This window comes from Borostomias antarcticus, assembly GCF_949987555.1.
Source record: "Borostomias antarcticus genome assembly, chromosome: 17".
Taxonomy (NCBI): Eukaryota; Metazoa; Chordata; class Actinopteri; order Stomiiformes; family Stomiidae; genus Borostomias; species Borostomias antarcticus.
This window is the reverse complement of record NC_140250.1, coordinates 14,438,374-14,563,373: the sequence shown is the minus strand read 5'-3', so window position 1 is coordinate 14,563,373 and position 125,000 is coordinate 14,438,374. Positions and strand designations below refer to the sequence as shown.

The following is a 125,000-nucleotide window of genomic DNA, read 5'->3' as shown; positions in this document are numbered from 1 at the left end:
CAAAGAGCGGGAGGGAAGACATGCCAGCATGAGACCCTTTTACTTCTCTAATCTTTAATCAAATTAAATAGGTGAGCAGTTCTTCTCTCTTTCCCTCCCCTTCTCTCTATCTCCCCCTCTCTACCCCATCTTTCTCTCTTCCCCCCTCTCTCTCTCTCTCTCCCCCCTCTCTCTCCCTCTCTCTCAACCTCTCTCAAGCAGAAGATTTCAGAGGAATGAGAGAGCGCTGGAAAACCCAGGAATCTCATTGAGATGCCATGGAAGTGTTCTTGTCAGCACTTCCATGCGTTTAGGTACTTAAGGAGTTTTTCTTGTTGTTGTTGTTGTTGTTATTATTATTATTATTTTAAAATATGACTGCATGTGTGAACACATGGGAGAGACAGAATTAAAACACCAGAGCCAAGAATCACACTGAAGGTATTTGTTTCCCATTTCCGGCTATTTGTTGGAGAATAGAGCAGATAAACGATATTCATTCCTCCCGAACGCTGCTGCTGCTTCAGAGGAAACATGTTGATAAACTCCTCTCTCCTCCTCGACTGTAAATAATTGAACAGAGGAAGGAAGGCCTCTGCAGGGTTACTACGACTACCACTGACTTTCTCCCGCGCTCGTCTCCACGCACGCACGCACACACCCACACACAAAAACGTGCGCGCGCACACACACACCAGGTGACAAAGCGTCTGTCTTAGCTTAACTGCTTTTGAACTGGTGTCAAAAGCAAGAGTGAGGTGAAGACAAGCGCAGGTACATCATGGTCAGACTCCGCTGGGGCTGCCGACGGTAACGCCCCCCCCCCTTCCTCAGCCCCGGGGCCCTTACAGGAGTGAGATGACACGTTACTAAACTACAGGAAGAGAATGAAAACAACTTCCCCCCCTGTGTGAAGCGCAGCCAGTGTCATACAACCCCCCTCACAAGCACAGCTTCAGGGACAGTTTATGACGGGAGACAAAGACACTTTGACACTGTCAGGTTCTGTCACACACACACACACACACCACAGATGGTTGCTATATAGCGAATCGTATAGCAAAGCCGCCCGCTCTGACTGTGTGCGGAGCGCAAAGAGTGTGGGAGTCGACGACTGACTCTTTTGTGTGACTGGATGTCTGGGGGCCTTTATGATAATGAGAGCCTGTGATAGCAGGGTCTACCCCTGCTAAACCTGTTCAATAAATAAAACATAGTAGCTCCTGATTCCTAGTCACACTATATGGAAGGAAGGAAGGAAGGAAGGAAGGAAGGAAGGAAGGAAGGAAGGAAGGAAGGAAGGAAGGAAGGAAGGAAGGAAGGAAGGAAGGAAGGAAGGAAGGAAGGAAGGAAGGAAGGAAGGAAGGAAGGAAGGAAGGAAGGAAGGAAGGAAGGAAGGAAGGAAGGAAGGAAAACATTGTACAGGACCCGAGGGGGGGGGGTGGTCTTTATTGCACACACAGTGAGCGGTGACTCGTCACACAGCACACACACAGTGAGCGGTGGCTCGTCACACAGCACACACACACATGCAATGTTCTAGGGTCGCCGGTGGAAATTGTTCCTAGGCTGTCCTCCTCCAGGGGCAGCCAGGAGCAGTGGGCAGCCATCGTTCACGGCGCCTGGGAACCAAGTCCAAGTGCTCAGTCCAGGTCTTGGTCAGGGACCGGACTGAAGAGCATCTGTTCTCTTGCATGTTTTTTGTATTGGGTTATTTTGGGAGGAAATCCTTAGCGAACACGGGGAGAACATGCAAACTTCTCAAAGAAAGGCCCGGACACCTTCTTGCTGTCAGGCTACAGTACTAGATACTGCGCCACCGTGCCTCGTGTGAACGATTTTGGGGTTCAGTGTCTTACTCAAGGATGGCACAATGCCAGGAGTTGGGATCAAACCAGGGACCATGCGATACCCAGCCAGCCGCATCCTCCAGAGCCCCTAGGAAGGATGGAAGGGAGGATGGAAGGAAGGAGCACATTGCATTTAAGAGCAAAGCTAAGCTGTGATAGGCACATGCACTTCACCGTAAACCCTCCAGGAGAACAAACCACCGGAGACCAGCATGAGCCAGCCCCCATAATTCAGGGCTGAGGAACGTGGGTAATTAAGAGAGTAAAAGCTAAAGATGTGAACTGTTGGTGTGTTGATTCTGGTGATTATCATTATTAAGCGGCTTTTAAAGCAACATGACTGTGAGCCATATTTAGAGAGCCTGCTTTATTAATCAGCCAGCTGTTTGTTGTAGCTCTTAGGAGAGGAACAGTAGAGGAGGTATAGTAACTGTTCATTCACTGAGAGAGAGAGAGAGAGAGAGAGAGGGAGAGAGAGAGAGAGAGGGAGAGAGAGAGGGAGAGAGAGAGAGAGAGAGAGAGAGAGGGAGAGAGAGAGAGAGGGAGAGAGAGAGAAAGAGACAGAGAGAGAGAGAGAGAGAGAGAGAGAGAGGGAGAGAGGGAGAGAGAGAGAGAGGGAGAGAGAGAGAGAGGATATACTAAAGCAATGGTGCATGACAGCGTGTGTTGCATTGTGATCATAGCACAGGTGTGAAGTTTGATACACTATGTGCTATGACATTATAACACAGTTTTATATACAGGTATCTTATAGCCCGCTGTAAATAATGAATGAGACAATGCTATTTTTTCCTGGAATAGGGATAGACGTGGGTCCCTCATCGGTATAATCACCATAACAACAGTGACATCTGCATACCAGCCCCTCAGGTACCGTCTCTGTGTCTTTGTTTTCTTCCAGGGAGAGAGAGAGAGAGAGAGAGAGAGAGAGAGAGAGAGAGAGAGAGAGGGAGAGAGAGAGAGAGAGAGAGAGACTAAGAGAAAGGGGGAAATAGAGAAAAAGACAGAAAGAAACAGAAAGAGAGAGAGAGAGAGAGAGAGAGAGAGAAAGGGGGAGATAGATAAATAGACAGAAAGAAACAGAAAGAGAGAGAGAGAGAGAGAGAGAGAGAGGGAGAGATTGGGGGAGAGAGAGAGAATAAGAGAAAGGGGGAGATAGAGAAAAAGACAGAAAGAAACAGCAAAATAGGGAGGGGGAATTAAAGAAAGAGAGAATGATAGAGAGAGGGAGAAAGAGAGAGGGGGGCTACCCCAGGTTTGGGGGTCAGTGCTCAGGTGCTCCATTCTTTGGGTCAGGCCTAGCCCCCCCACCCCACCACTTCTGCCCCCCAGCTCCACTGCCCCAGGCTGATGCTCTGGTCTTCAAAGCCTGCTGCTTACTCTGCGAAGAGGTTGAGTTGAAAAAAAAAGAGGAGGAGATGAAACATTGATTGAGAAGAAAAAACAGACGGACGTTTATTTCCAGAGGCACAGTATTTGACTGAGAGACGAGGAAAAAAAGCTACATTTGATGAGGAGAGAGAGAGAAACACGGTGGGCATAAGCAATTAGCACAATGGCGCAGACAGCACAATATTCCTCTCTGACTGAAGGCCAGAGCACAGCCTTGTTAACCAGGGCCAAAGAGATATCCATCCTCTCCTGGGCTGGGGGACTATCTCATCCTCACACACTGATCTTACGTTGTGAAGCCAGCCAGGACAAGATGATGGAATCCTGACCAGTGTGAATAGATCCACTATGGAATCTCTAGATCAGATCATTATGAACATGAAGCTCATACTTGCACAGGCCCAATGTACACTTACTGCATACTCTAGATAATCGGAACCCAATAATTTGACTGACTAATATAAGGAATTTGAATCTTGAATCAAAACTAATAAATCTTAAGAGTTTGGACATTCTGCGATTCCCTACTATTTGTAAGTTCACAGGCCTCAATATCAGTCATGCAGGTAACTGGTACGTTTATTATGCACATCATGCACATTCATCTTTTAGGAAATATTATACTGCCCTTCTCTGAGCTAGGACACAGAAGAGCAGATCAGACTTAGCTGTGCCAGTTAGGCCCTCAGAGTCATTGTCATAGTCACACTGCCCTCCTGTGGTCAGGTGGAGAACTACAATGGCATTACAATCAGACAAAGACGATTCTAGTTACATTCACTGACCCCTATGTGGTGTTTAGGTATGTTAGCACACCTAGCGATCGTGATGGTCTTACACAACCATGGTCACCTGGTCACCTCTGGTGTCCTAACGACGATCACACCACCTTATGGGCGTTGGGTCGGTCCAAGAGACACACAGTGCAGTAAGCCCCGTTTTCCGCCAGGCTCGGGTACGTCTGTAGGCCCGTGTCGGACAGACATGCACTCTGGGTAATGGTACTGCGCTCTTCCTGTAACCCTCCCCCCTCCAGCTCTTTCATGCCCTCCTGCTTCTGCTCCGCGTCCTGTTGAAGGCTGACTATCTCAATGTCAACAGTCTCACAGTCCACAGCAGGCTCAGAGAAACCACTTTGCCACTGTGGAGATATGGGAGAGATACGTGGGAGATATGAGAGAGATACGTAGGGTGCACAACAAATTGCACATTGTCATCATCATTGATTATCATCATCATTATCCTCCCCCACAAGTTCCACCACCAACACCATGGTATTTTTTGTCAAAATCCCAAACAATGGTAGCAATTTGTCTTTCCTGACTGGACCGTGTCTTTGAACGGGTCAGCTTACCTGCTGGATAATGTGCAGGCTGTTAGAGAGATGTTTAGGGTCTGGGATGTAGGGGAAGAAGAATCTCCTAACCCTAAAAGAAATCAGCAAGACACTATCATCACCTGCTCGGCATAATACTGTATCTTTGCTCAGGGGTTAGAGCACCTAAAATGTGTTCGTGAGCAGCAGCTATTTCTTTGTTATTGATTTCAGGAGTAGAGCACAAACAGGATAAGGAAAACTTGCCGTTTCTGGGAGAAGATGCAAAGCAACAGGAAACACCCAGACAGAGGTAGAATGGTCAGGTTGAACATGGCGCTGTTGAACTCTGAGTCCACAGTGCAGGAACCTGTTGGCAGAGACACTGGTGTAAACACAGATAAATAAACTGTTTCTCTATCGGTCACTCAATATTCAGGGAAGTCAGTATTGTACACGCACTCACATACACAGGCACGCACGCACGCACACACACACACACACACACACACACACACACACACACACACACACACACACACACACACACACAGAAATGATCGTACTGTAACTGACCAATCTGTGATTCTCTGTGGCTTTTTGGTCCTCATACAGCCGTAGAAAGGGTAAAGTAATCTAGGTGACATAATTGAATTTTGTGATGTAGCCAGACAAATTGGTGAAATACAATGAGAGTTGACTCGAAAAGGGGGTGGCCGTTGATGCGCTTTGCTCCCCCCCGTGCCTTATAAGGATCTGGCTGTTCGTTTAGCTGTTGGTTTGTAAACAAGTTTGCGCAAGTTCCTTACTGCCATCTAGTGGTAAAATAAAATCAATGAATGCAGCTTTAACTACCGACCTGTTTTCACTGATGTCAAATTCCAATTGGCTATACTAAACTCTTTACCATTGTCCTTAGCTCCGGGACCTTCCCCAATATTTGGAACCACGGACTGATAACGCCGCTCCATAGGAGTGGAGACACATTTTACCCCAATAACTACTGTGGGATCTGTATCAACAGCATGAAAATCCTCATCAACCAGAGACTCCTACATTTCCTCACTGAAAATAATGTCCCGAGCAAATCCCATTTAAATATTTTTTTAACCAAATTATCATACAACAGATCATATTTCTCTCCTTGGAAACTTAATTGACAACCAAATAAACAAAAACAAAAGCAAATTGTTCTCCTGCTTTGTTGATTTAAAAAAAGCCCTTGAATCAATTTGTCAGGGGGGTCTGCTCTAACTTTTGGAAAGTAGTACTGGAGGAAAAACCTCAATGTACACTAACAACAAATGTGTAAAGATGGTCAGACAGGGATGCAGCTTGAGTCCAACCCTCTTCAACATACCTACTGTTTGCAGATGATCTGGTGCTGCTGTCACCAACCAAAGAAGGGCTACAGTAGCATCTTGATCTACTGAATAATCAAGGAAAAGATTATGATATTCCAAAAAAGACCCAGCCTCCAGCACACCAAATATAAATTCTTTCTAGATATGATTGCCCTAGTACATACAAAAAACTAGACTGCACTAGGGCGAGGTGCCAACTTGCGTCATAGCATGCTACCGGGTCAACTTGATTCAACTTTATTTTCTAAGGTGATCTATTAATGAGGCATCCCATTACTCAGCCTCCCAGGGAAAGTGTACTCCAAGGTGCTGGAAAGGAGAGTCCGGCCAAGAGTCGAACCTCGGATCGAAGAGGAACAATGCGGATTTCTTCCTGGTCGTGGAACCACCGACCAGCTCTTCACTCTCGCAAGGATCTTGGAGGGGGCTTGGGAGTTTGTCCAACCTGTCTACATGTGTTTTGTGGACTTGGAGAAGGCTTACTACAGTGTCCCTCGAGAGGTCTTGTGGGGGGTTATGCGGGAGTATGGGGTGAGGGGGTCCCTACTTAGGGCCATCCAATCCCTGTACACCCAGAGCGAGAGCTGTGTCTGTGTCCTCGGCAGTAAGTTGTCTTCCTTTCCGGTGGCGGTTGGCCTCCGCCAGGGCTGCGCTTTGTCCAGTAGCGTTTCTAGCTTATATGCCACCCTGGGCGAACCCCCCGCCACGGCGCCCCCCACTTTCAGTTTCGTTTTGTAAGCGAGATGCCGCCCTGGGCAGCTGCCCATGTCGCCCATGCCTAAACACGCCACTGGCGTTGTCACCAATCCTGTCCATTGTCATGGACAGGATATCGAGGCGTAGCCGTGGGGAGGTGGGTTTGCAGTTCGGTGAGCTGGGGATCGCGTCGCTGCTATTTGCAGATGATGCGGTCCTGATGGCATCATCTGCCTGCGACCTCTAGCACTCTCTGGATAGGTTCGCAACTGTGTGAAGCGGCTGGGATGAGAATCAGCACTTCTAAGTCTGAGGCCATGGTTCTCAGCAGGAAACCGGTTGTCTGTCCGCTCCGAGTAGGAAATGAGTCCTTACCCCCAAGTGAAGGAGTTCAAGTATCTGGGGGTCTTGTTCACGAGTGAGGGAACCATGGAGAGGGAGTTTGGCCGGAGAATCGGAGCAGCTGGTGCGGTTCTGCAGTCACTTTACCGCACTGTTGTGACAAAAAGAGAGCTGAGCCAAAAGGCAAAAGTCTCGATCTACCGGTCTATCTTCATCCCCATCCTCACCTATGGTCATGAAGGATGGGTCATGACCGAAAGAACGAGATCACGGATACAAGCGGCCGAAATTAGTTTTCTCCGGAGGGTGGTTGGTGTCTCCCTGAGAGATCGGGTGAGAAGTTCAGTCATCCGGGAGAGACTCGGAGTAGAGCCGCTGCTCCTTTGCGTCGAAAGGAGCCAGTTGAGGTGGTTCGGGCATCTAGTGAGGATGCCTCCTGGGCACCTCCCTAGGGAGGTGTTCCAGGCGTGTCCAGATGGGAGGAGGCCGCGGGGTAGACCTAGGACTAGGTGGTGGGACTACATCTCCGCACTGGCCTGTGAGCGGCTAAAGATTCCCCAGGCAGAGCTGGTTGATGCTGCTAGGGAAAGGGATTTCTGGGGCCCCCTGCTGGAACTGTCTGCCTCCGCGACCCGACCCCAGATAAGCGGATGAAGATGGATGGGATGGATGGATGGATCTATTAACGCCAACCCTTGAGAGGGGATTTAGGCCTTGTTCTAGCAACATTTTAAACTGCAACGGAATGATAGAGAGGCTACATTTATATTTTCAGCTTTTTATGTGCATATTTAGTGACCTCCAATCATCACTATTAATTCTGTTAAAGGAAAATGCTCGTTTTTGACAACCTGGACCTTATTTACGACATATTATAAGAAGTTTGACTCACCGAGATCACTTTTGTGTTGTTCGGAGGCCTGTAGAAGAAATTTAAAATCCAGCGCGAGCCAGTATATCCATGTAATCGCGTCGGACGGGGCAACGGGAATGCAGTTTCTCAAAATCCATTTTCGGCCGCTAAACGGTTGTTTTCATCAATCAGATTGGATGAATCGACAGTTGAGATTCCTCAACGCGAGGCATTGTAGTGGTTTTCAAATACGAGGTCTTTAGCCTCTGTAATATGATCTTTACACGCCTCTCCCCCACTTGCTCCAGCACGCATGCGCACAGGCCAGCGCGCAGACTGGCTATTCTCCGGCTCACATTCTCTGCGCTACGATCGGATTGTTGCTGACGAATGACGACGACAATATTCTCGGCACCAACAACGGTGGTTTTTACTCCAATTACTCCAAATTTCTCATGCTTGATGAAGGTCGCATCTTGAACATATCTGTAAGTCAGTATTGCGTCATACCTACAGCGCCACCTACTGGTGAAATAAGAAGTCCTCATAACTCCTACATACGTTATCCGATATACTCCAAATTGCTCAGGGTTGATGAAGGTCGCATCCTGAACACACCTGTGCGTCAGCATTGAGTCATACTTATAGCGCCACCTACTGCTTACAAGAAGTCCTCATAACTCCTACATACATTATCAAATTTACCCCAAATTGCTCACGCTTGATGAAGGTGTCCTGAACACATCTGTAGGTCAGTATTGAGTCATACTTATAGCGCCGCCTACAGGTCAAGCAGGAAGTCATCATAACTCCTACATACATTGTCCGATTTACACAACATTTCTCACTCTTCATCAAGTTACCGTCCTGAACACATCTATGCATCGGTATTGAGTCACGCTTAGAGCACCACCTACTAGTTTCTCTTAGTACTGGACACCAAAATAGAATAATAGCCTTTAAAGGCGCCGCACCCCGACACGCGTGGGGTGCGAAGGCCCGCTCACTGCTGCTCGCAGTCCTAATTCTATTTATTTTTTACTAATCTGTAAATATACAGTTATATTTATGCATCTCCTTATTTTTTAGTACATGTACTTGTTTTGGCAATGTCAATGTACAGCATGTTTCCCATGCCAATAAAGCCCATTGAATTGAATTGAATTGAATTGAATTGAATTGAATTGAGAGAGTAACACTAAACAGTGGTTTAGTACAACCTATTGTAGCTATTGTCATCTACTTTATTGTTATTTGTATCGAATCCATTGATTACTTATTACTGTTATTGTGTATTACCAATTAACAGAATATACTGTATATACTGTACTATAGGCCTACAGTATTGTTATGTTCTCTTAATCCATTGATTGCTATTACTGATGCATATTACTGTTATTACCTCTGTCCCAGCAACAGCACAGGGCAAGAGGTCATCATTTGGGTAGAGTGCGTATGTGCATGCGTGGGTGCATGCGTTTGTTTGTGCATTTGTCTGTTTTTGCAGAATTCCACAAAAACCACTGGACCGATTTTCATGGAACCTGGTGGAAGGCCACCCAAACACAGCCTACCATTCATCTCCATTCATTTATTTAACCAGGATTACGCAAAAACAACCTGACCGATTTTCATGAAACTCAGTGGATCGGTGTAGCATGGGCCACGTTACAACCTCTTAAATTTTGGAGTGGATCCGAATCACGGGTTGAGTCCACAGGCCGCCCAAACACAGCCAGACTGCCCATTCACCTCCATTCATTTGTTGGACTATGATAATGCAAAAACTACCAAACCGATTTTTATGAAACTAGGTGGAGGGGTGCATCATGGGCCAATTTAGAACCTATTACATTTTGGAGCAGATCTGAATCACAGGCCGGATCCACAAATGAAACCAAAATTTGGAACAGCTCCCTGTCTGGGGGTGCTAGAGATACAGGGTTTCTCTGCCCTCCACTGGCTGTGACCCGAGGGGGGCGCCACAGTGCCGGCCAAATAAAGCCATCCATTCACCTCCAGTCATTTTTACCTCTGCCCCAGTGAATCACGAGCCGCCCAAACACGGCCCGGACGGCCATTCACCTCCATTCATTTTTTGGACTAGGATTACACAAAAACTACCAGACTGCTTTTCATGAAACTCGGTGGAGGGGTGAAGCATGGGACAATTTAGAACCCCATTCAATTTTGGCGTGCACAGAGCCACGAAACGCATTCAGGGCAGAGGTCTGTGCTCTCTGAGCACCATCTCTAGTTGTGTATTACTTTTGTACTTTGTTGCTTTGGCAAAGTTGTTGTTGAAACTGCAATGCCAATAAAGCCTTTGAATTGAATTGAGAGAGAGAGAGAGAGAGAGAGAGAGAGAGAGAGAGAGAGATCCACCTGTGTCTTCAGGGTTTCCCCAGTAGCTGTGTGGAGTCCATGCACTCCACTGGGTCCGGTTAGAGCAGACATCGCGGTATTTCATCCTCAACCTGAACACATAGCTCCTCCTCCGGTCTGGATCCATCAGGTAGACCCAGTCTGTCAGCGGAACCCCCTGGAAAGAGAGAAATGTGGACATACAGCATGAAAAGTAATCAAGTTATAGTACTCCTTTGTGACAGACTACATTGTACTGTATTCATCTCCTGACATTTAGATGAGGATATAGCATTATTATATTGAAAAGGCTTATGCACCTCCACAAAGATCAAATCAGTTGTTTTCAACGTATTAGAAATTCAAAATACAACTTTGACATCAACTCAAATAGTATGAAACTGTCTGTGCCTGTGGCTAGTGCTGGATACACCCCCTATGTGTATTAACTTTAAACCCTTTACTAGAACCATTTGTAACAATGGAAGAACCATCTGAAAATGGAAGCTTCAAGTTTCAGATAGAACACCTCTTGGGGGTGCTGTTTAGAACCCTACATGTTTCTTCATGACCTGAATAAGGTCCTATATACAGAGTGTACAGCCGTATGTCCAGTCCAGTCGTACGTTATACGTCTTCGCCTGCCAGGCCGTCTCACAGGTGGTCCGGTGCTGCAGCTCGCTGTCATAGCAGAGCGCGTGTCTCTGGTGGTCCGGGTTCTGCCAAGACACACGGAGACCTCCTGAGGAGGGGGAGACGTTCAGCCAGACGTTGTGGATGTTTATGTCTGTGAAAGAGTTAAAACGCAGCAGTCAGGGTTACCCTCTCGTGGATGGATAGACAAGCAGATCCTGCAACGTGTCAAGGAAGTGGTCTTATCATCAGTCAACCTATCATCTTTAGGTGAAGAATTGTTTTCTTTGTTTGAAGAGCACCATAGTGAAAAGGTGAGCAAAGCGGGCTAGTCACCACAAAGGTCTTCAGTCTGAATCCTGAGACAAGGAAAATAATAAACCGATCCGGCAGCAATACTCTTCCTGGATATGAACCCACCTCACCATCACTGCCTTTGTGCCCTGGAGTAAGATTTCCCTGGGGGTTGATATTGCTACAGCCTTGTGCTGAGCCCAGACATGTGCATACTGTAACATGGCTTCTAAGCATTGGTGAGACATAAAGACGACATAGCCTACATTACTACTATATGACACAGGTTCTCACACGGCCTGAACGTTGAAAAGTCCCAGACAGATTGTTGCAGTGCTGGTTGGCTGTATTCACTTCACTCTGCAGTGGTTCATGGTATGACGCGCGTGTACTGAATATCACTGGTGCTGCCAAAGAAACGTATGTCGTCATTCAACTCTGCCTTGTTCAACAAAGGTGAATCAGAATAAAAAGTGCAACGCAGCATCGCCAGTTCTATCAGCAACAGAGTGGTCACTGATACCTACATGCCACAATATCTGGCCAGTGACTTCACCCACATGCAAATCACACCGAGGTATCAACCACCTTAGAATAGATACAAATCGGATTACCTGACGAGATCAGTCACCGGTCGACTGGCATGACTGATGCACTGTTATTGAACATCAGTAGCCTACAGTCATACCCATGACCCGGTCCTCATATGCACAGTGCCAACCACATAACTAGCTCCTGCACATTTGTTGAGGTTGAATATGCAGTTTAATCGTATATAATTAAACTGCAAATCTATATAATTGTATAGAATTTTGTTAATACTATAAAACATAGACTGCATTAAGCCTAGAATACAAACAGACTCAGTCTTACCTGGAGGCTGGGCTTGGGCAGCATGTGGTGAGAAGCAGGGCAGCAGTAAACACAGGAACAGACAGAGGCAGAGAGCACTCATGATCTAATACTCTCTTTAACTCTATCTATCTCTCTGTCTTTCTACTCTCTCCTTCTATTTCTTATCTCCCTCTGTTCTCTCCCTCTGTATCACACACAGACAGAAACACAGAATATATCTCTCTCTCTCACACACACACACATACACCTCCTGAACTCAGCTTACTCTCTCTCTCACACACACACGCACACACACACACACACACACACACACACACACTCCAACTCCTGACCCCTTAGCCCTTCAGACAAACACTTCACACTCTGTGGCCTCAACGTCAGTATTCTAACCCCTGGTTCCACAACATAAACGACACAGTTCACACACATAAACTACAGCACTATGGTGCTGCTCACTGGATGCAAAAACACAGGACTCACTCTTACTCTCCACCACATCAACCCACCTACATCCCTTCAAAACATACTCAACGTGTGAGGTGTGATGATGACAGCACAGCAGCCAACCCAACCACAGCCACCTCCTGCCATCCTGTGGTAAAAAAAAACAAAAAACTATTCGGTTTTAGATATGCAAATGTAATCCTTTGTTTGAATGGTTTATCCAAATTGTGTGTGTGTGTGTGTGTGTGTGTGCATGCATGTGTGAGCGTGTCTACCTATACTTGAACATCAAGATCGGAGATGTGGTCAGGTGGCCTAGCCGGTCTGACGACTTGACAGGAAGTTAATTTGATGTTGGAGACCTCCTTCCTCTAATCGCAATCACAGACAAAGAACTCATTGCTCTCCATCTTCTTCAGCACAGAGATTATGTTTCTGTTGTTGAACTGAGTGAGAGAGGATGTTACTGGCTGATTCCTATCTACATCCAGTCTCAGAAGTATTGTGGTATTGAAAAACAGAAGATCTTAATCATACACGTACAAAGACCTTGATATTCGTATAATTGCATCAGTACACTTTAAATATAATTTCAGAGGTCCTTATTTTGAAGTAAGTTGTTCATTACTCATGGAGAATCTGTTGCTCCATTGACAAGCACGTACAGTAGGAGCTATTTCTCATATCGCTTCATCACAGCAGGGTCTCTATAGACCATACTACCAGCATATTTAGGTCATGTTCCACTGACGTCGCTATTAATTCACAAACTATTTAATCACCGAAGGAAAACCTGATAGACAGTAGTCAAGTAGAACCAACAAGTCAAGTCAAGTTTATTTGATATACTGTAGCACATTTCATGCGACAAGCAGACTCAATGTGCTTCAAGAATAAAAATGCATTATACATGATAGAACATTAAAATAAGAATGTATTACAAGTATAAAATCATGTAAGATAACATAAAATGTGATAAAATAATTACAGTGCAGAGACAATAAGAGTATAAAACAAACAAAGCGGTTAAAAGCTTGTGAAGAGATATGTTTTTAGCCTGTTTTTAAACGTTTTTTTCAACAGTAGTCAACATTCACCACACAGTTTCCCCCGTTCGCTAAACAAGCGTTTGAACCTCGGCTCATTTCACGTCAGCGCTAATAAACCCCAGCTGTGTCACACATGCCAGGAGCTGTGAGAGATGGAAGAAGCCTATCTGACCCAGCCATCAGCCAGTTCTAGGAACGCTCTCACCTCAGATAATGAGCAGCAGTACCTGGAAGCCTCTCCAGAGACGAAGCAGGGGGCAGAAGAGATCAGCCTCCACAGTGGGAGAGGATGCTGAAATCGGTGGATTCCATGTTTGGGTGGTGTGAAACATGTAGGAACAAGAAATATCTTTTAATGTAAAGTGACAAAGGAGGTATGCTCTTGGCTCCCACCAGGGAGGGATGAGCATGTGGCTGAAGGTGCTCCCATCTGCCGCAGCTCATCGTGGAGAGGGGTCGTCCGGGATGATCTTCATTTCGTCCCTCATCCTCCTCTCCACCACTGCCGCCGGACTGTCCAGTCTGTCTACAACAGAGCTGGTCTTCCTCATCAGCCTGTTGAGTTTGCCGGTCTCTCCAACCTTGGTGTGCCCAAACCATGTGCTGGCTACAATAGACCGGTAGAACATCCAGGTATAGCCGGTGTCACAGGTTTCAGTGTGCTAGGGTGGTTGACTCTATACTGTTATATAGTGAGTCAGAAACCACTGCATGGTACTCTATTGAGACCTCCCACACACTGCACTTTCTGTCTTACAATACACACACGCTCACCCGCACACACACACGCACGCTTACCCGCACATACACGCACTATGGGGGGTGATTTGTGCCACTCGCATACTTACTTACTTACTTACTTACTTACATGCTTGCACACAAACGTACGTATATACTTGTGTGACTACATGTACAAAATCAATGCGATTTCCCATTCGATGACGACGGTCACGTAATCTGCGTGACTAGCTGCATGTATGCGTGTGTGCGAGCTTACTTACATGCTTACATGGTCAGATAGGTACTGGGGGGCAAGGGAATGGAGGACAATTAATTTAAGAAAGATGACTAGAATGGTTAACAGGTCATATTGAGGATAGCTTTTTTCTTTATTTGTACGCCTTACAATATGAGTGAATACAGACTGACAGAAAGCTTACTGGCCTACTGGGCTATCAGAATCCAGAAGTAGCCTACTTATAACTAGGCAACATAACTAGGAATTTGCTTTCGGCCCATGGTGCATAGATGGAGACAAAATTAGACAGGGTGCAGGGACAAGACGGGACAGTGCAAAGAGGGCAGGGCCACATGAGCAGAACTAAGTGCAAATACAAAACACAATACAGTTTATAGCCTACCTATGGCAAAATGATATGTAGCAAATGGGGAAAGTAACGTTACAAAACTCATCTCGTGCGGTGATGGGACCACCTGTTCCCGAAACCTATCTGCTAACCATGTTAGAAGAATATTGTAGAGATCTATGTTCGCTAAGGTAGCAAGCTACTCGCCTTGTTTGCAATATGAAGCCTACATGGATGTTAACGCTAGTCATTTGGCTAGAGACTAACCAGGCAAAACGGTGGCAATAATATTACAGAATTTACTTAGTCAGCGACTCATTTGAGCAATAGTTAGGAATAATAACCTAGATTAACCAGGTTACCAACAAAGCAGAATATTAGCATATAAATTCGCCCATTGTGATTTACATAGATGTAAATTATCGTAGCTAACCAGATAATACCAGTTTACCAAACTGACCGTGTGACGGCGCTCGCATTGAATTTTTAGTGGCACACATTTGGCGTATTCGTAAAAACATTTACACACCCGAATATATATTCACAAATTATAAAAACTAAATAAAAAGTGATTTTAATAATAAAAACTGATTCTGATTCTCATTGTAAGCTATAGTGTTGTTATTAAGATATCCATGTAATCATATAGGAGTACTGTTACTATAGTTACAGTCAGCACTTCAGACTTAGGGGCTGGGCAGCCTCAGCTGGAGACCAGACCTCCACCTCTGACCAGCCCTCCACCTCTGACCAGACCTCCACCTCTGACCAGCCCTCCACCTCTGACCAGACCTCCACCTCTGACGAGACCTCAACCTCCACCTCTGACCAGACCTCCACCTACACCTCTGACCAGCCCTCCACCTCTGACCAGACCTCCACCTCTGACCAGCCCTCCACCTCTGACCAGACCTCCACCTCTGACCAGCCCTCCACCTCTGACCAGACCTCCACCTCTGACCAGACCTCAACCTCCACCTCTGACCAGACCTCCACCTACACCTCTGACCAGACCTCCACCTCCACCTCTGACCAGCCCAACACCTCTGACCAGACCTCCACCTCCACCTCTGACTAGACCTCCACCTCTGACCTCCAACTCTGACCAGCCCTCTACCTCTTATCAACCCTCCACCTCTGACCAGCCCTCTACCTCTGACCAGACCTCCACCTCTGACAAGACCTCCACCTCTGACCAGACCTCCACCTCTGACCAGACCTCCACCTCTGACCAGACCTCCACCTCTGACCAGCCCAACACCTCTGACCAGACCTCCACCTCTGACAAGACCTCCACCTCTGACCAGACCTCCACCTCTGACCAGACCTCCACCTCTGACCAGACCTCCACCTCTGACCAGCCCAACACCTCTGACCAGACCTCAACCTCTGACCAGACCTCCACCTCCACCTCTGACCAGACCTCCACCTCTGACCAGCCCTCCACCTCTGATCAACCCTCCACCTCTGACCAGCCCTCTACCTCTGACCAACCCTCCACCTCTGACAAGACCTCCACCTCTGACCAGACCTCCACCTCTGACCAGACCTCCACCTCCACCTCTGACCAGACCTCCACCTCCACCTCTGACCAGCCCAACACCTCTGACCAGACCTCCACCTCTGACCAGACCTCCACCTCCACCTCTGACCAGCCCTCCACCTCTGACCAGCCCTCCACCTCTGACCAGACCTCCACCTCCATCTCTGACCAGATCTCCACCTCCACCTCTGATCAGACCTCCACCTCTGACCAACCCTCCACCAACCCTCTGACCAACCCTCCACCTCCACCTCTGACCAGACCTCCACCTCTGACCAGCCCTCCACCTCTGACCAGCCCTCCCCCTCTGACCTCCACCTCTGACCAGACCTCCACCTCTGACCAGCCCTCCCCCTCTGACCTCCACCTCTGATCAGACCTCCACCTCTGACCAGACCTCCACCTCTGACCAACCCTCCACCTCCACCTCTGACCAGACCTCCACCTCTGACCAGACCTCCACCTCTGACCAACCCTCCACCTCCACCTCTGACCAGACCTCCACCTCTGACCAGACCTCCACCTCCACCTCCAACTCCACCTCTGACCAGCCCTCCACCTCTGACCAGACCTCCACCTCTGACCAGACCTCCACCTCTCACCAACCCTCCACCTCTGACCAGACCTCCACCTCTGACCAGACCTCCACCTCCACCTCTGACCAGCCCTCCCCCTCTGACCAGACCTCCACCTCTGACCAGACATCCAACTCTGACCAGCCCTCCATCTCCACCTCTGACCAGCCCTCCCCCTCTGACCAGACCTCCACCTCTGACCAGACATCCAACTCTGACCAGCCCTCCACCTCCACCTCTGACCAGCCCTCCATCTCCACCTCTGACCAACCCTCCACCTCTGACCAGACCTCCACCTCTGACCAGACCTCCACCTCTGACCAGACCTCCACCTCTGACCAGACCTCCACCTCTGACCAGACCTCCACCTCTGACCAGACCTCCACCTCTGACCAACCCTCCACCTCTGACCAGACCTCCACCTCTGACCAACCCTCCACCTCTGACCAGACCTCCACCTCTGACCAACCCTCCACCTCTGACCAGCCCTCCACCTCTGACCAGACCTCCACCTCTGACCAGACCTCCACCTCTGACCAACCCTCCACCTCTGACCAGACCTCCACCTCTGACCAGACCTCCACCTCTGACCAACCCTCCACCTCTGACCAGACCTCCACCTCTGACCAGACCTCCACCTCTGACCAGCCCAACACCTCTGACCAGACCTCCACCTCTGACCAGACCTCCACCTCTGACCAGACCTCCACCTCTGACCAGACCTCCACCTCTGACCAGCCCAACACCTCTGACCAACCCTCCACCTCTGACCAGACCTCCACCTCTGACCAACCCTCCACCTCTGACCAGACCTCCACCTCTGACCAACCCTCCACCTCTGACCAGACCTCCACCTCTGTGCGCTCGCTGATTTGCTCCTCTGCTACAAGAGCCAGCCAGATCTGCTGTTCGTCGCCAGATCGTAGCCAAATGTTAGCGGTACAGTCGAGCTACTTGAGTGTGATCTTTACTAGCCTGCTTTGTCTTGTCGAACCCAGCCTTACCCCGTTTGTGTCTTCCCCAGGATGTTGTTCCCACGGAACCTCTCTCAGCTCCTCTTGTGTTCCCACGGACATCTGCCCTGCACGTGTGTCCACAGACCCTCCAGAACCCCCTCGGATTGACCTCCCTGTACCGCCCACACCTCCTCCCACGGAACTCCCATCGGATCTCGGACTGGACTCATTGACAGATGCACGCACATTCAAACAACACCTGTCCCGCCAATTGTCACCTTGCACTCACTGGTTAACCACACACAGTCCTGACATAACACCCTACACATAGCTAACTACACATCCCATATCCACAACTACAAGCGCACCATTCACTCTTGCGCACTTCCCCTAAACCTGTGAATAAGGACCCCCTGCTCTGGCCGCCTCTTTGGCCCCGCGGGTCAGACTCCTGACAGCTACGCACGGCCGGAGGGCCTCCACACAGAGATGAGGGGAGAGAGTCCTAGCTACCTGGCTGTGTGTGTAGTCTGCGTGGTGTGTGTGTGTGTGTGTGTGTGTGTGTGTGTGTGTGTGTGTGTGTGTGTGTGTGTGTGTGTGTGTGAGAGATAGAGAGAGAGTGTGGGGAGCCCAGGTGGGGGGTTGTCATTCTTCTGATTGTCAGTTATTACTGTTTTCCCTTTACCTACTAACCATCCTCTCTGTAGGACAATGAACATCCACATGATAACTAAATGTGATTGTAAAACTAAAAATGCATCTCCCCCTCTTAATTAAGTAAAATGTACCCCACCTTTACTATAAAACATCACAGGACTGATATCAAAATAAGTCACATTTCCTATATAACCAGGAACAACAAACTATCTTTTTTTTTCTTCCTTTATCACTTTGCAATATAAACTTTACCAGTAACAAGCAATAACCCTCCTATAGTAACATTCACAGTAACAAACAATAACTTTGGGTTCTGGGTAGACTGCCAAAGAACCCATTGGGATGAAAGGGGATTATTCTGCCCCTTTGGGGTACCCATGTAAGCATGTAAGTAGCTCGCACACACGCATACATGCAGCTAGTCACGCAGATTACGTGACCGTCGTCATCGAATGGGAAATCGCATTGATTTTGTACATGTAGTCACACAAGTATACACGTACGTTTGTGTGCAAGCATGTAAGTAAGTAAGTATGAAAGTGGCACAAATCAACCCCCATAACGCACACACGCACATATGCGCACACACCCAAACACAATTATTTGCAATTGATTTAAAAATGACATCACAAAGGATTGACTACCGACCATCCTGTCTCCTTGAGGATCACTGACCACCCTTTTTCATTCAGAACCAATGACCATCCTGTTTCCTTCAGGACCAATGACCATCCTGTCTCCTTCAGGGTTACCGACCATCCTGTTTCCTTCAGGACTACCGACCATCCTGTTTCCTTCAGGACTACCGACCATCCTGTTTCCTTCAGGACCAACGACCATCCTGTCTCCTTCAGGACCACCGACCATCCTGTCTCCTTCAGGACCACCGACCATCCTGTTTCCTTCAGGACTACCGACCATCCTGTCTCCTTCAGGACCACCGACCATCCTGTTTCCTTCAGGACCACCGACCATCCTGTCTCCTTCAGGACCAATGACCATCCTGTTTCCTTCAGGACCACCGACCATCCTGTCTCCTTCAGGACCACCGACCATCCTGTCTCCTTCAGGACCACCGACCATCCTGTCTCCTTCAGGACCACCGACCATCCTGTCTCCTTCAGGACTACCGACCATCCTGTTTCCTTCAGGACTACCGACCATCCTGTTTCCTTCAGGACCAACGACCATCCTGTCTCCTTCAGGACCACCGACCATCCTGTCTCCTTCAGGACCAACGACCATCCTGTCTCCTTCAGGACCAACGACCATCCTGTCTCCTTCAGGGTTACCGAACATCCTGTTTCCTTCAGGACTACCGACCATCCTGTTTCCTTCAGGACTACCGACCATCCTGTTTCCTTCAGGACTACCGACCATCCTGTTTCCTTCAGGACCAACGACCATCCTGTCTCCTTCAGGACCAATGACCATCCTGTTTCCTTCAGGACCAACGACCATCCTGTTTCCTTCAGGATTAGTCAGGATTTCCTTTGTGTACAAGGCTTTGATTGGACTGGTACCCTGTTACCTAGGTATACTCCTGTGCATCAAGCAACATCGTCATGGCCTACGTTCCCAAGATACTGTTCAGCTGGTGGTTCTCAGAGCAAGAACTGAATTGGGAAAGACGACTTTTAGATATGCTGCTCCAACGGCTTGGAACGACTTGCAGAAGGACCTGAAATTACCTGGATTAATCACAATGGGCGAATTTAAATCAGTTTTAAAAGACAATGAATCCAGGTCGCTGGGACAGTGCACCTGTGTCGGACATCCTGTGCTTGAAACTTGCTTTGAAAGTATGTCTATCTGTATTGTCTGTTATATTTTCTTTTAATTGTTGTAACTGTTTCTGCTGCCTTCTTGGCCAGATCGCTCATGAAAAAGAGATTTTAATCTCAACGATGCCTATCTGGTTAAATAAAGGATTTGATTGATTGAGTGACCATCCTGTCTCCTTCAGGACCACCGACCATCCTGTCTCCTTCAGGACCACCGACCATCCTGTCTCCTTCAGGACCAACGACCATCCTGTCTCCTTCAGGACCCACGACCATCCTGTCTCCTTCAGGACCAACGACCATCCTGTCTCCTTCAGGACCACCGACCATCCTGTCTCCTTCAGGACTACCGACCATCCTGTTTCCTTCAGGACCAACGACCATCCTGTCTCCTTCAGGACCCACGACCATCCTGTCTCCTTCAGGACCAACGACCATCCTGTCTCCTTCAGGACCAATGACCATCCTGTTTCCTTCAGGACCAATGACCATCCTGTCTCCTTCAGGACCACCGACCATCCTGTCTCCTTCTGGACCAACAGCACAGGGAGAGGAAGGCAGGGGGAGGAGTCAAAGAATCCTGAGTCTCCGGCTTCCCAGGGAGAGCTGGGGGAGCCTGCGGAGGGAGCCAGGTAAGACGGGGGGCCTGTCAGCAACAAAGCTCCCAATTCACCTGATGTGTTTAGCTAAAAGGGCGAGGGAGAGAAATGAATCAAAGCTTGGCGGGATCAAAGACGAGCAACAATAAAGTCGAGGCGGTTGCCATGGGACCAGCAGGAGATGCATATCATTTATAAGTTGTTCTCTGGCTGCGTTTGATGTGGGGGGAATTGATTGCTGTTGTTTGGAGGAGCGAATGGGGGGGGGGGGGGGGGGCTGTGGAGGAGGAGGTGGGGGGGGGGTCAGTGTCTCACAGCTAGGGGTCCAATCTCGACTCATTAGAGAGAAGCCGCAGGCGCTGTGTGATCCAGGTCAGAGGCCCACTCCGGTGAACAAACAATCACAACAATGACAATGACAACAAAACAACAACAACAACAACAACAGCACCATGTCACCTCCGTAAACACCTAATCAACACCCAACACAGAGAGGTTAAAGCATCTATTAAGCTTTTGAGTTGAAAACCGACGTAGGTTATGCATACGCTCCTGAAACAGAGAAACCTCTAGAGGTAAACGAGTGTAATCTGCTCATTCATGCCTGGCAGAGAGGAGAGGAGGAGCCGTGCTGATTGGAGACACGAGGCTGAGGTTAGGTGTTCATTGTTACGGGCGCGAAGGACTCATGTTCGGTACAGAACGATACTACTAGTATCGTTCCCCACTTCAGCGAGCGTCAACCACCGGGGTGACCCCAGTTTCCTCTCGCCGCCGGCGGAGACGGAGGTCCCGGAAACACGCGCAAGAAAATACAGTCTCTTCTCTTCGCCTCACTCTCAGACGCTGTGATTTTCTCATAGTTTACACTCTGGGTTTACACACTCGTATTTCTGAGTAATAAACAATCGTGCTCATTCTCAAAACTATTTTGGGAGAGATTAAGTTCCAAAATGTTCCAGCTGTGGTTCATACAATATGCACTGTGAAGTCTGTGATATGTCTAACTCTTGAAAAGGCCTACATTTCCCCCGAACAGTGGGAGGTAGCCTACAGTATGTTACAGTCACCATCTTACAGCAGGCTTGACAGCAATTCATCTGTGCGCCAAACAATGAGGATTAAACTGAGGGCATTATAGGAAGAGTTGAGAACACATGATGCACTGCTGCCCCCCCGCCCCCCCCAAAAAAAATAAATAAATAAAATAACAAGGCTGTTTGATTGACATGACAGTGAACATTCATTATTGCCTGATGGTGTGTGTGTGTGTGTAGAGAGATGAGACCCAGTCTGTGAGCTGCTCTCTCAGATTGCACCCGTGAGACATCCCAAAATAACAACAAAGGACCTCAGTAGGTGCTGATGAAAGCCCTGTCACCAGACATTTCAGTGCGGAAACAGCCAGAAAGTCCCCTCCCTTGCACTGACTCTAGCTGACTGATAACGCACTCGTCTGGAGCAGGAAACGGATGAAAACTGTCATTGTGACCACAATGAGATGTTTCCATATGTTAATGAGATAATAACAATAATGAACAGGAACATGAGAGTAATACTGACTCCACTTGGCCTTATGTTCCCAAGACCTGTATGGTAGCCTAGTGTCTGCATTGTATCTGAACTATTGGTGTCACTTAAAGATGATCAGTTCATTTCTTCATTGTTATCCTAGCTGGTGTGACGGGGAGTTAGAGGTCTTAAACACTGGTCTTACTGGGTCTGTCCCAGCTCTGTAGACGGTAATATAACCCCTGCTGTTTCTCTGCTGCGCTTACAGCCCAGTGATCAGCCTGGAGCTAAAGCATGCTGCAAATTGTTCTGCACTTGCCAAGATTTTAAATCTTAGATTTGCAAATATGAGATTAATTCTCTTGTTCTAAAAGTTATTTACTAGTTTCTATCTTATTTCTAAACTCGAACCATCTTATTTTTAGATTTCTTATCAAGTAAAATTATCTTGCTACATGGACAGATCATTTCACTAGAATTAAGTAATTTCTCCTCAAATTCAGTATTTATTTCTTGTATTTTAACTAGTGTTTTTAAGCAGTGTGTTCTGAGGAAGCAGAACCCACAGTCCCACAGTCACCACCTACTGTTCTCCGCTCCCAAACTCCCATGTTCCTCCTCCTCTCCGCTGGCCTGAGAGATAGCAACAGGACTACAAACACTCGGAGAGAAAGAGAGAGAGCGGCTGCATTGTTATTTCAAACGGGTAGAAGCCCTGAGGATATTTTTTCTTCTGTCTTGAAACAAATCAATGAAACTCTTGAACAATTGCACATTTTGCTCAAATCAAATGTAAGCTGAGGCGCGAGCTATCATCGGACTTACTCTCTTTGAGGGCAGAAGAAGCTGGAGTTGGAGGTCTGATGAGAAAAAAGAGAAAAGAAAAAAAAACTTTCCTTTGAAATAAGAGCCCAAAGAGAATCCAGATTTGGCTGAATGTTGAGAGAACAAATTTACACTATACACTGATTAAATTATCTTCCTGCATTTCTAAAAGTAGAACAACACTGTATGACATAATTGCAACACAAATAATATAATAATTTTAATTTGATGCAGCATAGAGGGTTTTTGTGTGCCCGATTTTGCATCTTCCTAATCCCATTGCCAATCCAAAACTGATGTTTTCCTGGTCAATACTGCCCCCAAGTGGTTCAAATATTAATATACAGGGCACACAAAATCCTCCTGAAGAGAGTACTTTACTATAATACAGCATTGTACAATAACACAATCACATGGTTAAGTACCCTTTGATGAATGAGCACCCTATTTCCCAAATACCATAATCTACATGCATACGACTCGATTGGAAATTATTTAAAATAAACTTCCCAGAATTTACAGTATAATTGCAAATTGAATATATATATGTATATATATATGTATATATATATATATATATATATCATCACATACTCCACAGTATGTTGGAATAAATGTGGATGATATCTTCCTACTGTAGGCATGCTCTCCCAGTGCATGAACTCAGTTTATCCATGGAACATGGGCATATGGAAGTGGTTGCAAATCTCTTGCTTTCTACAAGCAGCAAATGGTTTTAAATCAGTCATTTTAATATCAAAGCACTTAACACTAGTCCGCTGATTGCTTGCAGGTGGATATGCATGCTGCTTGTCAAAGCTGTATTTGAAGAAAATTACTGTGCTTATCCAACACGTACAGTACAGTCGGCTCAACCAGGCAGGATCACGTTACACAAGATTACTTTGGAGTTGCAGCAATTTTCCTAAATTACACTGGCCTTTGGTCTCCAGTGAAGTTGATTGACTTGAGTGGTTGTCATGACAAAGCCTGGCATAGGCCTGTCTGTTGGTGCTGTGAACAAACGTTGAGACGCCCAGAGCTGTGGGCAGCTGGGGCGGGGGAGGAGACGGTCACGGCAGGACCTACATGCTATGTCCATGTCTCTAGGGCAATCCATTTAATACTTGATTGTACTAGTAATTGTTTTAATGTAATTCAAAAGCACACATACTTTCCCATAGAGCAGCATTGCATCCACCTCACCTGTAGATAGTGCATAGCAACAGGCTGTAGGCTATGTCAATTTTATCTTCTAAGGGTCTCACACACATAGATGTCTTTTGAATTAAACATCTCACAAAAAAGTGATGTTTTGCTGCCTATAATCTGCTGTTATGTAGATATTAGATGAGTCTTTTTTCATCTTCAGCATGATCATGAGAAAGGTATTCGGTGGGGGGTAGAGTGTAAACAAAGTTCAGACTCCCAATGACATTATGAGGTATTGGGTTTTATTGAAACAATACAGGAGGCGTTCTCACTATCCATTCAGTGCAGGACCACGGCATAATAAATAAAGTATGGCCTCTCAAACGCATACAGTATGTACCACTACAGAGTTCTCGTGCTACACACAGTGCCTTGTTTAAACTGCCACCCACCCCTCCACTGTCTCTCCCTATTACTGGGACCTGGTATGAATAATTTGAATCATACCTCACAGGCCGAGATCTCAGACCGACAGACATGGCCAGGAATAACATGACTCCCCTTATTACCCTGCTAGGAAAATACTTGAGGGAATCCAGAATGAAAAATAACCGAGATACACTTTCAACATCACAAAGAATATGAGTGAGAGAGCAATTTATTCAGGCCCCAATACTCCCCAGATTCTGGTCAGCTGTGTGGCTGTGTTGGTCTTGCCTCTAAGCTGACAGACTAGAGCACATGTCTGTTAGGCATTAGGGACTCTTGGCATATTCTTTCAGACTACGAGACATAACCATCTGCGTTTAACACTTTTCCCAATCCCGAACTTGACAACTTAAAACATATAATTCTTCTAACTCCCATTCGTTGTCAGATAAGTGTTACAGTAAACCTCCTGTTATTGGAGAGGCCTGAACTCTATGACAGAGTATGTTCGCCTGTGTTCTGCTTCAAAGAAACCTAGAGAGGAATGAGTGAAGTGTGGTCCAGTGTCGCCATCTGGAGGAGGATTTCTGACGTAGCAGGACATTACATAGATGACTACTAACCGCAAAGCAAATATTTGGGGTACATTCAAGGAACTTCACATATCACTAAGGATGTGGGCCATAGCTGTGAGATACAATGACAAAAGAAAAACTAAAAACATTTTCCTTCTGCCTTCAATTGGGAAAGCTCACTATAGTCAAGAGGAAAATAAAATACATACTTTAAATATTCTGTGCAAAAAACAATCAATCAATCAAGTCAAACAATTAAACATACGCAGCAAAATATATGTATGTATATTTATATATACTGTGCTTAAAGTGGAGACTATACAAATCCATCATCCGAGGGATTCTCTGCCCTCTATTCACTAACTACACCACAGCGCTGTCGAGACAGGACAGGGCCAGGGTTAAAGCAGAATTAAACAACATCTGTGGGAACAGCTATTCTAAGAGATGGTCTGGTCTGGTTAGCTGGGGTAGGGGACAGAGGGACGACTTCCATTTTAAACGTACTTCTTGAACTCGTCGTAGAGTACCAGGACGAAGGCTCCGCCCATGCCTCGCAGCACGTTGGACAGGGCGCCCTTGAAGAAGGCCTTGCCCCCCTCGTCGCGAGCGATCTTCCTCCAGCAATCCATGGTGCCGGTGTACATGATGTCCGCTGGGACACGCGCCAAAGAGAGACAAGGATTCAACATGCGAAGTATACCTTTAACATACTGGCCACATTTTTAACATACCAAGCTAACTCATACTAACAGGTCAGTAGTGTATGTTGCACTGCTATCTTCTTCTCCATGCAGGGCTGGTTCTAGGGGGTACATGGTTGGGTATTACCCACCCTGACTTTCATGCTGCTCACCCAATTAATGACATCTCTATCACAGTCTTACCTCCTTTGCGTCCTGACTGCATCATCATACGGCGCCTCACGGTGTCGAAGGGGTAGGACACAAAGCCCGCCACGGCCGTCACTGATTGGGCGATCATCCAACTGACGAAGATGTGAGTGTTCTTGGGATCAGGAAGCATACCTGCACATCGGCCAATCACAGAAAGGTTATACCTGCACTCCAGCCAATCAAAAACAGGTTTCATAGGTTTGCATGGACCAAGGCTCCATAGTCAAACAAGTTAACAAGTTTGAAATTTGGTAACCACCGGCAGTTAGTGGCTTCCATCAGGTAGCTAGCTAACAGTTAGCTCGCTATCTGTCTTGATGCTAGTTAACATCAGCTAATGGTCAGACTGATGATTAGACATAATTGTATTACAGTAGCTAAATGATATGAACTAGCTACTGGCAGTAGATAGCTAAACTTGTAAGCTCAGCACGACTTAACACGCCAGACTAATGGGGTTAAAAGCTTCAACCATCCACTGGAAAAGGCATATATTAAACTAGAAAAGGTGCTCAGAGAGCACAGACCTCCGCCTCTGAATGCATTTCATGGGACTGTGCATGCCAAAATTGAATGGGTTCAAAATTGGCCCATGCTGCACCTTCACTGAGTTTTGTGAAAAGCAGTCTGATAGTTTTTGCGTAATCCTATATGAATGGAGGTGAATAGCCGGCTGGGCCGTGTTTGGGCGGTTTGTGGACCGCGTGATTCGGATCCACCCCAGAGTTTAATGGTTTGTTAGTTGACCCATGCTACACCCCTCCAGAGTTTCATGAAAATCTGTTTGGTAGATTTAGTGTACAACTGGTCTAAAAAAAAGAATGGAGGTGAATGGCCGGCCGTGGTTGAGCGGCTCGTGGACCCGACCCTTGATTCGGATCCACTCCAAAATGTAATGGGTTGGACCATGCTACACCCTTCCACCAAGTTTCATGAAAATGGGTCAAGTAGTTTTTGTGTAATCCTGCTAACAGACCAACGCACGCATGCACCCACCCACACACGCCACCGAAGACATTACCTTTCACCCTGCGCTGTTGCTGGGGCGGAGGTAAAGATCGATCTCTGGATTTATTAAATGGTAAATGGACTGCACTTACATAGCGCTTTTCCACCTTAGCGGCACTCAAAGCGCTTTACAATGGCCTCTCATTCACCCATTCACACACACATTCACACACCAATGGCGGTATCTGCCATGCAAGGTGCTAACCTGCTCAATGGGAGCAATTTGGGGTTAGGTGTCTTGCTCAAGGACACTTCCACATGTGGACAGTCGGAGCTGGGATTCGAACCACTGACCCTTCGATCACTGAACGACCCGCTCTACCAACTGAGCTACAGCCGCCCCCAATTAAAGGGGTAGTTCAGAACTTTGGACATAGAGCCTCATTTATGACTTACCCATAATGTTGTTGATTGATGGAGGGCATCTCGTTCCGGCGTTAGCAGCATGCTAATGCTAGTGCAATCGAACCGAAATGGCTAGTATTCAAAGAAAACTCACCTATAAACACTCCAAACAAGTAAGGATCACCAGATAAACTGACTCATCAAAGTTAGACTTATCCCTTTCCAAAGTGGCCATTGTGATTTGTTGTGTTGTTGATAGTAAGAGAATAGTCGACTCTTCTGCTCCTTGTTGTTGTTAAGACAAGCTGGCGAGTTACGTATTACTCTGCCTCCCGATTTACCGAGAGCAAACAAACTAAATGATTAATCGATCATTCATCAAAAATCCTAATTCATCAAAAATTATGATATACAAACTCAAATGAGCCCCAAACAGACTGTCCTCATATCTGATTTTATTTGGGTGCCCTGTGGAGTGTTTAAGTGAGTTTTCTTCGAATGCTAGCTGTTTCTACTGCATTGCACTAGCATACTGCCAACACGAGAGAAAGCATGGAATCAGCTGAAAATGTTCTCCATCAATCAACATTATGGGTAAGTCATAAATGAGGCTTTATGTCCAAAATTCTGAACTACCCCTTTAATCGATTAGCGTTCATTCAAATGAAAATAGATTTTGAATCATAATCATTTTTTCAACCCAGCTCTAGAGCTAAGCTCGCTAGGTCGTAGATATATGGCGGTTTGACATTTGCTGTGTTAGCACGTACTGTACATGTAAACGACCTGTACTGTACATGTAAACTACCTGTATAGATGTATAGAAATGTCCAACTGCACCTTTAGCTGTGTCGTAGACGCCAAAGTAGGATGCCCTATAGATGATGATGCCCTGGACGGACACTCCGAAACCCTTGTACAGCCCCTTGATGCCATCCGACTTAGAGATCTTCTTCAGGCAGTCTGCTAGCCCACTGAACTCCCGGGTGGCACCGGCCTTGCCCACGTCGGCTGCCAGGCGGGTCCGGGCAAAGTCCAGCGGGTAGACTAAGCAAAGGGAGGTAGCACCGGCGGCGCCACCGGACGCCAGGTTACCGGCAAAGTAGCGCCAGAATTGTGTGTGCTTGTCGACTCCGCCCAGGAACACCTGCTTGTACTTGTCCTTGAAGGCGAAGTTGAGGGCCTGGGTGGGGAAGTAGCGGATAACGTTGGCCAGGTTTCCTCTCCAGAAGGACACAAAGCCTTGCTCCTTGGGGATGCGTACGATGCAGTCTATGATGCCCTTGTACTGCATTTCAGCGCTGATCTGCTTGCTGGTATGCTGGACCTGTTGAGGGGAGGGGAGAGAGAGGGGTCAGGTTTCAGGGGTCAGTTTTGTCCACCATACAGGAATTGATTGGAAGATCTGACCCACAGTGCCTTTGGTAGCAGGTGAATGTCCCTCAAGCACTAGCAGCAAGCAGTGTCCAGGCCGGGGGATGCTGTCCAACTAACTCAAGTGGAGCGAAACTCAAATGAGCTTCATGGCATCGCCTATGTGACCTATGGTTTGACATATTGTTTCGGCATATTATGCATAAAGCATTAATCATCTATAATTGTCATATTACTACATTCTGCTGTGCGACACTTTGCCTGCCTTGAAGGAATACAATCCGCATTCGGCAAACGTGACTGCAGCAGACGTCCTAGCAGCGAACAGGACGGCTAGGTTCAATCATGAGAGGGAATGATAAACTATACTCCCCTCGCCGACTGAATCATTGACAAAGTAGGCCTACACAACTAACAATTCCCCCAAACTAGTTAGCTGACAAATAGAGCTAACGCTAGCTGGTTAACGGTACTGTTGCTGAGTCTCCACGGCCATTGCCGTTTCCCCGGGAGGCAGCGTACGGGCTGCAGTGATGATGCACTCGATCAGCAGAGGACTTAGATATGGCTGAGAAGGTCGAACCAGGTGCTAGTCAGCGCAGCAAGCCGGATTATGATTCAATGGTCGACAGTTCAAATGCAAGACGTCTAAATTCAAACAATAACTTTCTGTCAACTGACAAGAACCGTTAGCATAGTGACTGTGATATCGAACGTAAAAGCCGTTAGGCCGCCCGGTACTTTACCTGCAGTAGCAATTTCACTCGTTCAATTGGTGCCACTGCCGTTTTGGAGATGGCAGCTGCAACACCTCCGGCCAAAAAGTCCTTCGCAAAAGAAATGGCTGCATCTGCCATTGTTGCTTGTGTCTTTGTGTCGGTTTCAGGAGGGAAGCAGAAACGAAGCGGCGAAATGTACTGTGTTTACGGTAGTTAGCTGTGGGTACCACAGGATCAGCATCCGCAACTGGACAAAATGGGAGGACGAGCAGGATATCGCGAGATGATACGGACATCCACAGATTTGGAAAGTCGAGGCGCATCACAGATCAGCATACATAACTCATGTACTCAAGAGGACATGATCACACGGCATTCAAATGTAACACTTTAAATATACAGATCGACAATAAGGCAGATCTGCATTATAAAAATCATATCAGACAGCCAGAACAGATTCTTAAAAATGATAATCACCTGCATGTTTCCCAGGTGTGTCCTAGGAGCTAATATTGAATTTCAACTACTTGTGGCAACTCCTCCACAAAGGATTTCACAGTTAAATTACTTTTTAATTGCAAGAATGACATCCAGAAAGTTCCCGGTGAGAGCCATGCGTATGCCACCAAAGCCATGTGATTTGAGCAGGTGTGAGTAGTGTCCTCTGGTCCTCTCCCTCCCCTCTGTCTGGACCAACATGTTGAGGGACTGGAGTCTGGGGTAAGGGGTCGGTCTATCCAACATGGCCTCAGCAAGAAGCAACGCACATCCTGTGGTACAAAAGAGAGCCCTTCCTTTAGCATTTCACTGGACTACGCATGTACACACACACACACACACACACACACACCTGACACCTCCCCATGTGCTGCCAAACACAGATAAACAACTGACAGAAGCTTACAGTGGGAGAAAAAAGCACAGAATTAAATTAAATAATTTCAGTCAATAGAACTGTTTATTTCTGTTTTGGAAGGGAGCCAAAATTATTCACTAAAACCAATATTTCACTGTATTGTAAAATGTTATAACTGTATTGCATTGTCAACCGGCAAAGTGTGTAATGTTCATGTGGTTTCAACATTCAAACATGATTTTGACTGTTTATTGCACCTTATGTCATGTTTATGACACCATCATGCAGGCTTTGCAAAAACAAGTTTCTAATTCAGTTTAGCAAGAAATAGCTACACACATTTGATGGTGCCAAATGTAACAAAATAGGCTCTGTTTGAGAACTATGGCTTCACTGTGGACTGCTCAGAGCTCTAGGTTCATTATCCCCCACCCGGCGACACTTCACCCGGCGTGAATGAGTGAGTGTGTCAGTCCCCCGTAGTACCAGAACCCACCACAAAAGGTGGCACCTTTCCAATGCATTTTTCCATTGACAAGTACATTTAGATTTTTACATCAAAAACTATGCTTGGTGTCTCAGTATAGTCTCAGACAAGTTTACTCGGGAAACCATGTACTTTCTACATCCACAGAGAGTAGAGCTTGAGCTGTTTAGTAGAGCTAGATATGTCTGTATTTCAATATTCATTACAAGACTTGAGACCATACAGGTGCATGGACTTGTTTGCCCACTAGATGGAGACATTGTATTCACTCTACCATGGTTTGTAGAGAGCTTACTTTGGTCAATCATTAATACACATGATGTGACATTTATGTCTGCATTTCAACATTCACTATATGACCTTTGACCATACAGGTGCATTGACTTGTTTAACAACTAGTAAATGTTGCGTCCAAGGGTCATGCCTCTCGATTCCAGATTGCCGGCATGCCATATAAAATCACACATTATGCTCTTTCTTTGGTTCATTAAACAAACAAAGACAGAAAATTGAGGGGTGTTCTACAGGGCAATATAGTGAGATATCTGTATAAAAACGCCTAATGAGAAGCAGGGGGGTTGATACCACAAGGGAACATGCATAATGGTTGTTAAAGTATCTATCTAGTAGACTCTGACCCACTCAGTCAACCCTACAGTATATAGTATCTTAGCCCTTGGTTTTAGAACAGGTCATGTGTTGTTTTTGTGTTGTTTTTGCAGAGGAGGGGGGTCTAGATCTCAGACCAACACCCTCTCTCCAGGTGATGTCTGGGTCAGTCTGTCGGTCAGTCTTTGAGGCAGAGCATAGCGTCCAGCAGGTTGTGCGTGCGCTGCGGGCGGGCGGCCGTGAAGCCGTGGCTCTTCAGGAGGAGGCTGTACTCGGTGGCGCTGCGCTGGCGGCCCTCGCTCATGCTGAGGGCCTGGAGGAGCCCCCTGCTCGGACCCCGCCGGTCCTCGGACAGGAAGATCTCAATCAGCAGCACTCCGCCGCCTAGGGTGGCGTGGTGGGGGGGGGAGGGTATAGTATGCACGGATGAATGATGAGGTAGAATACGACCGCCTGTAAATCTACTGGCCAGTCTGTGTCTGAGATTCTGCTTCAGCAAACTGGTTGTGGTTTCTTGGACATATAACATTGTTGGAAGCAGAAACAATCTGGTAACTTGGGTAGTCCCTCAACAATGGAGTGTAGGCTATACTGTTAAAAACGGCAATCTGAAAGGCTTCATAACTGTCTGCTCTATTCTTACAATAAAGTGGTTATTCGTCCACCCCCCCCTCCCCTTCCCCATGACAAATGAAATAAGTAATAAGCATGTGGGGGTCAATAAGCATGGGAGTCGGTACTTTTAGTTTGAAGTACATTAACGAATCTCAACCTCACCTGACGGGCAGGCATCTGAAATCTTACTCAGCAGGGCGTGCACTTTTTCATCGGACCAGTCGTGGAGGATCCTCGCCAGGATGTACAGGTCTGCCTTAGGGAGCTTGTCCCTGAAGAAATCTCCTGTTCAGACAAAGAAAAGTCTGAGTGTGACTCTCAAAGGACACAGGGGACACAGTCACAGTTGTTGTCCGTGGTCTTAATTGATCCACAGTTGGCAAATCCTTGAACTGACCCACTACAAACGAGACTTTGTTGTTTTCTGGGTCCAGGGGTCGGAAGTGACCACTCATCTCGATGACGGCGGGCAGGTCAAACACGGTCACAGATAGCCCGGGGTTGGCTTTGGTAAACTCATAGGCCATGGCACCAGTGCAACCTGGGAAAAGAACACCAGACAGTAGTGATTCTCTTGAGGGTTTGCATGTCCTTCCTGTCAGATGTAACCCCTGAAGTGGTCTTGGAGGCAGTCAGTCATCTCTTACCTCCCAGGTCACAGGCCGTTTTAAAACCAGAAAGGTCAAAGGCCGTCGCCACGACTCCTCCTGTGACCTTGGCGATACTGTGCATGGCGTTCATGAAGCGCAGCTTGACTTCATGTCTGTTGTAATAAGCATCCTTTAAAGTCAGGGAAACAAGAGTACACTCTCGGTTAGCAAGAACCACCACCGTTTAAACATGGTCCATATCTCTGCTCGTGTACGAGACCGAAACAAGGCGACTCTGACTCACCTGGAAGGGGTTCTCAGACTTTTTGCCAAAGGCCCTCTCATGCTGGTTGGTCCCCTCCCTCACGGCACTCTCCAGGTGGGAGAAGAGAGGCCACACCAGCTCGTTACAGTGCTGGATGTAGCCCAGCAGGGAGAGAGGGACGTCCGACAACAGGAACCGCCTGGCCATGTCCGAGTTCTCATACACTGGCTTCTGGTAAACTGGGAGGAGAGGAGGGCATCAGCAGAACCGGTTAGACGCTCATTCAGACGACAACCTCTAAACTTGGTTCTACACTAATCCTCTAAATCAATCAACTAGTTTTAAGACCATGCTGACCTCCAAGTATATTAACCTGAATAGAGAAGCAATCTTCCTATTAGGCAAGGCAAGTTTATTTGTATAGCACATTTCAGCAACAAGGCAATTCAAAGTGCTTTACATGAGACATTAAAAGCATCAAGACAGTGCAACACATAAAAGGTCATATAAAATGAAATGCAAAAAAGGACATTTGAAACAAAATGCAGGAAAAATAAAATACAGGAATAAAAGTTACAGTGCAGTGTATGAATAAATAATTATTTGATGTAATAAAAAGCAGCGGCAAAAAGAAAAGTCTTCAGTCTTGATTTAAAAGACTATATTATGATATTAATAGTAATGTAATAATAAGGAAGCTACAAGCATAGGCTCTTTTGATGACTCCTGGACTTACATCTCTCCTGGCTCTGGAGCAGTCCCAGGGAGACGCAGGCCTCCAGCAGGCGTTCTGTGCCCTTCACCGAGGCCTGGATCTCCTGGGCCACCTCCACCGCGCCCAGCCCAGGCTTGGTGCTCAGCAGGTCAAACACACGCAGCTTGCAGGCTGTGAACAAGGCCTGGGGGAGAGGGAGGGGAGTTCAACTGAAGCATCCACACTTTGTTTTGTGTAAAAGCATATTTTGTAGCTCTAAAGGGAATCACCATGACAATATCTTCTCATATATGTATATATACTGTACAACGGGTAGTTCCGACCTCGCAATCTGATTGGTTAAGAGCCGGTATATATGCCACGATATACCACGGGCAAAGCCTCTTTATCGTTCTATGTAAAATATTACCACGTCAATTATTAGGCTACTGCCTGTAAAAATCTTAGTTCCATTGCGTAACCATCTGCTGGTTACATTACAGTTTCTCCTCAAGAAAAATGGAAACATTCAATGTCAATTTTGAGTTGTTCTATCCGTCCTGTAGCCTACCACTCTGGTTTATCATCACCACTTTTGCTCGCAGTTGCACAGCAAAGTTAGGCTACACTTCGTTCATGACTAGCTAGGTTGGTCAGGAGTATTAGGTTTGGTTGCAAGGGCTCATTGTTCATTGTTTTGAAATTCCATAGCAATGTGATCGTTTTAGGAACTACCTTTCTTGGCGGAGTTCACTAAAATCGATATGAAGACACTGAAATAGTAGGTATTTATCCCATAAATGTCTCCTGACGGCAGCACTATGGCCGCAGCACAACCCGTGGTATATTGCCCATATACCACACCCCTTCATGAGTTATTGCTTCGATATATATGAACCCTGGAATAACTAGTCCTCTACAGTGTGGTACAGGGCTATCCAGAGCATACCTTGGAGGCTTTGAAGCCATCCATCAGCTCCATCATCTTGTGTAGTTCTGGGTCCTTCATGCTCCCCTCTCCCTCCGTATGTTCCATCAGGTCCTGCATGTTCACAGGCCCCCTGCTGGCATCCGACGGTACTGCATCATCACCGAGGTCCCGAGGCTCGGCCTCTCCTTTCTCTGGAGACTTGGACAGACTGCTGACCAGCGTCCGAGAGCTGTCACCCACACGGCTCTTACTTCCCCCCCTCTTCACCTTGATGGATACAAATAAACACAGAAATATAAATATATACTGCATATTAGAACACTTGCTGAGGTGGTCTTGCTACGAATCTAAGCCAAGAGTCAAAATACCACCATGGCCATCTGGCTAGGCTACAAACTGTGTTATTGTTCATTGTACTAATAAGAATTCATTTTTTATACTAACCTTGTGAGAAGGACTGGCTGTTGGGCTTTTGCGGGTAGGGCTGGCTGGTGGACTGTGATTGGCTAGGTTGGCTGGAGGACCAGCTTGTGAGTGGCTGTCTGGGGGGCTATGGTGGGCCTGATTGGCTGGAGGGCTGGAAAGCCCCAGGCTACCCAAGGGGCTGAGGTCAACTGTGGAGTTGGTGGGGGCGGGGGTGGAGGGAGGACTGAGGCTGGTGAGGTTGGCGGGAGGGGGGCTGGTGAGGGTGGGTGTAGTCTGGGTGCTGCTGTTTGCAGTAGGAGGGCCATTCAGGTCGAGGCTGGAGGGGGGCCGGTTGTAGATGAGGTCCAGCTGCTTACAGAAGTGGTTGAGAGGGAAGCCAACCACGTTGTGGAAGTCTCCCTGGACATACTCCACCAGCATCCCACCCAGAGCCTGGATACCATAGCCCCCAGCCTTGTCCCTACACACACACACACACACACACAGTGGACACAGACACAAGTGTAAATTCTAATTTCTCCATCTCATGCTTAAAAGGGTTAAAAAGGGTTTTGATCAATGATTTATAGCTGGCAGGAGTAGCCTAAATCCACACCATAGCCCAATAACACTACAAAAACAAGGGTAAATCAAAGTCCAAAAGGCAATTTGTTCAGGACATTAAAGCTACATGAGATGACTCGGCACTTTGGCGGCCCCTCTGGTTGTGATAAAATCGGCACTGCGTTTTAAGAACCACACTTCCCACAATCCCCCACTCACTCGCTGTAATGATGGGGAAAAAATGATAGCAAACACGCGTGGCGCAGACTGGATTGGAAGATTGTAGCTACTTTCTGGAAGGATGGCTTTAATGCAGGTAAATACCGGTCTTCTTTCTTGTATGTGCAGGTAGATTTCGTTTCGCTGGGCGAAGTGTTTGTTGTCTTCCTGATATTGTGACACGCAAAACGTGTCACTTCCGTCTCCACCACAAGATTTCCTGCCAATCTACTAGCCAGTACACCGAAATTCTAAAATAATAAATTCACAGGGTCTCATATAGTCTCATGTCACTAAATGATGATTTTTGGGGACTTGCTAAGGCCAATTCATAAACTAATGGCAAGTAAAAGTGAATATTGAACCATAAAAAAGTTCTCATTGAGCTTTAAAATGAGGGAGTTGGGACATTAAAATAAATGATTGTTATGAAAGTGGCCTGAGAAAAGTTAACCCTGTCCGAGGTAAGACAAATCAATATGCATTACACAATAGGGCTGTCAAATAAATACTCAGACTTGGACTAGTCGTCGACTTTGGAGAAAAAATGCAAAATCGATCTTCAAAATGTAAATTTGATTAGTAGGCTACCGGAAAGCAGCGCGTGTCACACAGCCTCCCGAGTCCCGCCCATTTTCTAATCATGTGAAAACATCCCTAATACTAACACAATGTGTTAACAGTTAATCGACTATCAATTAATTGCAGATAAGAATTTACTCGAGTAATATTTGGTTACTCGATTAATTGCTTGTTAATGGAACAGAACTTTTTTTTGGAACGAACGTTATCAAAGGGAGGTCTGTGAAATGTAATCATGATTTAAGGTCTCACTGTAGTGAAGGCGAATTGGGATGCTGGGAAATTTAAACGGTACAGCGGAAGACAACAAAAAAATGAAGCGAGCAAATCGCAGTCCAGCGCAGGACGTTCTCATCAATGAATCGACTATCGTTTGTTAAGGTTAACAGTTATCGATTAATGAAATTCCTTGAAATTTGCAACCCTAGTTAGTATTCATTATTTTCAACATGGCCAAAAAACAGCAAAACCACTTTATCTACAGTACAGTATCTATCTGTCTGTCTGTCTGTCTGTCTGTCTGTCTGTCTGTCTGTCTGTCTGTCTGTCTGTCTGTCTGTCTGTCAATGTTTATCTAACATTGTAAACAAGTACTGAATACAATCAAGTGGACCAGAACTACAAGCTATTCCTCTTGTTCTGTTTTCAGTTGGCTGGGATATAGGCCTGATGAAATGACCCTGTTTGCACTAAAAGGTGCCCATGTTGACTGGGTATTAAAGTTACTTGAACACTTGAATCCTGTGAACAGAGACGGACTCGAAAGTCAGTGCCTGGTTCCATTGTATACGCCATTTTCAATGCAAAATGATATACATGTAATACCAATAATCAAATATATTAGATTTTCAGGAAATATTTAAGAGAGAAAGTCGAATATCATTTCTGAGCTCAGTTGACAGCCCTATTACACAATGACTTGCTGAGACAGTGGTGACTGTCTGAAAGTGTTGAAACTCACATGGGTTCTCCACTGTTGACGTACTCCCACAGCATCTCTTCAGACAGGTCTGCAAACTTCACCTTTGTCTCTTCATAGAAGTCTACCAGCTGGTAGTCAATCTCTTCTTCTGGAGGCGGACGACAAAACAATCCAATCATTCCCACCAGGATAATGAGAAACGACATTCACAAGTCACTATTATCTAAAGCAGTGTTTGGCTCACCGTTTTTCTTGTGGCAGAGGATGATGGCTACTCCAGTGAACACGCTGTGCTCTTTACCGTTCAGCCTGGAAGATCGCACCAACATAGAGACACACATTAAAGGATGGACAGGTATCTGTATGTCTTCATAATGATACCCTCTCTACACCCTCTCTCTATGATGTGCTCTACACACACCTCGAGAGCATCCTGTAAGCGTCCTGCTTGTCCACCGGCTTCTCAAGAATAAGACCGTCCAATGTCTAGCAAAAAAAAAAACAATGAAAGAAAACGACATACAAAAGTAAACGGTTTAAAAAACTCAGAGACATGTATTAAGCAAGAATATGCTTTTACGCCCCGTGCACATTATTGCGTTGCGTTGCGCCGGAAGTCATTAATCTCTATGAGGCCACTGCGTTGATGTGTTGAACTGCTCTGCGTTGCACTGGTATCCGTATCAAGGTGCGGCAATACGCTAAAATATTTCAACTTTTGCGTTGCGTTACAAAAAAAATCTACAGAAGAAGCTCTCTCTGGGAAGATAGACACGAACGTTATCTAGCTAAACCAAAAGGCTTGTCGTTAGCTAACGAACGTCAGCTAGCTAGCAAGCAAGCAGTATGTAGCTAGCTAGATTAAACATTTAAGCTTATTTTTACGATTGTTTATATCCCGATACAAATCGGATCAGTTGTCATATATAGCCAGTTGGCAGGCGACGGCAATTTGGGTTATTTTGATAAACTGACCACATATTGAGAATCCACATAGTTACTTTCTCGCCTGAAAATATGTTTTAATATTTTAAAAAGTGACATATTATCTGTTGTATGGACAAAATCACAATAAGTGTTGTGTAATGGCGGCATTTGAGAGGCTCTGTAGCAAACGCAGCCCGTGACATGGATGCATGCGTTGTTTTTTTGTACAAGATGCAGCAAGACCGCCAGAGAGAGTTGCGCCACAATGCATTGCTGCAACGCAAGCAACGCACAGGGCGTAACTGATAAAATGCCTCCTACCACGATAGTGTCGGCTCCGATCACAATGTCAGGTGTCTTCAGGTGCTTCTGCAGCAGACACAGAAACATCGGGGATGTTAGTCTTATCGCTATCAGAGAACAGAGAACATGTGAAACCCTACCGCTTTACACTCACAAAGTGCATCCTCTTGGCAACCTCCAGGGCCTTCTGCCTCGCCGTCTCAATGGCGTAGTCCTGCGGGGCGCTGAACAGCCTCTTGTCCAGGGTCTCTTTGAACCAGGACGGCACCACCTCGAACCGCAGACCCTGCCACACAAATGGGATAACGGGGAAACATCAACACCCTAATCACTGTCGTCGTCATCAATACCTGTGTGCTTTCCCTGGAGCTTCCGGGTCCCAACAGTTACTTTAACTAATTTGTTTAAGAAAACGTGTACGCTAAAGCAGGGGCATACATTACATTACATTACAGTCATTTAGCAGACACTTTTATCCTATACTACTTGCCAAGAACTCACAAGTGCATCTTCTTTCTAAAACAAGTGACTAAGAGCATAATCTAGTGCTGAAGGCAAAGTGCAAGAATAGCAATCTAAAGTCTGAAGTTCGAAGCCCTCATACAGCCAGTCCTCTTACCACATTGGTGAGGATATCCAGTCTCCTTGGAGACGCGCTGGCCAGGACCACCAGCTTCCCAGTCAGCTTGGAGATCACAGGATTCAGCACCATGGTGACCTACAGCTCTTCCACCGCCCTGGCTTAGGGCCATACAAACAGTTAAACATTAAACACTGGACACTTGTGTCAGTCAGCCATTTCACTATCAGATGACCACGGCTGTTTGCATATGTATTATACGATTGCGGACAGAGACAGACCCAGATTTCACATGCAGGGAAGGGGTGCATGTGATAGAATGCATAAAAGGAGACAATGAGATACAGTATTGTCTGTAGGCGTTCTCCCACTCACTGGAATAATATGGGGTAGATGGTGCCTCTAGGCACGCAGACTACTTTTCTCATGAAGACACTCACTGTACACTTCTGCTTGTATTGCATTTATCGTGTTGCGTCAATCCGCCCCTGGCTGGAACCGATCGGGTACTGAGATGGGTTCACCTTGTTGTGTTAAAGTTTACACGCCTTAAACTTGCTGTGTATTCAAGTTTACAGTTCACCTTATAGGTCTAGACTGGTCTTATAAGGAATTATGCATTTGAGCCTTAGTAGACAAGTATTTTGTAGCCTGTTTCTTTATTATAGCCTATTCGGTTGCTGCTGTGGGAGTTAACACACGTATTAGTATTGTTTTATTGTCTATGTGAGAAGGTCTCAAATGAGCATTCCCATGGTATCTTGCACATATGACAAATAAACATCCGAGAATCCTTAAACATATGCAATGACAATTTACATAGCCTATGACTTTCTTCACTGATAAATGTTATGTATGAGAACTGAGCCATCTCGCCTATAAGAAGGCAACGTGGAGCAGGTTGAATTGGCAACAAAAGTAGCAAACTATAGCTACCCACATATTAGGAAGCTTCCCGTCATGCAAATGGGAACGTTCGGCCACCTGGTGCACAAACGTGGGCAAAAGCTGAAGTAGACATAACATTACATAATTCGTCGGTATGTGAGAAAGTTACATTACCTTCAGAAGATCCTCTGTGCAGTGAAGTCGTCACTGCACTGGACTGTCGGTGACATAGGTTTGCGAGACAATGTGGTTACGCATGCGCGATGACGCAAACATACGGGAAGAGAATAAGCCAATCGTTTCCATTTCTGAAGTAGCCTACACTCAAAGAGAGTGGAATTCCAAGAGGGGACACTCCATTCATTCTGCTATATGGAACCAAAACGCCCAAGGGCTAGTCGGACCGCCGCCATTTTGGACTGTCAAGTGGATTGCGCAAACTGTGCTGCACTGTTGGCTGTCAGTGTCATGCACTCAGTATTTCATGTTGACACTGACATTTACAAAAAAATATAAAAAAAAATAACTGATTTAAGGTCCCATGGAGGTTTGTCTTCTGACGTAGGACCTTAAAAGATAACACCGCTATGGGACCTTAAAGTCGCAATGAAATGAAAAAAGCATTCTGTCCCATTTTGGTTCACATAATTGGTCATAGTGTTCACCTATTCAACGATGTATGCCAAACAATTTACAAAATTATACTTTTGTTGTAATCTTATATCAAAGTATATAATTTCTTACTTCCTGGAAAACGGTAGGTCACGTGCAATGATGACAACAGGTACCTTAGATTTTAGGCCAATAATCTCACGACATCCACCTGTCAATCAACACTATCCTTCTATCGAATCTGTCTAAAGTTCTTAAAACCCGTCCACTTGTCAATGTTCCAATCAAATTCCTCTAAACATAATATGTCCCACCCTCATAGCTTGTTTGGAAATACGTCAAACTAGGGAAGTTAGATGATCTCAAACGTCCGTTTCAGTGCGATTTTAAAGGACAGGTTCGGAATTTAGCCTATAGCATTAAGCCATGTTAAAAGGTTATTTACGATCATACACAACGTCCGGTATCAACATTTCATCAAACGGTGCACTCTAGAAATACAGCCCATCGCCGCTAACACACTCGATGGATCCATACCTGTAAGTGCATAGCCTAGAGACAGTCTGGAGACAGTCTGTCTCCAAACCAAATGTGTTAGTCTTCCTCATCGCTTAGATAGTAAAGTGTGCACGCAACCTTCTTCACAACATCCACTAGTGATCTCATTACGGTTGATTGTCCCTCGATGTGAGGACGCAGAAGTTCTCTCAAAGATAAGAGTGATACTCTTGATTTCCGAAATTTCCTTCCATTCTTAAGCAATTACAGTGCCACTCTGGAAATTGTCCCACCATCTGCTCGTTCTGACAGGCCTGGTCCAGAAGCGATGTAGTCCTGCTTTGGACCTCGCAAAATTACAGAGAGGTGGAATAAAAACAATTTGCCGCAGTATATTTATTTGCCTCCTCTAGGAGTAAAGCTAGGTTGATTTCTAATGCATTAATCAAGCCTAGCAACATGGACCAAATAGCCCATAAAGCGTCCTGTATATAGCAGCCGTTGCTCTGCTCAGACTGTTCCTGGCGCATGCGCGATAGAGAAAGGTGCGCAAAGGAGACCCGAAAGCTCAGTTTTATCCTTCCCCACAAATCCACTTAAACCAGATTTTTAAAGATCTCCACCTTGGAAGGCGTCCTCAAAAATATTTGAAGATTTTCAGTGACCAAAAACTTTGTGTGAATGTGGACGGGAGGCCAAAACGCAGAGAAAAAAGTATACTGCTAAATATTCGTGTAGCCTACCTGTGGACGCCGGGGCCTAAACCGACTGGCTATACAAGCTACAGTAGCTAACATTAGCAACTGACCTCAACAAGATGTGGTGGTTGTGGCTAGCGCTAGCTAAGCTAGAAAGTACCTAGCCAAACAGCCAAAAATGTTTTTTTAAGCCTTTTTGATTGATTTTGGTAGGTTATTATCAGTCTTCTAGTGTATAATGGTACAAAAAAAATAGAGTTGGAAATGGTTAATGTAATTGGTCATGGCTATTTGAAAGTATAAAGGATAGCCTGGTGAAGCGAGGCTGATGTGAAAGTGAAAAGTGTTAACTAGACTAGTAGCTGCATACAAACCCATTCTGTCGTTTGTGTTGTTTTGTGTCTCCTCAATCTAAGAATGTTAGCTGCCGTTACTGCTACCGGTACACTAGCAATAATATTCACCCGTCAGGTCCGGAAGACTTGCACCCCCGGTACCTATGGTACTGGAAAAAACGAGTACCATCACATTTTCAGAATTTTGGCATCAACTTGGTACCGAAGTATCGGTTCTCGTGACATCACCATTCACTATAGTATATATATATATATATATATATATAGGACTATATATATATATATATATATATATATATCGGCTGGTGACTCAAAAAACTGAGGAGGACAGGAGGAAGAGAAGTGAACCGCCCATGGGCGCCAGGGGGCACTTTAGTTATTATTTGTAATATCAGCTTTAAAGTGGATTTACAGTCAATTTTCGCATATGAAAAACAGAACAACACTTTCTTTAACTACTATAATGTCAAGCTAGTGAGGAGTAGGCTACTTAACACACAGACTGATATTAGAATGTAATGCCACTGATTACACAATTTGCCATGTTACTATCAAACGCACATGAAAACAGAGAAAGTAACCTAACAGCATTCACTTACATTCAATTGCAATAAGCATCTGAATTAGTGTCTAATGATTAGTGTCTAACAGAGCTAGCAGCTAAATTCTAGCTACATACTGTAGATCATGCTCTAACAAATTCATTACTTACAGAGAAAATGTTACAAACTCATTTTTGTTTTTCATTTTTGTTTTTCTGCAAAATATAAACGTTTTTGGATTTGGTGCACTTACTAGATACCCAAAAAATCCACTGGGTTGACCAATCAGATATCAGGGGTGTCCAGTGTCACTGTCCAGTGTCACCCCGGAGACCCCTCTGTCTCCGCTAATGACACTCACACACAACACACACACACACACACACACACACACACACACCATTTCCTCTGCTCCACGTTGTTTGAAACAGAATCTGTTCCCTCAGACCTATGATGTGCTGAGTTGCCGTCCCTGCAGGGTTCTGAATCCTATCTCCTCCACGCTGCTCAGATTCGTCAGCCTCAGCATGCACCTCAGCTTCTTACGGAACTCCTTGGAGGCAAAGTAGTAGATGAAGGGATCAACACAGCTGTTGAGGCAGCTGAGAGACAGAGAAAGCTTGTAGGCCGTATAGATGGAGCGCTTGTAGAATATGCGGCTGACGGTGTGAGCCAGCAGGAGGATGTTGTTGGGGGCGAAGCAGACAGTGAAGACCAGGAGGACGGCGACCACCAGGCGGATGGCCTTGTCCTTCTGCTGCGTCTTGGAGTCATCCTGGGCGAGCTTTCGGATGACGCTGATGTAGCAGAATGCGGTAATACAGAAGGGGAGGAGGAAGAGCAGGAAGATCAGGGTGAACATGAAGGCCACCCAGGCCATCAATGATGGGAGCATGTCCTTTTTTAGAACGTCAAAGCAGGTGGTGATGCCAAGCTCCGGGACATGGAACGTCAGGTCAGTCGTCATCAGAGGAGACAAAGTTGACAGAACCAAGGCCCACATGAGGATGCAGCCTGTCACAGCAAAGAACTTCTTCCCCCGGGTCTGGCGAAACCACATGGGTCGAACAACACCCAGGTAGCGGTCCACGCTGATGGCCATCATGGTCAGGATGGAGCAGTACATGTTAGTAAAGAACACCAGCGTCAGGAACCTGGGGAACATATAGGAAACACAGTTACACATGGACGAGCCCTGTTGAGACCGCAGGGGGTTTCAATCCCTTTCTCAGAAATGTCATACAATGAGTCTTTCCTGGCTATTTCTGTGCTGTTGTCTCCCTTGTCTGCCTGTCACCCTCTTCTTTTGTCCTGCTTAAAGTCGCACTGAAACGGACGTTTGAGATCATCTAACTTCCCTAGTTTGACGTATTTCCGACACAACAAGGTATGGGGGTGGGACATATTTTTAGAGGAATTTGATTGGAACATTGACAAGTGGACGGGTTTTAAGAACTTTAGACAAATTCGATAGAAGGATAGCGTTGATTGACGGGTGGATGTCGTGAGATTATTGGCCTAAAATCGAAGGTACCTGTCATCATTGCACGTGACTTACCGTTTTCCAGGAAGTAAGAAATTATATACTTTGATATAAGATTACAACAAAAGTAGAATTTTGTACATTTTTTGGCATACATCGTTGAATAGGTGAACACTATGACCAATTATGTGAAGCAAAATGGGACAGAATGCTTTTTTCATTTCAGTGCGACTTTAAATGACTACTTGAGGGAGTTCTACCTGCACATCCCAGATCCCAGAGTCCAGTTGTAGCCTTGGAGCTGGTAAGAGACCTGGAAGGGCAAGGCGGCACCCAGGGCCAGGTCCGTCAGCGTCAGGTTGATCATGAAGATGATGGAGGGAGTCTTTGGAGAGGTCCGGAAGAGGAGGAGCCACATTGAGAGACCGTTTCCTATCAGGTTGACGGCGGTGACAATGATGTAGATGACTGAGATGATACTGCTGGCTACCGTGTTCTGGAACAGGGACAGTGTGGCGTTGTCCAGTCTGGTGGCGTTGGAACTCCAAGGCATGATGATGGTGGGGGGGTGACCTCTCACTGGTTACCTGGATTCAGACTGACTGACGGACAAACACCGACAGACAGAATTAAGAGATATTTACAAAATGTGTGTATCTTCTCATAAAAAATGGTGCCAATACCAATACACTCATATCATATTGTAAAAGGAATGGGAAAACCATATCACACATGATGACTGATAATGTGATGAAGTGATGACTGATAATGTGATGGGTGTATTTTCCCACTTGTAAGAAACAAAGGTTTGATTCTTCCATGGTTCTAATGCATGCTTTCATCACACGCAGGCTGGACTACTGCAATGCTCTACAGTCTGGCCTACCAAAGAAAGCAACATCTAAATTACAAATGATACAGAGTGCTGCAGCACAAGTCCTCACTAAGACTAGACGGAGGGCACACATCACACCAGTCTTACAATCACTACACTGGTTACTTGGCATTCTAGAATAGACTTCAAAATACTTTCATTTGTCTATAAATCTCTCCACAGTCACGCACCTGAATACATTTCAGACATGCTTGTCAGGTACATGCCGAACAGACCACTCAGGTCCTCAGGTACTGAACTCCTAACAGTTCCAAAAGCCAGGACCAAGAAACACGGAGAGGCAGCTTTCAGTTTCTACAGTATGCCCCCAACCTCTGAAACACCTTGCCAGAGTACCTAAGAAGGGCTGAAACAATGGAAATCTTTAAGCGAGATCTCAAGACGTACCTTTTCAGCCTAGCCTACAATCACTAGCCAGGACCTAGAGACACAGAAAGGCAGCCTCCAGCCTGCTTGTGAATCCTCTGTATACATTGGTGTATATCTTGTTATGCACTGTGTGTATATTTAGATGTGTATACAGATGCTGCTTGCCCTGCAACTGGCACGTTCTGTTTTAATATCTGTGTTGGTTTTATGTCTCTGCGTGCTACTAACCCTTTTCTGCCTCCCCTCTCCCTAGTGCTTCTCTATCCCTCCTACCTTCTAACCAGGTCCAGTGGATGCCCTGAGTCCGATAGATACCCCAGTGTCTGCTGTGGATGTCCAGTACAGCCACTAACCCTGTCCTCCTCCCTCCTCCCTAGTGTCTCTCCCTCTTATACAGTACCTCTAAACAGGTCATGTGGACTCCCCCTGTCTCCTGCAGGGCCCCCCACCTCTGCTTTGCGACATTCTCTATGAGCCTGTTCTGCTAAGTGCTTACTGTGCTTTGTTATATGATTCACTTAAATATCATATTAGACACTACAGGGATAGTTAACACATAATGGCCTACCATGTAGGCAACTTCTCTGTAACAATTTGTGCACTCTACTGTTAGTCTACTGTATGTCTCTCTTATGAAATATTTAGCCCATGTTTACTGCTGTTCTTAGCCAATAGACACAAATTTTCCAGGAGCTTGCTCGATCTTCTCGTTGAGAGGGGTCAGGGAATAATTTTTACAGCTCACTTCTCTGGCCCCCGGGTGAAACTGTTTTTTTTGCTTCCCTCTGGAATATGTAGGGGTGGGACCCATGCCCGCCCCCCCATTGCTCCCTGTAAAGCGCATTGTGTTGCCCTGTGTATGAAATGCTCTATACAAATAAAGTTTGATTTGATTTGGTGAATGTATACCGTATGATCAGCATCATTACAGGCCATTTCCCTCAAGTTCCCTCAACTTCCACAGAACTTTTAAATGACGCTGGTCGTTACAAATCATACAGTAAACTACCTGATTTCAGTGATGTTCCTCAAGGTTCACTGATTTAGTAAGAGATGGCAATTACTGTGACTGATATATTGTGTAAATAATGACATCACTTCCTTGCAGTTTCTCTGTTGCAATGAACTGTTTTGTCTTTTCTTTACTGCGGTAATTGAGCTGTCGATTGCGACCACAGTGAGAAGCTGAAGGGTGGAGCAGGCACACAGGAAAGTGTACGTTGGTGGTGAGGTGTGGTACTCTCTCTGAAAACTGCCAGCGCGTCTGTTATGAAAAAACTATACCAACTGTCTGTTATGATTATGAACAACTATACTGGAAGTTACCAACTGTTCCACCCATCGTGTTGCGGATCTTATCTATTCTACATCTTATCTATTACATTAACTTAAATGTTCTTGTCGACAACACTGCTCTTGGTGCAATATTAGCTATATTAACCCTCCTATTGTGTTCGGTCAAGTCAGACCAATTTACAACTTAAAATCAATCATAAATATTGTGTTTTCGATTTGATTGCCTCAAGGCCTTATGATATCCTCCACACTAGGCATTTGAACATATAAAATTGCTGACCAACCACTTGCATTGAATTTTGAGGTTTTATTCAACTTTATAACATCAAGGTTGTTCCCGAACTTCCCGGTCAAAACTGACCGCCATAGGAAATGAATGAGTAACACAAAAATGCCCCCCCACCCAGTTCATTCCCAGTTCAGCTCCTGAGTAGGCTAGAGGCACACATTTTTCACCCGTGGTGCAGGTGGGTCACCTGGAGAGCGGTACACTGTCCTCGACCGGCTCTGACCTGAGGGGGAGGAGTCTTGCCACCACGCCACTATGCACGCCACGGACCACACCACGGGCCGCACAACACAGTCCTTGAGTGGGCTAGAGACACATGGTCTTCACCCGTGGGTGCATGGAGATTGCCCAGAGGTCACTGTACTGTTCCTGACCGGCTGTTACCCACGGGGGCGGAGTCTCGCTACCACGCCACTATCCACGCCACAGACACCACAAGCTACACGATTTGACAAAAAACATAAGACGAGATTATGTTCATCCATCAGATGGAAAACACGCCCCCCCCACATACACACACACACACATATTCCTACACGTGAACCACACATTTCAGACTGAATTTGTTTTACAATAAATGTTCATTTTGGAATACATTTTCAGCGTCTCCTTTCTATAGTCACTGCAGTTATTCATGTTAACCACTAGTCTGAGACAGTGTTTATAGGTTAAAAAGGGGTTATAGTTAAGTAGGATGATGCTGTAGAGAAGCTTTCTCTTCTATTATCTATAAGAGTAGAGAAATAATTGGTGCATAACCATAGAGAGAGAGAGAGAGAGAGAGAAGAGTGGTAAATAGACGTGTTGTCTGAGAGGCTTGCCGATGATGCGGATGGAACGCTGACCCATGAATTAGTGGGGGAAGATCTGGGCGCAACATTCTGCGGGTCGTAGGTCACGGGGATCATGTCTTGGGTCGTAGGCCACGGGGATCATGTCTTGGGTCGTAGGTCACGGGGATCATGTCTTGGGTCGTAGGTCACGGGGATCATGTCTTGGGTCGTAGGTCACGGGTATCATGTCTTGGGTCGTAGGTCACGGGGATCATGTCTTGGGTCGTAGGCCACGGGGATCATGTCTTGCTAGGATCCGTTGGACGTGTGCAACAAATCCTAGCGAAAATGCACCCCCGGGCGTTCAAAACTCCACGCCACAATTGTTCTCGCTTGGAGAACTTTGCCCTTAAAGTTGAATTTGATTGATTGATGTATAGCCATATTTTGTCTTAGATTGACCCACTGACCTACCTGAGCATGTAGAATGGTAACATGCCATGTGTATCATATCAGATGCCTTCACTATGCATTTTTATCCATTATTAGTACATTCCTCACCCCCCCAATATACATTTATATATATATATATACATATTTATCTTAAATGGATCCCCAGACTGTCCTGGGTGCATAGCTATGTCACATGCCATGTTTCTGACATGATATTCAGTCAGTATGACATTTTTCATGATTGGACATTCCTTGACCCAATCCACATTGAAACCTCTCCAGAGAAGTCATATTATTTCATATTCTCATCAGATTTTGCACAGAATATGTTGTAATATTGAAGAACTGATCCAATGTGTTGTTTGGCAGATATATACAGAGTTTCAGGGTTCAACAGGCCTTCTTATTTGAATAATAAACGGAAATAAAATATTCAATTTATACTGTGTACATAGTCATATTTGATAATATCTATGTTAATTATTTAATCAGATTTAACATCTCACAGGTCTTCAGCTTTCACCAGATACCAGATTTACCAAATCTGACCTCTTAGTTTAAAAGATAAAGCAGTTAAAACAGACCGGCCACATTTGGCCACGAACAACTTGGAAAGGGGCGCAAACAGGAACACAGAAACAGGAACACAATAGGAGGGTTAACCTTCTACCAATCTAGAATGCACTTCCTCATTTTACTGCTCATGTGGAATAAGAATATACTTTCACTAACACATAACGGGTAAATGGCCACAAACCAAACATTAATGTGATAATCTCTGATGCACTTGGTTATAAAACCACTCACCTCTTTCTAGACACAATACACAATTTACTTCGAGCAAGGCTACAATATGAACAAGCAAGTGCACTGCAGTTGCACAATCAATCTCCACACATGCACACATGAAAAGAACTAAGCTTTATGCTAACCCAACCCTAACCCCAAAATAAAAACAAGATCATATGGCGTGTTCGTATGGCGTGCCTGCTGTTGAATCCCTCATCAACCAACCTTCAATATCAGCATTGATTATATCTAAACAACCATTGTTGACTATACAGTAGGCATGTACTCCTCAATGCAATGATGAACAAAGACAATCTTAAAATTATTTTGTCATTTTGATATCGAATCAAGAATCTGTAACAGTAAAAAAATAAAAATAAAAAGAAAGAATCATTGACAATTATTATGAAGTGCAAATGAGAGTCAGTTGTATACTCACCTCTAGATCAGGCTGAAGTGAGAGTGTGTGATAGATGGAGAGAGAGAGGCAGTTGTGGTTGATGGCATCAGTACCGCGGTTTCCGGGAAGCAGGCTTTGGGCGCATGCTACATTGGAGGGGAAATGTGTCATCTCACACCTAGTTCTGCCATGCTATTGGCCTCAAATGTCTTTAATCTGGCGGGATGGCTAATCTGATTTCTGATTTCCGTTTGAGAGGATACTGGGAATCAGGTGTGTTCCAGCTTTGACTTAATCTTTAGGGTACTGTTAGAGCTTGAGAGAGGAGCAGCACATCCCTGAAGCCTGGGCCTGCAGCATGGCTCACCACGTGCACCTGACCATAGGAGAGAACACACAGACCACACGTGAATGAAGAAATAACACTGCCACGCGCTTCTACAGTACGTTCAAGAAAACGCTCTCTGTGAATACTGTATATGGAATAGGAAGCACTAGACCAGGGGTGCCAAATTTGGCCCGCAGTGTAATTATATTTGGCCCGCGAGGCAATACCAAATGACTACTAGAGCTGGCCCGCCAGTATTATACAGCGCATTCACCGCTAATACTACAAACCCACAATGCTCTGCTGTTGTTTTGGCGGGTCAATCAAGACAGGACCCAGAAACGCCCTCTCTTCTGTGACAGTAGTCATAGCAATCTCATACTACAACTGTAACCATGTTACCCCTTCTTAAAAATGGCGAAAAGAAAGGCAGAAAACAGAAGCTTTAGGTTATGTAACGTCTCACTGTGATAGAGACACCTGTGTTGACCTAGCCGGCCGCTGTGTTTTCTCTGTTCCTGTTCATTCAATCCTGTCTGCCTTCTTGCCGGCCTGTCTGCCTGCCTGTCTGCCTGGCTGTCTGTCTGCATGCCGGCTGTCTGTCTCTCTGCCTAGCTGTAGGACAGTCAGGGTTTTACAAGCTTCTCTACTGAGCAGATGGAGCACCAACACTTGTGTCTGAGGGCGTATTCACATATGTTAGTGCACACCATTGATGCGCACCAAAAGCGAAAGTGATAAGTGTATATAGTAATATGTGTGTCAGAATGTGACTCATACCTAAATTAAAAAGAAAGAAACAGCTCGCGCCCTGCTAGGCTCCAGTTTCACTAATTTATTGATGGTGAAAATGTCAGTAATGTCGTCATCAGACTGATACTTGAAGAGTGTCGACTCGAGTGACGAAGAGCATGGTGCTCGAAACATCACTCTGATACTTTCAGGAGCAATACATTGGAATTCCCTCTCGCCATCACCATTCTTGATGGACACTGTCTGGAACCCATCACGCACCAAACTCACCCTGACCATCTCGGGAAATCATGTGGAGGAGATCCGGTTCTTCATGATCAAGACTCCTCAAGGCCCTCTCACTCTTGGGATGACCTTGGCTGGAACTCCATGTCCCCCACGTCAGCTATGGTCCTGGCCATATTCTCAGCTGGAGCACAGTCTGTTATGAACCATGTCTCCACACAGCCCAGTCTCCCTCTCTCGCTGAACGGCCAGTTCCTGCATTCCCCAAACTGTCCACCGTACCATTGGTCTACCATGACCTGGGAGAGGCCTTTAGCAAAGAGCTTAATCTCCCTACGCACTGGCCCTTCGACTGTGCTATCGAGCTCCATCCTGCTGCCCTCCTGGTCAGCCGCCTCTACCATCTCTCTCCTCAAGAAGGCAGCCATGGACAAATACAACATCGAGTGTCTGGCCGAAGGGCTCATCAGACCTTCTTCCTCCCCGGTGGTAGCTGGGTTTTTCTTTGTTGAGAAGAAGGTTGGGTCCCTCCAGCCGTGCATCGACTTTGGGCAACTCAATGACATCACGGTCAAGAACAAGTACCCTCTCCCCCTCGTGGATTCCAACTTCGCACCCCTTCAGGGTGCCACCATTATCATAAAGTTGGATCTCCGGAAGGCGTACCACCTTGTCCGGATCCGTGAGGGGAATGAGTGGAAGACAGCATTCAAGACACCTCTTGGCTACTATGAGTACCGAGTCATGCCATTTGGACACACCAACGCCCCCACAGTGTTCCAGGCCCTGATGAACGATGTTCTGCATGATATGTTGGATATCTCCATGGTGCTCTACCTCGACCACATTCTGGTGTTCTCCAGGAGCACTAAGGAACACATACAGCATGTCTGCCTCGTCATCCAGCATCTGCCACTTCATTAAGGAAGTGTACCTTCCACGCTCCCTTCGTGGAGTTCCTGGGACTCATCATGGAGGGTGGACGGACTCGGCCTGACCCAGATCCAGACTGTCGTCGAGTGGACCAAGCCCACAAACCGCAAGCAACTGCAGAGCTTCCTGGGGTTTGCCCATTTCTATAGGCACTTCAGGGACTACAGCCAGGTACTGTAGCTGCTCCCCTCTCCTCTCTTACCTCCTCTCTGCGCCCTTTCTCCTGGACATCTGCAGCCAGCGTTGCCTTCACTGACCTCACTTCACTTGACCTCCGCGCCGGTCCTGCTCCATCCTGACCCCTCAAGGTCCTTCGTCGTGGAGGTGGACACCTCCGATATAGGGGTCAGTGGAGTCCTCTCGTTGGGTGGGTCGCCAGGAGGCTACCGTTGGGTAGGGATGTAACGATTACCGGTACAGTATAAGGATAAACCGCGATAACATTTGATTGAATTTATCACAATAAAAGTATCACTAAAACCGTGTGTGATTTCCACGCTTTGAAATACTCTGTGTAAATACTGTACAGCATCAACCAAAGTTAGCAACAGTCTCCTAGAAACATTATTTTAATGTTTATGCAAACAAAAAGTGCATAGTGCTGCTAATGTTCTTTGTGGTTTTATATATACAACTTGGTGAAATGATTTCAGTGTGTGTATCAGTAGTTTTAGAAAAGTTTCAGCACATTTTATAATAACGCGATAATACTCATAACCGTGATAATTTTGACCACTATAATCGTGATATTACATTTTCATACCGTTACATCTCTACCGTTGGGTGGGGGGTCCTGTTACGGCTCCGGCTTCCTTGCCTCCACCATTCACCGGAATCTCCAAGCGTAATGCACGGAGCTCTGTGCACTGTTCCAATCAAAGGGTTTAGCTTTACCGAATAAGTTACTTAGTGAGTTAAGTGATTTAACTTCACAGAATAATTTCCATCTCCTGCCACCAGGACTGGGGCACTTTCCCGCTCCCCATCACCAGAATCCAATCCAGATATTCCTAGCACCTCTGCACGTGAAGGTGTTTAGGACTGACTGGTGAATGCGCTTATGGCCTGGCTCTCCACATCTGTTTCCAATCTTCTCATCTTCCTACAAGAACCTGGTCATCTCATCAAGTTATTGCCAGATCCCATTGTAGTGGTGTAGGACATGACACAGTCTACTGACCGTTCTACTGACCACAAAACAGTTCTGTGATATTGTGGGACACTCTGCCTCAGGTTGGAATGCAGTTCTTGATAAAGAGACCCTCTCATACCCTGTTGCTCCGCCATCCCCCGTGACAGGCCAGGCCAACAATACACATCCACAGACACTCACAGTGGAACAAAGGAACCTCCATTCCTGCTTTGTTTCTTTAATAAAGATGAAACTGCTCCATCTTCCCCCATGTGATGCAAACACCATGTGAATAAGCCCGGTGAACCATGTTATGGTGTGATGCACTATATTTGTAATGCAACTGTACTGTGTGTTATGTGTTACTGCGGCCTGCCGACACCCACCGGTCACACCTCATCTCTTTGATCTTAAAACGGGATCAGACAGGAAGTTCTCTTTCTCGTGATTTCCTCTTGTTTTTCACACTCTCGTGCAGCTCTCTCTTGTTTTCACACTCTTGTGTGCTCTCAACTCTCCAGTAACTAAGTTTGTGCCGGTTGCTAAGATCAGCCTGTATCCACACTGGACTGTCACCTAAGATCTCTGAGTCGACACAGGGGCTTAGGAAAATACTCTTCAAAGATCCACCTCTGGCGAGAGCAGAGGTTTTGAATGAGATATTTGCAACTTGTGAACTCTGAAACTGAACTTTGAACTCCACGAACCTCAACTCCGCGCAGCAACGCTATACCATCACTTTTTCAACGGGAGCGCAGGCGCGTTGCTCCTTTCATCAAACCGAGCGACCATCAGTCACGTGCCTCCTCCATGCTTCGAGCCAGACAACACCGCCCGGACAACGCGCGATCACACACCGCTACTAAAGTATTACCCAACAGTCGCCTATGATTGTGGTGTGAGATGCCAAAGTGCTGTTTAAGCTTAGAAGATTTAGGATAGGCTGTGATAATCTCTGACATCATTCTTTTCATTTCTGCTGTTTTCATATTGCCACATGTGTTTTTCCATCTAATAATGAATTGTGTTATAATATTATCTTGATAATTGATTAGTATAACTTCAATAGATATTTTTAATTTTTGATCATGTCCTAGCGTCATTCCATTATCTTAGGTCAGTTGATTGAGTCAAGAACTCCGCCTACAGAATGAGATTGATGAATAAATTAGACTATTGATAAAGGTTATCTGTTTCTCTGTACATAACAGAGTGGTGCCCCATACGAGTTTGATTTAACGCCTTAAATCCATTTTCCTTCATATTTGTGATAACCGTGGTATAATCATAATTATACTGGTCATAGTCAGAGCTATAACCCCAGAACACGCTACACATGATATTCCTGTGGCAAGTACTACTCAGTTTAGGCCCTATAGAATTGCTGTCCGTATTCTATAGTATACTATTCTAGTCTTTTTGTTCCGTTCACTCATCCAGATTTTGCTCACTCCATTCTCCCTCACACAGGGTGCAGAGCAGGGGAAGTGGTTTGGTGCACTCCAGGCTCTCCCTCCGCGCACCCCAGTCCAAACCCTGTGTCTCTAGCGCCGCCACACAAGTTTTGTTTTAATTCATGTATTCGCCTGGTGATTCGGATCACATTCGGATGTGAAGAACAGTCACAAAGACAAACTAGAAATGGTGCTCAGAGAGTATAGACCTCCGCCCTGAATGCATTTCGTGGCTCTGTGCATGCCAAAATCGAATGGGTTCTAAATTGGCCGAAGATACTTACTGTACACCACTCCACCGAGTTTTATGAAAATCGGTCTGATAGTTTTTGCGTAATCCTGTTAAATAATGAACCAACGAACCAACACGCGCCACTGAAAACATTACCTCTCGCCCTGCGCTGTCGCTGCGGCTGAGGTAATTAAACACGGATGCTGAAACTACAGTGAATAGAGAATACAATGAAGCCCATCTGACGTCACTGCTGCCCGCACCGGCAGCCTCTGGCCCTGCTCCGGAGAGGGTCCGTTTTGGGCCTGGTGCAGTAAACTGGTAAGGAAAAACAAATCAGTGTGGCACGGTTTGACCCGGCCCAAAAGGGCCAATGGAAAAGGCCTACTGGAGACATCATCTAGGTCAACGTTACAGACTGGGTCAGCGTTAAACACTGGAGACATGGTCTAGGTAAATGTTACAGACTGGGTCTATGTTACAGACTGGGAGACATAGCCTGGGTCAATGTTACAGACTGGTGACATAGCCTGGGTCAATGTTACAGACTGGTGACATAGCCTGGGTCAATGTTACAGACTGGGAGACATAGCCTGGGTCAATGTTACAGACTGGAGACATAGCCTGGGTCAATGTTACAGACTGGTGACATAGCCTGGGTCAATGTTACAGACTGGGAGACATAGCCTGGGTCAATGTTACAGACTGGTGACATAGCCTGGGTCAATGTTACAGACTGGTGACATAGCCTGGGTCAATGTTACAGACTGGTGACATAGCCTGGGTCAATGTTACAGACTGGTGACATAGCCTGGGTCAATGTTACAGACTGGGAGACATAGCCTGGGTCAATGTTACAGACTGGTGACATAGCCTGGGTCAATGTTACAGACTGGTGACATAGCCTGGGTCAATGTTACAGACTGGTGACATAGCCTGGGTCAATGTTACAGACTGGTGACATAGCCTGGGTCAATGTTACAGACTGGGAGACATAGCCTGGGTCAATGTTACAGACTGGTGACATAGCCTGGGTCAATGTTACAGACTGGTGACATAGCCTGGGTCAATGTTACAGACTGGGAGACATAGCCTGGGTCAATGTCACAGACTGGTGACATAGCCTGGGTCAATGTTACAGACTGGTGACATAGCCTGGGTCAATGTTACAGACTGGTGACATAGCCTGGGTCAATGTTACAGACTGGTGACATAGCCTGGGTCAATGTTACAGACTTGTGACATAGCCTGGGTCAATGTTACAGACTGGTGACATAGCCTGGGTCAATGTTACAGACTGGTGACATAGCCTGGGTCAATGTTACAGACTGGTGACATAGCCTGGGTCAATGTTACAGACTGGTGACATAGCCTGGGTCAATGTTACAGACTGGGAGACATAGCCTGGGTCAATGTTACAGACTGGTGACATAGCCTGGGTCAATGTTACAGACTGGTGACATAGCCTGGGTCAATGTTACAGACTGGGAGACATAGCCTGGGTCAATGTTACAGACTGGTGACATAGCCTGGGTCAATGTTACAGACTGGTGACATAGCCTGGGTCAATGTTACAGACTGGTGACATAGCCTGGGTCAATGTTACAGACTGGTGACATAGCCTGGGTCAATGTTACAGACTGGTGACATAGCCTGGGTCAATGTTACAGACTGGTGACATAGCCTGGGTCAATGTTACAGACTGGTGACATAGCCTGGGTCAATGTTACAGACTGGTGACATAGCCTGGGTCAATGTTACAGACTGGTGACAGCCTGGGTTGGAGCTTCAGTTCAGCAGTTACTGGATGTACTTGCCCTGGCGGATATATTACTTTTCAGTTTCTTTTGGGTGAAGTAAATATAGCATGTTTTGTTTTTCTCAAGATCATTCACGAGATCCTCTAGGGGTGTGCGTATGGCCATTAACTTCCTCTTCACACAGTAGTAGTTCTGCTTTTATCTCATCCTGGAATACAGATGGTAAGCTTGAGACTGACCCCACATTACCTCAGGTTGAGGTATCATCTGTGTTACAATACTAATTGTCATCATATACCATTAGTTTGACATGAGTCTCAAGGGGTGTAGTGGTGACTTAATACGTGAGTAGTCTATACTGTAGCAGAAATGTTAGTTTTTAGTATTTGTGCTGGACAAAGATGTGGGTATACTGTGGGTCCATGGATAAAGATGTGGGTATACTCTGTATACCTCCGTATACCCTCCACTACACTATTATAGTCCAAGGATGGTGAAGGAAGCAGATATTTCACTAAAATGTTACAGCTTTTAGATTTAATTTTTCAAATTAATATCATGATAACACAAACAATACAGGATTAAAATAAGAATGTGACTGTCGTGTGCAAAAATATCTAAGGCATGTTACACAGACATGACTAAGTTATTATCTTATAATTATCTTATACAGTACAGCAGTTCAGGCATCAGATGAGTAGGACAGTGCATGTGGTAGACAACAGTGTAGAAAATTAAAAGACTTTCCACATAGTTAAAGTTTAGGAATTCAGCAATATAAGCCATGTTATAAGGTTATTTATGATCATATACAATAGCCGATATCAAACTTTCATCAAATGGTGCACTCTTGAGATAATATATAGATAGCCCGTCGCCGCTAACAGTCAATGGATCCATACTGTAGGTGCATAGACAAAATCCCTCAAAAACACCATAAACTCATGTTTTCAAAGACAGGAAACTCATTGAGAGGTCACTGGTGTCCGTTGATGTTCTGACAAAAAAAATTGCCACAAAGTATGCTTCCAATCGGGTTTTATTTATCATTTAGCATAGAGCTATTTTCACTTGCAGTACATACGTTAATAAACTTCCGCTTGAACTTTGGGAGGTCTTGACTGAGTTTGGAGGCTACCGTAGAAGAAGAAGGGCCGCTTCTGGGTCACAGGTCTACACAACAATAACAACAACCACAACAACAACAAGTCAAGAAGCCTAGGATTGCTTTGCAGCTGGTATTTCATTGATAGTGTTAGGTAGAAGTGTTTGTTGATCAAAACAAATATGGGACGCGGATAAATCTAAAGATATCTGGCTTTGTTGTCAATGCAAATCAATGGATAAATATGATCAATAAAACCCTATCGGAAGCATACTTTGTGGTGATTTTTTTGTGAGAACATCAATGGACACCAGTGACCACTTGGTGAGTTTCCTGTCTTTGAAAACGAGAGTTTATGGTGTTTATGAAGGATTTTGTCAATGCACCTATAGATCCATTGAGTGTGTTAGTGGCGACGGGCTATATCTCAAGAGAGCACCGTTTGACTAAACTTTGATATTGGCCTTTGTACTTTATATGATCGTAAATAACCTTATAACATGGCTTATAATGCTAAATTCCAAACCTGTCCTTTAATCTCAGAATATCTCTAGTAACCATGTTCAGTAACCAAGTTCTGTACTTTCATCTGGTTCACATGTGGGGCACTGCTCATAGAAATAGACTAATCGCTTGCATCATCCAACATCAACTGCTGCTTTGTCTATTCTATGACATCTAGGTGTTAAAAAAAAGTCTGAAATCACATTTTAACAAAGGTACAACTGGAAAAAACGCAACACACTCTTTCCTCTGACACTCTTTCAGTCCCCTAGCCCCCGCTCTTAATCACACATGCACATACACACTCTCTCACACTCTCTCTCTCTCACTCACACACACACACACACACACACACACACACACACACACACACACACACACACACACACACACACACACACACACACACACACTGGATTTACTGTATTTCATCTAACTGATTAAAACGATTCTACATTGTACATCCAACCCTGCAAATATGTTTTAAACTATTAAAAAATTAAATAAAACTCTTGCATTATATAGTTTCTTTTATGATAAAATCTAAATAGACTTTCTTTAAAAACATCCCAGTCTAATGGACTCTCTAAAAAGGCTTAGAAATCTGCTCACTGAGAGTGCTGAGCCTTCTCAAGTGGTGGACAGTCAGTAAACTGAAGGTCCACTTCTCTGAACAGCTATGCTCCCCATCTCAGTGTGGTCTATACAAAAGAGCTAAACGCTTCTGTGAAGCATCACAAAAGAAGTTTCCTCTTGTGGCCAAACTGGAAACATAATCGGTAAAGTTATAGTTGTGCTATCAATATCCTGGGATGATTCCATCTAATCTACTGTAGATATGCTTCCCAGAGAGGTTTCTGGTAATTTGGGGATTATTCCAATGTAGCATATTACTAATCCATCCTGACGTTTCTGAGAATGTTCCTCCGATGACAATTCAATTACTGTAAAACTTCAAACTGTAAGAAGACATTCCACAAACACAGATTTATAACATGAAGAGGGCATTTGAACTTTTCACTCTTGATGCTAGTCTGGCATACAAGCTAACAAGGACATGGAGCATCAGTGGAGCATTGAGGTCAGGTGAACAGCTATTCATCCCCACTCTTCTCTGACCCTGTCCCCACGGTAACAACCTCGTAGCAGGGCTCGGGGGCGTGGCTGGCAGGGAGGCAGTCGTAACCTTTGCCCCCGGAGCTCATGCGTTTGCGGTTGCGGTTGCCTGGTTGGTACAGCTGCATGGCCGGGCGGTCCTGAAGGGAAATCAGAGGGCAGAGACATGGGAGAGGAGCAGCACACACTGTCGTCAACAACAACAACGACAACAGCAAACTCTAACCAGGAGGGTTAAGTCCCCTAACTTTGACAAGATGGAGGAAAATGTAAACCTTGTAAGATGTGGTGCAATAGGTGGGGCTAAAGCCTTAAGAATATATATTTTGTGAGAGATAAGGACTCTTGCTGTCTACAGTACCTGGGATTGTGATGTTGTGATGCTGACCTATGACAGATCCACAGCCTCTTCCATGAAATGAATACAAGCTTCTGTCTGTATCGCTATCTAATGCTGCTAACCCACCCCTCGTAAAGAGACTAAAGCCCAATTTATGCTTCATCGCTCGACACTTTTAAAACCGTCGCTCGACACTTTTGAAGTCATGGGCGACACTTTTTGTGGGAAAAAAGTGTCGCCAAGGGCTGTCGCGCACCAACGTTTTTTTCTAATGTCGCTGACTCTGTCACAAATTGTCGCTCAAGTGTGATTGGATAGCTAGATAGAAGGCTTGTGCGTTGCCATGGCCTTGTTTTAGTTTTGTCTGTCATTTGACGTTTGGCTGTCAAGGAGTAGAGGAACGGCTCTATGAGCTTGTGAGGAGAAATCCCCATCTATACAATTCATCCCTGCCCCTTCACAGAGATGCCCAAGTACTGCGGAAAAAATGAAAACAAAACACAATGAAAACCGCCCTCTGAATAATCTCTTTACCGCAGATTAAACTCTTTTCCTCAGAAAGTCGCTTCTCTCAGAATGACAACAAACGCGCAACAAAATGAATAGCTGATTGTTACCATAGAGATGTTGCCCGAAGCATAAATGCTACATGTCGAGCGACACTTTTCAAGAAGCATAAATTAGGCTTAAGTGGTGCTATGTTTCCCCATAAAGAAACATAAACAGGCTAACTGGTGCTACAGTAGCCCCCTCCCTATGCAGAAAGGGTAACTAGAGAGGATATCTGTTGCTTGGCTAGATGGTGTAGATATGCCACTGTACAGTATGTGTACCATAGCTGGCTGGTCTTGGGAGGCTAGTTTGTGTAGAGAAGCTATGCTGGCCTAGTCTAGCTGGTGTAGAGGTATGTGGGTCTAGTCTAGCTGGTGTAGAGAGGTATGTGGGTCTAGTCTAGTTGGTGTAGAGAGGTGTGTAGGCCTAGTCTAGCTGGTGTAGGTATGTAGGCCTAGTCTAGCTGGGGTAGAGAGGTATGTAGGCCTAGTCTAGCTGGTGTAGGTATGTAGGCCTAGTCTAGCTGGGGAAGAGAGGTATGTAGGCCTAGTCTAGCTGGCGTAGAGAGGTATGTAGGCCTAGTCTAGCTGGTGTAGAGAGGTATGTGGGTCTAGTCTAGTTGGTGTAGAGAGGTGTGTAGGCCTAGTCTAGCTGGTGTAGGTATGTAGGCCTAGTCTAGCTGGTGTAGAGAGGCATGTAGGCCTAGTCTAGCTGGTGTAGGTATGTAGGCCTAGTCTAGCTGGTGTAGAGAGGTATGTAGGCCTAGTCTAGCTGGTGTAGGTATGTAGGCCTAGTCTAGCTGGGGAAGAGAGGTATGTAGGCCTAGTCTAGCTGGTGTAGAGAGGTATGTAGGCCTAGTCTAGCTGGCGTAGAGAGGTATGTAGGCCTAGTCTAGCTGGTGTAGAGAGGTATGTAGGCCTAGTGTAGCTGGTGTAGAGAGGTATGTAGGCCTAGTCTAGCTGGTGTAGAGAGGCTATGTAGGCCTAGTCTAGCTGGTGTAGAGAGGTATGTAGGCCTAGTCTAGCTGGTGTAGAGAGGTATGTAGGCCTAGTCTATCTGGTGTAGAGAGGTATGTAGGCCTAGTCTAGCTGGTGTAGAGAGGCTATGTAGGCCTAGTCTAGCTGGTGTAGAGAGGCATGTAGGCCTAGTCTAGCTGGTGTAGGTATGTAGGCCTAGTCTAGCTGGTGTAGAGGTATGTAGGCCTAGTCTAGCTGGTGTAGAGAGGTATGTAGGCCTAGTCTAGCTTGTGTAGATAGGTATGTAGGCCTAGTCTAGCTGGTGTAGAGAGGCATGTAGGCCTAGTCTAGCTGGTGTAGGTATGTAGGCCTAGTCTAGCTGGTGTAGGTATGTAGGCCTAGTCTAGCTGGTGTAGATAGGTATGTAGGCCTAGTCTAGCTGGTGTAGAGAGGCATGTAGGCCTAGTATAGCTGGTGTAGGTATGTAGGCCTAGTCTAGCTGGTGTAGAGAGGTATGTAGGCCTAGTCTAGCTGGTGTAGAGAGGTATGTAGGCCTAGTCTAGCTGGTGTAGGTATGTAGGCCTAGTCTAGCTGGTGTAGAGAGGTATGTAGGCCTAGTCTAGCTGGTGTAGAGAGGCATGTAGGCCTTGTCTAGCTGGTGTAGAGAGGTAAGTAGGCCTAGTCTAGCTGGTGTAGAGAGGTATGTAGGCCTAGTCTAGCTGGTGTAGGTATGTAGGCCTAGTCTAGCTGGTGTAGAGAGGTATGTAGGCCTAGTCTAGCTGGTGTAGAGAGGCATGTAGGCCTAGTCTAGCTGGTGTAGAGAGGTATGTAGGCCTAGTCTAGCTGGTGTAGAGAGGTATGTAGGCCTAGTCTAGCTGGTGTAGAGAGGTATGTAGGCCTAGTCTAGCTGGTGTAGAGAGGTATGTAGGCCTAGTCTAGCTGGTGTAGAGGTATGTAGTACTAGTCTAGCTGGTGTAGAGAGGCATGTAGGCCTAGTCTAGCTGGTGTAGAGAGGTATGTAGGCCTAGTCTAGCTGGTGTAGAGAGGTATGTAGGCCTAGTCTAGCTGGTGTAGAGAGGTATGTAGGCCTAGTCTAGCTGGTGTAGAGAGGCTATGTAGGCCTAGTCTAGCTGGTGTAGAGAGGTATGTAGGCCTAGTCTAGCTGGTGTAGATAGGTATGTAGGCCTAGTCTAGCTGGTGTAGAGAGGCATGTAGGCCTAGTCTAGCTGGTGTAGGTATGTAGGCCTAGTCTAGCTGGTGTAGAGAGGTATGTAGGCCTAGTCTAGCTGGTGTAGAGAGGCTATGTGTACCTTGGCTGGCAGAGAGCCTCCTATCTGGTGTGTTCCCTCTGACTGGGCGGTCCCTCTGTCCTGATGCACTATCACAGACTGGGAGACATGGCCTGGGTCAATGTTACAGCCTGAGAGACAGCAGTTACTGAATGTATTTGCACTGGCAGATATAGTATTATCTATATGTGTGTATGTCCAAGTATTACAAACTATGGATGTATACAGTGTATATGAAATACTCAAGACAGATAAATCTATACTGTTTGTTGATTCAGTACACATAAAACAGATTGTATCTCATGCACAGTTGGTGGTTTGCTGCCAGATGCTAATGCCAGTAAGTAACATAGAGAAGATATTACATGTTTTGACCTCAGCTTTATCGTTGGATGGAGCTACAGGTTCAACGAATGTGGTTGGGCTATTAGGCCCACACACTTGACTAGTAGGTGATAGACATTACAAGAACACACAGAACATCTAGCCCCCCCCCCCTTCTCTCTTGCTCACCTTCTCGCTCACCTTGTTCCGGATTCTCTCCTTCCTGCCACCCAGTTCCTCCCTGTCCTCTTTGCCCCCCTTGTCCCCCCCCTCAGGGCAGTAGTAACCATGGTGATGCCCCTCTTTCTTAGCCCGGTCCTGGCAGTAACCTTTGCCCCACTTGGTCTCTTCTTTGCGGCGCATGAACTTGTCAAACTCATAGTGGTGGCGCTGGCGTTTCCTCTCCTCGTCTCTTCCTCTGTGGTCCTTCTGTCTACGGCAGTGGTCCCTCTGCTCCTTATCGCTCTCTTGCTGACCCCTAGTGGACAAAGCAGTTCATTGCAGAAATCAACATAGTGCATATTATGGGAATTGACAGTATCAAAAACAAAGTCACATTGAAAGACAGTAGGTTATGTTCCATATTGGTTGAGAACAGTCTAACCAGTGAGCCACACATACATCAATTCTCCATAGTTGTTTACATTGAGCTTTGCCCCGCCCTGAAAGGCTCTTTACATGGCAGAAGCAGAGTAACAGTCAGGCTAAGCTCCATAAAATGGAACACCTTACTTGTCCTTAGGTTCCTTTGCCTTTGCGTGTCCGCTGGGTTTGTCCCACTTGCCCCTGTCTGTCTCCCCGCTGTCCCCTTTGTCCTTCAGTCGGTCTGAGTCCACATCTTCGTCCCTGTCACTCTTCTTCAGGAGCTGAGAGCAGAACCAACCCAACTGATGAGGCAGTGACATCATGTGTAACGACATAACCACTGACCAGCAGTCACAACTTCTAAGCATTGAGATTCCACAGCGGCTTGGACGCCACACACACACACACACACACACACACACACACACACACACACACACACACACACACACACACACACACACACACACACACACACACACACACGCACTGCTCTAAACAACAGTATTTCTGAATGCGCCACCAGAGGCTCTGGCTGGGATTTAAAGGACATAAATATATAATGCATATAAAGCAACCACCTTGATCTTTATCTCCTTCTCAGACAGTTTCTTCTGCTTTTCAGCCTCCTTGCGTTTGCGTCTCTCCTCCTCCCTCCTCTTCCTCTTCTCCTCCTCCCGCTGGCGTTTCTTCTCCAGCTCTCTGCGTCTCCTCTCCTCCCTCTTCTCCTCTCTTATCCTCTGCGAGGAAGAGTTGAAACAGAGCAAGTCACTAGGACTCCGTACTAAGAGAGCATCGCTGCTTCTCACTGGTCACCATGGCACTCTCCTGCTGTTCTAACCTGCTTTTCAAGCTTCTTGTTCTTGATGTACTCCAGAAGTGGGGTTGTTCTTTTGGCTGAAACACAAAGTGTCATAAGACAACCATCAATATTTGGCTAAAAGCTTGTTGATTCATCTGAATACAAACAATGTGATATTAAACGTAATAAATATATGTCTTGGCTTCTATTTCTTCTATACCTTACCTATAGCTCCCTGTTTTAGCCTCCATATATCCTAGTTCCCTGGTCTTGGCCTCTATCTCTCCTAGTTCCCTGGTCTTGGCCTCTATCTCTCCTAGTTCCCTAGTCTTAGCCTCCATCTCTCCTAGTTCCCTGGTCTTGGCCTCTATCTCTCCTAGTTCCCTAGTCTTAGCCTCCATCTCTCCTAGTTCCCTGGTCTTGGCCTCTATCTCTCCTAGGTTCTTGGTCTTGGCCTCTCTCTCTCCTAGTTCCTTAGTCTTAGCCTCTATCTCTCCTAGTTCCCTGGTCTTGGCCTCTATCTCTCCTAGTTCCCTGTTCTTGGCCTCTATATTTCCTATACCATACCTATGAGTTCCCTGGTCTTGGCCTCTATCTCCCCCAGCAGGGTCTCGGGGTTGGCCAAGGACTTCTCCTCATCACAGGAGTAGCTCTCCAGGAAGCGGCGGTACTCAGGGTCTGAGGACAGACAGACAGAACAGGAAGCTGGTTATCATGTTCACACATACATTCTGTCTGCACACCTGGATTCCCAGCACTGAGTTGATGAGTTCAAGGAGAAATTGAACCATAAAGACCATATCGGCTGAACAATGATAAGCAGCTGCTCTGCTGCTAGTCTACCTGTGCTCTACCTTACTGGCTGGTGATCTGCTACTTACAGATATAGTCATAATATCAGCCACGCTGGTTATATACTGTATGAACACTGTTAGGATTCATGGTATCATCACACATATCTGGAGAGTATCTAAACAGAGAACAGTCTGGTACCTTCTTCAATGCTCCCTGCTTTGGCATCTTTCTTTTTCAGCTTCTTCTTGGAGATCTTCTGGAAGGGGGCGAACTCTACCACGGCCGGGTACTCCTGGCCTGGGAGAGACGGATTACCGGCAACTGATTACTGACTGACCAAACAGGTTACCATGGTATCATAGGACTGGAGAGGATCGCTAGAATCCTCCTCCTGGTCTATCATCAAACACAGTTGAGCTGGAACACACGCGTACACACGCAAAGATTCATACTCTATTAATCTTGCACCCAATTGATGTTACAATCACTGGTCACTTCCTGTACATGAGAACCACTTCCATAGAACAATACCCTGAGCTTCATTAAACAAAGTATACACAATATCCTGTCCTATTCTAAGCAGTCTTTCACTATGTACCATTTCAATTTCAAATATCTTTACCGACTGCCTAGTATATGAGCATGATATACCACATTATACGCGATGCAGATGAATGTTGTTTTTTTTTCATATGAAAGTAAAGTGATGTGTATGAAAACTTTACCTTTACTGTCAATGAAAATGTAGCCATCAAATCGGTCCCTAAAGAGCAGGATATCTTCAGGGTTTTTGAAGTTGATGTAGGCCCTCGAAAACAGATGTGGGTAAAGGCTACAAGGACATGACAGGGGCATATCAACATAAGGCAGGGCTTCCCAGTCTATCACAAAGTGTCAAGAGACGATAATTCAATATGATATCAATACCTAGTACTTCTTTTTAATTCTGTATCGTTGGACTAAATTGCACTACCTACTGAAGGTTTCATGCTTAACAAACGTCTGTATTCTAGGCCCTATGTCCTCTCCATATTTACCTTTGGTCGGCTGGGAAGAACTCGAAGTAGTCGTAGGACGGAAGGGGACTGAGCTGTTCCTCCAGCTGGGTCTTGGACAGGTTGGGTGGAAGTCGTCGGATAACCACCTGCATACAACAACGACAGATCTAACTACCCTAACATTACAACAATTTAGTTGGGCCGAGGAAAGCATCAAGCGGCGAGGGAGCGCACGGTATGTAAACACATATCCACATATTCTTCACTCAGTTTTACAATGTGCTGCTCCTAAAGTGCCTTGCATTTCACAGTTTACTTGCACTTAACTACAGCTTGCTGGGAAGCTATTAGCTTATTGCTATATTCCCCATTGAGCTCTATCGGTCAAGCATCTTCGACGGAATTCCTTCGTCCAACATTAGCTTACAAAGCTAGCTAGCAAGGCTATCGTGTGGACTAACGTTTGTTACATAGCCAATAACTTAAACGTTTAACGAACTGGGCGAAAAATTACACAATAATGTGTTCCATGTAGGCTAGGCCCTACGAAGCGCATCTATTAGGATCATGTATGTGATAGGATGCATCATGCGGTGTCGCTGTCCGTGGTGCTGAAACGATCCCGTCTGGCAACAGCCTCCATATCTGCTCACAACACGACGAGAACGACGCAGCGAGAATCATCAAAACATCATCCGCTTACCTTAGTGAACACCTCTTTCTTCTCCTCCTTTTGCTTGGAGTTGACCGAGACACCGTCCTGTTCCCGGGGAATATCTCTGAATTGTATCTCCACGACGCTTTTTTCCCTACCTCCGGTCGTTTGGTCCTTTTCAGACCTCATTTCTATCCATCTCTCTCCCTCCTGAGTCACTGACCGCTCGCGAGAGTTGGGACGTAATATCGCGAAAAATGTTGCTCTATGCATAGCAGTCAAGAGTGAGGTGAACGTTAATATTAAACGTCCTACTAACAATAACAACAATAAAAGACTAATAGTATTGATTTGTAAACCACTTTATGCAAGTAGCACAAAATGTTCAAAACAGAATAATGTAAGAATCACTATAAGATTTATACAAATATATAACAAACAATAATAGTAGACAGAGAAAGTGTATACTGTACATATGCATACATTCAGAATATAGTAATACATTCATTGCAAAGCAATATAGAACAGTTGATTCTCGATTTGAAACTATTTGCTGAGGTTGCATCCCTAATGAAAACTCCACAATTTGAGTGCACTAAATGAGTGTATAGGCCTAAGGCGATCAGACCAGTCTCACAGTGACTCACATCAGTCTTACAACTCTAACAACCAAAGTCAATTAATGTCAATGGCATATAAAACCCGCTCATTACAAAAAATAATCATCGTAACCCAACCATCGGTCAACACAAGCTCATAACAGCTACAGGGCAGGTTTCAACCCAATGAATTTCAAATAAAGACTAACAGAAGATCTCTACTGAGAGCCGACCAATGTAAAAGTGTGTTCTGAAAAGAAAATGACATCCATTTAGTAAAACCAATTTCAAAACTCTGTCCAACCAAGTCCAGTTTGCCGGCTCTTTAACCGTCTGTTTCTTGCACCGAGCCCTAATGGGCTCATCTTCTGTCACAGACGGTCTCGCTGCTGTCCGAGTCGCTGCCGTCGTCCATCGGGCTGGAGCTGGGCTGGACGGCGCCGGCCCGGGGCGGGCGGAGAGGGCTCGCTGTGGCGGCGGAGCTGAACACGCTCAACGCTCCGGGACTGGAGGGATGGCTCAATGAGCGGCCGAGGCTGTCACGGCACGGGACTGCACAGAGAACGCAGGAACTTATTGACACACTTTAGGCAAGGCCAGCTTATTTGTAGAGCACATTCCAGCAACAAGGCAATTCAAAGTGCTTTACATGAGACATTAAAAACATCAAGACAAAGTGCAACACATAAAAGGTCATATAAAACGAAATGCAAAAAATGACACTTTTCTTTATCACATAGTGAAACCTTCACTTTCTACTCACTTACGTACAATGTCCTTCTGTATAGTTGTTCGCTGGCTTTTCACCAGTGCCCCAAACATCCTTTCTAAGCAAAGGACCACATCAGCTGTCAGTGGCCTACTAGACGCACCTTGCACCAAAAATGCAACTTCTCCATTTCCAACATACATTTCCTTCTTTATCTTCCTCCATCAAGTCTTTCTACTAACATTCTATTGTACTTTGAAGAACATTTAAACCAAATTAACCAATATAAACCACCAATTACTCTTCTGGGGAAACTGTCCCTACGCTGTGGAACTTTCCATACATCGAGTTCAAATCCTAGTGTGTGTGATCACTCACCGCTGAGGAAGGTCTGTTTGCCGCTGCTGGTCTCCACGCAGAGCTGTGGCGAGGGTCTCTCTGGGGTGGACACGGAGCTCTTCAGGCTGGGGACGAAGGTGGAGCAGGTGTCCAGGTCCCCACACACCCGGTCCTGCGTGTAGGTCGCCACTGACTTAGACGGAGTGCAGCCCATCTCCTCTGGTGCTGCTGCCTCTGCTCTCCATCAGGGACTGGAGACTGGCGAGGAGGGGAGAGAGACTCAGAGAGAGAGAGAGAGAGAGAGAGGGAGAGAGAGAGGGAGAGAGACTCAGAGAGAGAGAGAGAGAGAGACTGGGGAAAGAAGAGACGGAGAGAAGGGAGACCCGGAGAGGTTGGGAGAGACGGGCAGATGGTAGAGAATAGATTAACTGTGGACGGGAAACAGAGCAGAGAGAGACAGAGCTGGTTGCCAGGGGTGAGACAGAGCAGTGTGATTTGTTGTTAGGGAGAGAGGAGTTGCCCGTTTTCTTTTGAAGGGGCTCAGGGATGAAATATTGACTGCCCCCTCCTCAGGGGTGACCTTTACAGGAAGAGTCAGGGTATGTACAGTATGCAGACTGTTGCCTAAATACAGAAATACAGATTTCCCCGTGAAATACTGCGATGGTGGAATGCCGCGGGATGGATCATTTCTAGCTACTCCCAACGGTAGGTGGACTAGGTAGTGTTGTCTATATAGGTGGACTAGGCACTGTGTTGTCTATATAAGTGGACTAGGCACTGTGTCGTCTAGATAGACGAACTAGAAACTGTGTTTAGACAGGTGGACTAGGGACTGTTTAGACAGGTGGACTAGGGACTGTGTTGTCTAGATGGATGGACTGTGCACGCTCTCTGGATAGGTGGAATAGGGTTAGGGTTAGTGCGTTTGCTCTCTGGATAGGTGGACTAGGGTTAGGGTTAGTGCGTTTGCTCTCTGGATAGGTGGACTAGGGTTAGGGTTAGTGTGTTTGCTCTCTGGATAGGTGGATAGGGTTAGGGTTGGTGTGTTTGCTCTCTGGATAGGTGGACTAGGGTTAGGGTTAGTGTGTTTGCTCTCTGGATAGGTGGACTCGGGTTAGGGTTAGATGGATAGGTGGCTTCACACACCTCTGCAAGAGAAGGGCTGAAATAATAAGCTCTGAATCCCAGCAGCTCTGGAGTGGCTGCAGGACAAACACACTCATGTGTATACAGCACGCGTGTGCGTCTGCGCGCGCGCGCACATACACACACACACACACACACAAGGGCACTTCAACCAGTACAGAGCTTTAGAGAAGAGGGGGAAAGTTGCCATGAGACCAAATATGGGAACTGAGGTTGAGCTGTATCAACACTGATTGTCAACGTCCACCTGATGTTGACCAACTATAAAAAACACCTATATTAAAACAGGGAGGTGCTGACTTCCAGTAAATCAACGTTTCTAACGCTCGCCGCTGTGCTGTTGGCTCCCAGGAGTGTGGAGCTACAACAACATTGACCGTGTGCTGCACATTAGACTGGAGCCAATAGATGAGAGCTGTGAGCCAAAACCTGCCGGTGCCACAATGATTACGCAGAAATCTGAAGATAAAAAGATAGATGTATGGTTTATTGTATGAATTACTGATTTTTTCTTGTTCACCAAAACTCTTGCATTCAGACAAAATCCACAGGTAAGCAACACACAGGTCCCTGTCCAGGAGGGGGGCTGTTCTGTTGGTAGGTGTGCTGCGGAGTAGTTCCTTCTCCATGTTCAGTCAAGCTTCTGAGGATCACGCCGTCTCATCTCAAGTCCAAACCTCACCTCACCTGGGCCCAGACCCAGAACCAAACCTTACCCCTGCACCCCTAAAGGCACTTGCTGGCTCCGCCCAGAGGAACTGAATTACTATCTATTCATCCATGCATGCTATCTATTCATCCAGGTAAGCTAATTATTTGTTATATAGCGTAGCCATCTGTAGTCGTCCCTTTTTCAAAGCAGAAACCTTTTTGACTAGAGTTCATAGTAAACTCTAGATTAAACCCAGTCGCACCAGTTTCAAAAACGTTTATTTGACTATCCAGTGATTTCAGATCCCCTAGGGAGAGTCAATAAGGAGCCTGAAGAGGATAGGTGCCGGAGGTTTGGTTATGGAACTGGCCCTAAGGCCAGGTGGGCCCGTGTCACAACCAGTTCCCTGTGACATCACCTCGTCCTCAGTGACATCATCACGTGCTGGTGTCGGACATGGAGGTCTCTAGCATCATGTCGCTCTCGTACATGTCGCACTCCAGAGGCAGCGAGCGCCGCAGGGGCATGTCTAGCGACGCCTTCTCCTGACTGGACGGGGGCGTCTCCATGGACATGGCGCTGCTGTCGTCCAATGTGGGCGTGGCTCGGGCGTCGCCAGGTTCCGTCGACGTGTTCAGCATCTTGATCAGCGCTGGCGTGCTCAGGCTCCCGCGCACCTTGTCCTTGATGTCTGTCCCTAAGGGAGACGTAAACAACATCACAACGTTGGAAAAACCCGAAAAAACCTCTTGAAAAATCAAGAATAGGTCATAAAAAGATTTCAGTAAGAGACACATGCAATCCTTGATGTCTGGGCCCTGGACAGCGGGACCTACAGTCTTACCTATATAAGCGTCAGTGTCACCGATGTACATCTCAATACAGTGTCCGAGCATCATCACAGAGAAGGTGTCGTCTCTCTTCAGCCCAAGTGCCTGTGGGACAGAGAAGAACAGTCACTAAGAGAAACTAGATATGGTGCTCAGAGAGTACAGACCTCCTGAATGCATTTCGTGGCTCTGTGCACGGCAAAATTGAATGGGTTCTAAATTGGCCCATACTACACCCCTCCACCGAGTTTCATGAAAAGCAGTCTGGTAGTTTTTGTGTAATCCTAGTCCCAAAAATGAATGGAGGTGAATGGCCGTCCGGGCCGTGTTTGGGCAGCTTGTGACCTCGTCGTCACGTCGTATGGTAGTTTTTGCGTAATCATAGTCCAACAAATGAATGGAGGTGAATGGGCAGTCCGGCTGTGTTTGGGCGGCCCGTGGACCCGACTTGTGATTCGGATCCTCTCCAAAATTTAAGAGGTTGTAACGTGGCCCATGCTGCACCGTTCCACTGAGTTTCATGAAAATCGGTCAGATAGTTCTTGCGTAATCCTTGTTCAAAAAATGAATGCAGTTGAATGGCCGGCCGTGTTTGGGCGGCCTTTCGACCTGACACGTGCTTCGGATCTGCACCAAAATTGAAGGGGTTCAAAGTTGGACTATGCTTCACCCCTTCCACTAGTTTCGTGAAAATCGGTCCAGTGGTTTTGCCGTTATCCCGCTAACAGACAAACACGCGTGCACGCCACCGAAAACATTATCTCTCGCCCTGCGCTGTCGCTGGGGCGGAGGCTATACATGACACCGGACCGGGCTGTGAACGGATGAGAGGATGAAGCGGAACTCAGTTCAGCTGGGTCCTGGTTACTGTGGAGGACTACGACGCGCCACCTCCAGGTGCCTGACGAGATGCTGTGATCGACTAGGTGGTCTAACAGGACAGGTGGGAGGAGCTTTATGTGTCATGTGTACAAGTTACAAAGCCTCTACACAGCTGTTACCAACCCAATCATGACAGACCACTGATTTCTGGGAGGGAAGGGGGGATGTGTTTAACTCAGCAACCAGTGATTTTACAAGCAGGCCTACCGTGTGAAAGTAGTCGATGGCGCTCTCAAAGTCTCCCATGAGGCTGTGCACGTAGCCGATGGCGGAGTAGGTGGAGGCGTGCTGTGGGATGAGCACCAGTGCCTGCCGGTGGTACTCCAGGGCCTGATCGTATTTCCTGTTGGTTACAGGAGGGAGACAGCCAATCAGACGAGCCACTTGGCTCCCCCTCGGAGGACAACAGCCAATCAGAGTAGCTACTCTGCTCCCGGAACCCTGGGAACACCTCTGGCTTGATCGCGTCGTAAGTCGCACAGTGTGAGAGTCAAAGATAAGCGACTAATTGCTCCTATGCTCTAAGGATGAGGCTACGACGAGGCCAACACATTTCTGCCAGGTCAGAAAATGTTGCTTGTGAAGTGTGAGGGGTGCTATGATACTAAGATTCTGCACATACTGTAATAGAGAAATTTAAATCTGTTATTATTTCATGTATGTTCAAGTTTACTTAATTGCCATTGCAAAGGAGTACAGCAAAATTAAATGTCAATACTTAAGTGCTTTAACACGTAACAGACATGTTTATACACATACTAACACATGACAAACAATATAATGCATAAAAAGTGCAGTGCCGGATGTAAACAGGTCTGTAACTTGTTTTCGACTTGCAAAGATGAAAGTTGGCATATCGGCTACTCATTTTTTAATGATTAGAATAAATTCCTTAACAATAAGCCACCAAAAAATGATCACATCAGTGCAAAAAGCAAATGAGAGAAAGACGACAGGCTGCTGCCCGTGTTGAGGGGTCCAGGTCACTGGGAGAGAGATCGGGGGAGCTTTAGAGGGGAACACGTTTTTGGACGTCTCCTCTGCTTCCTACCATGACAGGGGGATGAAGGAGAACAGCTGGGAAAAGGCTGCGTCTTACTGAGATATGACTGAGTTTTGATTGCAACCGAGGCTAGTCTCCAATGTTGGTATCGCTGATTTGTAGATTCACCTCAAAGCTAGTCGACACTGACACGTTAAAAGCTGTATTGGTGAAATGAATTTCAACAACTGCGCAAGTCGCAGCACAAGCAATCGTGGCTGACGGCAATCGTACAGTGTGAGCACGAACGCCGTGAGGTCCGATCGGGTCTGAGACAGTAGGACCCAAGTGTGATGGGTTCACCGGCATCACGATTTCAAAAAATCTTAAGAGTAGTGATGCACCGATGCATCGACCAATGCTGGCCTTATTGACTGCCATCGGCCCATCGGCAAATAAAATGACATTCACCGATGGTAGTGGCCGATGTTATGTCGCAACAATTATGGCTTTTTTTTGTTGCAAAACGTAGCCTACCCAGCTGCAGATTCGGAGAAGATCCGTGACGTAACGCTGCAAATGCACGTGTAGTTTGCTTTCAAATGAAAGTGAAATAAAAATGTCGGCCATGTGGGAATATTTCACCATCTCAGACAAAGATATGCGCTACAGCCAAGGATCAGATCTAACTGGCCATTTGAAAAGCAGGCATAATTTCTTTGTTTCCCTGGCACAAAAGGGGGATAACAAATAAAATAAAATAAACATCGGCCATCGGCCGGATTGTTATTTTAAACATCGGCCCAGAATTTTGCAATCGGTGCATCCCTACTTGAGAGACATTCAAATATAGCACTATAGATTCAGAGGTTATGGTATGGGTTGGAGAAATCATGGGCCACCCTCACGTACGCATTACAGTAAAAGATGACAACTTCACTGTTGCGAACGGCGCTCTGATTTGCCTCGGTTTGCCTGATGTGATGTTCGTGTGTAGTTACATTAGAGCCTTTTGAAACACACTCGTTCATAATGAACTCTCTACATGAGTGTAAACAGAGATGAGAGTAAACAAGTGCACAGCAGAATTAAATTGAGTGCCCTCCTTTACATAAACTTGACCCCCTACCTTTCAAAACAGCGTGTTTTGCTAGCCTAGCCCTTTACAGTATATCTGCTCAGAGGCCATGCATAATCAATTCAATGATATTTGCATTAACTCTCAATGAGACCCCTACTTATGCAGAAGACCCCTACTTATGCAGAAGGACCGAGGCAGAGCAACTTCACACGTGTCTCTGAATCAGCCGGTGGAGAGGAGGAAGAGAACAGGGGAGGAGAGAGAGAGAGAATGAGAGAGAGAGAGAAAGACAGAGAGAGAGAGAAAGACAGAGAGAGAGAGAGAAAGAGAAAGAGAAAGAGAGAGAGAGAGAGAATCATCTGCCTTCTACCTGAACAGCACTCAGGATCATTTTATCACACGAGTCCCTTCAGGACAGCCGTTTCCATGACGTCCTAAGAGGAGGCCTCTAGCGCCTGCCTCAGCCCCGGCCTCTTGCGCCTGCCTCAGCCCCGGCCTCTTGCGCCTGCCTCAGCCCCGGCCTCTTGCGCCTGCCTCAGCCCCGGCCTCTAGCGCCTGCCTCAGCCCCGGCCTCTAGCGCCTGCCTCAGCCCCGGCCTCTAGCGCCTGCCTCAGCCCCGGCCTCTCCGCGAAACAAAGAGCGTCAGGGCAACACTGATCTGACAGAGACGCCACTAACCTAGAGGTTTACGTCAGTCATTTAAGTGCCGTTCTCCAGTCGAGAGCGTGACATACGTCAGAGAGAGCGTGACGTACGTCAGAGAGAGCGTGACGTACGTCAGAGAGAGCGTGACATACGTCGGAGAGAGCGTGACATACGTCAGAGAGAGCGTGACATACGTCAGACAGAGCGTGACGTACGTCAGACAGAGCGTGACGTACGTCGGAGAGAGCGTGACGTACGTCGGAGAGCGTGACATACGTCGGAGAGAGCGTGACATACGTCAGAGAGAGCGTGACATACGTCAGAGAGAGCGTGACATACGTCAGAGAGAGCGTGACGTACGTCAGAGAGAGCGTGACATACGTCAAAGAGAGCGTGACATACGTCAGAGAGAGCGTGACATACGTCGGAGAGCGTGACGTACGTCAGAGAGAGCGTGACATACGTCAGAGAGCGTGACGTACGTCAGAGAGCGTGACGTACGTCAGAGAGCGTGACGTACGTCAGAGAGAGCGTGACGTACGTCGGAGAGAGCGTGACATACGTCGGAGAGAGCGTGACATACGCCAGAGAGAGCGTGACATACGTCAGAGAGAGCGTGACACTTACTTCAGCTTTCGACAAACGTGTCCCAGGTTGTTCAGTAAAGGCTCCCATTTGTCCACGGTGACCTTTAGAAAAACACGAGGAAAACATTTGGCTATTTGGTTAATTGTAGGCCTTGTTTTTTCATTTAGCAGCTCATTCCACTTTGCATGTGGAAGTTAAGAAACGTTATGACTAACTCTGAATAATAGTTACAAATATTCAGGCCCTGTCACAAAAAAAGAGCAGTCACCTCATTGCCGATGGCTTTGATCTTATCCATGGCATCAAGGAACAACTTCTCTGCAGTTTTCCAGCTGAAACAGCAGGTTTGGGGGAAAGAAACTTAAAACAGTTTCAAGAGAATGTATGCATGTGTGTGTGTGTGTGTGTGTGTGCGTATGCTACCACAGCACGTTGGTTATGGTGAGTATGCACGTGTTGCCCAACATGCATGTATGTGGGTGTCACCCTTGTGAGTGAATAAATGCACCGTGTGTTTAGCACCATGTGCTGTGCAAGCCTCTGATCTTTCACAGTCGGCCTTTCATGTAGTTCAGTCTCGTCTGCAGAGGCTGAAGCTGGTTTTGAACATAGATAAGACGAAGGTCATGATGTTTTCTAGGGCTACTGTGTCGTCACGAAATCTCCCTGTTTTAAGTTGCCAAGGAACAGCCATTGAGCTGGTTTCGTCTTTGGGCTTCCATGTCGATCAACACCTCACGTTCAAGTCCCATATTTCAAGTCTAGTCTCCAAACTCAAGGTACAATTGGGCTTTTATTTTAGGAACAGATCTTGTTTCTCCCGTGGAGCTAGGAAATATCTCGTGTCAGCAACTTTTCTGCCACTGCTTGATTAAGGTGACATACTGTCCATGCACGCTCCAGCCACCTGTTTACGTTCTCTGGACACTGTGCATCACTGTGCTTTGAGGTTTGTCACTGGTTGTAAAAATCTGACCCATCATTGCACTTTGTATAAAAAAGCACAAAGGTCATCTTTGTCTGATAGGAGATACACTTATTGGTTGACTTTTATTTATAAAGCTCTCCTTGGTGTAGTTGTCCCATCCTGTCTAGGAAACCACCCAATTAGGAATCAAGGACATCTTACGATCATCTGACTTCTTTACACTGACTGTCCCTCGAGTGTTCACAGAACTGGGGAAAAGGCATTTCGCTATGCTGCTCCCTCTGCATGGAATTCCATGCAAGCTGACTTAAAATTGCCTGAACTGATCCAGTTTGACAACTTGAGCTTATTTTATTTATTGTATGTATTCTATTTGTATTGTAACCTTTTGTATTGTAATTTGCTGCCTCTTGGCCAGGTCGCTTTTGAAAAAGAGATTCTTTATCTCAATGAGCTTACCTGGTTACATAAAGGTCTAATAAAACATGCAGACAATCCCTGTGTGTGTGTGTGTGTGTGTATGTATGTGTGTGTGTGTGTATGTGTGTGTGTGGGGGTTATGTATGTGTGCGTGCGTGTGTGTCGTGTGTGTGTGTGTGGGTTATCTATGTGTGTGTGTGTGTGCGTGTCGTGTGTGTGCGTGTGTGTGTGTGTGGGTTATGTATGTGTGTGTGCGTGCGTGTGTGCGTGCGTGTCGTGTGTGTGTGTGTGTGGGGGTTATGTATGTGTGTGTGTGTGTGCGTGTTTGTGCGTGTCGTGTGTGTGTGTGTGTGTTTGTGGGGGTTATGTATGTGTGTGTGTGTGTGTGTGTGTGCGTGTGCGCGTTTCGTGTGTGTGTGTGTGTGTGTGTGTGTGCGACTCACTCTCCATTCTGGAAGGCCACTACGGCCACCTCGTGCATGACGAAGGGGTCCTCCGGGGCGATGCTGAGCGCCTGGCTGAAGAAGCGCTCGGCCAGCTTGGAGTTGTTGGTCAGACCGTACTCCAGACCGATGTACAGCATGGGCAGATGACACCTGGGAGGGGGGGCAGGGGGTATTAGACAAGGGTGGAAGCGCTGGTTTGGGAGTGTTGTCCTGAGCTGCACAAGCACATCTTGCACCATCCACTGATGATGTTTAGGTGCTGGTGACTGGGCCGAGCTGAGGCTCTCGCTCTCTCTCTCTCTCCCTCCCCTCCCCTCCCCCTCCCCCTCCCTCTCTCTCCCTCTCTCCCTCCCTCTCTCTCTCCCTCTCTCTCTCCCTCCCTCCCTCTCTCCCTCCCTCCCTCTCTCTCTCTCTCCCTCCCTCCCCCGCTCTCCCTCTCTCTCCCCCTCCCTCTCTCTCTCCGTCCCTCCATCCCTCTCTCTCTCTATCTCGCTCCCACCCCTCTCTCCCTCACTCTCTCTCGCTCTCCCTTTCCCTCCCCCGCTCTCTCTCTCTCCCCCCCTCTCTCTCCTTCTCTCTCCCTCTCTCTCCCCCTCTCTCTCCCTCTCTCTCCCCCTCTCTCCCCCTCTCTCTCCCTCTCTCTCCCTCTCTCTCCCTCTCTCTCCCTCTCTCTCCCTCTGTGGGGACGCGGACGGCGCCGCCGGCCTACCCTTTCATCAGCTGGGCAGCGGTGAAGTAGGCGGCCATGGCCTGGTCGTGCTCGCTCTCCACGGCGAACGAGTGTCCGTAGGCGATCCAGGCCGGGCCGTAGGTGCGCTCCAGGGTGGTGGCCTTGCTGCAGGAATAATAGTCACGCGTTATATTATATTCATTAAAAAAAACGCACGCTTCGCAAAACAAAGAGCATGAGAGACGTGTCCCGAGAGACGTGTCCTGAGAGACGTGTCCCGAGAGACGTGTCCCGAGAGACGTGTCCCGAGAGACGTGTCCCGAGAGACGTGTCCTGAGAGACGTGTCCCGAGAGACGTGTTCTGTAGATGTTAGTCTGTAGTTGAGCGAAGCGTTTAGAGATTGACTTGTGACTCTAACATGATGGTGTCAAATTAGGTTGGTCCCATAGTGCATTGTATTCCATGGGAAATTAATAATATGAAAGAAACTAACCGACTGACAAACTAACGGCCTGAACGTGAATTGTGAATGCCGGACGCTGTTGGTGGGTCAGTGTACCTAAGGTATCTCCTGGCGTGTTCGTTCTTGTGGCCGACCATTAGATAGTAGCATCCCACAGCAAACCACGACACCTGGGCAAAAAGCAGCCAATGACGGGTAACATTTCAACACAAGCTTGCATTCATTAAAAATACGCTGTAATGAGTGAGATGCAAGTCTCGGGGTTTGGCTGATCAGGTTCCACCTCGAGGGGCTTTGGAAGTTCTACTTACTGGGTTGTTGGGGTACAAGTCTACCAGCTTGTGTGAGAGGTAGAACAACTCTGAGGAGGACAGAGGAGTGAGTCACATTTTATTTCCAAAGAAGAGCAAAGCAATGAACCATCAATTAGCAGAGCCATTAACTGTCAATTAGCAAAGTCATTAACTGTCATAATTACCCCCCCAAAAAATAACTGTCCACTGTACTGTGTTTGACAATGCATTGTTCTCTTAATCTCTTCAAATGTTGAAGGCTGTAAAGATGTGAGCCTGTTTTTAGTTTGTATGATGGCTGGAGTATTGCTGTCTATCCCTACCGTTGGCTTTGCTCAGCTCAACCAAAGTGCCGATGTGGACAGGTAAACAGTTGGCATGGAACGGGTCCTTCACCATCACCCTGAGAGAAACACACAACAAAGAGTATGGGTAGGAAGCAGGCTTCACAACCAGCTCAATTCAAAACATCAAGCTTGTAATAAAGGCTGTGGACCACGCTTAAGAACAGGCAGGACTGGGCCTGTGATTGGGCGGGGGTGTGTGTGCAGTAGTTAACAGCCTTACATGGAGGTGAGTTTGTAGCACATCTTGAAGTCACAGTTATAGTAGTGCCTCTCTGCCAGAGAGACCACCACGTCCAGGTTGTCGTGGAGACCGTGGACCATCTCTGGGACCACCATGTCACTGGGCTTGTTGTACTGGTAGAGGAGAGAGGGGGGGACAGACGGAACATGCAGGAAAGAAGTTGAGAGAGATGGAGGGAGAGATGGGGAGATGGAGGGAGAGATGGGGAGATGGAGGGAGAGATGGGGAGATGGAGGGAGAGATGGAGAGAGAGTTGTAGGGAGAGATGGCAAGGAGATAAGGTGAGCAAGCGACAGATTGAGAGTGATGGAAACAAAAAACAAAAAACAATACCACGGCAATTAGCATTTTAATTTAATTGAGTGAAGACAAATGAGCCCTCAATCTTGACAACATCAGTCTGAATATGTTTGTATAGTCGTTCAGCAAGGCTAGTTTTGGAGTAGGATTTGTACTAATTAATTACACTTCTAATAATTGCATGATTCCTAATGAAACAAATGATACAACGCAACAGACAAAAGCCTATTCCATTAAAGGTGCAATAGTCAAGCTTTCGATGTGGACTAGTCATGAAAAAGAAAAACAACTAGCAAGGCTTGTGAGCCAATAGGATTAGGATTGCCGATCGCTCCCGCCTCCTGCCATACCGTGTGGTACCAACGTCGTGAGGAAACTGGACATTCTTGTCGAACGCGTCAACATTTCTTAAATTAATAAGTTCAGACTCAATAATTTTTTGGGGGGAAAAGCAATACTTATTCTGCACCTTTCTAAAGGCTCTGTGGATGTATTATTTTTAGAAAGTATTTGTCTACATAAAAATCTCGTCTTTATGACCTTTAAAAAGACAGATGTTGTCCAATATGGAATGCGACCAAGACCAATACTAGGGCTGTCCCAAACTCTGAATTGTGAGTCGAATCAGATTCGCCTGTTCAAACCAGAGATTCGACGATTCATTTTTTCTTCTTCTCATATAGGCAGGGGAGACCGCTAGAGTCGGGACAGCTGTCAAACTTTAAACTCAAATGGAGTTTGAGCAAAATAAAAGTTTTATTTTTCTTCCTAAATGAATCATCTAGTCTAATCTACTTCAGATGCTCCCATGTTTTTATGCAGTGTTTCCCATAGCCTACATTAGGGTTGGACAATTTGACGATGTACCTGCACATTTGAAAGTGCGTGAATAGGCTCATGTGTTGGGCAGCAGTCACCAAGGAAATGTTTTGGCTGTACTAAAGCGATTTTGTGGACGTTAGAGCTCAAACTATGGGGATTTTTTTTTTTTTTCCAGCAGATAAGATTGATCTAGGAGAGCAGTTTTGTGTTATGATATCCCGTTTAAAGGACAATGCTCGTTTTTGACAACCTGGACCTTATTTACGACATATTATAAGACGTTTGACTCACCGAGATCACTTTGGTGTAGTTCAGAGGCATGTAGAAGAAATGTAAAATCCAGCGCGAGCCAGTATATCCATGTAATGGCGGTGGTCGGGTCACTTAGAATGCAGTTTCTAAAAATCTATTTTCGGCCGCGAAACGGTTGTTTTCATCAATCTGTCTTCATGAATCGCTAGTTGTGCTTACATAGAGCATAGGCCTGTGGTGGTTTTTCACATGCCTCTGTAATATGATCTTTAGAAACGTCTTTCAAAACGAAATAGCTTCCTCACTTGCTCCAGCACGCATGCGCACAGCGTGCTGGAGCAACGATTGCGCGCTGTGCGAGGAAGCTATTTCGTTTCGAAAGACGTTTCTAAAGATCATATACCTCCCAACTACACCAAAGTGATCTCGGTGAGTCAAACGTCTTATAATATGTCGTAAATAAGGTCCAGGTTGTCAAAAACGAGCATTGTCCTTTAAGAAATGCTGGTGATTGCTGGCGCATAGTAGGCTAGGCACATAGCGGAGGGGAGAGGGGCTCCCTGCCTTCTTCTCTCTATCAGTCTTAAGTCTCCTTTTACTACAGAACAAATACGATACGGTAATAGCCTAGGTCTAAAACAAATGATTGGCCTGTCCTATGTAAATCACAAAGCAGGGGAGTGGTCTTAGCCCACCAGTGCATCTTGATAGAGGAGCAAAAAAAAAAAAACTGCTCGACTTCAAGAATCTCAGTCAACTTAAGAGTATCAGACTGATGATTCGACTTGTCGACTTTCAGGGGGCCGCCCTAACCGATACCAGCAAGGTCTGCCTCCAACCATACCTTCTTTAACTTGTTCTCAAACAGGAAGTGAAGTAGTTCGTCTTCCTCCTTATTGCACTGTTGGCTCAGAGGAAGGGAGTCCAGGAAGTCCTTCTCTGCAGAAACACAAACAACAACAGGCACCGTTTCAAATGAGGTCACTGTGAGTGAACAGACGAAGACGCAAGTTGACATCAACGATATGATATGCGTTGCCTTACTAGCTCCACATTCTGTTACATAGTCTAAATTGCCACGTGTACATTCTAAAAGGAAAAAGGGAAAGAAAACATTGGTCTGATTCATAGAGCTGGACAGTTCCAACTCTGGACTCCATAGTGGTCAGCCCCAGCCTCAGGCCAGCCTCACCCTCCTGGGCAGTCAGCATGTGGTGGGATGTTAGAAGGTCAAAGGCTTCAAAGCAATACACGTCCAGCTTCAAGGCCTCTTTGTAGCTGGAGGTGGCCAGCAGACGGTTGTCCATGGCATCATAGATCTTCCCCCGCAGGAGACAGATTGAACTATTGATCTGAGAGGAGAGGAGAAGAGAGGAGAGAGAGAAAGAGAGGGGGGGCAGATTGAGAGAGAGCAGGAATCAAGATGACAGATAGGTAACTCTCGCAAAATGAACACACAATTAAATAAAGCTATCCTGTAATCACAATCAGATGGGAATCCTGTCAATATCACTCTTTAGAGAGAGGAATGAACACACAACCCAAGACTACAACGCCCAGGGTGCGGGGCGGACGGATGCTGTGGAAAGGAACCTGTGAGACTCACTGAGGCGGGAGACATCTCCCAGTCCTTGGCCGACTCGCGGATGCCGTTGTCATCCTTCCCACTGCGGTCCAGCAGCTTCTTACTGTCGGGCTCCTCCATGTCTAGGATGTCCAGAGCCTGCTGGAACTCTTTGGCAGCATACTGGTGAAACACACAGCTCAACCAATAAACAGGCAGCATACTGAAGAAACATACAGCTCAACCAATGAATATGCAACATATTGGAGAAGCACACAGCTCAACCAATGAATATGCAACATACTGGAGAAGCACACAGCTCAACCAATGAATAGGCAGCATACTGGAGAAGCACACAGCTCAACTAATAAATAGGCAGCATACTGGAGAAGCACACAGCTCTTCAATAAACAAGACCATCACGAGGCACGTGCGGGCGTATGAAGCTTTTAAATAACATCAACCATCATGGAAGAGAGTAGCAAGTACTTACATGACACCTAGCAGCAAGATACTGACAAGCTCCATACAACTGTGGGTAAGGGAAAATGGAGTACAGACGAAAAATGGGCACAATCAAAACAATGCTAAGAACCAACCATCTGGTCAATAATATACGGTTTGCTTCTCTGATCTATAGGGCTGCCTTGGTGGACCCTAGGAGAAGCTTGTCCTTGTTTGAAGAAGGAGGTTATGTTTTCACTTAAGAGTTCTCTTACCTTGTCTAGTTTGCGGGAGCGGAGGGCATGGGAGGCTCTGTGGTACTGGGAGGTGAGGTAAAGGCACTGTGCTAGCCAGTAAATGTCCTGGGGATCCTCTGTGAAGGAACGGAGACCAGAGAGTAACTGACTACCTGCCCGGCCATGGCCCGGTTCCTGACTCATCATGACTGATCACTGGAACGTTACACAGCATCAGCTGCTAGATAGTTGGCTAGCTACGCTAATGCTAGCTACAGTTCTGCAAACCCAGTTTGGACTCTTGAACGTTGAAGTAAAGTTACAGGGAAACTACCACAATAACTGTCAATTCATGTCACTCTTGCGAAGCCAAATTTAGTAATCTGCTAGCTAGATAAATTAGGTACCGTTAGCTAATCAGATAAAAGCCAAGTGTTCGCAGCCACTTACCATGTGAAAGGGATGATATCTTGTCCGCCCAAAACAGAGCACTCTGATATTGTTGCTGAAAACAAACAAACATACATAATGAGAGGTCTTACTGAGCCACATCAAAACAGTATTCATGTTTTGAGGTGGAATCGTTAAATAGCTAATTTGTGATAAGCTTGCAATCTCTTTGCAAACACACGAATACAAACTAATCCAGGTTAACGTTAGCACTAACGTTAGCCGCTAGCTAGCACTAAACCATAAACTTAGCTCGCTAGCAAATCAAAATGCTTACCTGATCAATGTAGTGCCGTACACGCTTTCGAAGTCTATCTAGATTCATTGTGATTTATCAACTTGTCACTTTGTAACTCAAAAGTGTATCGTCATTATGCAGTAATTGTGTGAAATGTTGGAACATCCAGTTAGCTTGCTAGCTACGCAGTGCGAAATCCGCGGCTTCTCTTGCAACTGGTGTATCGCACTTAAAGTTCCGGTTTCAAACCTCAACTATAGAATTGGAGTTCCTAGTGTGTGTAAACATATTTGCAAATGCAGCTATTTCCCAGTTAATGAAAAATGCAAACGGCAAACTGTAAAATGTTTATATTAACATTTTAAATATCGCCATTTTTTCAGGAAAGAAAAATGCAATTTATTGTATAAAGTCTATAGATTGGATGTGTTGTCCTCCAGGGGGCTGCATGGGGATTAACTGTTTGCTTAATTTTGAAATATGACTGTAGCTAATTGTAACACATTTTATAACAGTTATTTAAACCATATTCAGGTTCAGATAAAAAATGAATACAAAAAACATCATCATCATCACCATCATCATCATCAAACATCACTTCTCAGTTAGTCTCATCCTTTTGCTCAATCCCATCTGTGGTCTTTGGCTCATAACTTTCAGGTGTGCCAGGTGGGCTAGACGTGTCAGACCCCCCCGACGAGGAATCTTCCTCTGATGTAGGAGGAGTGTGGATTGGCTCCTCTGTGTCAGGTTTCTCAGATGGGAGGGATTTCTCAGATGCACCAGGAGCTTCCTGCTGGTTTCCAGTCTCTTCCTGCTTCTCAGATGGCCTCTTGTCCTCTTCGGTCTCCTCGGTGTCAGTGTCTGAGTGATGGTGAGGGCTGGGCTCTGGTGCTCCAGGGCCGGTCTGCTCCTCACCATCCCCATCTCCACTCCTCAGACTGGGCTCGCTGTCTGACTGGACTCCCTGTCTCTGAGAGAGGCAGCTGGTGGAGGAGGCCTGAGAAGTAAAGGCAGTAACCACAGTTGTGCATTCAAAATAGGTTAGTGGTTTACCAAATTGTATTCTGCTGTTAATGAACATGTTTGTAAAGTATGCAGTCCAGGCTCATACTTCTTCATCATCAGGTGGTGGTCATGCTAGATGTTAAATTATTTATTTTTGTGTAATTCATTTTGTGTAAATGAACTACAGTAGGCCTACTACATCATCATTTCACTAAAAATCATTTGTAGCCTGAGTAACTGACGACTCGCCTTTCTGTCACCAGCTGTTCTTGGGAAGATCGCAATGTTCTCCATGAGTCGGAGAGTCCTGAGCCAGTCACTGTGCCACTGCTTGGTGCTGTAGTGAGGCCGGCACTGGGTCAGACGCTGCAGGATCAGCTGGTTCTCCTTGGTGATACGTTGGAGCTCCTGGTGCCGTTTCTCTCTGCTCAGACTAAAGACAGGAGATGAACGTTGAACGTGTCGTCTACTGTCCGGCACTCTACACAAATCAATAGACACCAAAAGATGCCAACAATCAGAAATAGACGTCAGCCAGACCAAACCAACCTCCTGTGTTCATAATCATTCTTGTTGTTAATGCGTCCAGTGGTGCTCATGATGTGAGATATCTTCTCCAGTAGCATGCTGTTTTCCCTCTGTATCTTGCTCATTCGTTCCTCCTCAAGCTTGATGTGGGGCAACATCGTTGATGAAAATAATGAGCAAACTCAAGAGGCAGAGGCAATCCTGTGACTGAAAAGCATTGGTAATGTATTTTTGCTGCCACCCTGTGGAATTATCTTGATGAAAGTGTTGCATAGACACCTACTGTACTGCACCTTTTGCTTCTTCATCTTGAGGGCAAGGTGTCCATAGATTTTTGGTGGAGTTGTGTCCAGTGTTGGTTTCACTGAAATGACCTTGACAAGGAAAACAAAATGCATACATACCCACCCTCCCCCCATTTAACTCATAACTGGAGAACTAGGCTATTTAACTCATAACTTGAGAACGTGTACACAATAAACAACTTGCTAACTTGCAGAACCACGGAATGCCATGATACAGGACAACATAATAGAACTATAATCACACCAAGTTTGCCTTTTGCAGCTTGTATCTTACTTTTCTCCTGTGCATATCGAAGGAGGCCTTGTCCCATTTCTGTTGTAGGTACCGGTTTCCAGTGGGAAGCAAAGGTTGGTATATCAACTGCGACATGGCTAGGACTTCCTGTGGATGGAATCAGTCAGGTAAGCTTAGTGTCTCATTAACTTACTGTGGACATGTGGGTCTCACTGCACCTGCATGAAAGGAATGCACACAATCCAGCTTGAACCGTATATTGAACTTGCTCACCCTAGAAATACAGTTGGTCTTCAAAGAATGGGATCTTTCGTGGACGGTAAGATACTGTTGAAACAGTATTATGTTGTGCCTCCCCTGGCTTTGGCTTGGTCCTTGAAAAGCCCCTCTTGTGTCAGCCCCACTTCCAACAAGCCTGGGGTCAAAGCCCTCCTCTCTAACTCAACTCACTTCACCCGGTAGTATCAATGTTAACTCTGTCTGCCTCAGCCTTAATCAACCCAACAGCTCTCCTCTCTATTCTCCTCTCCTCTGCGTGCTCTGAGACTGCAGTCCGTGTTCTGCCTGTCATACAGAGGTTGCCATGACAGCAGCTGCACTGAGATAGAAGAAGAATGAATGGCTTCAAACGCTGTGCTGCTGAAGCAGCTCGGCACAGAGACACAGGGACGCACACTACAGCAGAGCAGGGAGGAGTGACTAACGAGGACCTGGGGGGGGGGCGAACAGAGCTGCCGTCTAGACATTCAGTTCCACGCAGCTCACACAACTTTTACCTGAATGGAATGTGAATGGAGCACAATACATGGATGCAGTTGAAGCAACAACATTACTAGGATCTTTTAGTATAGCAACAATAATGCATAGTTTTTTTTATTTTATGTAGGCCTATTGATAGGAAGCTAGATACCGCAACTATCTTAGAGCCAAAGGTTTTTTTGGGGGGGGAACATAACATTCCAGTGTAACTTTATACATGTTTGGCTACTTAAGGAGCGGCCAAACCTTTAAGTCTTTAATTCATACTTACTGCAGAACACGTACAATGATATCCTTGGTAACAGTAACCTGGAAACTCACCTGGCACCAGCACAATGCATGTCAACACGACTTATTTACTGAAGTCTCCCAGAGTCATAAATCACATGTTTAATCTGCAGGTCTGCATGGTTCACGGCTTCCACTCATAAAAGCACTTCAGAATGACACTGACTCAAACATATAGCACATAATGGCACATACGTATGTAGGCTTTTAATAAGTTGAGTTAAAGTTTACCCAAATCAATATTGCAAACCACTTTTAAGCAAGGCAGGCTGGTATTCAATGGGCTGTAGCATGGGTTCCTGAACATACTGTAGGATCAGGGTGGAAAAACGTTCCATTGAGTCTCTGATGTCCATGAATGGACATTTAGAAGGAAACACTCCCTCACTCTGGCCAGAACTGGGACTGCAGCTGCTGGTCGGAAAGGATCACAGCTTATAACAACTAGAACCAGGCCAGCAGGTCAAGCCTGGCTTATGTGTGTTGTCTGGCTTGTTTCTGTGCGGGACTGGTAGGACGGTAATGTCTGATAAAAAAAAAAGATGGGTCTTGTCACCTGGACACATCAGTTCCAATGCTTCCAATGCTAATCCAGCACAATGAGAGCGGGATAGCCAGTAAGCTCATGGGCTCACAACAACTAGCAGCAGCTTCCATAACATTAATGGTAGCGGTCAGTGGCTAAAGCAGTTACACTGATGATTCCTGTAATGTTAGCTATTTTGCTGCAATGGGTTCAACTTTTGTTTCTGGCTAAAGGTCAAAATTGTAATTAAAATGGTTCTTAGCTAAGTAACCTAAGTGTAGGCAGACTTTAAAGGTCAATTGTAATAATATCATGAATGAACAATTGTAAACATAGTACTCAACAGAATAGGTAATACTCAAGTCTTGATTGAAACTTTTCCTAAATGCTTTATTAAACATACAGACATGTACATTAAAAGTAGCCATAAGTTGTTATTTTGCATGTGATCTCAGGACATGTTGTGGTTGTGACCATCTTTGTAAAGAAGAGAGGCATGTAATGCACATGTATACAGTAGTACAGAGTCAGTTGTCTATTGTATATTGTGTTCAATTGCTCAAGTGTTTTTTGAATATTGGGACCACCACCCCAGTCTGCCACTCCTTCGGCACTGACCCAGACTTCCACGCAAGTGGAAGAGGCGTGTCAACCAACCAAGACAGCCCCTCTACACCCAGCGCCTTCAGCATTTCTGGACGGATCTCATCAGTCCCTGGGGCTCTGCCACTGTGGAGTTGTTGACTACCTCAGTGACCTCCTCCAAGGAAATTGACGACCCCCCATCATCTTCCGGCTCTGCCTCGATCGTAGAGGGTGGATTAGTCGGGTTCAGGAGTTCCTCAAAGTGCTCCTTCCAACGCTCAACAACCTCCTCAGTTGAGGTCAGCAGTGTCCCCTCCTTGCTGTATACAGCTTGGATGGTCCCCCGCTTTCCCTTCCTGAGGTGTCTGATGGTCTTCCAGAAACACTTTGGTGCCGACCGAAAGTCCTTCTCCATGGTTTCTTAGAACTCCTCCCACACCCGCTGCTTTGCCTTGGTCACGGCCGAAGCCGCAGCCCTCCGGGCCAGTCGATACCCTGCAACTGCTTCTGGGGTCTCCCGGGCTAACATATCCCGGAAGGCCTCCTTCTTCAGTCGGACGGCTTCCCTGACCACCGCTGTCCACCACGGTGTCCGAGGGTTACTGCCCCTTGAGGTACCTATGGCCCTCAGGCCACAGCTCCCAGCCGCAGCTTCAGCAATGGAGTCTTTGAACACCGACCACACATGCTCGATGTCCCCAACCTCCACAGGGATGCCTGAGAAGCTCCGCCGGAGGTGGCAATTGAAATCTCTCCGGACAGGCTCTTCCTCCAGACGTTCCCAGTTCACCCTCACTACACGCTTGGGTTTTCCAGGTCTGTCCAGAAGCTTCCCCCGCCATCGAAACCAGCTCACCACCAGATGGTGATCAGTGGACAGCTCTGCCCCTCTCTTTACCCAAGTGTCCAAAACACATGGCCTCAGATCAGATGATACGATAATGAAATCGATCATCGACCTTCGGCCTAAGGTGTTCTGATGCCAGGTGTACTTGTGGGCATCCTTGTGTTCGAACATGGTGTTTGTTATGGACAAACCGTGACTAGCACAGAAGTCCAACAACAAAACACCACTCGGGTTCAGATCGTGGTGGCCATGCCTCCCAATCACGCCCCTCCAAGTTTCTCCATCATTGCCTACGTGTGCATTGAAGTCCCCCAGTAGGACAGTGGAGTCCCCTGCAGGAGCCCCCAAAAGGACTCGACTCAGGGTCTGCAGGAAGGCCGAGTACTCTGAATTGCTGTTCGGTGCATAAGCACAAACCACAGTAAGAGTCGGCGCAGGGAGGCGACCCTCTCGTCCACTGGGGTGAACTCCAGCACAGAGGCGCTCAGCTGGGGGATAGCTAGTATAGCCACACCTGCCTTACGCCTCATACCGTGAGCAACTCCGAAGAAGAACAGGGTCCAACCCCTATCCAGGAGTTTGGTTCCAGCGCCGGTGCTGTGCGTGGAGGTTAGCCCCACCAGGTGTAATTAGTATTGCTCCACCTCCCTCACAAGCTCCGGCTCCTTCCCCCCCAGTGAGGTCACGTTCCATGTCCCCGGAGCCAGCCTTTGCCGCCCGGGTCCGGTCCGTCGGTGCCCCCCGCCTTCACCGCCACCTAGTTGGCAGCGCACCCGACCCCGACAATTCCTCCTGCGGGTGGTGGGTCCACGGGACGATGGTCAAGCCTTTCTTGAGATATCGCGTTCAGCAGGCCAAAAACACCTTTTGTGAGGTCAGTGACCCTTGACCTTTGACCCCCACAATGTAATCAGTTAATCCTTGAGTCCAACTGGACATTTTACTCAAATATGAACAAATTCCGTTAAGCCTTTCTTGAGATATTGTGTTAATCAGGCCAAAAACAAATTTTATGAGGTCACAGTGACCTTGAACTTTGACCTTTGACCACCAAAATCGAATCGGTTCTTCAGTCAGTCCAATTGGACATTTTGGCCAAATATGAACACATTCTGTCAAGCCATTCCTGAGATATCATGTTCACTAGGCCAAAAACGCCTTTTGGGAGGTCACAGTGACCCTTGACCTTTGACCCCCACGATCTAAGCAGTTCATCATTGAGTGCCAGTGACCATTTCTACCAAAGGGGAAGAAATTCCATCAATGCGTTCCCAAGATATTGCATTAACAAACATCGTACAGACGGACGGACGTACGGACAACCCGAAACCATAATGCCTCCGGGCATAAAAACCCACTTCTCCACATATTTTAGTCAATATTTTACATCTTAAAGTAAGTCTACCAGAGAGTTCACGCCGTATAGGCTTTAGGCTACTGTCTGTCTGTCACAGAACAATACCCATTCTTTGTAAGTCTGTTAACAGTAAATACATCATGATGAACCTGCTATTAATATAACTCCAGTGGAGTAAGGAATAGTACAAACCACAAACCATCCTCCAATCGGGGTTGATTCCGTGTCTGACTCCTCCCAACGGACTTCCAACAGCCAATTAATTATTCCCCTGCCACTGCAGTTGCATCTCACTGCGCTGGCAGAGACTCATGAATGAATTATGGGCTGTAAAATGTTTCCAGTCGTATGTGTTGCTTAGTAGGTAGCAGAGAAGGAACAGCTGGCACTTAGCAGTCTGCTGGAGTAGAAATGGCTCCTGCTGTAGTCAGCATCCATCCAATGCTTTACACACTCTGTAAGAACACAGGATTTCTTATTGTGAGCTTACTTTTTTTCCAGAAGAAGTGAAGTCACATCCTCAAAAAAGTTGATCCCTATGGGGATATATACTGTCCATATTTGTTTTGTGTTCAGTTTTCCTGACCAGGTAGTGATAGAGGGTAGGAAGGCCCTGTGGTTGTAATGCATGCGTCCAGTTTGCTGTGGGAGAGATGACCCTGATAAGTCTCCATGGTGGACATGTTCCATTACAGCATCATGGCAGTGACTGTCAGCCAAGGGAGAAAGTCATAGAGGAAGACAATGCAGTATCGTTACCAGACACTGGTGTGTTTGTGTGTGTGTGTGTGTGTGTGTGTGTGTGTGTGTGTGTGTGTGTGTGTGTGTGTGTGTGTGTGTGTGTGTGAGAGTCTGTTTCCTGGACATCATTAAAGTGTTATACTCTCTACCCAATGATTGAGACACAGGTGCACAATCTGAACTGCTGGTGTCTAATAAGCCAATTATGGTCAGTGTGTGTGTGTGTGTGTGTGTGTGTGTGTGTGTGTGTGTGTGTGTGTGTGTGTGCGTGTGCGTGTGCGTGTGCGTGTGTGCGTGAGTGTGTGTGTGTGATCTATTCCTGGCACTGTGTGTGAATGTTCAGTCCCTGATGTGATGAGCCTCAGCTAGGCAGACACCCAGGAGGTCGGAGGGATGGCGGATTCAACATTAACCTTTAAACTCGAAACTAAGCTCACCTCCTGGAGCAAAGCAAGGAACAGATAGCGTCCCATCGAAGCTGACCATCTTGCCACTCCTCCCTTTCAGCGTGGCCATTACCCGATGCCCTCTCTGTCCCTCTGTGAGGCAACCTGTCGTTAGCCCAGCACGCGCCTCCTTGCTTGTGTCCTGACTAGCCGCTGGGGATCCACCGCCGCTCATGTTTTCCTCAGTGCTCGCGGCGCCCGCGGTGACGGCGACAGCACCTGTGGCGGCGGAGGTGGGGACGGCGTTCTCCGCGGAGAGATGGGGGGGGGGGTTTCATTCCCTCAACGTTGGGAGCGGTGTTTTTTTTATCCGTGTGATGGAAAGTAACTAAGGTAACCGCTCCCCAGGGGAGAAGCTGTTTGGAGAGCGCCTCTCCAGCGTCCTCCACCACTGGCACCAAGGAACAGATGGTCTGGACAAAAGTGCTCCAAGTGACAGACGACTTTCTTCGCCTTTTAGCTTCTCAATTCTGTTGTTTGTCTTTTTTTGCCTGCCAAGGTTGTGGTGAATGTCAAGTCAGCGTTCTGCTTTGAAAAAGCCCTTGTAGCCATAACTCCTCTTGTTGTCTTCCACATATCTGTTATCAGAATCAGAATCAGATTTGGTGGTAGGTTTACACTCAAGGGATCTGCAAGGGGTCCACAACAATAAACATAGTGCAAGAACGAGACAGGGCAGTGTAAAAAACAATAGCAAAGTGGCAAATGCAATATTATACAATATACACTGTGGGGCGAATTCTCAAAGGGCTTGTGCAGGTTTTTCTGCCGCTATACCTGTGCAAATGACCCCCGAATAAACCTTGCTATTCACAAAGCACTCGCAAAGGGTGAAATACCGTGCTAACTGCGTGGCCATCATCATAGCGTTTCTGTGCGCTTGTGCTATTTGCGGATATTTAAATGATGTAATATGGGCGGGAAATGTGCCCATGTCTATGCAAATGAGCCTCATTGCAAATACAGTCCAATTCACTAAGATCGGCGCTAATTTCTACACGCAGTTAGTGAAATTATTTGCGTCTTCAGAGAGTTGGTGGTAATTGTAGCACATTTATAAGGGGTGTCATGGCCAGCGTTTCCGGTGATCATGGCAGCAGTTCTTGTAGCCAGGAAGGCATCGTAATGCCAGGCGTGCTCGTGAGAGAATATTTCAAAGGAGAACATCACTTTTTGATTTAAGCGAGATCGAAATCATCCGGAGATACAGGTTGCCAACTCAAGCATTTCTTGCTCTACTTGATTAAATCAAAGATGATGAGCAAGCCAGAGTGCTCTGGCATTGTCAAACTGCTGTCAACATTTGCATCTGGCTCCTTCCAGACACCTATCGCAGATGCCTCTGTACTATCACAACCATGCATCCATCAGAAGGGCCGTATGGGATGTTGTACCAGCCATTATTAGCAGAGTGGCAAGATACATCAAACATCAAAACAGACAGGAAATTGAGGTGACAAAGCAGGAGTTATTTTTGTACCACCATGGGAAAACGAACATGTTTTTAGAAATAGGAAGCAAACGCATTCAATCAACACCCAGCCAGTGTGCAACGCCAGTAATAGACTATAATAACGAATGTGGTTGCCAAATTCCCAGGGTCGGTGTACGATAGTTACATTTACATTAATGTGTGACCACAGGCGAGTATTCAGATGAGGGTGACCTCTCCGGCCCAGACCCTCGATTCAGATGAGGGTGACCTCTCCGGCCCAGACCCTCGATTCAGATGAGGGTGACCTCCAGCCCAGCCCGTCTCCCCAGCCTCCCCAGACCTCCCTCCCCAGCCCGTCAGGATGGATGCCTGTTTTGTAAATAGTTTTTGTAAATAATTTTACCTTTTTTTTGTGGGATACAACGGTCTGTTTCCTGTCACAGGATGCTCGTTTTATTGTTTAATTTTTGTTTTTAAAACTTTTGTATATGCAATTGTCAGATAATGGGTTGCAAGCCAGACATACATACTTTTTTTCTGGCTATGCGTAATGTGACATGTGTATGTACACATCATCCTTGTCTTGCACACATTACAAGCACCACACACTTTAGATGTAAATATGTATATAAATATATGTTTTGCATTGTACAGTAATTATTTTTTATGCCTAATAAAACAGTTCTAAACTGTTAATGGTGTTCAGTCTCATCTTAGTTTTACCATAATTATGCTTGCTGCATTGACCATATGGCATAGTTTTTGTAATGCAAATGCTAAATGTAGCCAGCAGTGGTCATAGTTTAGTACAGTAGACCTAAGTAAGTGACCAACGTGCAAATTAAGTTCAGACCAAGCAATATAAATACGTGTAGACCACGTCTCAGCCAAGTAGCCTACGTCTACGAGACGATACTTTTTTTTTTAGCACGTAACTGCAACACAACGTCGTCACGTGGAGCGGATGATGCGACACATATAGAGCACGTTGCTACGACGTTCCGCAACCGGATTGTATTAGTAGGGCAGAGAGCAGACGTGTCAGGCAAAACATAGTCGCACATTATTTCACATGATTTGCTTTGCTGTCTCTGCAACCAAATAAAGTTGTCGAATAACACCTTTGTGACCAAAAATACAAATAGGCCTACATCATTAGGCCTACGACCAAACATTAAATGAAAATAACATTCAGCACCATGGACAGCTCTGCTCAAAGTAGTTTATTTTTGGATGACATGACAAACAACTGCAATGACAAAAGATACAGTAACAAAAACAAAGGATGCCCGTTTTTTTGCCTGGGACTTCCAGTTCGCGGAAAATGTAATCTTTCTTTTTCTCTCTGCCATTGTCCTAGGACATGCATACCGTTGCATGGACAGTATTTATAGCCTAGTACTTAACCATATCAGGAGCACATTGCACTCAGCTGCAACACCGCATGAGCGTGTTTGCGTTAGAATATCATTAGCGCAATATCTTTAGTGAAGGACGTTAAAGGGCAATGCTCGTTTTTGACGACCTTATTTACGACATATTATAAGAAGTTTCACATCACTTTTGTGTAGTTCGGAGGCCTGTAGAAGAAATTTATAATCCAGCGCGAGCCAGTATATCCATGTAATGACGGTGATCGGGGCACCGAGAATGCAGTTTCTCAAAATCTATTTTCGGCCGCTTAACGGTTGTTTTCATCAATCAGATTGGATGAATCGACAGTTGAGATTCCTCAACGCGAGGCATTGTAGTGGTTTTCAAATACGGGGTCTTTAGCCTCTGTAATATGATCTTTACACGCCTTTCCCCACTTGCTCCAGCACGCATGCGCACAGGCCAGCGCGCAGACTGGCTATTCTCCGGCTCACATTCTCTGCGCTGATTGATTGACAATTGATTGACATTGTAATCTATCAATCAATCAATCAAAGCTTTATTTGTATAGCGCATTTCATACCCAGAGGCAACACAATGCGCTTTACAGAGAACAAGGGAGGTGGGCATATGACCCACTCTACATATTCCAGAGGGAAGCAAAAAAACAGTAATCACCCGGGGGCCAGAAAAGTGAGCTGTAAAAATTCTTCCCTGACCCCTCTCAACAAGGCGATCGAGCAAGCTCCAGGAGTATGTTTGTCTACCGGCTAAGAACATTTATAAAGCAATACATTACATTAAATTACATTTCAGAGTGAGAGAGGCTAAAAGCATCATAGGAGAGAGAATATTCTACGGACATGCTACGACATCCACAGCAGACACGGGGGTATCTATCGGACTTCGGGAGGTCTGCTGGTGACAGTGGGGCATCCACTGGACCTGGTTAGAAGATAGGAGGGAGAGAGAGAGGCACTAGGGAGAGGGAAGGCAGAGGGAAGGCAGAACAGGGTTAGTAGCACATAGAGCCATACAGACCACACAGATATTGAAACAGGCAACCTGGGGCAAGCTCCTGGAATATATTTGTCTAATGGCTAAGAACATTTAAAGAACAACTAGTGATATGTTTGTCTGCTCATGTACAGTAACATGTGACTCTCACAATTTACTATTAGGCACTTTACTATTTTAACATGTGCTATTGATAGACTTGCATAGCAGAGATGAAACGACTCCTACTCACATTCTCTAGAGCCATATTCACCTTTCCATTATGGCATATTAAATGTGTTTGAATATATTTGCACTTTTGTCTATGTACCCTTTAGGGCTGGTAGGCTATACCCCTGGTGCACTAACTGTGGATTTATGTATACACTGAATGTAGTTTAACCTTTCACCCTTGACCTGATTGGGAACACACCCCCTTCCCCTATGTATTTATACCCCCCCCCCCTCCTTACACACGTCTTGTATTGCACCTGAAGAAGGCTTCTACGGCCCAAACGTTGTGCTGACAACCATCAAACTCACCTTCGGAGCTTATTTCAGTGTGCAGACATTTTTTTTGTTTTCACTGCAATAAATTACTCTTCATTCTATGGTAGGAAGTTGGGTTAAAATGTAACTATAGCTTTTCTACCATAGATCATACAGGTAAGTGGTTTCAATTTCAGAGTGATTCCCAACTTAAGGAGAATGGAACACAGAGACATCACCAGTACAAGCCTATTCTCTTAATGTTATCTCAATGCCATTAGGCCACAGCCATGGTGTGGAGGATGCTTTGGTTTTAAACCTGTGTTGTTGTTCTGGAAATGTCTGGGATGATTACAGTATGACACACACACACACACGCACGCACACACACACACACACACACACGCACGCACACACACACACACACACACACACACACACACACACACACACACACACACACACACACTTCCTGCTCTATACTATAACTCCACCCAGGCTCGACACCAAGCTCAGGGTCCTGGGTCTGAGCTGACCAAAGCTAAATGGATCCTGGACTTCCTGTCCGATAGACCCCGACCACACCTCATCCTCCCTCACCCTCAACATGGAAGCCCCCAGGGCTGTGTTCTGTCTCCGCTTCTGTACTCCCTGAACACACACGACTGTACAGTCACCTTTGACTCCAATTCCATTGTTAAGTTTGCCGACAACACAGCAGTGATAGGCCTGATTTCCAATAATGATGAGAGGGCCTACCTGGAGGAGGTGAGGCTCCTGACCCAGTGGTGCCATGATAACAGCATCCATCAGAATGTCAGCACGACAATGGAGATACTGGGAGGAAGCAGGAGAGGAGCTACTCCTCCTTAATTATCAAGATAAAGTGGACAATTTCAAATAACTTGGTGTCCAGATCACCAAGGACCTGACATGGTCAACACACACAGACACTGTAGTGAGGGAAGCACGTCAGAAACTGAACCACCTCAGACAACTGAGGAAACTCAGAGCGTCCCATCACATTTGACGGAGCTTCTACTCATCCATGATCAAGAGATAAGATAAGATATAAGATATAAGATATCCTGACTGGGAATATCACCACCTGGTTTGGGAACAGCAGGATCGTAAGGCCCTACAGAGAGTGGTAGGTTTTTGTTTTTTTTGATTGATTGACATTTTTATTGATCAGAGTAAAGGTATACAGAGTAAAATCATACATGTACACATCTGTCAATAGGACAGGCACAAAAAAGTTCAAGAGCTTGTTTCCATTGTGGTCCCAAAAGTGCATATGCAGAGGTCAGTACATGGAAATGTGTGTTAATGTATGCATGTGTGCAAACATAAAACATAAAAACAGTACATACTTTCACACACAAGAACAGACAGCAATATAAATGAATGGGGCAGCTATAAACAGTAAGTCTAAGACCATTATTTTATTTTTTTTACATTTTTAAAATTAGTCAATTGAATGTCCCTTAGGGGGGGCACTCCCCCACCTTGAGGACATCTACACCAGAAGATGCAAGACCAAGAAGGTCCCCAGCGTCCATCCATACAGCTATCTTATCTTTAGACTGTATAGATTGGTACTTCTTGTGCAGCTTAAAAATTTAGCATTGTACAGTAGTTATCTGTAATGAGCACATCTCGAAGCCGGCAGCAACATTAATTTCACTGTGACTGTACACTGTACATAACATGTGATGAATAAAATAATGTGAATCGAAGTAGGAAGTCCTCCCCTTTAATGCTTAACCCGTAAAAAGTATATCTTCCGTGCTCTGTCCAAGCATAAATAATGAAATATATAAATCCTTATAAGGGAGAGAGTGAGAGAGAGAGAGAGAGAGAGAGAGAGAGAGAGAGAGAGAGAGGGAGGGTCCGGCAGCCATGGAGGATGAAACGCTCTCATACTGTCGCAGTGGAACAACCATGGGAATGAATGATGCTGATGATAAAGTAGGCTAGACTGAGCAGGTTCCAGTAACAACCTGGACCCGTTTACTGCCTAGAGAGAACAAAACCTGATTTATGTTCACCTTCGTTCTAATAAATACCCATAAAAAATCCCCTTTTATACTCAAGCCGAGAAGCATTCAAGATTTTGACTGTTACAAACAGAGTCTAATGCAGTGCACCTATGTAATGGAGTGTATGCATTATTAGCCATTTGTATGTAGACTAAAGAACAGTCTCTCTTCAGACCTAATAGAACACTGGGGTTTGCAGACCACACAGATAAGACCCTGGGGTTAACACTGGAGATTAGAATGACCGGACCAGAGCAGGGCAGGGCAGGGCAGGGCAGGGCAGGACAGGGCAGGGCAGGGCAGGGCAGGGCAGGGCAGGGCAGGGAAGGGCAGGGCAGGGCAGGGCAGGGCAGGGCAGGGCAGGGCAACAGGGCAGACCAGACCAGAGCAGGGCAGGGCAGGGCAGGGCAGGGCAGGGCAGGGCAGGGCAGGGCAGGGCAGGGCAGGGCAGGGCAGGGCAGACCAACAGGGCAGGGCAGACCAGAGCAGGGCAGAGGAGACCAGACCAGAGAAGGGCAAGGCAGGGCAGGGCAGACCAACAGGGAAGACCAGACCAGACCAGAGAAGGGCAGGGCAGGGCAGACCAACAGGGGAGACCAGACCAGAGCAGGGCAGGGCAGGGCAGACCAACAGGGCAGACCAGACCAGAGGCAGGACAGAGCAGAGGTCGACTACAAAGAGGGCAACATGGCTAGAGTATTGATTATCCGCTGGCAAGGCAGGAACCAATCAATCGCCTGACCGCACGCGGCCGAGCTGCCAACGTCACCTCGGAATCGGGCTGTTCCAGCCAGGCGCTGCGTGAATACATCCGCGTGGTCACAGGCTTGGAAAGGGCCAGGGCTGGACAGAAACGGAACACACTCGAATGCAAACACTTGTGACAACCGAGGAAACCTCTGAGAAACTGTTCCACACGGAGCCTTGAGATTCCAGATAGAACCATCTTCAGTTCTGTAACGTTGCTGTTTGGAACCATCAATGGATCTTTCTGACATGCGCAGGGCTTTACTCTATGTGGACCCTTTATGGTTCTATCTTTGAACTTTTGGAACCCTTGTAACCCTTCAGAGGGTTCTTCCACTGTTACGAGTTCTATAAAGAATCTTTTTTATTTGTATTTTTTAGAGTGGTATACTGTATACTCTTAGTAAGTTTTAAAGAGAGGAACTATCTAACTATGTTCTATAAAAGGCTGTGTTGATCTAAGGAAGGGAACATGTTGATCCTGCTGTCTTCCTCTGGACTGGGACTTCCCCCAGAGATGGGTTATGAAACAGCATGATTAGAGAGCATGCTTTGTATTTTAGGGTGCGTGTGTATGTGTGTGTGTGTGTGTGTGTGTGTGTGCACGCGTGTATAATGTTTGTGTGTGTGTGTGTGTGTTTGTGTGTGTATGTGTGTATGTGTGTGTGTGTGTGTATGTGTGTGTGTGTGTGTGTGTGTGTGTGTGTGCATGTGTGTGTATGCGCGTGCGTGTGTGTGTGTGCATGCCATACCAAGCTGGGTCTTAGGGAGGCTAGAGAAGGCAGAAGAGCAATGCCAGGGTCTCAGATAGAGGAGGCAGCATCAGAGCCCCTCCCCCCTCTCCTCTGGGCATCTCCTCAGTGTGTCCTTCTCTCCTTCCCTCTCCTCTCTCCTTCTCTCCTTCCCTCTCCTTCTCTCCTTACGAGCCAGACTGAGAGGACTACCGGACCGCTGCGTACTGTATGTCAGCATGTCTCTCTATGTCAGCCCCCTGCCCCAATATCAACGCAGCCCAACTTACAACTCAGATTACTGTTAGTGAAGAGGCGGAGTCAGTGAGACGTCTCCATCGCGTGTTTAACGGTAGATCCGGAGACTCATTAAAACATGAAATCGATGCAAAGTTTGTTACGGTTTATTGAGCATCGGTGTAATGGGCTCTGAAGTTGGCCGTGGAGGAGAGGAGGAGGTCCAAAGAGCGATCTGCGTGCTTTGCAGCAGAGGACATGACTTCTGGATCATGATGTGGTTAGAGAATACAAATTATTGTGATGCCAGCCAGGGACTTGTGGGGCTATTAAGTTCTGCATGTTCCGCTTTAGGCTATGAAATCCTAGAATCAAAATGGAGTCAGGTAACTTCAAATCCTACTCAGATGGTATGTGCGTGTATCTGCCCCGGGAGTAAACCAATGTATAGTTAGGATGTGAACTCCAGGAGGGAGGCCGCGTCTCTCTCTGCTCCCTCCCGCCTAATCACACACCGGGGGTAGGGCCCCCGAGGGCCCCTGGATCATCTCTGGGCTAATGTCATTGCCCTAATCTCTCAGATTTCTCTCACAATTAGTCAGGGTTTTACAGAGGGCCACTGTGTGTGTGGGATTTGTTTCTATTTGTACTATTGTTCTTTCGGGTGGTTACTCATCGTGTGGGAGCTCTTCTCTCTTTACTGTAGGCGCATAATTACATCTCTACCTGTACTGGGTGATCAGACTGCAGTTGGCAAAACAAAGATTACATGCAGGGCCGGCTCCTGGATTTTTAACCCCCAACTCCCCATTTTGTGGATAATAGCCGTGTAACGATGATCTCTGGCACAGGGAAAATTGAAGGCTTGTTTTTCTGTTATAAAATGAAATAAATAAGTAATAAAGACAGCAACACAGATATATGGTAAAAGTCACAAAATATTCATTGAATACATGGAAACAGTACTATACACAATCATCATGTTTGACAAATGATTCAGTGATTTATTTTGCTGAAATACCAGAGTCCATGATGACATATCTGGAAGGTTTTAGTCCTCTTCAGAGTCCAGTAGGTCCATCATTCCCACCACAACAAAGACAGGCCTGCGATCGACCTGTCCAGTCTGCTGGTCTGGGCGCTGGGGCCCAGCAGCAGAGACAGGCCAAGGTAATGGCCTGAGACTCTTTCCCCCATCCCTTCTCAACTCCTCCTCTCCTCTACACTCCTCTCCTCCTCCTGGAACTGGGTCTAGGGCTGGGACTGGGGACCAGGACAGGGAACCGGGGGCTGGGACCTGGAACTGGGTCCAAGGCTGGGTCTGGGCTAGAACTAGGGGCTGGGAACTACAGAGGGAAGACATGAGGAACTAATTGGGACCAGGTACTAGAGGAGATACTGGAAGACTATAGCTAGTCACCAGTACCCCTGATAGAACAATACCTGGCCATTGGAGTAGGGAGGCCGTAGATCGGGTGACACAAGGGGAAACCTGAAGGGGGAGCTAGCTGGAGGCACAGAGAGGACACAGGTACGACAGGACAACGAGACAATACACACAAGGAGGCACAACATGACATGGTGCTCAAAGTCCAGGGTGGTCCAGGGGACAGGACTGGGGGTCCAGGCCGGGAGCAGGGGGCGAGCGGGGCAGACAGGAGTCCGGGAGCAGGGGCAGGGCCAAGAGTGGAAAAAGGGGCCGACAGTCACAGGGGAAGGGTCCAGGGGAAGGGTCCAGAGGAAGGGTCCAGGTGAAGGGTCCAGGGGAAGGGTCCAGGGGAAGGGTCCAGGGGAAGGGTCCAGGTGAAGGGTCCAGAGGAAGGGTCCAGGTGAAGGGTCCAGGGGAAGGGTCCAGGGGAAGGGTCCAGGGGAAGGGTCCAAGGGAAGGGTCCAGGGAAGGGTCCAGGGGAAGGGTCCAGGGGAAGGGTCCAGCGGAAGGGTCCAGGGAAGGGTCCAGGGGAAGGGTCCAGAGGAAGGGTCCAGGGAAGGGTCCAGGGGAAGGGTCCAGGGAAGGGTCCAGGGGAAAGGTCCAAGGGAAGGGTCCAGGGAAGGGTCCAGGGGAAGGGTCCAGGGGAAGGGTCCAGGGGAAGGGTCCAGGAAAGGGTCCAGGGGAAGGGTCCAGGGGAAGGGTCCAGAGGAAGGGTCCAGGGAAGGGTCCAGGGAAGGGTCCAGGGGAAGGGTCCAGGGAAGGGTCCAGGGGAAGGGTCCAGGGAAGGGTCCAGAGGAAGGGTCCAGGGGAAGGGTCCAGGGGAAGGGTCCAGGGGAAGGGTCCAGGGGAAGGGTCCAGGTGAAGGGTCCAGAGGAAGGGTCCAGGTGAAGGGTCCAGGGGAAGGGTCCAGGGGAAGGGTCCAGGGGAAGGGTCCAGCGGAAGGGTCCAGGGAAGGGTCCAGGGGAAGGGTCCAGGGGAAGGGTCCAGGGGAAGGGTCCAGCGGAAGGGTCCAGGGAAGGGTCCAGGGGAAGGGTCCAGAGGAAGGGTCCAGGGAAGGGTCCAGGGAAGGGTCCAGGGGAAGGGTCCAGGGAAGGGTCCAGGGGAAGGGTCCAGGGAAGGGTCCAGAGGAAGGGTCCAGGGGAAGGGTCCAGGGGAAGGGTCCAGGGAAGGGTCCAGGGAAAGGGTCCAGGTCGGGAAGAGGGGTTGAGCAGGACGATCCGCAGTCACATACTGATTTTTATTTTTTTTAATGGCTTGGGCTTTGATTGAAATCCTTGCACATGTCGTGTACAATTTGTACTTTCCTTTTGAGAATATCTTTTCGACAGGATCCCGGTGCAACCACACAACACTCTCCATGCCTCTCCCTCTCTGAGGAACTGGACTTCTGAATGCAGACCTCAAACTCCCACGTGTGTCATCCTTTGTGGGCGTCCAGATAAAAAAAAAGGAGCAATCCGCCACTAGTCTCTGTGCACCTTGAGCTGAGCATGCTAAACATCCTCTAGGGGGCCACCACCTGTTGACCACAGCCGGCCTATCAAACACAAGTATTCTAATGATGCCTGATAAAACAATGCAATGATACTTCACAGTAGAGTAGGCCGATCGATAGACAAGGGCTTGGAGACATGGGAGGGCTCTGGACTGCTGTAGAGACTGACCTGACCACACACACACACACACACACACACGCATATGCGTTGTACTTGTGAAACACACGTGGCCATGATGAAAAGCACAAAGGGGCTCATAGTTGTACACACACAGACACACACACACACACACACACACATGTTCAATGTTGCATGCACGTTTCCTCCACAGCTATGGGACTAAAAGCATCCAATCAGGAATTATGTTGTTACTGGGCGGCCCCTTCAGACCCAGTCATCCTCTGACCTCGACATCTCAACCATGGAACCAGGTCATCAAAGCCCCGTCCATGAATGTCCATGTGGATGTCGTAGCATTGCCTCTCTCTCTCCCTCCTATCTTCTAACCAGGTCCAGTGGATGCCCCACTGTCACCAGCAGACCTCCCGAAGTCCGATAGATACCCCCGTGTCTGCTGTGGATGTCGTAGCATGTCCGTAGAATATTCTCTCTCCTATGATGCTTTTAGCCTCTCTCACTCTGTAATGTAATTTAATGTAATGTATTGCTTTATAAATGTTCTTAGCCGGTAGACAAACATACTCCTGGAGCTTGCTCGATCGCCTTGTTGAGAGGGGTCAGGGAATAATTTTTACAGCTCACTTATCTGGCCCCTAGGTGATTACTGTTTTTTTGCTTCCCTCTGGAATATGTAGAGAGTGGGTCGTATGCCCACCTCCCTTGTTCTCTGTAAAGCACATTGTGTTGCCTCTGGGTATGAAATGCACTATACAAATAAAGATTTGATTGATTGATTGATTGATTGAAACAATGCCATACAGCCCTAGATATTGTGTCTAGCTCCTTTAACTGAACTTTGAATTGCACACTAGTCTTAGTGCCCCAGACACCCCTGCTCCCCCGTTTGTTGTGTGTTTGCATGGGTTGTCTCATGGGTGTTGCAGGATACAGGATGTAATGGAATACATTTGATGTAGCTACCAAAAGTAAAAAGGGATTTTCAATGGTTCGCTCGAAAAGGTTAAATCTGGTTTATTTGCAAAAACAGACAATTGCAATCGGACCTCAGGACAAAACACAGGAAAGTGTTTCACCCAAGGAGTAGCTTGGTTTGTGCTTGCACGCTGTTATAAACAATGTTATGGTCGGATATGACTAAGATCTGTTTCTAAGATCTGATTGGCTAACTCATCATTACACGTCATCTTAGTGTCACACATCATCAACAATGGCGGAGAATAGTCAGAGAAAAAGGCGGTAAAATAGCAAACAGGTATGAACAGATAATGCAACAATGGGAGGTCACACTAGGCCAGACAGAAAGTCTGGGTGTATCAGCCCCCTGGAGATATCATCCTGTTATAAATGAGGTTAGCACAGGCAGGGGTCTTGCATGTGAAAAGGTGAAGAATTGCATACAGGAGGTAGAGTGAAACTGTAAAACAAAGGACAAGGCTGAGAATAACAGGCCAGGCCAATAATCTCTGAAAAGCCTAGATTTCTATGACAAGGACAGACATTAATCAAACAACTGCCCACAGAGATCCAGGTAGACCACTTCCGTAGCGCAGGTTTCCTAACGCACAAACTGTTTCACACATCGCAGGTCAGGGCTTTAAAGTGACTTAATGTACCACTTAATGTACCACTGAGAGCAGAACACACAGCACACTCTAATCAATGAACTCTCTCAGACTTTCATCAGTGCTCCTGAGCAGTTATTTACAGTTACCTTTCTCTCTCTAATTTCATTCTCATTTTTATTCACAAATTGGGTTACATTTACACACAGGGCTGTATGATAAGCAGCACTCTCCAAGATGATTCCTCTGACACATAATGACTGTAAGCCTATCGTAGACTAGAAAGGATACGATCCTCATGTGAAAGACATTCATAGTCCAAGATTAGTCTTATTATTCTGTGTCACTGGATCCGCCTCTGCATGTGTTCAGTCTTAGGATCCCACGGGCATATCTGCCTCTTATAGAATGCAATTATATACAGGTTTTACTTTCTCTAAAATACTGATTCTTCCAAAGTATTACCAAGAAACGATAATGTCCTGCACTTTTGGGACGTCTGCCCCCTGACTCTGTCAGACAATTATTCAATGAATGACTCCAAACGACCGGTCGAGAGTAGGACCCACTTACAGTGGCTCCCATAAAAAACAAAAAGCAGACAGGACACTGATTTGTCACGGAGCGGACTTAATGACAGACATCTGTCTCACTCGGCTGGTCCCTGTTCAAGATACCTGAGTGATTGACGAACCTGTGGGAGGTGCCGTTCCAGTAACAGACTGATGGGTGAGTCCCCGTCCACTGCAGAGATGGTGCCAACGACCAACGACCACGTGAGAGGGACGTCCAGCGAGTCGAGAGTCCTGCAGAGAGACAGGGGAACGGTAATCAGTAACATTGACTAAATTAACTGTCATAAATTATGTTCTCTGGTATCTTTAAATGAGAGTACGCCAGCTCTTACGTAATCTGCACTGACCTGACAATTGAGTTACGTAATGGGAATTAAAAAAAATCTCCTAGTTGTAAGCTATAAGCCTACTCAATAGATGTATCAGTGTGAACTATTAACAAGTAATGTTATGACACCTATATTACATCCTGGTGCTTATATGCAAGAAACACAGAGAGGCTGGGTCAATCCTTCCTCAGTCTCTATCTCTCTTCCTCATTGAAAAAGAAGGAGACAAAACATTGTTTGCTTCCTCTTCAGCCTGTGATGGAAACGGTCCAAGCCCTGAGAGAGGCATGTGTCAATGCAGTAGAGACAGTCGTCATGAGTAACAGGCTACGTATCCCCTGAGACCTGTCACCATAAGCGTGACTGCAAAAAACAGAGACACTGGTACACAACTCTGTCAGTGTAGCCCAACTGTATACTGTTTGGGTGTCAATTGTCCGTTTTGAGTTTGTATGTGATGTGTGTAGGCTATGTGTGATGAGTGTGTGGTGTGTGCACGTTGGCCTATGCATGTGTGTGTGTGTGTGTGTGTGTGTGTGTGTGTGTGTGTGTGTGTGTGTGTGTGTGTGTGTGTGTGTGTGTGTGTGTGTAATGTTGACCTGGCCGCTGCGGTGCTGATCTGCCGAGGCTAATGCTGCTGAGATCATTAGCCTACCTGTCAGCGGCTCGCGCAGGCTCCCCGCCAGCCAATCCCAGGATAGCCCTGGCTGTCGTATCACCTACAATGTAATCATGGTAATACTATTGAATAAAGGTAACACGACTTCATATTGCAAAAGCTGCAGGTTCAGACAGACCGACATACAGGACATACAGTACCCCAGATTATGATGATATTTTCTCTGTCTGACACAAGCTGTGGATCGCGATGTGAAATAATTATCAATTAATCGCAAAGCTGTCACTAACATCCAGTGTATCAGTCATTCAGACAAAAGCGCAGCTAGTGTCCTCCTCTTCATCAAATATCAGAGAGCGTCTGTGACATGACGGCAGAGGAACCACGTGTTTACGTAATGGAAAGCCAATCTTTCAATTGAACCCCTCCTCCCCATCTATTTCTACAGGGAACCGAGGCGAAGCGAAATACACGCAACATATTTTTTGCAGGCTCACGGTACTTTTGGAGGTGTTAGTGGTGCATTTGTGAAACAAGAGCGCAACCAGTCAGTCGACAGAGACAGCAGAACCTGTCCACAGTGCGTTGCAGTCAGGGCAGTGAAGAGATGATAACTGGGCTTTTTGGTATCTGACCTCGCCAAACATCTGGCTGACAGAGACGAGACCAAGTGGACTGACTTGATGCGGCTATGTGGTGTTTTGTTGAGGCTACCATTGCAGTAGACTGGCTAGTGTGTGCATAGGATGCATCCTCCCCTGCCGTTTGATGCTGTGCAGATCCACCCTCCTCTGCTCACAGTCATGAACTAACGGGCAATGATTTTGTCCTCGGAAATCCGCCGTGTTCCACTGTTTTCACGTTAGTTCAGTTTGTTTACCGGCTGCACTTCTCCTCCCGGTGCGACACATGCAATTTATAGAGTATATTTTTTATTACCGACCAGCTGAGGTGATATCCTTTATACGCCAGAAGAAAAAAGCACCTCAACTGCGAAGTCTGACAGATAGTGAATATTTTACCACGTGAATGAAAGCGCATAGGACTTGGATATTCCTTATTTTTCTATGATACAATCTTGTCCTGGAGAACTGATTCACTAGAGTTATTATGCAACCGCAAGGACCTCATCAGTATCTGGGTGTTTAAGCCACTGGATAGCTCTTCGTCCAAATCAATGTGGTTTCTTTGGAACATTTTCAGCAAAGGAACGCATATGCTGCAGTGTCTTTGTGGCAAGAGTCTTAAGAAAAACAAGAATCCAAGTGGTAAGCTCACTGCCATTGTGCGTTCTTTCCATTTCGCCTTCAACTGCACTGCGAGTGAGTGAATGAGTAGTAGTGAGTGAGTGTGAGTGTGTGTTATACGTTTGTTTGTTGTATTATGGTGATATATCTGCAATCATATTCAGCGAGCGGATGCAGAGGAGGAGGGGGGGGCAACTTATCCTGTAGAGCTACTATCAGCGAGCGCCAAGCTTAGGGACGCGCAGCTAGCGCACAGTCAGAAAAAGACCCTGCATCACCACAAGCTCCTCTCCCAACTTTTTAAATAGTGCGTTGGCACATGCTATTTAGCACCTTTGATGGTCACAGGGATAAAATTCAGGTACGAAAGCTCGCTGAGCCGCATATCTTACGTGATCTCCCCTAACCAGGTATATAATTCCCAGGCTTGCTGCTGCAGCATTTTCTCCCGCATCACTTTACGATTTAAAACAGGCTATTGGGTAGGCTTCTGACTGGAGGTCGGAGACTGGGTATGAGCTGTCTCGGTATATTGCATAATGTAGACTAATACCCTAATAAGATGATAGTAGCCTAATATCAAGCATGATCAGCTCATGCATCGCGGTCCAAACCCTTCCATCACAGGTGTGTTGTAGCCTATTATTAGCCCAAACGAAATGAGCTGCTTTCATATGCATGAAACATCCACTTCACAGCATTCGGAACTGATTTAAATACACATCAACACTAATGGGACCTGGTTTATGCTACTGTCAGTTCGCCCCTGCTGGACTACTGGCGGCTGCAATTTAGTGCAATAATTCACTTAATAAGAGGCCGGTTTTAGTCTAGGAGAAACGATGTTTCTTTCAACAGGCTGTTGTTACAAATGACGGGGAAATAGCCTAAAGGACGCACAGCATGTCACCTACAATGATACCTCGTGTTGGATCGGGTTGGAGTGTTATAAGTTGATGTGTTTGACACCACCGTTTTCTTTCCTCGACATAGCCACTGCAGTATAGTAGATCACCACACTGGAGATCGGTTGTGTTGCCTTGCTGACGGTGCAAGAACAAACAAATATAAAAGCACAGCCACTTGATTTCTAATCAGGGTGTAGCCTATACAGGCTGAAATAAATGAACAATAGGCTAAACGTTTTTGACATAGCCAGCGCATGGAGAGAGAAGGCGTTGAGGCATAACAAGGCGGTGTGGAAACTCGAGGCCGATTCTACCGCTGCGGACCAGTCAGCACCTTGGACAGCGCTTCAGTAGCTAGCCTCAAGAATTCTGTCTGGAAGGACCTCCTCGCGATTAAACGAGCTGCTGCACACACACACACACACACACACACACACACACACACACACACACACACACACACACACACACACACACACACACACACACACACACACACACAGATATCAACAACTTCTAGAAGTCGTAGCCTACTCCTGGGACGACGTAACCAAATCATCAACTTCCACCCAATCCATCAGAGCAGAGGCAGAACCTTCCAAGGTCTGACATTAACCACCACGTGACACTCGTTAAAAGAGGTGTGCATCTGTCTTGTTTAGCTTTGTTATTAAATTAGGCTACACACTGCGAATATGGCGAGTACAATACTGGATTGTCGGGTTTGATGCAGGCATGAGCAGTGTTTTGACTGATCTGGGGAAAGTATCATTTTAGCATGCTATTTGGACAACTTATGCCAAGTACTGCTTTAATTTGGGTTGCACGGCTCGTGAGACATGTGATGCTTTAACAGGTGGAAATGAAAACTACATATCTGACATAAAGATGTCCACCCTGAAAACTACATATCTGACATAAAGACGTCCATCCTCAAAACTACATATCTGACATAAAGATGTCCGCCCTGAAAACTACATATCTGACATAAAGACGTCCATCCTCCAAACTACATATCTGACATAAAGACGTCCATCTTTAAAACTACATATCTGACATAAAGATGTCTGCCCTGAAAACTACATATCTGACATCCTGAAGCATGATGTATTTCATGCGCTGAGGGAGAGCTGCTGAAGCCATATCAACATGAATGATACATCTCCTGCACACACACACACACACACACACACACACACACACATACACACACACACACACACACACACACACACACACAGACACACACACACACACCTCTGCATCACACAGTCACAGGCTACTAAGCTGATCAGGTTCCAGACCCAGTCACAGAGAGCAGCATCTCTGATAGGGTCGTAACATCACTGCTCAGGGCCTGGGCTGCCGGGGGCTGGGTAGAACTCGGAGCTAGCATCAGTCTCTGTAACCGTAACGTATCTGACATAAAGACGTCCATCCTCAAAACTACATATCTGACATAAAGACGTCCATCTTTAAAACTACATATCTGACATAAAGATGTCCGCCCTGAAAACTACATATCTGACATCCGGAAGCATGATGTATTTCATGCGCTGAGGGAGAGCTGCTGAAGCCATATCAACATGAATGATACATCTCCTGTACACACACACACACACACACACACACACACCACACACACACCACACACACACACACACACACACGACACACACACACACACACACACACAGACACACACACACACACACACACACACACACACACACACACACACACACACACACACACACACACAACTCTGCATCACACAGTCACAGGCTACTAAGCTGATCAGGTTCCAGACCCAGTCACAGAGAGCAGCATCTCTGATAGGGTCGTAACATCGCTGCTTAGGGCCTGGGCTGCCGGGGGCTGGGTAGAACTCGGAGCTAGCATCAGTCTCTGTAACCGTAACAACACAACGTAACTCAGGGAACAGCAAGACACAGCTCTGCTGTCTCGCCAATATCGTTGAGCTCTTCGTCAGTGCAGTCGGAGACATGTGTTTTATGGTATGGATGCACAGGGTTAGGATCTCTCTCTATCTCTCTTTTGTCTCCCTCTATTTCTCTCTGTGCCTTTCTCTCTCTCTCCTTCTCAGGTGTCTCCATCTCTCTCCATCTCGCTGTCTCCTGCTCCATAATACTGTACCGGTCATGAGTTGTAAAGTGTAGATTATTTAGGAGCTTTCTGGTCTGGCAGATGGCACTTGCATTATAGCCTTGTGTCGGCTAATATTTGCCTAGCAGGGGCAAATGGCTCTATTGGCACTGGTGAGTGTGAATGTGTGTGTGTGTGTGTGCGCGCCTGTGTGAGCGTGTGTCTTTGTGTGTGTACACTTGTGTTCTCCCTTGCTGAAAGTGTGAGATAAGCACCGATTTCTTGTTGAAAGAAAACTCATTTGTTCAGTGAAAAAAACAAACTCCACATTGTTGAATGAGAAATCAAGCAAGATCAAACTCTGTGGCCCTCCTTCGTTCCTTTGTTCGTTCCTTTGTTCATTCGTTCCTTTGTTCATTCGTTCGTTCGTTCGTTCGTTCGTTCGTTCCTTCCTTCCTTCCTTCCTTCCTTCCTTCCTTCCTTCCTTCCTTCCTTCCTTCCTTCCTTCCTTCCTTCCTTCCTTCCTTCCTTCCTTCCTTCCTTCCTTCCTTCCTTCCTTCCTTCCTTCCTTCCTTCCTTCCTTCCTTCCTTCCTTCCCTCCCCCTCCTCCCAGTGTTCATACTCCTCTCTCTGTGGCTTGTTTCAGGTAGGTATGGAGGGCCAGATGAGTCCAATACTGTCAGTTGGCCGTTCAAAGCCCTTGTCACTGGTAATGAACAGTATAATAATGTCCTATAGACTTGGAGAACAGAGGGATTGCATCTGTCACGTTGCATTGTCACTATGACAGGAGAACACAGCCATCCCATCTCTTGTCTTGATGACTGAGTTCAGTCAACAGAGTCATAGGCATGTGATGTGCGTCCCTCTGGACAGCGTAGACCCGTCCAGGCCTGTTTGAGCAGATCTGCTCTGCAGTAAATGTGATGTGACAGCCATGTCTGCCTCTTGTCTAAAACATAGCCCTGTACCCTTCTACAGTCCTAACACAAACAGCACATACCAGCAAATACTAACTCAGCCCTTATCCTGTACCTCATTTCTGTACTGAACCCAGCCCATACCAGCCTGTACCCTGTTACTGTCCAAAACACAGCCCATACCATCCTTGTACCCAGTGTCTGTCCCAATCATGTCTGGCACGGATCATATACCAGCATGTACTCAAATACTCTGAACACACAGCCCATAATAGCCTGTACTGTTAGCCGTTAGCCCTTACCCCCATACCTGAAAGAGACCACAATAAGGTATTCCTGTTTACAGTATTTTATGTGCTTTGGTGTTATATGTAATGCAGTTGAAACTGGAATATTTCAGGCTTGCGGTTGTGAATGAGGACAACTGATGCGCTCAAACGTCAGTCAGGTAGTAGGCAGGTGTAGCTAGAGATGGTTGTCTTGGACTTGTTTTGTTTTCTGTCCGTCTGTCTGTTGATCGTACGTGCTCATCTCCGTGCGTATACTGCACCGGTCTGTCTGTCGCCAAACAAGAGTGTTTAGTTAAGAACGCCTGACCCTTCACAGTCTAATGTCCCATCTGTCACGCCAGAGGAAAAAAAACAAAACAAACGCCAAACATAGTGGTCTCCAGATAAACACCAGACTCCGTGGTGACAGGTGCTAGGATGACAAGATGGAAAAGATGAATAGAAAACGGTTTGGACAAGCAAAAAGGTGTGTGTATAACAGACGAACCCGGGCCCTGATGTCGGGGTATCCTTGAGGCACTGTCTCTCTCCTGCTGAACTCGTCAGGATAATGGGGTGGCCGAGTCTGGATTTTGCCCCGAGGCTTCGTGTGGGCCCCGGTGGACAGCGTTCTCAAAGGGGAATGGGACACTCTGACTGAGCACGGGATTTATTCATTAATCCAATGAAGTAAAGACAATATCTGGTCTGAATGACCGGAGATAGAGACTTTCTCCCTTAGGCTGGTGGACCAGGAAGAACTTGATGCAAGGCCACAAAAAAAAACAACGGACTATTAGTAATTCATGACGCTTAGAGAGAACTTGAAAAAGTCACTGACTACCTACCGGTGTGCGTTGGTGTAGTATTCATGTCATGGCCAGAGTGAGGGCCAGACCACAGCGTGTGCTGTGACCAGTTCAGCTTGCAGTACTTTCCCTCGGGCGCTAAACACATTCATCGTGAAGAATTTCAATGTACAGTACCTGTACCTGTACGTGTTACATACAGTATGGCAAATACACTTTCTATTCTATTCTAATATTCAAGGCTATCTGGATCCGTTTTTTCCTGACTTCTGAGGGTGTTGCTCAATCCCTTATACAGATACTATGTTCTTCTCAATGTCTCTAAACACAGTAGATTATCTGATGGGAGGTGTAAATGCATTGTTGTTCATGGTTCCAGTTCAGTACCCCAGACAGCCAAGGTGACATGTACTGCAGCTTGACAAGACCTTCAACACTCCTTAAGAACAGCAGCGGATTCAGAGTCAGCGTGCTGAATGATGCTTTAATAAGCCCTGCTGCGTGTCAAGATGTGCCCCTGTCAAATCAGGTAGAGGCGCTGAAGAATATCCCCTCCCCCTCTAAGACCTCCTTGTGTCTGCTCCAGCAGAGGAGTGGGAGAGAGAGATCCCTCCACCATGGAATAATACGCCATTACATGTGCATTTTAATAGCCCCATGTTGCTGACCGAACTCGAGAATCTACTGTGCGATTGTCGTCCAAGTGATCCATCTCCAATACTCCACAAATCAGGTGTCCTAGCTGGACAGAGAACGGTAGTAACCCAGATATGAACTGTAGGGTAGATTCTTGCGAGCTCCTAGCTCCCCCATCTTGTTTAAATGTGTGCCAGCAGAGGCAAGTCAGGCTCTGGACCACCAGTATAATTAAAGAGGTTGGAGTTGATTCAAACACAAACTCCCACAATTACAGCAACAACAACAACTATAACAGTAAGATTGGCCAGGAATAACATCACGGCATGTTGTTATGGCTTCATAAACAAGCAATTACTGTAAGTTTGGAATTGGCAGCACTGCCAAACAAAAAAATCTCCCTTCAATGGGAGTGCAAAGGAGGCACACTTCTCTCTCTATAGTTCTTTGTGTCCCTTTTGGAGGGATGACTAAAGGGACCAAAATTATCGCCATTATTTTACGGAGGTTGTCAGCCAACTTAGAGCACTGCCAGAACACACACTACTGTTGGTGCAGATAAGATGGCTGACCGTCGGGCCATAACTGACCTTGTCTGTGTGAAGTCGTAGTCATGAGAATACTGTTTATTTGCGTTCTCGGTTATAACGACAGTGCGAGTCTCACATGGTTACGTGCCGGCAGTGGTTGTGACTCATCGTAGGCGCCCATCCTGAATAGACGCTCCTGTGTAAAAAAAAACAAAAAAAAACCTTGTGAACCATTGTTTGGTATTAATCACATTGTACGTGATCATTGACCGTGTCATCACTTTCCTCAGTGAATTAAATTGGGTTATCGGTGTCCTGCTCTTGAGAGATGTGACCTGCGGGGCAATGAGATGCCACCGGGTCTGTCTCTCTCTCCTCACTATGACGGACGATCAAGTTTACATACAAATCAACACAGTGAGGGTGAAAGGAAGAGAGAAAGAGGAAGAGGAAGAGGAAGAGGAAGAGGAAGAGAAGAGAGAGAGAGAGAGAGAGAGAGAGAGAGACAGACAGAGAGACAGGGAAAGAGAGAAAGTGAGAGGAAGAGAGAGACAGAGGAAGAGAGGAGGGAGAGAGACAGACAGAGACAGGGAAAGAGAGAAAGTGAGAGGGAGAGAGAGACAGAGGAAGAGAGGAGGGAGAGAGACAGACAGAGACAGGGAAAGAGAGAAGGTGAGAGGAAGAGAGAGACAGAGGAAGAGAGGAGGGAGAGAGACAGGGAAAGAGAGAAGGGGAGAGGAAGAGAGAGACAGAGGAAGAGAGGAGGGAGAGAGACAGAGAGAGACAGGGAAAGAGAGAAGGTGAGAGGAAGAGAGAGACAGAGAGAGACAGGGAAAGAGAGAAGGTGAGAGGAAGAGAGAGACAGAGGAAGAGAGGAGGGAGAGAGACAGAGAGAGACAGGGAAAGAGAGAAGGTGAGAGGAAGAGAGAGACAGAGGAAGATGTAGGGTAGAGGAGGAGTTCAGATCTTTCTGTACTATATCACAGTCGCTCTGAATATACATGAGGCTGCTTTCTTTCTCTCTCTCCCTCTCTCTCTCTCTTTATCTCTCTTTTTTTCTCTCTCTCTCTCTCTCTCTCTCTCTCTCTCTCTCTCTGTGGCTGCTCCAGATCTGCAGAGGTCTGTACTGCAGGGGGGGGGGGGGGGGGATGGAGGGGTGAGAGCAAAGCCGAGGGGTTAGAGAGGGATGTAGAGAGGAGGTGAGGGGGAGTGAGGAGGTGAGGGGGAGAGGGATGAAGAGAGGAGGTGGAGGGGGAGAGGGATGGAGAGAGGAGGTGGAGGGGGAGAGAGGAGGTGCAGGGGGAGAGGGATGTAGAGAGGAGGTGGAGGGGATAGAGAAGAGATGGAGGGGGGGTGGAGTCTAGAGGGGGAGCGGAGAGCTGTCCTAAAGGGTAATTTGCCTCTGGCCTTGATTGGTGGAGTGGTCACAACGCTGGTCTGAGAGCTGCAGTCTGGCTCTGGACAAGGTTGGATTAGAGGAGAAACAGGTTGAAGAGCTCCAGGCTCAGATGGCTCTCTGGGATCCAGTTATCCCTATCTCTGAAAATCCTCACCGTTTTAGTGAAACAAAACAAAACAAAAAACATTTGCAAAGTCAGCGGTCATCGTGTGTGTGTGTGCGTGTGTGTGTGTGTATGCATGTGTGTGTGCGTGGAGGTGTGTGTGTGTGTGTGTGTATGTGTACAGCCTAGCCTTGCTTTTTGCCAACAGCTTATATACTAAAGTGCAGTTCTTACCTTCAGGGGCGAATTCACTAAAGCAAATTGCGCCCGCTAATTGCACCATTACATTGCGCGTCAGTTGCGCCAGCTATGTGCTCCGTTTTAAAACCCTATTCACTAAAGACATTGCGCTAATAATATCCCAGCGCAAACACGCCCATTCGGTGTTTGCGGCTGAGTGCAATTTGCTGCTGATATAGGAAATGACTATAAATACTGCGCATACAGCGCATACAACTCGAAAGCATATCATTGGACGATGGCAGACAGAAAAAGAAAGATACGATTCTCAGACAGCGAACTTGAAGGCCTCACGGACGAGGTTCAAAAACATGTCTCACAGCTTTCCGCAAAAAATATCACGACTGCAGCAAAAAATCATATTTGGGGTTTAATTTCCCAATCAGTCAGTGCCATTTGTGTGTGTAAACGCGGATACTGCAAACGGAGGTGGAATAATTTGAAAAGACGAACAAAGGAAAAATTGTCATTTTATGTTATGCAAGTTGCAGCACGATGATCTGGCATACTTTTGGGGGAGTGTATAACATTGCCCCACCGGTACGATCTAGGCATCTAAACGGCTTTTCAGGATTCCAAATGTGCACTCAATCACACCGCGCGTCCTGATGTGAGCCCAGTTGTACGCCGCCTCTCCAACGTTGGAAGGATTACGCACGGGAGTCATCATCCATGGCTGAAGATGATACCTGCCGTCACCTATGATACAAAGCAAAATATTTTCAAGACCATTCAAATAAAAAAAATATTGTGTAGGCTATGTTTTTATTTATTTATACCTATATCGGCCCCCAGCCGTTCAATGAACAGCTATAGGGAATGCGCAGTTTCGCGTATAGACTGTTATACGCACAGTTTCATGCTATGTATACTATTATAAATAAGTATTATTCATTGGGGGAGCTTGGACTCGCTGGGGACGGGTGGAGAGACGCATAGTCAACTGAGCCTCCCCAGACGCGACTTCATCCTCCAGTTGGCTGAAGAGCTGCGCGCTCTGGTGTCCAAACAGCTACCACGGTGGTTCTAGTGTTAAATCAAAAAGTGACCTTCTAAATATTCTCTCACGAACAACATGCCTGGCATTGCGATGCCGAATTCGCCTCGCAACAATCACTGCTGCCATGATCAGCGGAAAGGCTGGCCGCGACACACCCCTTGCGCTTAAATACCACCACGTCTCTGAAATCGCAATTAATTTCACTTTAACTGCGTGAGGCAATTTGCGCCGATCTTTGTGAATTGGGCGGGTTTTGCAATAATGTTCATTTGCATAGAAAGGGGAACATTCTCCGCCCATATTACCTAATTTAAATATGAGCTAATAACACCGGCGCAGAGAAACGCAATGACGAACGCAACGCAGTTAACACCGTATTTCACCCTTTGCGAGGGCTTTGTGAATAGCAAACATAATTTTTGACTTATTTGCACAGGCTTTGCATCAGGAAAAGCTGCGCAATCCTTTAGTGAATTCGCCCCTCAGTCTCTACGACTACCACTAATGCACCAATGGGCTTCAGCTATTCAGCTGACATCAGTATGAATACTTGAACAGTTACCAGAGACACCAGTGAGGAAACATCGCTTACTTCTGTGGAACATAATCTTCTATCTGACGAAATTCTCAGAGCAGATGCGATCTTATAAGAGGTTGTTTATTGTCAGCCTTAATTCGTTCCTACATTAGCCGGTTACATCACAAAATCCCCATGCGCAGATCTGGCATTTTAATTACTGCTAAAGACAACGGAGTGATCAACACAGTTTAATTCCTGCTTCATATCTCGGGGTTTGATCTGGTATGGAACCAGGCATAGACACCGTTTCATAATACGGATGTGCATTTCTAGAGGTAGAACAGAACTCATGATTGTCATCTCTCTACGGTGTTTCTGTGTGTGTCCCTGGCTCCGGCAGTGTGACAGTACAGTGACAGTACGGTACAGTAGCAGTGTTTAGAAGTGTAGAAGTGGTTTCTAACCTCTGCATTGCTGCCTGTGTAGAAGCTGGAGGTACGTACCTCCATTGAGTCGGGACTCTCTATTGGCTTCCAGGCAATTTGCCTGGGAGCTGGTCTGCAAGGGATAGTCACCGGCTTCTAGTGGCTCAGTGATCTGAGCTGGACCACATGTGACCGCTTCAATGGCTGGCGGAATGACAGCCAAGGGACACTGAGTGATTGTAACTTGTCCAGAGTTCTAGATTGCTTGAAGTAACTCACTTACTTGAGGTGTCTTTAAAGTGAAGGCATGACAGTAATGTCTCACTCTCCATCTAAAATATGTAAAATATATCGCTGGGAATAATCTCTTTGGATCTGAAATAAACAGTTCTCAAAAGTTGTCTCTTGGCTCAACTTGCCCCCGATGAGGAGTCTTGTCTGGGACAGGTCTGAGGCAGGACTGGGGGGTAGGACTGGAGTAGGTCTGGGGTAGGTCTGGGGCAGGTCTGGGGCAGGTCTGGGGTAGGACTGGGGAAGGTGTGGGGTAGAACTAGCATAGGACTGGAGTAGGTCTGGGGTAGGTCTGGGGCAGGTCTGGGGCAGGTCTGGGGCAGGTCTGGGGCAGGTCTGGGGTAGGACTGGGGCGGACTGGGCCCTTTTCTCTGCTTAGAGATTTCAGGTGTACCAACATTCACAGAAGCATATCTTCTTCAAATATTTGCAGATTTCAATGCATGGCATACAATTTCAAAGCTTACATGTACACCTTCATAATCTGTAACAAACAGAAAAAAATACCTTGCCCTCCTTAAGGCCAAACCACCAGTGGCTGCCACAACAGATGCAAGAATCATGAGGCCTTGAAAAAGAAAAATTCACTTTGGATGTTAACAACTGTTTGTATTATATTTTATGCTATTTTATAATAATAATAATAATAATAATAATAATAATAATAATAATAATAATAATAATAACAATGATAATACTACTAATAATAATACTACTAATAATACTTATTATATAGTATATATAATACAATAATAATAATAATAATACTAATAATACATATCATTCTTCTTCTTCTTCTTCTTCTTCTTATTATTATTATTACTAGTATTTTTGTTTTATTTTATTATTATAAAATAATTATTATTATTATTAATTCATTATATATATATATATATATATATATATGTATATTGGTCGGGTTGGGTTAGGGTAAGGGTAAGAGAGTAGACTTAGGCTAGGCCTAGGGGGGGCAGGTTGGGATTAGTGCTAGGGATAGGGGGATGGTTAGGGTTAGAGAGTGAGCTTGGGGTGAGTTTAGGGAGGGTCGGGTTAGGGTTAGTGCTGGGGGTAGGGAGAAGGTTAGGGTGAGAGAGGGGGTTGGGATTTGGGCTGGGGTAGGGGTTGGGGTTAGGATTAGACTATTGAGCTAGTGTGTGTCTTAATGCACTAAGGGTTTGAGGCCCAGTATGCCAGGTATGAGAGGATGAGATGATGAGGTCTAGTATGCCAGGTATGAAGGTATGAGAGGACGAGGTCTAGTATGCCAGGTATGAGGGTATGACTATGAAGTCCAGCGTGCCACAGAGTGGGAACACATCCCTACTGACTAATACAAATGTTCAACTTGATTGGCTCCTTTGATTCGCTGTCCTGTGATTCCTGTAGGAGAGTACTGTATGCTATAGGCCTAAATGCTGGCCTGACTCCATAGTATTGTAATATACTGTAGCCCAGTCCCAGGACCCCCTATGGTTGGCTGTCCTGTCTAATCCAGCCTCCATGAATCATCTCATAATTTGGCACATCCTCTGGCCCCAATACTGAGATGTATGAGTCACACACACACACACACACACACACACACATGAACATACACACACACGCACACACACACATGAGCATACACACACACACACACACACACACACACACACACACACATAAGCATACACTCACACACACACACACACACACACATGAGCATACACACACACACACCCACACACACACATAAGCATACACACACACACACACACACACGAGCATACACCCATCCCCCCCCCCCCCCCCCCCCCCCCCCACACACACATACACACCCGCAAGGAGGTGTTCAGATTTGTTATGGTGCAGAGGTGCGGGCGTGTATGTAGCCTGGCTCTGAGTAGGTTCTCTCTGACAACTCACATGGACTTTGGAGTTGCAGTTGTGCTCCAGGGCTGAGGGTCACAGATGTGACGGGGCTGAGGGTCACAGATGTGACGGGGCTGAGGGTCACAGATGTGACGGGGCTGAGGGTCACAGATGTGACGGGGCTGAGGGTCACAGATGTACTGTCCTGGGAGTCGGGGCGATCATCCCTCCTCAACTGTGTATCATCCCTCCTCAACTGTGCATCATCCCTCCTCAACTGTGCATCATCCCTCCTCATCTGTGGAGGTCACGTCCTAAGCATTGACACGTTTGGTGATCAAAATAATGTTAATGCTAATAAGAGGGGAAGTGAAGTCTGTTTGAGGGTTGAGGGTGTTCTAGGTGAGTCAGGGGCTTTTCTCTCCACAGGGGGGCACAGCTTGTTACGTGTGTGTGTGTGTGTGTGTGTGTGTGTGTGTGTGTGTGTGTGGAGGTAGGGGAGGGGGTAGGGCTATGCAGGCCAGGGTTGCACAGCCAGGCTCGATGGCTAGACTTTAAAAGGCTCCTCAAAGGGCCCTCTTTTGGGAGGGGAGGGCTGAGGGAGCCGCTGGTCCGGCCCGGTCCGTTCAGGCTTATGAACTCGGCCTGAAGTGCTACTTTGGTTGATTGGTTGATCCTTTCCCTTCTCTTATCTTCCTCTTCACTCTGCCCTCCCAACTAAACACCCAATCCAATCCAATTCGATTCGCTTTGTTAGCATGACAAATTGTTCATCTGTGTTTCCAAAGCTTTTGGTACATTAAAATGTATATCGATTGAAAATAAATAAATAATATAAATAAAATTCAGCAATAGTAATTAACAGTGAAGATTTGCTCAGTAAATGGACATTAACACAGTAACAGATGTGTGTGTATGTTTGTGTGTAGATGTGTGTGTGTGTGTATATGTGTGTGTGTGTGTGTGTGTGTGTGTGTGTGTGTGTGTGTGTGCGTGTGTGTGTGTGTGTATGCGTGTGTGTATGCGTGTGTGTGTGCGTGGAGGTGAGAGAGAGAGAATATACAGTATATCTGTGTGCTGTGCCGTGTGTCAATATGTGCATGTGCTGTGTGTGTCCAGGTCACTCACTGTCCCTCAGGTGGTGGCATGCTGATACGCATATAGCAGCCATACATGCCCTGTCTCCTCCTTGAAGTATTTTTAGTTTTGAGAGGTCATTGAGCTCTTTGACGTCTGGAATTACATAGTTGAACTTGTTAAAGTAGATGTTCCTTATTTCAATTAATTAATTACAGTGTAGGAGGAAGTGCAAGTCTGTCTACCTCACCTCAGTCCTCTCTCTCTCTCAACCCTCTACTCCACTCCCTCCACCTTCTCAACATTCAGGAGGTTCATGTTTGTCCTCCTTTAGATGAAAGAATGATGTCGCCACTTAACATTTTAGTCCTCACCTCTTGCCACATCATACCATTGTTATCAGTATTATATGACCAGCCCTTCCCAGAGGACAGGCCGTGCTGGAGAATCACAGAACGGTAAACGCCCCCCCCCCCCCCGTCAACAGATCGCGCGACAATAACATTTGCCTGTTAACACACCCCCCCCCCCCCCCCCCCCCCTCTACAAAATGAAAACATTGTTGTTATACATACAGAGGGTTCGGACTCCAGGGCTGTTTTTTCGTCCCAGCACGCCGCTGCCAGAGGACATGAAATTGTCGGGCCGGAGGCACGATAGGAGAGACAAGACTCTAGAAGTGTTCAGTATACTTCATTTTACCCCAGAGTAATTGTGATAGTGTGTGTGTGTGTGGTGTGTGTGTGTGTGTGTGTGTGTGTGTGTGTGTGTGTCAGCGGTTCCCCAAGTCTGAAGCCGGTGTTTGACTGCCGCTGCTCTCTCTGTGTGAAGTTAGCCTCATTGTGTGAAGTTAGCCTCATTGTGTGAAGTTAGCCTCATTGTGTGAAGTTAGCCTCATTGTGTGAAGTTAACCTCATTGTGTGAAGTTAGCCTCTGTGTGAAGTTAGCCTCATTGTGTGAAGTTAACCTCATTGTGTGAAGTTAGCCTCTCTGTGTGAAGTTAACCTAGCCTCTACTAGCTTCAAAAAGCTGCTGGGTGCTAGCCACTACCTTTCATCTGTCCAAGGCATTTACTGTGTCTCCCACTCTCTCCTCCTCCCTCTCGCCGTCTCTCTCTCCCTCACCAAGCCTCCTGTGTTCTCTCAGACATGTCTGCTCTGTTCTTTCCTCCTGCTACAAGGCTCTGGTAATGCCTCTACTCTCCTCTCCAATTTTTTATATTTTGGATCTGGTCCAAAGTGGTGTTGTTTCTGCTTTGGTTGTTACGATATGCTTCTATACTGTAGAAAGTGGCAGTAAGGGTCTTCTCTCATATTTTGCTGACAATTTGCTCTTAGTTACGTTCAGCTGTACAAACGCATCCCCTTTGCTCTGATGCTGTGTTGACCTCGTTAGGCTTGGTCTATCTGTGGCCCTAGTTTGACCTGGCCTAACTATGGCCCTGGTCTGGTTTATCTATGGTCTTGTTTCTATCTGGTCTGGTCTATCTGTGGTTCTGATCTGGCCTGGTCTATCTGTGGCCCTGGCCTGACCTGGTCTATCTATGGCCCTGGTCTGGTCTGGTCTGGTCTATCTGTGGCCCTGGCCTGACCTGGTCTATCTATGGCCCTGGCCTGACCTGGTCTATCTATGGCCCTGGTCTGGTCTATCTGTGGCCCTGGTCCGGTCTGGTCTGGTCTGGTCTATCTGTGGCCCTGGTCTGGTCTGGTCTGGCCTGGTCTATCTATGGTCCTGGTCTGGTCTATCTGTGGCCCTGGTCTGGTCTATCTGTGGCCCTGTTCTGGTCTGGTCTGGCCTGGTCTATCTATGACCCTGGTCTGGTCTATCTATTTTCCTGGTCTGGTCTATCTGTGGACCTGGTCTGGTCTGGTCTGGCCTGGTCTATCTATGGTCCTGGTCTGGTCTATCTGTGGACCTGGTCTGGTCTGGTCTGGCCTGGTCTATCTATGGTCCTGGTCTGGTCTATCTGTGGCCCTGGCCAGACCTGGCAGCCAGGGAGAGGAGGAGGGGAGAGGAGGAGAGGAGGAAGGGAGAGGAGGAGAGGAGAGGAGAAAGAGAAGGCTCTCCGGTCTCCAAACGGAGTCCGGTCCATTAGCGGGGGAGCCAGGATGGGCAACCTCGGCCTCATGCCTCCACATACAGCCGGAGGCTCCATCTCAATCTCTATCTCCCTGACCTGCTCCTGAGGAGGGCCGGCTAGCAGCTATAATGCTCCCAGCCCTCTAGGACATACCTACACGAGTTCTCCGGCCGTTCTATTAGAAGGGCCCCCACATCAATGTTTTACCTTTTAATGGTGTTGTGTTTCAACAACAGGTGCATGTACCTCCGTAGTAAGCCTTTCTCACTTTCTCTCTCTCTCTCTCTCTCTCTCTCTCTCCCTCTTACTGTGCCTGTCTCTCACTCACGCACACACACACACACACACACGCACGCACACACGCGCGCACACACACACACACACACACACACACACACACACACACACACACACACACACACAGACACACGCTTTCTCTCTCTTCTCTGCCTGCCTCACAAAATCTGTCTCTGCAACTCTCTCTCTCTCTCTCTCTCTCTCTCCTTGTCTCCCATACTGTAGACACATTCACTTCCCTACTATCGCTTGATCTTTTTCTTGTCTTGTTCATTGTCTTGCTCTCTCTCTCTCTCTCTCTCTCTCTCTGTCTGTCTGTCTGTCTCCCCTTCCCCTCTGTCCAGGCTGTATCAGTGTTGTTGGAGGTTGTGCGCTAGCTAGCTTATGCTGTGTAGATTTTTGCTGCAGTGCAGCAGGCAGTATTGTAATGCTGCCTACTGTATATCTCTCTCCCTCTCCCTCTCTCTATCTCTCTTTTTACCCCTCTATCTCTCTCCCTCTCTCCCCCTCTCTCTTTCTCTCCCTCTCTCCTTTCCTCTCTCTCTCTCTCTCTCTCTCTCTGCCTGTTTGCTTTTCCACAGCTGCTTTTAGGAGCAGTGGAACACTTCCAGACAGGTTTGTTTAAAAACAAAAATGGCATTAGCCCCAGAGCTTCCGTTGATCCGTACCCCCAGCACATTGGGGCCCTCCATGTCTGACCGGACCCACACACACACACACACACACACACACACACACACACACACACACACACCCTCCAAGGACTTAATCCGTTCTTGCCAGGTATTGTGGTGATAAAGCAGCAACACATCAAACACAACGGCTTTGAGCGTCTCTTCCCCTGGGTGACGTGTGCTGGTGTCGGTCTCGGAGAGATCTGGTCCCATCGACTGGCAATGTGTGCTAGACTCGCATCCTCTATCAGAGAGAGAGAAAACGAGAGATAGATAGAGAGGGGGTGGGGTGGGTAATATCTACTAGCCTGGGGTCAGTTGTTTCAGTAGGACAGGATGCACTGGAGACAACCAGGCATCTGCACAGATCATCACAGCACCACCACCTGCCTAGGAGGGGCGGAGCGCCTGCTTCCAGAGGGTCTAGTCCCCCAGCCAGAGACCCCCAGAGACCCCCACCCTCCAGTCATGTACGTACCTCGCAAAATAACCTGTTGCTGATGCAAGGGATGGCTGACTGCTTCAACTTACATAAGCTAGTGTCCAGGGTCAGACATCCACATTAAGCCTGGACTATAAAACAATAGAACAACAACACAACGCCTGCAATTCTGCAACAACCACACCACCGGTCTAGACCAGACTGCACTAGACCCCATGGGCGAATTTATAGGGGGGGGCAAGGGGCAAGTGCCCCCCCTGATTGACCAGCCCAACTCTGCTCAAATTCTTAAAAAAAAAAAGAAAGATATTTTTTAAAATATTTTTTTTACTAATTAACACAATTATTAAATACATAATTGTGGTTTGTACCAGTTTGTGTTAGGTCATCATTCATTTTAAAAGTGTATTTATAACTTAAACTAGGCTACCTTAAAAAAAAAAAAAAATCATAATCCAAGAATGTCACAACTCGTCCGTCGACCTCAAATATTTCCGGTTTGATCTGTTTCCGCAAAAAAATGAGATCTGACTTTACTGCTCAGTGCTCAACAAGCTATAACTAGCAAAAAAATTAGATCTGACTTTACTGCTCAGTGCTCAACAAGCTACAACTAGCCAACCTGCTCACAATGGCGAAATGAGCTATATAAATAATTGGCCACTTATTCATAACAAAAAAAATAAATGGCAATGCTAATGAAGAAGCTACCACTCGAAATGACACCGCAGCAGGTGCAATCAAATGCAGAAGTGCTCCAGAGGCTATCGAAGCTAGCACTAGCACTAGCAACATCACCATCGGCGAGGAAGCTAGCACCAGCAGGCAGTTGCAGTTTGATGTTGTGATGTTGGGTATGGCCTAGTGCTCGGTCATAACATCATATTGACATGCTCGTGGTGTCTAGATGAAGTTTGATGCGTTGTGCATATTGAATTGTCATACGGATTTCTTATTAGCATACTGTTCACAACTGGCATTCTTTGTAAATAGATGGACGGGAGAACTGTTTTTTTTTTTTCTCACGTCAAAATGTTGCCCCCCCTACTCTCAGTGGGTAAAATCGCCTATGCTAGACCCCAACTGACCACACCAGATGACCAGTAGATGTGACTGCGCAGTTTCCTCTAATGACGTTAGTGATAACTCTATCACGTTCATAAAGCCATTTGCCATGGTACTCAGAGGTTATCTGCTCCCGCTAGAGATTGTCAATGCTATTTGTGTTCTACTGTTATCTGTATGCTAGAGAGCTCTGGTACTAGAGAGGCTGTGTTATAGGGCACAAGAGGAGGTGAAGAGGGCGTGTTGGTACATGCCTGTGTGTGTGTGTGTATGTGTGTGTTCGTGTGTGTGTGGGGGGGCGGAGTGGGGGTTGAGGTTAAAAGGCCATGTTGGCCCGTGAGGGGTGACAAGTCAGCCGTAGCCACATCTAGTCTTAGAATGATCAATTCCACCTTTAAACTCAAAGACAATTAGTTATCTCTCTGGAGCCATGGAGACGGACTCGTTTGTTAGGATCATGGAGCGTCGTTTGCGTAGGGTGTGGAGGGATAACCTGCTGCATGGTGAGTCCACAACAGACTGAGAGAAACCAGAGACTGATGAGTGACCAGAGAGACCAGAGAGAGACCAGAGATCAGAGATATCAGAGAGAGTTCAGAGAGAGACCAGAGAGATCAGAGAGATTAGAGATACAGTATCAGAGAGAGTTCAGAGAGAGACCAGAGAGATCAGAGATACAGTATCAGAGAGAGACCAGAGAGAGACCAGAGAGAGACAAGAGAGAGAACAGAGATAGACCAGAGAGAGACAAGAGAGATCAGAGATGAGAGAGACCAGCGAGGCCAGAGAGACTAGAGAGATCAGAGAAAGACCAGAGAGAACAGGGAGAGACTAGAGAGGCCAGGTAGAGAGCATCGAGAGAGAGGATAGAGAGGCCAGAGAGATCAGATATATCAGAGAGAGTTCAGAGAGAGACCAGATAGATCAGAGAGATCAGAGACACAGTATCAGAGAGAGACCAGAGAGATCAGAGATACAGTATCAGAGAGAGATCATAGAGAGACCATAGAGAGACCAGAGAGAGACAAGAGAGATCAGAGATGAGAAAGACCAGCAAGGCCAGAGAGAACAGAGAGAGACTAGAGAGGCCAGGTAGAGAGCATCGAGAGAGAGGATAGAGAGGCCAGAGCAATGCTAGAGAGAGATCAGAGAGACAGAGAAAGAGAGAGAGAGAGAGATAGAAAGAGAGAGAGAGAGAGAGAGAGACGGAGAGAGAGAAAGAGAGAGAGAGAGAGAGAGAGAGAGAGAGAGAAAGAGAGAGAGAGAGAGAGAGAAAGCATGCATGTCCTGTATCCTGCA

At 46.5% G+C, this 125,000-nt stretch overlaps 7 protein-coding genes across 11 annotated transcripts in view; 1 reads left to right on the top strand and 6 right to left on the bottom strand.

The window, feature by feature from the left end:
• Positions 1 to 3,259: 3,259 nt before the first annotated feature.
• Positions 3,260 to 11,979, bottom strand: crlf2 (cytokine receptor like factor 2; the record flags this gene model as incomplete). The annotated part of the gene is made up of 6 exons (XM_084452012.1): positions 3,260 to 4,362; positions 4,576 to 4,648; positions 4,804 to 4,906; positions 10,177 to 10,333; positions 10,782 to 10,874; positions 11,956 to 11,979. 6 exons carry the CDS (start codon positions 11,977 to 11,979, stop codon positions 4,102 to 4,104), a joined length of 711 nt encoding a protein of 236 aa, XP_084308138.1. The 3' UTR covers positions 3,260 to 4,101.
• Positions 11,980 to 24,588: 12,609 nt separating this feature from the next.
• Positions 24,589 to 30,383, bottom strand: slc25a6 (solute carrier family 25 member 6). 3 transcript variants are annotated; one of them, XM_084451825.1, is made up of 6 exons: positions 30,255 to 30,383; positions 29,714 to 29,933; positions 28,434 to 28,920; positions 26,232 to 26,372; positions 26,098 to 26,149; positions 24,589 to 25,999 (listed from the first exon to the last, which is right to left on the bottom strand). In XM_084451825.1, exons 2-6 carry the CDS (start codon positions 29,822 to 29,824, stop codon positions 25,780 to 25,782), a joined length of 1,011 nt encoding a protein of 336 aa, XP_084307951.1. In that variant the 5' UTR covers positions 29,825 to 29,933; positions 30,255 to 30,383; the 3' UTR covers positions 24,589 to 25,779. The 3 variants fall into 3 exon arrangements, with proteins under 3 accessions (XP_084307951.1, XP_084307952.1, XP_084307953.1); XM_084451826.1 differs by lacking the exon at positions 29,714 to 29,933 and having other exon boundaries at positions 24,590 to 25,999; positions 30,255 to 30,374; XM_084451827.1 differs by lacking the exons at positions 26,098 to 26,149; positions 30,255 to 30,383 and having other exon boundaries at positions 24,590 to 25,999; positions 29,714 to 29,875.
• asmtl (acetylserotonin O-methyltransferase-like) lies at positions 30,062 to 40,386 on the bottom strand. 3 transcript variants are annotated; one of them, XM_084451822.1, is made up of 15 exons: positions 40,298 to 40,386; positions 39,275 to 39,396; positions 38,810 to 38,941; positions 38,674 to 38,721; positions 37,847 to 37,911; positions 37,670 to 37,734; positions 37,465 to 37,573; positions 35,178 to 35,619; positions 34,752 to 35,000; positions 33,845 to 34,007; positions 33,148 to 33,347; positions 32,901 to 33,033; positions 32,651 to 32,794; positions 32,416 to 32,538; positions 30,062 to 30,456 (listed from the first exon to the last, which is right to left on the bottom strand). In XM_084451822.1, the coding sequence occupies exons 2-15, from the start codon at positions 39,365 to 39,367 to the stop codon at positions 30,251 to 30,253; spliced, it is 2,172 nt and encodes a 723-aa protein (XP_084307948.1). In that variant the 5' UTR covers positions 39,368 to 39,396; positions 40,298 to 40,386; the 3' UTR covers positions 30,062 to 30,250. The 3 variants fall into 3 exon arrangements, with proteins under 3 accessions (XP_084307948.1, XP_084307949.1, XP_084307947.1); XM_084451823.1 differs by lacking the exon at positions 30,062 to 30,456 and adding an exon at positions 30,550 to 32,022 and having other exon boundaries at positions 37,465 to 37,570; XM_084451821.1 differs by lacking the exon at positions 30,062 to 30,456 and adding an exon at positions 30,555 to 32,022.
• A 2,891-nt stretch (positions 40,387 to 43,277) lies between these two features.
• Positions 43,278 to 44,865, bottom strand: p2ry8 (P2Y receptor family member 8; the record flags this gene model as incomplete). The annotated part of the gene is made up of 2 exons (XM_084452011.1): positions 43,278 to 43,983; positions 44,573 to 44,865. 2 exons carry the CDS (start codon positions 44,863 to 44,865, stop codon positions 43,278 to 43,280), a joined length of 999 nt encoding a protein of 332 aa, XP_084308137.1.
• A 12,134-nt stretch (positions 44,866 to 56,999) lies between these two features.
• upf3a (UPF3A regulator of nonsense mediated mRNA decay) lies at positions 57,000 to 66,603 on the bottom strand (the record flags this gene model as incomplete). Its single annotated transcript, XM_084452178.1, has 11 exons — positions 57,000 to 59,258; positions 62,277 to 62,354; positions 62,781 to 63,057; positions 63,312 to 63,445; positions 63,746 to 63,904; positions 64,006 to 64,061; positions 64,534 to 64,644; positions 64,960 to 65,058; positions 65,487 to 65,593; positions 65,799 to 65,905; positions 66,463 to 66,603. The coding sequence occupies 11 exons, from the start codon at positions 66,601 to 66,603 to the stop codon at positions 59,097 to 59,099; spliced, it is 1,431 nt and encodes a 476-aa protein (XP_084308304.1). The 3' UTR covers positions 57,000 to 59,096.
• A 3,128-nt stretch (positions 66,604 to 69,731) lies between these two features.
• Positions 69,732 to 83,168, bottom strand: cdc16 (cell division cycle 16 homolog). The gene is made up of 18 exons (XM_084451893.1): positions 83,025 to 83,168; positions 82,748 to 82,802; positions 82,337 to 82,434; positions 82,111 to 82,149; positions 81,660 to 81,800; positions 81,246 to 81,405; positions 80,898 to 80,992; positions 78,659 to 78,792; positions 78,415 to 78,494; positions 78,110 to 78,159; positions 77,895 to 77,968; positions 77,374 to 77,499; positions 76,662 to 76,814; positions 75,139 to 75,202; positions 74,910 to 74,971; positions 71,782 to 71,917; positions 70,707 to 70,797; positions 69,732 to 70,559 (listed from the first exon to the last, which is right to left on the bottom strand). Exons 1-18 carry the CDS (start codon positions 83,070 to 83,072, stop codon positions 70,300 to 70,302), a joined length of 1,866 nt encoding a protein of 621 aa, XP_084308019.1. The 5' UTR covers positions 83,073 to 83,168; the 3' UTR covers positions 69,732 to 70,299.
• A 22,693-nt stretch (positions 83,169 to 105,861) lies between these two features.
• Positions 105,862 to 125,000, top strand: part of fgf14 (fibroblast growth factor 14) — a gene marked incomplete at its 3' end in the record, with an annotated part of 149,405 nt that continues 130,266 nt past the window's right edge. The window contains exon 1 of the mRNA XM_084451488.1: positions 105,862 to 106,080. Within this exon, the coding sequence (XP_084307614.1) occupies positions 105,990 to 106,080 (91 nt within the window). The 5' untranslated portion in view covers positions 105,862 to 105,989. The remainder of the gene's footprint in view (positions 106,081 to 125,000) is intronic.

What these genes read in the sequence shown, in the direction of transcription:
- slc25a6 (XM_084451825.1), bottom strand. Translation starts at nt 29,824, where the DNA reads ATGGCAGATGCAGCCATTTCTTTTGCGAAGGACTTTTTGGCCGGAGGT. An exon ending in GCAGTCAGGACGCAAAGGAG is followed by an intron (nt 26,150 to 26,231) that starts GTAAGACTGTGA and finishes TGTACCCCCTAG; the next exon opens with AACCAGCCCTGCATGGAGAA. An exon ending in GCAACATACACTACTGACCT is followed by an intron (nt 26,000 to 26,097) that starts GTTAGTATGAGT and finishes CGCGTGTCCCAG; the next exon opens with CGGACATCATGTACACCGGC.
- asmtl (XM_084451822.1), bottom strand. Translation starts at nt 39,367, where the DNA reads ATGGTGCTGAATCCTGTGATCTCCAAGCTGACTGGGAAGCTGGTGGTC. An exon ending in TTGCCAAGAGGATGCACTTT is followed by an intron (nt 38,722 to 38,809) that starts GTGAGTGTAAAG and finishes TGTCTGCTGCAG; the next exon opens with AAGCACCTGAAGACACCTGA. An exon ending in TTCAGATGCCTGCCCGTCAG is followed by an intron (nt 30,457 to 32,415) that starts GTGAGGTTGAGA and finishes TTTGTACCACAG; the next exon opens with GATGTGCGTTGCTTCTTGCT.
- cdc16 (XM_084451893.1), bottom strand. Translation starts at nt 83,072, where the DNA reads ATGAATCTAGATAGACTTCGAAAGCGTGTACGGCACTACATTGATCAG. An exon ending in GCTCCCGCAAACTAGACAAG is followed by an intron (nt 82,150 to 82,336) that starts GTAAGAGAACTC and finishes CCTTACCCACAG; the next exon opens with TTGTATGGAGCTTGTCAGTA. An exon ending in TCAAAGCCATCGGCAATGAG is followed by an intron (nt 74,972 to 75,138) that starts GTGACTGCTCTT and finishes GTTTTTCTAAAG; the next exon opens with GTCACCGTGGACAAATGGGA.